The sequence below is a fragment of the Pipistrellus kuhlii genome, unplaced genomic scaffold, assembly GCF_014108245.1.
Source record: "Pipistrellus kuhlii isolate mPipKuh1 unplaced genomic scaffold, mPipKuh1.p scaffold_m20_p_1, whole genome shotgun sequence".
Classification (NCBI taxonomy): Eukaryota; Metazoa; Chordata; class Mammalia; order Chiroptera; family Vespertilionidae; genus Pipistrellus; species Pipistrellus kuhlii.
In genome coordinates this window covers 24,536,311-24,680,489 of record NW_023425404.1, presented here as the reverse complement: position 1 = coordinate 24,680,489, position 144,179 = coordinate 24,536,311, and the positions used below count along the sequence as shown (strand labels likewise).

Below are 144,179 nucleotides of genomic sequence, written 5' to 3'. Positions count from 1 at the left end.
GTAGTTTACCTGATTGGGACCAAAATCAAATTTCCAGGCAAAGCTGCTGTGTTTATACAAAGACAAGCCCGTTTTTTAAATTAGAAAAATCCAAGGTAACTGAATTCTTAGGCAAGCATTGGGACAGTTTTATTCTCTCTCTCTCCCTGTCATCCCTGTCTTTCTGTCTCTTTCTCTCGCTCTCATTTGTTGATCTTCACATTCAAACATGTCACAGTTGATGGTGTGTTAAGTCCTGCATTAGTGCAGCTATATATCTACCCATGAAAAGAAAGCTTTTTCTCTCCAGCACTGCCAAATGTGCCCAGGGGCCAGAAAACATTTTGAAAGCAGAAAATACTGTAAGGTGCCAATAGAGACTCTTGTCCCTTACCACTATCCCAAAAGATTCCAAAGTTCCCCAGTGTATCTTATTTGGTCAAATACATACTAAGCCAGGTCCGTCCATGTTTTCTGGAAAAGTGCATCATCAGTTAGGAGAATATCCTTTACTTGATTTATATCAAGTCTGTCTTTCCTGAAATGCTTTTACTACCCCTTGGGACATCCACATTCCACATTTCCATTAAGGCCCATGCCTAACTTGCTTCAAGAAGCCTTTGCTACTACAAACTATATTGAAGTAACTCTGCTCCAGATTTATAAAGTAAAAAAAAAAAAAAAAAAAAAACAATAACAAAATGTTTTAAAAACACTAACAGGCAAATATGAATATGGTAATGATTGACAGCTACTCCCTGCCCAGCACTGCTCTCAAAGATGTTGGTTGGTGGGAAGATGGGTTGCTTAGATGGGAAAAGGAAGCCTATGCAGGTAACCCCTCAGAAGGCAGGGAAGCCAAGGGAGGCCTTCATGTCCTCAGTTTTCCTAATCGAGCTAATGAAATGGGTGCCAACTAGCTGGGAGATTCCTGGAATTACTGCCTCTTTCCTGAAAGTCCCGTTAACCACGGGGCCCAGAATCATTCCCTGTGCGTTTAAGCTGGAGTAGACAACTGCCACCAGGTGGCACCAAACGGTGGCCAGGACCAGGGCGGATTTAGATGGCACAGACCCTTGGAACTCCCAGATGGCTAGTTAGGCAACCTCACTCTGGTCATTTCATTAATGTTGCAATATGATGCCAGATTTTAAGCAAGTGAATTCTGGGAGCATGCCTCTCTCATCATGAAGAGAACTTTACTTATTATTGCAGTCAAGTTTATACATATTATTTTTGAGTTTGCATATTTCCATCCCCGAGCCAAACCTCAAGCTCACTGGGCAGAGGAATCATGTTTTCCATCACTCTTGCATACCCCAGTGCCTAGGGTGACAGGGAGGAGGGGTCAACAACTTCTGTTTTATTGTTTTGATGCAGCTTTAGGAGAGTATCAATTGGCTCAATAAAGATTTCTATAACTTCCTGGATACAAACCTATCTTCCCTCGATACTCCGCCCCCAGGGGCATTCCCACCCACACGGGGACTCTCACATTTGACTCTGCCAATGGCCACAGTCTCAGGACTCAATCCCTTATCAGAAATAAAGAAAAAAGCATCTTTATTCAAAATACCTTTGTGATTCCATTGCTCTGTAACAAGCACAACTTTCTAGTTTTCTTTCCTTTCCTTTTCTTTTCTGATTTTCTGGTTTTGTACTCAGCTACTTATCAAACCTCTATTTATGTTTCCAAGCTATGCTAAGTGATTGGTGAAAATAGAAACACACACACACACACACACACACACACACACACACACACACTGGTAGTAGTGTGTCCTTCTCAGGAGGAGCCACCAGCATAAAAGTCTGGAATGTGCTTGGCTTTGCACCCATCACAGCAAGGCATTAGAAATATTGGATTTAGTGTTGTGCGTCCCCAGATATAAAATTAGGCCGACAGAAGTCTGGATCTGGGCCTCACTCCATACTGCTCACTTGTAGAGCACTGGGAGCCAAAAGGGTTTGGAACGGTTGTCTCTCTACAGATGCTGCCATTCATTTCTGTGGGAACAGGACCACTTAACATCTAATTACAGTTTCTGCTTAAATTAACAGGACAGATATGACAGCAAAAACTTCTTCAGACTAACTGGTGGGGAGACCTTTAGCTGACACAGCTTATGAAGTAGTTGGCTTGCAGCAAAGTAATGTCAATTTTAAAAAGCAATTTAGAATTCAGATGGTTCCATCCAGCAATTTGTGGGCAGCCAGCGAAAAAATATGTGGGGCGGGGGTGGGGACAGCAGGGTGGGCAGGCAGGGGCACACACCATCTTAGAAAGGAGAGTAGATTATCTTACAGAGTCAACAATTTTAGAGAGATTGGGTTATTTTACACAGAACCGTCACCCAGCTAATAAGCCTGGAGCTGACGTGTGAACCCTGGCCGTTGAAACCCAGAGCCCCTTTTCTTTTAACTGCCTCCAAGGATGTCTAGTGCCCTAACACACGTTGAAATGCAAGTTATCAAATAATGAAAGGAGATTCTGGGCTTGAAACTGGTTTGATGACAGTTTTACTCACTTTCGTGCTGGCCAGTCAACTTCATGCTGTCAGATCTGCGGTGAGTTGACCCTTCAGAACCCTACAAATTCCCAGAATGGGTCATGAAGTGACCCACAGCAGTCAGTCACCATAAAAGCCTGCTCCGTCCAGCAAAGGGTTCCAGGCTGTCCTTGAGCAGGGCTGTTCTGGCAGATACTCAGGCTGGGGTCATAGGATCGACTCCCAAATTGCCCTCTTGTCTGTTCTACACCTCGTTCCATCTCTCTCAGTGATCTAAACCTCTCCCGTCTTCCCACCTACCTATTTAACCTGCCCATTTTTAAAATATGTATTTTTTCATTGGTTGCAAAGAGAAAGAGAGAGGGAGAGAGAAAAACATCAATGATGAGTGAGAATCATTGATCAGCTGCCTCCTGCAGGCCCCATGCTAGAGATTGAGCCCACAACCTGGGCATGTGCCCTGACTGGGAATTGAACCATGAACTCTTGTTTCATAGGTCGATGCTTAATCACTGAGCCACGCCAGCTGAGTGCTAACCTGCCCATTTGATGCCCCTTACTGGATTCCAGTTGTGGTCTTCACGGCCTGGGCTCTGATTGCCTTCCCTTTACCTTGATCAAACAACAGAGATTGTACGGCCCTTTAAATTATTTCCTTTCTCTACGCATAACTTCTGACACCAAATGTGTGGGTGTTTTCCCTCACACCAACCAATCCTCCAGCTCTCCAGATACCAATCGGATATCCTATGATTCAATTCTGACATCAGTTCTTCAGTGTTTGCGCAGGTCCCCAGGTTAAAGGCCCAGTCCCACAAGACTGCCCCCTCATCAAACACCAATCACAAGTCCCCAGGGTTCACCTGTACTTCTGACCAAGCAGTTATAAATTGAGATTCCTACTACCCCCTCCTCAGGTCTGATAATTTCCTATAACAGCTCACAAAATTCAGGGAAATGCTTAGTTAATTGGTTTGTTATAAAGAAAACTAAAGACCCTGTGCACAGAATTCATGCATGGGCGGGGAGAGGGGCGCTTTGAGGGGATTCCCCTCAGCCCAACCTGTACCCTCTGCAATCTGGGACCTCTCGGGGGATGTCCAACAGCTGGGGATCAGGCCTAAACCACAAGTCAGACATTCCTCTCACAATCCTAGACCACTGGCTCCTAATTGCTCACCTGCCTGCCTGGCCGCCCCTAACTTACTCCCTTTACCCCCACATCAGCCTGATTGCCCCTCACTGCCTCTGCATGCTAGCCTGATCACCCGTAACTGCCCCCCCACACTGGCCTAGTCACCCCTCACTGGCCCTCCTGCCAGCCTAATTGCCCCCAACTGACTCCCTTGCTGGCCTGGTTGCCCCCAACTGCACCTCCCCCTCCCCACCAGCCTGGTCACGTTTAACTGCCCCCTTCTGCCAGCCTGGTCATCCCTAACTGCCCCCCCCCCTGCCAATCAGGTCACCCACGACTGTCCTCCTGCTAGCCTTGTCACCTCTCATGACCTCCCCACCAACCTGGTCACTCCATGCAGCCTGCTGTTCAGTCATTTGGTCATCCCTCACTAAACCCCCTGCCAGCCTGGTCATAGGCAGACATCTTGTGAGGGTGTGGGGGTCAATTTGCATATTACTTCTTTATTGTATAGAAGAGTAAAGGAACAAATGAACAGCCAGATGAAGAGGCACAGGGCATGGCCTGGAAGGGTCCTGAGTGCAGGAGCTTCTGTCCTTAGTGGAGTTGGGGGTGTGCCACCCTCTCAACTCGTGATGTGTTCACCAACATAGAAGCTCCCCAAACCCTGAGGTTTCATCATGTAGGTTAGACTGATTATTAACTCAATCTCCAACCCCTGAGGATAGAAGGTGGGGCTGAAAGTTCTTAACATGGGTTGTTCTTTCTGATTACCCGCTGCCAATTAAAGCTTTGTAGCTGCCACCAGTCACCTCACTGGCATAGAAAAAGACACTGTTATATTCCAGAGACTCCTACGGCTTTAGATGCTCTTGTTTCAGGAACCTGAATCAATGATCAAATATTAAAACAAAAGATGCTCTTAGCACCAACTATCACTCAGAAAATTACAAGGGTCTTAGGAGCTCAGTACAGGAACTGAGGACAAAGACCAAGTATATTTCTTATGCCACACCCACAAAACCTAACGTATTTACTATCTGGCCCTTTACAGAAAAAGTTTGCCGATCTGTTTTAGATGAATAATATGGGCATATCAGCTGACAAGATAGATTTTACCACCAAAAAAGAAGCCTCTTGGTAGGTGTAGTTGAAGGCAATACCACCTCTGAGGTCCAGAATTCAGGACAGACTCTTCCAAATAGCTATCTGATTTTTAAATCCATATACTTCACAGTCAATTATTGAAAATAAAACTTGAACTAAAAATACCAAGACATTTTGCCAGTTACTTTCTCCAAAGGGGTACTCAAGTTATAAAATAAAATCATCATCCTTTATTCCCATAGTCTCAGACTAGCAAGAGCACATATTTGCCTGGTTGATTTATACGATGAAGAATAACAGGGGATGGGCAGAGCAGCTCGTTGGGGTTAATATAAAATCTCCTTTTCCTTGGAGGTGAAGAGAGTTGGGGAAAGAAATAGTGATAAATACTTATTTTTCCTTAGATGGGGGAAATAAACAACAGCACTGCTTTCAACTAAGTTAAATAATTACTCATTTAAATATCATTGTGTGCAGTAATGAGATAGGGATGTAAGTTAGTGGTTTCTGTCCTTCTAAAATCTAGTCTAGACGGAGAAAATAATTCCAAAACCTGAACAATGAGCTAAATGAAATGTACATATTTACCTGTGAACTTACAAGAGACTGAGGGGGTTCCTCATGCCCACACTGCACTGGTGTTGAGGAAGCGGAGTTTGGGGGCTAATAAAGCATGTATCAGACTCATGATTGTGCATCAAGACATCTACCAAAACCTTGGGTACATGCACCAAAGTCTGATCTCTCCTGCGTTTGATTCTCGTGTTGTTCACTTTACTCTGTTTTAAAAAGGTGTTTCTGTCTTACTGAATGCCAGCTTGCTGTTTAGTCGAGGGGAAGGAGAATACAGTCGCATCATCTCAGTCCCATAACTAACATACTGCCTAGTACTCATTGCCTCAAGGGTGAGAGAGAGAGAGGGTTTGGCTGGAAATCACAAGCAGGGATTTGGGTCTCTCTCTACTTCTGCCTCGCTGTGTGCTCTCAGGTCTCCTTGGTGCCTCAGGTTCCTCACTTGGAAAATGTAGGCTATGAAAGGTGCTAGAGTGCCAAAATGCCATGCAGTTGGAGATAAAGATGAATTCTTAAAAAGTTTAAGTTTTAATAAAAATTAGCACTTTCTCCCAGAGGTATGTGTTTTCAATTCATCAGACATAAATTGAACATTTTCTTACCTCAAGTGTGCTGACCATGTTAATACAGAAAACCCCAATTACAATAGTTTAGATGCACCAAGATTAGCAATGGACTCTTGTCATTCTCAGATGTTTCTGGTTCTAACTTCTATGGGGATGGGGGGGGGGGTGTTTTAGGGGAAAGCAATGGGAAGCAGGGAAGCTGAGGGGGCCCCCAGGTTCCCATATCCTCCCAGCCCAACCTCCCACCATTGGGCCAATGCAAGCAGAGGTAATTATCGGGGAGATTTTTGGAATTACAGTCATTGTTTTGTCAGTACCAGACAACCACAAAATCCAGAATTATCCACCTTGAGATAGATAGATAGATAGATAGATAGATAGATAGATAGATAGATAGATGATAGATAGATAGATATGCCAGAGTGAAAAGTCACTGCAGGTTGGGCCAACCCAAGTTGGGAAAAGGATGACTTGGGAAAACAATGATTCATTTTTACCCAGGCCCCAGCAGCTAGGTACAGGATTGGCCTGACCATTTCCTTATAATTCTGTCACTTGCATTTCAGCCTATTTATTTTTTCAGCCCTCACGTGTCCCATGAGATGAGTAATGCTGACAAAATTGGCTTAAAATGGGGTGAAAAGCTAAATATCACTGGTGTTCAGCTGAAGTACTGGGTGGGGAGGAAATGAAAAGATTTAGCCACTGGTCCTATGACAAAGCTGTGGTGAAGGGCTCATTGCCACCCAGCGGAATCTTGAGTTGTGAGCAAATGAAGAGGGGCTCTTGCTTAGCATGGACCCATTCTCATTGAATCTGAGCCAAAGAACAGTCAGAAACCGCCTTTGGATTTGTAGGGTCTGAATATCTCTCTGCTTTATTAATTAGAATCCACCTTTCAGGGCTCAAGACCAATAATAAGGTAAGGAAATATTTTCCCCAGGTCTTCCTAAGGTGACTACTCGGATATCAATATGCAAAACAAGAAAATATTTATTACTGGCTATTAGTTAAAAAGTGCCATTTTCACACAGATCACCAGCACATTTTGACAGCAGACACTGACACAGAATCCTACTTGAGGGAGAGTATGACCAGCAGTCCCTCAGATAGCCACTCCAGTGGGTAGAGCAGAAGTGATAGAAATGGAAATTTTAGCCTTCAGCACACCGGCACTATGCTCCTTCAGGCCACCAATATGCATTATGATCAAAGGAAAGGCAATTTAAATTTGTTGGGCAGAATTTTTCCCCCCAAGCCTATGGGCAAGGCGGTTTTATTTGCTTGACCCTCGCTCGTCCTAAAACTATTTATGGTCAGATATTACCAAACGTGTGAAGAGCCACAGAACAAAATTACATTTCTTTTAACCAAGGGTAGGGGAAATAAGTTAATTTCATGCTATTTCTCGAGGTCAGATAACAAAATGCACACTTACCCAGGAAGAGAAATTATAGGCTTCGCATCCCAAAATTGCTAGATCTGAAAGTAAAAGCCCCTGAACCCAGGAAGTTGATGAAGCCAAAGTCTGAGAGTGCAGCTAGCTGGATGGGGAACCCAAGGGCAGCCGGTGAGGACCATTCATAACGGCTCCTTCACTGGGTGACTACAACGAGGGTTCCTAAGAGGAGCTCCTGAAAACCGCCACCCCTACAGGTAACGAACCCAGGAGAGAACACAGGTGGTCCCAGCTTCCTAGGTAGCTGATTTCCAGATCAGTGGTTCTTTTTTCTTTCTTTTTTTTTTAATCTTTATTGTTGAAAGTATTACATTTGTTTCCTTTCCCCCCCCCCCACTGACCCTTTTACTCTCCCCAGCCCCCAGCACAGGCCTCCACCACACTATTATATGTGTCCATGGGTTATACACAGTCATATACACCGTCTTTCAGATCAGTGGTCTTTAAACTTTAGTGAGCATCAGAATCACCCAGAGGGCTTGTTAAGACCCAGATTGCCGGGCCCACCCCAGGTTTCTAATTCAGAAGGCCTGGGGTGGAGCTGATGATTTGTTTGCCTTTTTAACAGGTCCCCTTGGTGATGCTGCAGCTGCTGGTCTGGGGATAACATTTGGAGAATCAAGGACAGTCTTAGACCAAGAAAGGATAAACAAACACCTATGTTTCCTGTATTTGCATAGCAGATTCCATCATACAGTATTGATGAACAGTCACAAGTTCTATTCAGAGATTGCCTTGGGTTGATGTTTTAGGAGACTCTCATATGCCCAGGGAATTATGGACCAAGAATGGGGCCCTTCAGAACTGAGAGACTGGTAACCCAAAGCTAAAATGGTGATCTTGAGAGGAAATTTGAGCCCGATATCCTCAAAGCCACATGGCTCACTCTGATTACCACAAACTGAAATGGCTCAATCTAGATCCACAAACCAGCAATCCCTGAACATCTCTCTGGTGCCAGATTCTGGGGCAGAGAACCCGATGGGTGATGTACTCAGAGGCAATGATGACGATTCTTAAGCCGACAAAGCTTCAGACAGGCCAGAGGACCACCTCAGCACATTTGTTCTTAAATAATCCGTACACCAAGAGCAGATGACTTTAAAATAGCCCCAAATAACCCAGCCTGTTTATACCACACTGAAGAGCTTTAACAAGCCTTCCCTGTGGAATGGGAAGTTTACAACTTAATTTCCACATGTATTGTCATTTGGTTCTTATCATTCTACAGGAGGAAAGATTCCCATCATTCCCATTGTACAGGTGAGGAGATGGAAATCAGTAAGGTCAAAGATTCAAACCCAGGCCATTCAAGCTCAATGCATGGTACCACACTGCCTCTCAGAGGCCATGGAACACACATACAGCAGCAACCCTGGAAAATGTCCCAAACAAAATGAGTAGGACAACTAATTAAAATTCTTCATGCCAAGCAAAGTGACAACTGAACAGACAAGGGGCAAGCTGTTTGGCCAGCAAATGATAGAGAGGCAAACAAAAGCAAGATAAAGTTTGGAATTTTTTTTTTCAAGACTTTTACACAGCAGTTTCACAATAACAAAATAAGACATTTACCTGAGGGCCCACTTCAAAGTTCTTACATAAACTATTCCGAGGATCCTTAAGCAGGCACCTCACTCACCACTACTCCCATAGGCGTATTTTAATACTCAATTTTGCACTAGTTTTTATTTTAGGATTTTCAGGAAGAATCTGTACTACAGGAACTAAAAGTACTTTGTTAGAGGCGGTCAATTTCGGAAACCCAGTGGTGTTGAGAATGCTTGTTGAGACGGTTCTTAAATAAGTATTCATGAAGATGCACTTTTCTCGTAAGCTCATTCTCCTGCTCGCCTCTTATCTCGCTCATGTCCTGGGTCAGAGCCAGCCCTAGGCAAAACTGACAAATAGAAGTTTATTTTCAGCACCACCTCCTCAACCCTAATCCCCACTCTCCCAGTCATCCTGTAAAAACCCCTGGTACTTCTACCTCCCTTCACTCAAAGATTCAGTTTTTTTCTCCTTCCCAATCAAACCTGCCCTCCAGAAAGGATGTGATCAAAATTCTCACATTCTGGACCAATGGTTTCCAACGTTAGCTACACATTAAAATCGCCTTTTATATTATTAAACATATAATACACACACACACACACACACACACGCACACACACACACACACACTCACACACACACACTAATGCCTGGGCCCTTTCCTAGACTAATTGAAACAGAATCTTTTTTTTTTTTATCGGAACTTTTATATTTTATTTTATTTTATTTTTAAATATATTTTATTGATTTTTTTTTACAGAGAGGAAGAGAGAGGGATAGCGTTAGAAACATCGTTGAGAGAGAATCATCGATCATCTATCAGCTGCGTCTTGCACACCCCCTACTGGGGATGTGCCTGCAACCAAGGTACATGCCCTTGACCGGAATCGAACCTGGAACCTTTCAGTCCCCAGGCCGACACTCTATCCACTGAGCCAAACCGGTTTCGGCAAAACAGAATCTTTGACAATGGAGCTCTGGCTTCATTGTTTAAAAAAATTCATCATGTGATTCTAACATGTAGCCGGGGTGAGACTCATGACATATCCATCCAGGAGAAGGTTCATTATAGTACCCTTTCTGGAGATAGTTGTAATTTATATCATAACAAAGCCTTAATAATGGATTTTTCAGGCAGGCCATGAGACATGCAGAGTACGGGGAGAAGTGGAGGGGGAAGAGAGGAGCCCTGTGTTGAAATCGCCCCTGTTTGGGTGGATAGCCTATGGTTTTCATCTCCACTGTCAGCTTTGTGGGACTAGTAACTGGAGCGTCCCGCAGACGTGCCTTTGGCTTAGGATCATTCTATCTCACGGTTTGCCTCTTAGACACAACACACTTGGACTGGTGCTCATGTTCCTACACTTAGATCCTTCAGTCATTTCTATTTTTCTTTATGCTGTCACTTGTTTTTCCTCTCAGGCCTGATTCAAATATCTGCCCAGGGTTTCCATCAGCTAAGGGAGTAAGAGGCCCCATCTTAGTTAGCATGGTAAGTGCTGTGATGATGGTCTCTGGGTCTTCCTATGAAGAGGTGGATTAAAGCCAGCTGACTCTTTCTGGACAGGGCTCTTAGGCTGGCAGTATGGTAGGATCATCAAAAAAACAGGTTCTGGTTCTCAGCTTTGTGGGCTCTGCATCTCAGTTTTAACATTGCATTTGTGAATAATTGGACGTTTGTGAGGTGGCCCATATACCAATCTACCACACAAGTCATAACCCAATGTAACCATTTTTCAAATATATTAATATTTTATTGATTTTTTTTTTTTTTTTTTTTTTTACAGAGAGGAAGGGAGAGGGATAGAGAGTTAGAAACATCGATGGGAGAGAAACATTGATCAGCTGCCACCTATACACCTCCTACTGGGAATGTGCCCACAACCAAGGTACATGCCCTTGACCGGAATTGAACCTGGGACCTTTCAGTCTGCAAGCTGATGTTCTATCTACTGAGCAAAACCAGTTAGGGCCCAATGTAACCATGTTTATTGAGATCTATGATTGCCAAATGGACTATGCCTGTTGGCCAGCCTCCACCTTAGCTTAGGAAGTCAAATTCAGGGCAAGAGCTTTCCTAGTGAGAATAAAGGGAGAGCGGCAGTATAAAACGAAGAAGGGTCAAATGCTCCCTGAGATCCTGCCTAGAAATTCTAGAAAACTAGTTTCCTACATTTTAGCCATACTCGCTCCCTCTTTGTCTCTTTGCCTTTGAAACAAAGACCTGCCTTCTAGGAGTTAGACTTTGGTAGTGGCAGAAGATTTCATCCCAGAGGATACCTTTGTTGATAGGACATTGCCAGAGAGTCAGACATCTGCAATAGTCTCAATTAGACCCATGGTTTTCAAGTCTTCTGCACATTAGATTATGTGGGGCCTTTAAAAAATCCTGATACCTAGGCCACACCCTGGAGCAATCAGATCAGTGCCTCTAGGGATGGGAGCCCAGAGCATCAACATATTAGGAGCTCTAATAATACCACAGAAATGTGTTGCCAATGAACTCAGGTTATTTTTTTTTTTTAACTCCCCTGGGGTTATTCCAAAGAAAAGCCAAATGTGTAAACTACGGAATTCTTATCTGTGTAACCAATTAGCATATCCACAGTCAGGTGACTTTCTCCCTCAAATAAGGCTGGAAATAAATCTGCTCCCTTATTCTCTCTGCAATCCTGTTTAAGAGGGTTCAGAGTAAGGAAAGTTTATATTTATATTTATATTTATATTTATATTTTTATTTTTATTTTTATTTTTATTTATATTTATATTTATATTTATATTATTTATATTTATAATTTACTAGAGGCCTGGTGCATGGATTTTGTGCACTGGTGGGGGACATGGCCTGCAGGGTTCCATCAGCCCACTATGGGAGCTCCGCTCATCCTGATCAGCCGAGCTGCACTCCCCCTGTGGGAGCACACTGACCACCTGGGGGCAGCTCCTGCATTGAGTGTCTGCCCCCTGGTAGTCAGTGCACATCATAAGGACTGGTCGACCAGTTGTTCTGGTAGTCCTGCCATTCAGTCACTGGGCTTTTATTATATAGGATTTAGAGTTATATTTATGTTTACATTTATATGCCAGACACTGTTTCCATATATGCCTCATTAGTTCTGAACATAAGCTGAGCTTCCTAAAAATATACACAGCTCTCTCCAGGTCTCCTTAATCAGAAATTCTAAGATCTTTAAAACTCCACAAATGAGTTTATTCAAAACTAAAGCTGAGAATTTCTGAGCCAAGTGGATCACCTGGAACTTGTGATCTCTTTTGGCACTTGTCATATTATAATAACTTCCATCTTTACACAGAGCCAGATTATGGAGTGAACCAACCAGACAAGTGTCTGTGGGATCATTACATTGGGAGTGATAAAAAAAAAAAAAAAAATGCCACAAAATGTCCTGCCAGGGAACTTGGGCCTTTATGCATACCTCCTAATTTAAAGGCAAAATGTAGCATAGCTCCATTTCTACTGAAATAGGTGACCTTTCAGAAGAAAATAAAAGCACCGTTGCCAGTGTTGACCCCTCCTGACTACACAAAAAATATTTTCAACATCCAATTGCTCACATATGTGACTCCAGCCCTCATTCCATGACAGATTTCACTGATGCTATTTGGGTTGGTTGTTTCCATGTATTCTGTATAAGTAACAAAGCCAATAGCACTGCCATTTATTGAGCACTTAATTATATTTCTATCACTAATCTTATTATAACTTTTTACTTCTGACCAAAACTCCTCCTATACAGAGATACTCATTCATTCACTAATTCATTCATCCATGCATTCATTCACTCAACAAGCATTGACTGCCCGTTGCAGAAAAAGACAACATTGATAAGGGTGAGCACTCAGGCTTTCGAAGGATAACACGAATGTGGGCCCCCACTTTGTGAGCTACTGGTTGTATGCCTTTGAACAAGTGATTTATTCCTTTTAAGCCTCAGAGTTTTCTCCTCTGTAAAATACAGATAAGCATATCACCACAAATGAGTAACTCATTAAAGTGCTGAACACAATAACTATTCAGTAAGAGGAATGAACATCAGAGACTTTTTGCTACGAGGTGTACTAACTAGCTGGTAGGCTGAGTGCTGGACACCTTTATCTCATGAGCAAATTCACCCATCATTGTTGTTTATTCATCTATTTAGTAGCAATCAGTCAACACATCATTTTTTAATGCTGTGCTAGGCTGTGGGAGCTTACAGGTAAGGGGAGATAGACAATAAATAATTAACGATGAGAGTTGCTGCGAAAATGTGTATGGGAAGCACCCTGGCAGTGCAGAGAGAGGCAAGAGTTTCATGGCACAAGAGACATTCGAGCAGCATCTCGAAGGAAGAGTGCAGACAGCGATGTGAGGGTGGGAGGTACGGAAGGCACGGGCATGCCAGGCAGAGGGAAAGCTACATGACGGGATAGGTTTCTGAGATCATGGCCATCACTGATGGGAGAGCAAGGCCCTTGGCTTTTCCATGGATTTGGCATTCTGAAGGGTTGGCATTTAATGTGTGAGCCTGTAGACTTAGGTTTACCTACTCTCCTTCTCAGAAAATCTTCATTAAGACTTGATGAGTTACCTATGCAATTCTTACAAATTGAGCAAAGCTGAAGGAAAGTAGTGTTTCCATTTTTGCAATCATTTAATCATTCACTGGCAAGAAAGTGTAAGTCCAAAGGCAAAAAGGAAATTTGGGTTTAATAGCTGTTTGCAATGGATATTTCAATATGAATTTGCATACTATTTTTTTTATTAACCTTTAAATATTAAAACACATGATTCTGCAGCAAAAATGGGCTTTTGAAATATTAACAGGAAGAGGTATTATGAACATTCACTTATTAGGTTAGATTATATTCTAAACACACAGGATTTCATCTCTAGGGTTTCTGTAAGAAGAAAGCTCTGAGGATGCAGCTACAAAGAACAGACCTAGCCTGTAGCCCTTTGTGCCACATGCCCCCACTGCAGAGGCTGCAAGAAAGTCTCAGTGCTTTATGCTCCCAGCAGCCAGGCTGGGAAGTATATTTCAGCCCTCAGATCTTTGCAGTCCAATAAGGTAAGTGTGGAAGGGGGACTGACAATCGTACTCAACTGTGATTGTCTATAAAACTGGGATTTTCCAAAATTGTTAAATGAATGTTTTACTTCTTAAGATATTTCCCAAAGTTAGATTATATATATATAAAGCCAGCGACTAGAACACCATAATGACCAGAATGACCAGTCACTATGACATCCACTTCGGCCAACGAACCGGCCCAATCAGGGGGTGGGGCCGGCTGGCCAACCTGCCCCCATGGCCCTTCCCCCAGGCCGGCCCACCCCTGATCAGCCTGCATCCCCTCTTCCTTGTCTACCCGTTATCATTCCCCCACCCCAATAGGAGGTGGGACCATCTGGCTAACCTCCTGCAGCCCCTCCCTCCAGTCAGCTCCACTCCTGATTGCCCCCCCACACCCCAACAGGAGGCAGAGCCATCCAGCCAACTTCCTGTGACTCCACCCCCTTGCCAGCCCTACCCCAGATGGGCCCCTAACACCCTGATTGGTCCAAAGCCCCTCCCCCATGCTGCTCTCCCTTGATCACCCCCCTACCCCAATAGGGGGCAAAGCCAGCTGGTCAACCTCCTGCAGCCCTCCTCCCCCCACCTAGCTCCACCCCAGATCAGCCCCTACACCCAGATCAGGGGCAGGGCCGGCCAGCCAATCACCTGAGGCCCTTCCCCCCAGTCAGCTCTGCCCTGATTGTCCCTCCCACACCAATTGGAGGTGGGGCCCATCAGCCAATCACCCACAGTTCCTCCCCCCAGCCAGCCTGACCCTGATTGGGCCCCGATCATGGCAGGCCAGCTGGCTAACCTGCCACCATCTCCTCCCAACAGGCCTGACCCTGATTCGCTATGATGGGGGCTGGGCAAGCTGGACCTAACCCATGCATGAATTCGTGCACTGGGCCTCTAGTTAAATACCTATTAATAATAATGAGAACATAGGTCAAACACTAAATTACTTGCTCTTCACATATAGCTCTTTGTCACCTCTCATAAGCCCGTTTTGCTGTGTTTAATTGCAACTGTAATGGTGACATTAATGCCAGGGCTTAAGTGCCTTCATGAAAAAACTACTTTGACTACTGTAAAATGCATCTGATAACTTTCATTTCTGTGCATTTTCTTTTCTTAGTTGCATCTTGTTTCAGAGTTTATGATTTAATTAATTATATTTTAATAATGCATGCTTTTAAATCAATTTGTTGTCACAGCTGGTGAAACAACAGGCACGCAATGGCTGAATTGCTGATCTATTTCTCACCAAAGCTTCACTCGAAAACTTGTAACAGGAGGAGGGGGGTTGGAGGTGATTCACTAAAATTATAATGAAGCCAGAACTGACATTTTGATCCTTGCAAATACCAGTAGCTAACATTATATTTTAAGAATCAAATCAGGACAATTATAATTTTATAAACTCCTCCTTTCCTCAATAAACTAAATTATTATAGAGGAAAAAAAGTCATCTCCTGGTTATAGTCTTACCCAGTAAGAAACATTTTAATTGTAAATGTGCCTTTTAGAGCCTTTACATTTTGAAAAGATGAGGAGGAAGACAGATCCTGAGTACTTACTAATCTGTAAATAGAGTACCAGGCCAGGAATCAATTCTGAAATGCGGCATCAATTGCACAGACTTCCACTTAGTTTTAGTTGAATAAAAGCCCTACTAGATACGCAAATAACATCAAACTTGCCAGATTAAAGAGAGGCCCCTCATAAATCACGATTGTCAATCATCACCCAGGATTAAGGGATATATTTTAAAAACCTAAAAGCAAGAGCTTCCTTTTAACTTCTGACTACTGTGCATTTTGGACTATGGCCCAGAAATAGTATTACTTGAAACAAGACTGCCTCCCTCCTACCATCGATGAGAAGTGCATTGTTACCATCTGCTGTTGACTATTTGGAATAAACTCAGCAAGGCATGCAGCTTAGGGTTCAGAGCCCTTCGCAGGCTATGCTTGTGTTTAGAACACAGCTTCACATTTTAATGGAGCTGATTTTCGGTTTAGTCAGTGTTTTCTCAACGCTGCTATGCTCCCCACCAGAAAGAAGCAAATTAGTCTCAGAACTAAGACGACCAAAGCATATTCACATTGTAAAGTGGAAATTCCCTTTAAATCCTGCAACGACCAGTGAAGCTTTACTTGTAACCTCTCCAGGTTTACTCAGGTGAATAATTTTTCCATTTTGTATTCTCTCATTAGCATTACCCTCTCTAGACATCCATATTACTTTCACTATTAGAAAATATTCTTTTCTACGGCATGCGTTCTTAGTGAGTAATAGCCCAAAGATGTAATCACCGAAGGGTCTTGAATATATATATATATATGTATATAAGTGTATATGTGTGTGTGTGTGTGTGTGTATGTGATATATATATACATACGCACACACACATATATATATCACATACATATATACACACACCTGTATGTATGTGTGTGTATACATACATATATATAGATATATATAGATGTATATATATATATATTCAATTAAAAATATTATTTATACCCTGGCGGGCATGGCTTAGCAGTTGAGCATCAACCTATGAACCAAGAAGTCACAGTTCTATTCCTGGGTTGTAGTTTCAATTCCCAGTGTGGGATGTTCAGGAGGCAGCCAACCAGTTATTCTCTCATTGTTTCTCTCTCTCTCTCTCTCTCCCTTCCTCTCTGAATTCAATAAAAATACTTTAAAAAATAAAAATATATATTTATATATAAATTTATAAAAGGAAACTTAAAAAGAGTTATAACAGGTCTAACAAGCAACCGATTTTGTGAATTTGTATGAAAGAGTTGTCCAAATAACAATCTCTAAAATCTACACAAGAAATTAATAACAGGTTTCTCCATTTAGGGGTGAGGGGAAACTGAGAGTCTAAAATGGGAAAGCCATTTATTTATCTATATTAGTTTGTGCCTTTTATTTTTAACATGTAAATGTATTAAACATGTTTTAATAATGATCACTCCTGTGGTTATTTAAAACTATAAAAAATAAAATATATACTAGTTCTTTTAATTTAAAACAAAATCACATTCCAGCACTAATCTTATCAAGAAATTACCTTTTAATAAGATTATTAGAACAAAGTATTCATTTATGAAAAGTTCAGCATTTTATTAAATTGCTAACAAAACACTGAATTACAACCCAACAGGTTGCTTCATTGAATTTATTCATCCACTCTTGGCAAAGACATTCCAAATTTGAACTTAATTAATATTCCTTCTCTTGGTTTCCATAGTTTCTTTTTAAACATGAGTACCAGCAGAAGCTGGCAGTAACTTGACTCATATTCTCAATAATAACCCCCTTTGGCTGTCAGTATGTATGAAAAGGAAATTTTTTTCCTACTCAGAAGAGCTGCCATTTTCATGTCTTTTGTTTTAAAATATGCTGGTACCATTTCTTTCTCCCTCTTTCTTGTTTCAGACATACAGTTGGACACACTTAACTCTTTCCCTGCCTGTGGCTCGCACAATGCTCAGTGGGGGAAACGGATGCTCAAGAATCATAGTGTTGCCATTCTTGAGCCAAGCAACAGCTTCCATCCTACTCTCTGGTAGCCTCAAAATTGCAGGGGTGTATGAAACAGGGGACTGACAATGAGATGTTCTGGTAGATCCCAATATCATGGCTTGAAGTTTAGCTGGGTGCAGAAGATTCATTTGTTTCTATTGTGTTTTAATATCTAAATGATCTCCTTGGCCATTATCAACAAAGGGATAAATTGCCAAGAAAACTACATCTATATGAATAAATGGCCTGTGGGTCTACCACACTGGTTCATTTGGGCACCACTGATTCACTATATTCCATTCATTTTCCCCAAGGGTAGGTATTTACCTATAGTCCAAAGAGGACAGAAGCAGTCTCAGGCCTAGTCTTGTACCTCCTCTCTGCCTTGTCTCCTCTGGGAGCCAGGCTTGTCTTGCTGGGCTGATTGCCTTCTGTGAGGTACAGTGTTTCCAGGAATATGCTGTCGGACTATGGCAGCATACCAATTATCTGTGCCCCCTTAATTGTAGTCTAGAATGCCCTCTTATTTCATGATGCTGTTGCTGTTTTGCAGACTTTACTCTTATTTTTTACCTAGCTGCTAGGTAAAAAAAACTCCGTGCATTTGCACATTCTACACAGCTGGTGAAAAATGCTTCTGCTGACTAAATGTGTCTGTGGTGGTTTACAATAAGAGTTACAGCTCATTGATGTGGATGAGCTCCATTTCCCCTGGTCTGCACAAATCAGGCCTGGACCACACATCACATCAGCCCCTGAGGTCCCTGCTTGTGCTGATCTTTGCATTCAGTCCTCATTGACCATCGGTGACAAAGGTAAATATGTAGACCCCGCCCAAGAGGCCATGGGGTCATTGACCTCTTGAGCTACTTCTCTTTGGTCTTGTTGACAACCATGGCTATCCCAACAAGTAACCACACAGAGCAGCCTGTTCTCATGGCCAGGGCGGGCCTTGTCTTGTCCACTACTACACTCACTTTGAGACTCACTGATCTCTCTGTTTTCCCCTGAAAGGGATTATTTATCCTATTTCATTGGGTTTAACTGAGAAGAATACACTCGCAAGCAAAAGGCAGCTAGAAATACAGTGTGCCAGAAAACAATACACTATTTTGTTTGTAGTTGTATGTTTCTCCAAAACTTTTTCAATTATTCTGATAAAAAGTCAAAAGACAAAAAGTAATATGAAAAATATATATATACATGCCTTGCTGTGCTCCCAGAAAAGTCCTAAGAATAAATTCAAATATAATTTAAATTCAAATAAATAAGAAAGAAATGTGCAGAGCCTAAATAGACAATATCTACAGGGTGGGCAAAAGTAGGTTTACAGTTAAAGTACATGAAAGTTTATTCTTGTATTATTATTTACTGGAGGCCCAATACATGAAATTTGTGCACTGGGGGTGGGGGTATTGTCCCTCAGCCCAGCCTGCAACCTCTCTAATGTGGGACAACCCTCTTACAATCTGGGACTGCTAGCTCCCAATCGCTCACCTGCCTGCCAACCTGATCACCCTTAACCACTCCCTGCCAGCCTGATTGCTGCCTACCTGCTCTCCTGTTAGCCTGATTGTCCCCAACTGCCCTCCCATGTTGGCCTGGTAACCCCCAACTGCCCTCCCCTGCAGGCCCAGTTGCCCCTAACTGCCCTCCCTTGCTGGACTTATCGACTACAACTACCCTCCCCTATCAACCATCTTGTGGTGGCCATCTTTGACCACGTGGGTTGACCATCTGTGCGAGTGTGTGAGGGTCAGTTTGCACATTACCTCTTTATTATATAGGATCAACTAGAGACCCTGTGCACAAATTTGTGCACAGGTGGGGTCTGGCCAGCCCAGCCCCAATCTGGGCAGATTGAGGCCTGGCCTGTTGGGAGGAGATGGTGGCAAGAGGTTGGCTAGCCAGCCTGCCACGATCAGGGGCTTATCAGGGCTAGGCTGGCTGTGGGCTGTGGGTGATTGGCTGGTGGGCCCTGCCCCCAATTCAGGTGGGGAGGGGGGGATTAGGGATGGGTCCAGCCATGGGGAGGGGCTTTGGGTGTTGGACTGGTTGGCCCCCCTCTGAAAGGGGGGCAATCAGGGGTCAATAGCCAGGTGAGGGGCCATGGGAAGTTGGCTGGCCAGCCCCACCCCAGATTGGTGTGGGGGGGTGATCAGGGGCAGAGCTGGCTGGGGGGAGGGGTCACGGGCCGATTGGGTGGTGGGGGCCCATCAGGGTTGGGACCAGTCTGGGGGAGGGGCTGAAGGAGGTTGGCCAGCCGACCCCACCCCGTATTGTGGGGGGCAATCAGGGGCGAGGCCAGCCAGGGGAAGGGGCTGCAGGCCAATCAGGAGACGACCAGCTCAGGGGAGGTGCTGCAGGAGGTTGGCTGGCCAGCTGCACTCCCCCATTGGGCCAGTTCATTGGCCACAGTGGGTGGCATAGAGACCGGTTGTTCTGGTTGTTACAGTGTTCTGGTCACTGGCATTTTATTTATATAAATTATTGTATTATTTTCCTTACAAACAACTCTAAATCTACTTTTGCCCCCACCCTTTATATGACATCACTGAAGGGCGTAAAACCAGATAGATAGACATACCATCTTCCTGGATGGAAAGCACTTAATATTTTAAAAATTCTAATTCTCCCCAAATTAATATACCAATGCAATGCAGTTTTAATTAGTATCACCACAGAAATGGCAGACATGCAAATTTTACGTATCTCTTCTGCTTATACATGTACTCAATTATCCCATCATACTTCACTTAAACATAAGTTTAAAGATGAAGTCATTAAGAATTTCAAGATGTCAGTGGAATATTAAATCAAGTGTGGTCCCTTCTGAGCGTGGGCCTTGTGCAACTGCAAAGATTGCGCACATACAAAGCCAGCCCCACCATCCCCATCTCCATATTTAAAATGAGAATGACTCATGCCATCTCTTCTTTTTCTCTACATCCTGATCTCTTTTTCCCCCAAAGCAGTTATTTTCTCATGTACTGTAGAATTTGTTTGTTACTTATATTGATTGGCTTCTGCTGCTGGAATGTAAGTTCAATACTAACTGCCCTCTGTTGCAGGCCTAGTTGCCCCCAACTGCCTCCCCTGCAGGCCCGATCATCCCTAACTGCCCTCTCCTGCTGGCCTGGTCTCCCTAACTGCCCTCCCCTGCCAGCCTGGGTAGTCTGGATTTCTTGTAGTAGATAAATCCATTATATTCTGACGTGCACCCTTTGTTTGGGTAAAACTTTGTTCACTGATGCATCATCCCATGTGCCCCTAACAGTGCCTGTAACATTGTAGGTGTTCGATAAATATTTATTGAATTGAATGATAAAATGAACCCTCAAGTGCTAATAGGGCCTCTATCCTAGACTAATGAGGTAGAGCAGTGATTTTCAAGTTGCGTGCTGCAAAAATTTTGAAAATATGCAATACCTATTTCCCTCTTTTCCTTTAGATTGTTGAGTTTTAAAAAATGAATCAAAATTATACCTATTTTTTTGTCAGATCAACAAAAAATATATTTTTTTATGTGCAGCAGAATGGTAGTAAATTAGTCTGTGTGTGCCGTGAGATGAAAATGGTTGAAAATCGCTGAGGTAGAGTTTTGTGGTGATTCCTCACTGGACATGTGGTGCGTTGACTTCTGAACATGGGGCACCCTTCCATGAAGAGCAAGGGAGGCATGGGGCCACTCCACTCACATGCTTGTATTGCTACCCATTTGCAGGTTGGTTGTGTAAAAATAACTTTAAAATGGGCCCACGTTGTCTATGTGGCCCATCTTTGAACCTGAACTAAGCTTTGGGTGTGGCCTTGCCTCACATTTAGGCAACATTACCAACTGGCTTACTAATTCTTATCCACTGGCTCTAAATAACAAAAGAAAGGCTCACTCCCTCAGTTTTTTATGCTGGCTCAGGTACTTCCAACCTCTGCTCATGCTATGGAGAGCCACGTCAATATCAACTTGCTGCATATTAAAGTATGAAAAGTATGGATTTCTTTAAGTGAAAGAACAAGTTTGAGAAGCTACACCAATCAAAATCCATGCTATGACTTTTAACATAGTTGAGCTCTGAGCAGTATTGGGATTTTTCACCTTTTCAGTGTTCTGGTTTGTTTTGTGAAATGATCTGGCTCCGGGGTGGGACGTGCTGCTGGGTAGTTTGGATTTCTGGTAGTAGATAAATCCATTCTATTCTGAGGTGCACCCTTTGTTTGGGGGAAATTTTCCTGAATGGGATCTTTTGTTACACAGAATTAAGAGTTCATCAGTTGATCTTGGAGAAACATGAGAAGTCATCATAAGTCCAAATCCAGATGTTATATATAATCTGAGCAGCTGGTTTTGCAAAAAATGTACAATAACATGGTAGTTAAGAGTACAGGTACTCCTGTCTGACTGCCCATGCTCAAGCCTGTCTCTACTTGCCCTTACCTGGGTGCATTTACATTGGGTTTCTCCATGACTCAACTCTCTCATCCATGAAAGGTGATGACAATGTTACCATACCTCATAGAGTTTTTGTGTAGATTGAATGTATTATTAAAATAACATCCGGCACAAAGTAAAAGCTCCATGAGTGTCAATTATCATCACTAGGTTCTGCTTAGTGACTAGATATGGTGTTGACTGTGCTGAGCTCAAGAAGCATTGGAGAAATGGTTTTCCTAAATGTAGATTTAGTTGGACTCTCACTGTTCCAATGTAATGTTATTAAAATAAACTAATTTGGGCTTTGAGAAATCTACTCTACTGTAACTAGCCTTCCACTCCCTCTCTCAATCGTTTTAAAGCAGAAAACTAAATGGGCTTTGGAGTCAGGAGTGTGGGGGTGGGGCAGAAAGAGCCTCTTTGAGTCTGGATTTGGAGCATGAAAGTTCTTGGAGAGTTTTGTTCATGGGCGTTAAATTGGCCTCAGTATCTGGGAGCCTGATAGAAACTCCACAGGGTCCCTGATATTGAATTTCAGGCTCTTGAACCTGAGAAAAATCAGGGCCAATGGCAGACTAAATCACTTTTGGAGCTGTTCTTTGGTTATCCCCAAGCATGCAGTAAAGCTTTATTTAACCACTAGGACCTTAACTGGGGGGAATTAAAGATATTAGACTGGAGATGTAACATTTTAATATTTTTTTAATTGACCTCTTGTAGATCAAGCCAGTAAAGCAGGAGTACATAACACTTCATACTTCTAGTTATAACACATTGCATAGTTCTGTAATGATTGAAGTATTTATAACATGTATACATTACTTTAGAAATGAGAAAAGAGAAAAAATATCATATATACACGTTTTAATCCATCTACACAAAAATTACTATAGTGGGGTTTTATCATTTGAGGTCAGACAATGTTAAATATTCAACCAATAGCACAATTCAGAAAGTTCTAGAAAATGTGCCTCTGAATTCTACAGTATTGTTTAACAGCACCATTAAAGGCTATGAATATAAAACTGAAGTAGCTCTGTTACATTCAATTATTTTCTTTCAAATACCCTTTTTATTAAAATATAACTTAAATTCAGAAAAGTGCACAAATTATAAATGTACTTCTCTATAAATTATTACAAAGTGAACACACTCATGTATCTGTAGCCAGGAAAGTAAACAGCACCCTAGAAGCTACGCTCTTGAGATATTGCCCTCCTTTCCTTCGCCTCAAAGGAGAAGAGTGGAATCATGGGTTTGCATATGCAGTATAAAATAGAAAATAATTATCCAAAGAGCAATATTTCTGTTCCCACTAAAAGTGTATATATATAAATTCCACCTGCCTCACCCTAACTGGTTTGGCTCAGTGGATAGAGCATCGGCCTGTGGACGGAAGGGTCCCAGGTTGGATTCCAGTCAAGGGCATGTACCTTGGTTGCGGGCACATCGCCAGTAGGAAATGTTCAAGAGGCAGCTGATTGATGTTTCTCTTCCAATCAATGTTTCTAACTCTCTACCTCTCTCCCTTTCTCTCTGTAAAAAATCAATAAAATATATATATTTTAAAAATTCCACCTGCCTCACTTTTGCCAACACGTGGAATTATCAAAGCTTCCTAATTTTTGCCATTCTGGGGAATGTGTAACGGTGTCTTATGGTGGTTTTAATTTGCAATTCCCTGATAACCAATATGGTTGAGGACCTTTTTATATTCCTACTGAGCATTGAGTAACCTTTTCTATAAACTATGCTTCAAATTGCCTGCCCATTTTCCTACTGGAATATTTTTTTCTTAATATTTTAGATGTTTCTTATATATTTTAAATATGATATCTTATAAATTTCTGCATTGTGCAAATATTTCTCTTACTCTTTTGCCTTTTCAACTAAACTCCCACCACAATTTCTTCAAGAATCTTCATTTCTTTAAATCTAGGTCTCAAATCTCTAGACCCCAGAGATTCAGAGACTTCCTATTCTAACTCTCTCACTCCTAATTGCAAAGCCCATTCATTTTCATGCCTTAGTGTGACTGGAAGTTTCTAATTTTAATGTAATCCAATTTAGAGTTAATTCTTTTTGTTATTTGCAAAGATATTTTTGCCTATACAATCATGAAGATATTTGCCTACTATTTTCTAAGAGCTTTATCTTTCACTTTTGGCTGCATAATCTTTTTGGAACTTACTTTTGTGTATTGTATTAAGTAGGGGGAATCAAGATTCATATATACATACTAGAGGCTTGGTGCATGAAAATTTGTGCACTCAGGGATGGGGTGGTCCCTCAGCCCAGCCTGCACCCTCTTCCAGTCTGGGACCACTCGGGGGATGTCCACCTGCCAGTTTAGGCCTTTTCCCTGGAGGATCAGGCCTAAGCTGGCAATCAAACATCTCTCTCGCAGTCCAGGAGCCCTTGGGGGATGTCCAACAATGGCTTAGACCCACTCCCCCCATTGCTGCTGAGGCGGAAGAGGCTCTTGCCACCGCCCCTGTGCTCGCATCCATCAGCTGGGCTTGTGGCTAAGTGGAGCTCCCCCTGTGGGAGCTCACTGACCACCAGGGGGAAGCTCCTACACTGAGCATCTGCCCCCTAGTGGTAGTGTGTGTCATAGTGACCAATCATTCCATTGTTAGAGTCAATTTGCATATTACTCTTTTATTATACTAGAGGCCTGGTGCATGAAAATTCATGCACTGGAGAGGGTTCCCTCAGCCTGGCCTGTCCCCTCTTACAGTCCGGGAGCCCTCAGGGGTGGGAGGCAACCTGGTGATCAGGGGAAGGCGATGCCCCATCACACCTCTGCTGCTACCACTGCTGGCAGTGCAAGTCTCGGCCGGCCCTGGTTACCTGAGCCTCAGGCAGCCCTGAGCAGCTGAGTTTAACGTAAGTTTCCCTCTTTTCTGATATTGGTTGTTTGTGCTTTTTTTTTTTTTTTTCTGATCACTCACCTCTTGCAGAGGTTTATCAGTTTCATTAGTCTTTTCAGGAAACCAACTTTTTAATTATTTAATTTATTGGGGTGGCATTTGTTAATGAAATTATAAAGGTTGCCAGTGTACAACTCTATGTATGGTACAACATTTGTATATTGCATTGTACTTACCACCCAAAATAAAATCTTTGGTTATCATATATTTCACCCTCTTTACTCTTTACTACCCTCCCCTTCCCTTCCCACTGGTAACCATCATACTGTTGTCTGGGTCTATGAGTTTTGTCGATTACTCATTTGTTGAAAAAATAAAAATGCCATTTGCAACTCATGGATGAATCTTGAGAATATGGTGCTAAGCAAGCTAACTCAGAGAGAAAAAGTCAAGACCCTTATAACCACCATATGTGGGATATACAGGTTTTTACTAATCCTTTCTCCTGTATGTTTTATATTTTACTCTATTTTATTTCCTATGTGTGTTTATTTTGACACTTTATTCTAAGCTTTTCAAATGGATACTTAAATAATTGTTTTCACCTTTTGTTTCTTTTCCAATATGTCCATTTAAGCTTTAAATTTTTCTCTATGCATTACTTCAGCTGGCTCCAACAAGTTCTGATAAGCTGTATTTTTACCATTCAGTTCAAATATTTTCTAACTTCTATAGTAACTTTTTTTTACTGCTGAGTTACTTAGAAATTATTTCATTTCCAAACATAAGAAAAGGTTTTAGTAAACTTTTATTTCTAGCATACTTCCACTGTAATCACAGCACATACTCTTAATTTCAAATATTTTTATAACTGTTAAGACATTACAGTCTAGTACATAATCAATTTTGTAAATTTCTATGTGCACTTTAAGTAAACATGCATCCTGGGGTTATGTGTGACTACCATTTACTTTGATATAATCTTTATAGAAAAATCAAATTATTAAAATATATTTTAAAGACCTCTTTACTGATGAAAGTAAAATTTGTATTAAATTTTTTCAGAATTTTAATGACATTTGTATCCATAAATTTCTAATATTCAATATTGTATAAATGCTCTTTTGATCAAAAATAATTTTATTACATTAATAATATTGCTGAAGCAGAATAAAAGCAGCTGAAATATAAGAATGACAATATGTGTGTGTTTTTCCTTTCAGATTTAGAAATAAATTACCTCTAGAGAATTTTGCTAACCCTTTGGTTAACTGGTAGCCTGCTTTAGACAACCCAGTTATGTCAACCTTCTGAAAGACCCAAAAATATGCTTTCAAATACCTGAGATCCATTAAACATAAGAAAATTAGTTGTGGGATATCCATAATTTGTAAGTACACTTTTCCACTACCATTGTCAAGGAGTCATTTTTGTTAACCTTGATGAGATAAACGTGTTTTCTTTGGGATTACAGGTAAGTATAATAGCTAAGAACTAAAGTTACAGATCTCCAGTATCTCAAGATCTACAATGTCTTCCAAGAAGTAGCTACCGGACATCCTCAGAATTAAGTGGAAAATTATGGCTCCAAAGTGGGAATCAAGATGTAAAGCATTCCTAGCTTGTAAACAGCCCAACTATAGGAAGTGATCTAGTATATACTTCCCAATTTAAACTTTCTAAAGTGACAACTCCAACTGTCACTTCTTTTGAGTCTACACATTATATCTATACACTGAAATGCTAGGAAGTTTTTTTTTTCTTTTGCACTTTAAAAACAACTCAATTATTATACATTCATCAAATAATGTATTATTTAAATTTCAAAACCACTCCCCTATGTTCCAAAGACATGGATGGGGACATAGTTTTTTTTTTGTTGTTGTTGTTGTTTTTCTGTCACATTTCTAGCATTACTGAGAAAAAGGAAGATTAAAAATAAAATTTTAAAACATATTTTTATTGATTCCAGAGAAGAAGGGCCAGGGAGAGAGAGATAGAAATATCAATAATGAGAGAATCACTGATCGGCAGTTGCCTCCTGCATGGCCCCTATTAGGGATTGTGCCTACAACCTGGGCATGTGCCCTGACTGGGAATGGAACTGTGATGTCCTGGTTCATAGGTAGACACTCAACCAGAGCCACCACAGCCAGACATACAGTTTAAAAATTTTTACATGACCTTAACCAACTTCTCCTGGCAAGAAAATAGATGTTCTTCCCTCACTCACTGATATTCCTCCTAAATCCATGGTTATCTAATGTCTCTGTGCCTCAGTTTCCTCAACTGCAAAATGGGAATAATAGTACCTAAGTCCCAGTGGGAAAATTAAGTGTAATATGTTCTTAGCAAGATGCCTGACACTTAGTAATTGTTTAATAAGAGGTAACTTTAACAGCTTTACCAACCCCAACCCTAACTAGCCCACAAATTTAATAATTCTCTGGCCTCTTTCAGCACCTGGTTTCTTGCTACTATTATAGCACTTATTAAATAGTATCATAATCTGTTGTATACATTAAGTCTCTCACTCCCTTAGATTCGAGAAAGCAGGATCTTTCTATTTACCTTAATATCCCTATCTTCTAATTCAGTGTCTGACAAAGAAAAAAAAAAAATTCAATGTTTGTTAGATGAAGAATGACTGAATGAAGTGATCTCACATGGGAATAGAAGCACCTTCAAAAAAGTAATAAAAGTGGTAAGGATGATAAATGACCACAAATGTCTTTTCTCCTCACTTTACAATAGTTGCACAAAGTCATATAATTAGTAAGTAACAAAGCCAAGATGCATATATCTGCCATTTCTTTAATTCAAGAGCCTTAGCTGTTCATCACAGTGCCAGGGGTCTTCAAACTACGGCCCGCGGGCCACATGCGGCCCGCAGAGGAGTCTGATCCGGCCCGCCAGGTTTTTTGGGCAGTGAGCGCAGCCGAGGTGTTACAGTAGGAATTAGTAGTTCATATAGTCCGGCCCTCCAGCTCTCTGAGGGACCATGATCTGGCCCCCACTTTAAAAAGTTTGAGGACCCCTGGATGGTCACTGCAGGCTGATAGCATTGTGGGAGGATTTGACTCTCAGATAGTCTCAATTGGTTCAAATATGACTTCTCCAGTTAACCTATTTCTGACATCACTATAAGTTCTTAATAGAAAGCCTGCATTTAAAATTATAGAATTTTAGTCCTAGCAATGATTATTGAGACCTAATAAAGAAACTGAGAGTTGAGTAATATGCCCATGTAAGTAACTTCCAACTCATAAAAAGTTTACATGCATTAAATATAATCCAGATATAGACTCCTTTCTCACATAATGTCGATCTTAAGTGTATTTTTATCTTTTGGCTTATAAAACAACTGAATAATGAACTTTATTAGTAAAAATATCCTCTTGGTATTCAATCCTTAATGATAAGATTTCCATTCACACAATCAGTTTCTCTGATGTTCTCTATCATTAATTACTACTAATAGTAGCAAAAAGATACATTATTGAACAACATATTGTATGCATTTGAAATTTAATGCCTTCAAAATATAAATTCCATGTTTGGGGCATGAACACTTTAACCTTCTCAATTCAGCTTTATTAATTTGCTCACCACAGTGAAAGAAAAATACACCAAAAAATAGTTGTTTCTAAATAATGAATTATGAGTAATTTTTATTCAGAATTTAAAAATCTCTACGTTTTCTGTAATGACTCTTTTCATTCTAACTTTATCCTAAAGCCAAAGCTTTGGTTGCTGAAATCCTCCTTGAGTGGAAAGAAGAAAAACCCAATGGGAGTTTAAATGGGGTGAGAAAGGTACCACACAAAGAAAGGTACCTTTAAAATATATACATGTTTGTGCTGTACACACACACAAAGCCCTCTAGCACTGTCCACTGAGGAGTGAGGGCAGTGACATCCCAATCACAATAAGCACATCTCATGCACAAATCATGGCTTCTAAATAGCAATTTTCACTAAAATGTGTAAAAATGGCTGACTCCAGAGCTGGACAAGGCAAGTACAAGATGAGTTTCAAAATCCTGTGTGCATAAAAGAGCGAGCTTAATAAAATGTTGACAAGTCAAAATGACGCAGAAGCCAACTTGAAGGAGCTCCCACTGGCCAAATGTGGGACAATTTAAAGAGACAAAAGAAATAATAGATAATCCAATGACTAGAAAACCACAAATCTCTGCTAATGTTAATTAAATTTTTATTCGGAGCAATATATCTTAATTGATATATTAAGCAGAATATGTGCACTGACCACCAGGGGGAGCAGACTCTCAAACATACACATACATATACACATATACTAATAAAAGGGTAATATGCTAATTAGACCAGATCAACCAGACATCTTCCAGACAAAGCTATGGTGGTGGGGGCCAAAGCATAGAGGGTTAGGGGTGATCAGGCTGGCAGGTGAACAAGCAGTTAGGGGGAGATCAGGCCGGTGAGGGGGAACAAGCAGTTAGGGGCAAGATCAGGCCAGTGCAGGGGAGAAAGCAGTTAGAGGGCGATCAGGCTGGCAGGGGAGGGCAGTTAGGGGCCAATCAGGCCGGCAGGCAGAGGTGGTTAGGGGCAATCAGGCAGGCAGGCAGGCAAGCAGTTAGGAGCCAGCGGTCCCAGATTGTGAGTGGGATGTCCAACAGGATCGAGCCTAAACAGGCAGTTGGACATCCCCAGAAGGGTCCCAGTTTGGAGAGGGTGCAGGCCAGGTTGAAGGGACAATCCCCTCCCCAGTGCACAAATTCATGCACTTTAAAAGGAACTGGGGGCCTCAAGGCTGCGGTAGGCAGAGGGACCGGTTTCGGTCCATCCTCCAGCCACTGCCAGTCCCTCCCGCCGTGGCCCCCGGTCCTCTGTTGGCCGGCAGCCTCACTCCTGCTGCTGCCACTCCCACACGCTGATGGCATGAGCTCTGGCTCCACTCACACCTGATGGCACAAAACCACTGAGGCCACTTCCAATGAGCCAGGAGTAGGGGCCGCGGGAGGTTGGCTGGCTGGGGGGAGGACCATGAGAGGTTGGCTGTGGGAGTGTACTGAGCACCAGAGTGCAGATCCAGCATTGAGAGTCTGGCCCCCCCGGTGGTCAGTGCACATCATAGCGACTGGTCATTTGGTCCTAATGGTTGCTTAGGCTTTTATATATGTATAGATATGTATAGATTGCTTAAAACTACCCCTCCCCCAAAAAAAATTACAGAGGGAAAAACTACATCTACAGAAAACTGGTCAAAATGAACATCATCAGAAATGAGGAGAATTGAAATTGTGTACTACCTGACAGAACGCAATGAGAGCACAAATTTGCTTCTGTAATATCCTTGCCAAAAAGGCACAACTGGATTCTCATCATTAGTAAATCCAAATTTAGGGGCAGGCATTTTACAAAATAGCAGGTCTACAGAAGTGCCAGGGTAACTCATGTCAAAGAAAGACAAGGAACTGTTCCAGAGTGAAAGAAACAAAAAAGCCTACACCCTAAGGTGACACATGATTCTGAACTGAATCATTACAAAACATTATTGGGACAATTAGTGAAACTTAAATGGTGCCTGAGGATTACATGGGAGAAATGTTAACTTCCTGGTTTTGATGTTTGGTTGTGGTTATACAGAATTCCTTCTACCTAGGAATACAAAAGTACCAAAGGGTGTTATGGCATCATGAGAGCAACTTCATCTCAAAGTGGAACGTTTTTATTTATATTGTATTTACAACCTTTCTGTAAGTTTGAGTCTGTTTCAAATGTTTTCTTTAAGAAGCGGAATGCAGAGAACCAATCCACAGATTCTTAAGAGTTGATAAAGGAATTCATGAGATATATAACTCTAAAAACAAAAGTAACTTTAATTATGATGAACTTTGTTCAACCCGTGTCCACTGTGCACACACGTTCTTCAAAACTGTTTTTGTTTTGTCATTAAGTTGCCCCAAATTTTTCTCACAAATAACTTTCAAAATCTCATTTAAGTATCAGCACAAGCAACAAAAGCGCGCACACCTACACATACATCCTGTTAGGATAGTGACATGTTCACTGGTGCTGTTCAGTAGAGAAAAGCTATGTGAGTTCAATTTTTAAAATCAAACAAAAATATAGGTATTACTATAAAAATAACATCTCCCCCATGTGGCAAAAATTAAAAATACATCCCACTGGAGAATCCTACTATAGAGGCACTTAGTATTGTTCCTTATAAAGTTTTTCACATAACTTCATATGAATCCTCTAAATAGCACACAGCATTTGCAAGTAATATACTTAGAGGTAGTTTCACTGTTTTCTTTAGATCAGCATTTTCCATATCCTATTCTGGATAATATTCTCTATAGCAAAAGGCTACAGATTTAACAGAGCTGCCATAATAAAACACCAAGAGTTCAAATTTACCCACAGTATAAAGGTCAAAATGATAGGCAGGCAAAAAGGGATGGTCTTTCAAAAGCACCAGCCTATTTAATATAACAGGGGCATCAAGAACACTTCCTACGTCTCCAAGTTTAATCTAAAAAATTTAACAGTCCACCACTGGAAAGTATTGTAATTCCTTGGTGTTGGTTCCATCCAATCTTCAGGCTTAGTTTATTAATATGAAGATACTCTGGAAGGAATAAACATTTTTCTTCACTTAAAATTGGCAATGCTGCCCTAACCAGTTTGGCTCAAAGGATAAAGCGTCAGCCTGTGGACTGAAGGGTCCCAGGTTTGATTCCGGTCAAGGGCATACCTTCGTTGCGGGCACATCCCCAGTAGGGGGTGTGTAGGAGGCAGCTAATCGATGTTTCTCTCCCATCGATGTTTTTAACTCTCTCTCCATCTCCCTTCCTCTCTGTAAAAAATTAATGAAATATATATATTTTTTAAATTGCCAATGCTGCAGAAGTCACTCATCTGAGCTATAAGTGAAACTTAACTTATTCCAGATTTCTACTCCTCTTCTTAACCCTCTGTGCACCTTCCTATTAGTCACTAGTCACTGATAAATCTGTTACACTGACCTTCCAGTGATTATAATATAATTTAAATGGTTTTTGAAAGTAAACTTAATTCCAACTTCAGACTTTCAAATTAAAAATGGCTCAGCTGGATACCGTCTCTTCAACACGCTAATATAAATATTAGTATCTTGGCTAAAATGAATTATTGACAAATTTAATACATGTTGCACAGTACATATTAATATAGAAAAATACATGTTATCAGCAGCATAATGTTGACCATGCTCTAATCCATTCCACCTGCTCAAATATTAGTGCAAATAATTATATATTTGTAATGCATCACTGCTGTCTAGCACAAATCTATGCCTTCTGAATAAATGATTTTCCTCTGAGGTTGTTTGCTGTTTGAGCATGATATAATATATTCATATTTAAATTGGCTTTGTATGATGTGGTGGACTGCAACCTTCTAAACCACTTAGAAAATGAGCAAGTGTGGTTAATTATTTGTCTCTCCCCCAAAAGTAACATTAATAATAAGAAATGAAGTTTACTGTTTGCTCCCACATTACAGTGTTAAAGTATACAGGACCTAGTTTAAAAATACCGATCTTGGTAAGCCCACGGCTATCTGCCTAGCTGCTCCAAATCTGAAATTAAAATTCTTACTCTAATATATCAGGTTTCTCTCTCATATGCTCGTGAGGGGCTATTTCTCCCCTAAATTTGAAAAGAAAAAGAACTGATCAGTGGCAGAAATCAAAGTTAAGAGTTAAGGCATATTTAAAAAAGATTAAACATGCTATTTTGATACATAAAAATGACTACCTATTCTTAATAAACTGAGTACATTTTCCTTTACATTTTCATTCCAACATTAGCCACTTAAGAACCACCAATGCACTAACAGAACTGGCAAACTTATGACACTAAAAGAGTCTGTTTTTGAAGGCATAAGTCCTGATTTCTTCCTATCTTCCCAAGAGAAGAGTCGTCATTTACTCCTATGTTACAAGATATGATACAAAAATACCTGGACTCTTTCTAATACAAAATGATTAAGCAGAAAGAGTATTATGGTTATGTAAAATACTCACTAAAGAGAGTTTTTATGGAACTATTTCTACTAGGTACAAATTAATATTCAATTAAAATTTCATGACCACTTATAAAACCTTAAAAAACAAATTTAAAAACTATGACCAATTTTGTTAAGCCTACAGTTAACTGCCTAGCATTAAAAAAAACCAATACCAAATTGGATTCTGTATGTCAATTTCATAATCTAAACATTACAATGAGAAATAAACATTTGATGAAAGGAAAATCAGATTAACCAAAATGATTGAGCCTATAAAAAAGGATCTATTTAATGTTACATTAGGAGAACTGCATATAGAACATAGAGTGAGCAAGAAAGACGTTTCAATCTCAGCCTATTACTAGATATACACGTTGAACAGCTCTACTTAACCTTTTTGTGCCTTAGGTATTTCACCTGTCAAATGGATATAGAAGTACCCAACCCACAAGGCTGCTTTGGAATCAAATACTATTTGCAAAAGGTTTTGTATAGTGCATGGGACTTAGTAAATCAATAAATGTAGCTGTAGTTATCTTTATTAATTTAAAAATTGCTTTTACTTTATGTAGAATTATTTATTCTAACAATACGGGTTGGTCTTTTCCTCCAAACTAAGGATAGACTTTTTCAAGCAGAAAAAAAAAATACACAGGAACAGAATATAATTAAAATAAGTGGATGAAAGCACAGAATGTTTGGTATGAAATTCTCCATTAGAAATCCGAACTGAGTATGCTACCAGAAAGCATCTCACATTTGTGAGTGAATTGGGCAAATTATGGGAAATATGCAGAATATTTTTGCATTAAAAAAGTATAACTACCAGATGTGAGCTTTTTAAGTCACTAACAAATTATGCACTGAATGAATCTTAATTAATTACTCTCACGTACAGTTCATGCCTCAGGCACTGCCTTATAAACATGACCACCTTTAGGGCTTTGTGGTATTTCAGGAAAATAGATTATATGTATCTCTTTATCTGGATACATTTAAATATTTGTCACAGATAAGAAAAAGGTATTTTAAAGGAGCAGTACAGCCCTAGCTAGTTTGGCTCAGTGGACAGAGCGTCGGCTTGCGGACTGAAGGGTCGGTCCCAGGTTCGATTCCGGTCAAGGGCATATACCTTGGTTATGGGCACATCCCCAGTGGGGGGTGCACAGGAGGCAGCTAATGGATGATTCTCTCATCGCATTTTCTAATTCTCTATCCTTCTCCCTTCCTCTCTATAAAAAAACAATAAAATATATTACAAAAATAAAAAACTAAAAATAAAGGAGAAGTACATTCTCCGCTTTGAATCAATCTATTGGCTGATAATTAAATTATTTCACTAAGAATCAGAAATTTAAATATTTAAAAGAAAGGAAGATGGCTTAAAATGTATCATAAATTAAGATACTTAGCAGCTTTTCTTTTTGGTGAAAGTCTGGTCTTTTATTTTTTTAAATATATATATATTTAATATATTTTTATTGATTTCAGAGAAGGGAAGGGGGAGAGATAGGAACATCAGTATGAGATAGGTACATCAGTGTGAGAGAGAATCATTGATCAGCAGCCTCCTGCATGCCCTCTTTTGGGTATTGAGCCTGCAACGTGGGCATGTTCACTTGACTGGAATCAAATCTGGGACCCGTCAGTCCACAGGCCAATGTTCTATCCACTGAGCCAAACCAATTAAAGTTTATATCTGTTTTTATTGATTTAGGAGAGGGAAGGGAGAGAGAAAAACATCAATTGATTGCCTCCTGCACACCCCATACTGGGGATCAAGCCGGCAATCTGGGCATGTGCCCTGACTGGGAATAGAACATTGACCTCTTGATATATGGGACAGCACTCAAACAACTGAGTCACACTGACTAGGCTAGACTTCTTTCTTAAAACTTGTGTTCTGTATTTCACTTTCTGTACCATTTTTTACAAATATAATATACTCAAGTTTTAGAAAACTAATTAATTTTCAATGTTTTAGTGTATATTTTCAACTTCAAAATATTACCTAAATATTGCCTGTTAACTCATGTGAAACTGCAGAAAATTGCAAAGATTATCCTTATTCAAATGTTGGTTAAAGTTACTAATATACAAAACTCAATTATTGCTATGTACCATGTACATTTTAGTCATCTCTTTTGAGCATAAATTTTGAGCAAAATTTTATAGTGGCTGTGAATATAAATTTTTTTTTTAATTGGAATATGAAGACTACACATTGCGCCGAAACTGGTTTGGCTCAGTGGATAGAGCGTCGGCCTGAGGACTGAAAGGTCCCGGGTTCGATTCCGGTCAAGGGCATGTACCTTGGTTGTGGGCACATCCCCGGTAGGGGGTGTGCAAGAGGCAGCTGATCGATGAATCTCATCGATGTTTCTAACTCTCACTCCCTCTCTCTTCCTCTCTGTAAAAAAATCAATTAAAAAAAAATTTTACAAGAAAAAAAAAAAGACTGCACATTGCTTTATACAACAAAAATTCTTTTTCTTAGATAATCTGTTCAGGAGAAATTTTTAATCTTGATTATATAGTGAAGTATTTCTCTACTAAAAAAGAAAGTGAGAGGACGTATGCTAAGGAACATCTTAAAAATTTAAATGAAAATTTATGAAATTCAGTATGAGTTCTTAAATGTAAAATATGAAGTGAAATAAAAAAAAAACAATTGCAGGGAATTTGTTTATTGAGCATTAATGTTAACATTTCTAAGGTAAGTATTCACTTAAGAGTTTTGTCACTGCCCTGTCAATGGACATAAAGGGAAATACTTCAGAGAACTCAAACATGGAAATAATAAACAAAATACCTATGCAACAGGTATATGCTGTACATTTAAAAAGTTAATCCAAACAAAATAATTTGAAGCACTTCTCTGACTTGGAAGTCTTAAAATTTTCTCTCATGTTTTATTTGAGGTCCCTCCTCCCCATTTTTTACAAATTGACACTGTATACAAAGAGTTCAAATGGCCAGTAAAGCTACTGCTTTAAAATTGTTGGCTTTAAGTAACAGAGGTATAATTTGAATTCACATCAGAGCTTTCTAAAAATGGCAATAGTACAAGCATATAACTTTCTCTAGTATCCAAAACCTATTCTGGCTCTCCCTTGGCTAAAGAACAGAAAACTAGACAACCTTCTAAAGCTGCCACAATTTTTGTAAATGCTTTAGTAAGAAATGGCATACTTCATTTCTCTTATTTACCTTGATAACATTTCTCTTGTTACTTTGATAACACTGGGCTAAACAGAAAAAGAAGGAAATTCAGACAACAGTAGCTAGTTCTAAACCTGAAAGTTTAGGTAAACTGGATGACCATTCAGAAACATTCTTATAAGAAAAGTAGTTTTCCAAAATTAGGCCAAAAAGCCTACTAAAGAGAAAAAATGCCAAGAATGAGTTGAACATTAGTTTATCTGTTCCTGTAAGACTATGAATACAATGGAAGCTGAAATTACACGAGGTTAAGAATTCAGAGAGCAAGTTTATAGAGTAATGGCCTTCCTAAATTTCCACTGGACGTTTAAATTTTTATAAGTGATTTATTAAGTCACCTTATTAAGCCAATTCAAATAACTACATTCACTAGGAATTGGTTCAGAAATGCCTTGAAAAAGATAACAGAAGCTATTGATTTGAAAAGCAACTAGCTTTTGCAAAGCTCATCTCCAGACTTAGAATATATGTTATTTATTAATTCCCAATTCCTCTTAAAATAGAAGACTATCTGCATATTTAGCCATCCCATCTTATTCCAGTTTAGCATTTACACTGAAATATTAAAGAATTGCATTGTTGCTAAACATTGTCAATATTTCTCATATACACCATTTAGATTATACCTTTTTACTTCCCTTATAATATTAAAATGATGAATAAATATGGTCCTTATGTTAAGGTCCTCCACCTTATCTTAAGTGGAATATAAAATAAGGTAGTTTTATTAATTTCTTACTAGCAATGACTTAAAATCTGTCTACCAAATAAGAAATAGTAAACTTTAAGTTGTGGTGTGTGTTTTTCACCCAGGAGCAGATAAATTCTGATCCATACCTAATATCTACATAAAACATCTCATCGTTTTAGTTTAATGTAAAACTTTTTCTTTCAAATAGTATTACGGTTGTACCTCAGAAAAATCCAATCAATCAATTACTAACCTTTTGAGGAACAAAGTTCTCTAGCAATACCTAAAATAACTTGATTAATAACCACCTGTGGAAAAGGTCATTAAATTTGATAAAATATATGGTGAAATTTCCCAGTGGAATACATTACAGAATATGAGCTGGACCACTGGGTAACATCTCATTTGCCTTCTGACACTAAGATTTTCCAGGATGAAAACCATGACAATGTAGTTTCATAGAATGTGAAACTTGTATGTTCAAGAACAGTATTAAAAATCAACTTCAGGGGAAAAATAAGATATGGCTAGTAGTCCAAATTAAAAAAAAAAAAAAAAATCTCCAGGGTATGGCTGCTGTTTTTCCAAACAGTCATTTTTCCATAAAGTGTTGGCTATGTCGTAAGAAATCTCCTGTGCTTTCTTTCTATCAACCAAGTTCTGCTGAATTATAACACATTTCCCTTATAAATTCAACCTCAGCTGAAATGTCGAGCAAGGCGGGCAGATCTATAGTCGGCACGAAGTTGTACGAAGGAGTGAAGAATGTTCTTGTCCAGATTTGCAAGTTGTTCACCTGAGCAGACTTGCTTCAAATTATCTGGGGCAACTACCAGGAGATTGCAAAGTGCATGCAGAGTATCAAAAAGCTGTAACACCAGTGGGATCTAAATTGAGATAAGAAAAAAAAAAAGCATTAAAATAATTTCTAGTTTTACAATTATTCTGTAAATTCTTCTCACGTATAACTGTTAGTCAGAACTTACTAATGTGGGACAGTTTAATATATTAGAATTTTTAAAAGCTCCTGAAGTGTTAAAACTCAAATATTTCAGTCATTACATAAACTTAACTATAATCTTTTTGAAAAGATACATATTTTGTCAACTTTCTTCAATAGTAACAATCATTTAAGCTTTTGTGGACTAGAATTATCATTATTTAGCACTTTTCTTAATTTAAACCTTAAGAAAAAGTGACTTCAGAGAGATGTACATGAAGAAGAAACACATTTTGCTGATGTGTGACATATACATCATTAGTTATGGAAGTCAAAAAGGTCATTTGGACTGTGGAATAGAAATACGACTTTGTCTAAAATAAAACATGAACCAAAAATGTGTTAATATTGGAAATATAATTAGAGTACTTTTTTCAGTTAGGAAATGTTATATGGCATTATAGTATCAATAAAAGTTATTAGCTTTACATAAATGATAAGTCAGTGCAGATTTTTAATGATCTGACAGATGTTCATGAACCAATTTACAAGTTTGATATTTATGAATACATACCTTAAAGTCTTTGGCACACTTCCTATATTCAGCTACATCACAAATTGCTAACATGCCACCCATACAACTGTAGGAATATTGTTGAAGATGCTCATAAATAAGTCGATGAAAACGTACTCCAAATTCCATCAAAACTGTATCCACATTCTTCCCATCCATGGAATTTTTAATCTTCTCTACTTGTTTTCTTACATAAGCACAGACTTTAACACAGGCCTGTAAAATTTTTCTACAGTTATTACATAGAAATGTGTATCATGTTAGCTAAGGAGAAAATACATATAGTTTCTTATTAATCTCTAAGTATAAAAAGAAACAGATTATAGAATATAGTTAGATACACCAATGAAAATGTTAACACAAGTATTAAGAAAGCAGATATTCTTACTAACATATCAAATAATTTTACTCACATTAGTATACTGAATCAAAACATTGTTTTCATCTTCTGGCTTAAAATCTGTTTTCTTTTGTTCTGCAGCCAAAATATGTTTCATTTGTCCAATCATACAATTTAATGTCCTAGAGAATTGAGAACAGCATGTATTTGATCTGTTTAACTTATTTATATTATTTATTAGAGACCCAGTGCACGAAATTTGGGTACAGGAGGGTGGGGGTGTCCCTCAGCCCAGCCTGCACCCTCTTCAATCTGCAACCCCTTGAGGGATGTCCAACTGCCCATTTAGGCCCGATCCCACAGTCGGACATCCCTTTCACAATCCAGAACTGCTGGCTCCCAATTGCTCACCTGCCTGCCTTCCTGATTGCCCCTAACTGCTTCTGCCTACCAGCCTGATCACCCCCTAACCAATCCCCTGCCAGCCTGATTGATGTCTAACTGCTCTCCTGCCAGACCAATTGCCCCTAACTGCTCTCCCCTGCCAACTTGGTCACCCTTAGCTGCCCTCCCCTGCTGGCCTGGTGTCTCCTCCCCCCCTCCCCCAATTGCCCTCTCTTGTAGATCTGGTCCCTCCCAACTACCCTCCCCTGCCAACCCAGTCAGCCCTAATTAATCTCCCTTGCCAGCCTCATCACCTCTAACTGCTCTCCCCTGCTGGTCTGGTCCCCCCACAAACTGACCTTCTCTGCAGGTCTGGGTCCCCCCAAACTGCCCTCCCCTGCAGGCTTGGTCCCCCCCCCCCCAACTGCTCTCCCCTGCAGACCTGGATCCCCCTCAACTGCCCTTCTCTCAGGCCCAGTGGTCCCCAACTTCCCTCCTCTGCCAGCCTTGTCACCCCTAACTGCCCTCCCCTGCAGGCTTAATCGCCAACTGCCCTCCCTTGCTGGCTTGATCGCCCACAACTGCCCTCCCTTGCAGGCCTGGTCCCTCCCAAATGCCCTCCCCTGCTGGCCATCTTGTGGCAACCATCTTGTGTCCACATGGGGGCAGCCATCTTGTGTGCTGGAGTGACAGTCAATGTGCATATTGCTCTTTCATTATACAGGACAGAGGCCTGGTGCAGGGTGGGGGCCAGCTGGTTTGCCCTGAAGGGTGTCTTGGATCAAGGTGGGGGTTCCTTGGGGAGTGGAGTAGGGGCTTGTAGTGGTTTGCAGGCTGGCCACGCCTCCCAGCGACCTAAGCATAGGCCAGGGCCCGCTGGAAGCAGGTAACTGGGATTTATTTATCTTCTATAATTGAAACTTTGTAGCCTTAAGTCAGGCCAGGGTAGGCCAGGGCGGGCGGGAAGCTTGGCTTCCTCCATTGCTGGGGAAAACCCAAGCCTCCTGCAGGTTTTGGCCTCTAGTATGCATATAAGATCTTTGGTTAATCTCTTCCCGCCCTCCCTACTTCCCTCTGAGATTCATCAGTCCATTCCATGTTTCCATGCCTGTGCATTGAACATCTGGCCCCTGGTCACTTAGGCTTTTATACATAGACTAGGATGAACCTGCAACCTAGATACAAGCCTTTGACTGGGAATTGAACCCAATACTCTTCTGTGTGCAGGCTGACGCTCTGACCACTGAGGAAGTCTGGCCAGGGCTAAATTAAAGTTACTTAATTTAATATCATCAGAAAACTATTTTACTGCTCGGCTAGCATGGCTCAGTGGTTGAGCATCAACCTAAGAACCAGGACGTCATGGTTTGATTCCTGGGTAGGGCAAATGCCTGGATTGGGGGCTCAGTCCCCAGTAGGAGGCAGCCTATCAGTAATTTTCTCTCATCATTGATGTTTCTGTCTCTCTCCCTTGCTCTATGAAATCAATAAAAATATATTTTAAGAAACAAATAACTATTTTACTATTGGTAGACTCTGGGTTTCAAAAAAATCTTGATGTCAAAAAACTCTGTTTTATTAGCTTCCTGCTCAAAAATGGGGTAAAGATTCATTCACCCAATACTTCATTTAAATCTTTAAAAATCTTAGCAGCCTGTACATACATACTTCCTCAACAAGTATATATAAAAAACGCTTAGAAAAGGGGAAAGATAGACAGCGTAAGAAGAATGGCTAAATTTTGAAGATCAGGTGAGAAGAACATGAGTTTCATAGTCTAAAGACAAGCAGGAGGCTGGGGACAAGTGATACTGAACACCTAGCATGGATTTAAGAACCTCAATAATGTTTGAGTTATGTGATATTCTCCAATAGTAATCAGTCACCTAGTTATGAGAATAAAAAAGACTGCACTGATCCAGAGTTTAGAATATTTAAAATAGTTATGGTTAAATAAAATGAATTTTAGGGTAATTATGAGAGTAATTCAAGGATGAATCAAGCAATCTAAGCACAATAATTAAAGTAAAGCTAGAAAAAGAAGAAGAGATTAGCAAATGACGACAATATTAAGGGCTGGAGTTCCTGCTGAGGTAAAAAAGCAGCTTGAAAGAAGAGAAGGTAGTGGGATTATTCAGTTTCAAAGTTTTTATTACCAGTGATAACAAGGTTGAGCAGGATATGAAAATGGGTAGCTGAAGTGGAGATGATCAAGAAAATGATTGTGTTACACACATGGAAGTGAAAATAACCTAAGACTTAATATTGAAATAAAATTGTGAATCAGATACCCAAAGCCTCAATAAATTTAGGAAACTGATATGAGAGATAACAGAAAAAGAAAAAAGAAAAAAAAAAAGTGTGGGGGGAAGCCCTGACTGATGTTGCTCAATGGTTAGAGTGTCAGCCAAAGAGTAGGGGGTTTGATTTCAAGGCAAGGGCACATACCTGGGTTGCAGGTTCTATCCCCGGGCCTGCTCATGGTAGGGGAGGCAACAAATTGATGTGTCTCTTCACATCAATGTTTCTTTCTCTTTCTCTCCCCCGCTCCCTCCCACCCACTTTAAAAATCAATGGAAAAAATATCCTCAAGTGAGGATTAACAACAAAAAAGGTGGGAGGGAGGGGGCAGATGATGTGAGCTTCAAAGGCAAAGGGCCTAGCAGTAGATAGATATTAGTCTGAAAATATCAGCCAGGATGCAGGTGAATGCTGAGCTCGCCTCTTGGCCTAACCCATACATGAGTAAAGGAGAACTGAAGGACACATTCAAAAGACCACCACAGACCACTTTGCCTTCAATTAGACAACTAATGCAAATACTCTGAGACTGAGGCTTACATGGAAAGATGAAAATAAATGACCTAATATGTATTAAGAAAACAACTAGGAAATTTGTCCTTCCTATATTTTTGAAGGCTTAACACATTCAACTTTCCTCAAACATTTTCAGGCAGTCTAAGGCAAAGCAAGAAGAAACAAGTTAGTATAAGGGATTTAAATTATAAAAACACATGCATTCTTTAAGTACTGATTATCATGTACATAATGTATTATAATTTTATTAAAAGAAGTTTTAGCCGAAGCCGGTTTGGCTCAGTAGATAGAGCGTCGGTCTGCGGACTGAAAGGTCCCAGGTTCAATTCCGGTCAAGGGCATGTACCTTGGTTGCGGGCACATCCCTGGTAGGGGGTGTGCAAGAGGCAGCTGGTTGATGTTTCTCTCTCATTGACGTTTCTAGCTCTCTATCGCTCTCCCTTTCTGTTAAAAATCAATAAAATATATTAAAAAAAAAAAAAAGTTTTATGTATGTATAATCTCACATGGTCCTGACTAAAAACAAAGGGAGAGACCAGTTTCTAGGGTTCTTCTAATTCTTTAGTAAACTGATCTCAGTAATTAATTCTGTAACATCCTATTTTTCGTCTTGTTCTTCAATTTTATTTTACTCCCTTGTTCTTACATAATCTATGGTAATTCTTGATCTTAGAAGAAAACTGGGAAGTGAGTTGCAAGGTTGTTAGTACTAATAAATTAAAAATCATTTACTTTATAATAAAATGAAGTGGATTCCAGGTTTTCTTTATAACAGCACAGTAACTAAACTTGTATTCAAACATGCTTTCCTGAATAGGAGAGGAGTACAATTACAATAAAAGAGAAAGATATGCCCAGATTTAGTACAATGGGCTTAAGAATTTGAGTCCCAGCACTACCAGCATTAACTGAGTAATCTTGAGTAAATTACTCAATTTATTTAAGCCTCCATTTCCTCATCTGTAAAATGAATTTCCAACCTAATATATGAAATAATACAAGCAAAGATTCTTTCACTGTGCCTGGCATAGCAAATGCTTGAAACATAGCAGCTATTATAATCATCAATAAATATATGCCCACCATGATCTCAAAAGAAAAATAAAAGACCCACTATACTATACTATGAATAGGTAATTAATTACAATAAACATTATAAAAATATCTTGAACATAGAATTTGCATTCAATTCACTTACTGGAAATTACCTTTAGAAAATTAGAAGTATATTTATTTAAAGTATTTCAGGTATAAGCCTGAAAATTCTAAATGAAAATAAAATCCTCTGTTACATACCATTGGGGAAAGAAGGAAAGAGAGAAAGAATGAGTGTGTGTGTGTGGGGGGGGGTTTACAAAATTTTTTTAACTGAATCTGGTTTAAAAGTAAAGATAAACATACTGGCTTCCAGAAATAATAAACTTAGGGAACTAACAAAAATAATAAAGTCAAATGGTATAGCATGATGGTAAAATTAAGACTTTTTTCTTTTCTAAAAACCATTTTTTATACTACTATAATTGTATTTTTTATAATTTTTAGAAAGAAAAGAGAAAAAGGAAAACTAGTAACTTGCCTATCAATGCCAGTGTCCAATTTCATCTCCATTTGTTCAATTATTTCTTTTTTCTTTTGAAGGCATTCAGATAACTTAGGAGAAGAGCTATTGAATGTTTAAAGAAAAAAAAAATCACATTAGTAGCCTTACAATTCTAAGTTTTTCATATTCATATGTGTATTGTTATATATATTTATACACATACATGTTTTAATATGCTTTCAAATCCAAAAATTGCATAAGTAGTAAAGTAATTATCGTAGATTTTGAACATGGGTTTGAATTGTGTGGGTACCTTAAGACATGGATTTTTTCCCCCATAAATATTGTATATGTATTTTCTCTTAAAAAACAATATATTTTTACGGATTTCAGAGAGGAATGGATAGGGAGAGATAGAAACATCAATCATTGATCGGCTGCCTCCTGCATGCCCCCCACTGGTGATCAAACGCACACCGGGCTTGTGCCCTGACTGGGAATCAAACCATGACCTCTAGGTTCATAGTTTGATGCTCATCCACTGAGCCATGCCGAGCCAGGCCTTTATAATTTCTTAATAACACTTTCTTTTCTCTAGCTTACTGTAATATAATACAACATATAATACATATAATGTACAAAATATGTATAATCTACTATTTATCAGCAAGGCTTCCAGTCAACATAGGCTATTAGTATAGTTAAGTTTTTGAGGAGTTAAAAGTTATACATAGATCTTTTACTGTGAGAAGCTAGGGGGGTTGGCATCCCTAACCCCGACATTGTTCAAGGATCAACTGTATTTAGTATCCTAATATATAAAAAGCCAGGGGCCATCACGACCTAAATGACTGGACAGATGATCGAACAGTAGGCTCCACTGATCAGGGGATGGCTAACAGGGGAACCAGGGTACTCTGATGAATCAGTGGCAGCAGTGAATGGTGAGCTGTGGGAGGAAGGCAGACCACCTGGTCCCTCCTCCCGGGCCTCAGACTTCAATCAATCAGTGGTGGAGGCGGAGCAGGACTGGGGACTGGCTCCCTTAGTAGTCTTGCCAGTTCAATCTCCAGAGGACAGGCCAGGCACCAATGAACCAGCGCCACGTGCACGATCCTGACAGTGCTGCTGGCTGGAACTTTGTTGATCATAATTTTTATCTTTTTTTCTTCTTTTTCCTCTTCTAAAAGAAGACCTTTCAGCATTTCATATAATACTGGTTTGGCTGTGATGAACTCTTTTAGCTTTCTCTTACCTGTGAAGCTCTTAATCTGCCCTTTAATTCTGAATGATAACTTTGCTGGGTAGAGTAATCTTGATTGTAGGTTCTTGCTATTCATCACTTTGAATATTTCTTGCCATTCCCGTCTGGCCTGCATGATTTCTGTTGAGAAATCAGCTGACAATCGTATGGGTGCTCCTTTATAGGTAACTACCCGCTTTTCTTTTGCTGCTTTTAATATTCTCTCTTTGTCTTTTGTTCTTGGCATTTTAATTATGATGTGTCTTGGTGTGGTCCTCTTTGAATTCCTCTTGTTTGGGGTTCTGTGCCCTTCCTGTACTTGTAAATCTATTTCTTTCACCAGGTTGGGGAAGTTTTCTGACATTATTTTTTCAAATAGGTTTTCAGTATCTTGCACTCTCTCTTCTTCTGGTACCCCCGTAATTCTGCTGTTAGTACGCTTAAAGTTGTCCCAGAGGCTCCTTACACTATCTTCAACTTTCTGGATTCTCTTCTCTTCTTGCTTCTCCAGAGGAGTGTCCGTTGCCTCTTTGGATTCCAAATCTTTGACTTGATTCTTGTGTTCCTCTAGTCTGCTGATGGGTCTATGAATAATATTTTTTATTTCAGTGTATGTTTAATTTCTAACTGGTCCTTTTTCATATCATTGAGGGTATCGTTAAATTTATCGGCCTTTTCTAAGAAACTCTTGAAAAACCTTATAACTGTGGTTTTGAACTCTTTATCCTGTCTTTTGTTCTCCTCCATTTCTTGTTTGAGATCTATTTCCTTTTCTCGGCATTTTTGCTGCTTCCCTGAGTTGATAGGATGGCTTTGTATGTTTGGTGTCCTATATGGCCCGGTGGGTCAGCCACCCAAGTTACCTGTGGTAGACACTGTTGGGGCTCCCCTTTTGAACTGCGTGTACAGCCTTGCTGTAGTTAAGTCTTGATTGTTGTTGGTATCACTAGGAGGAATTGACCTCCAGGCCAATTGGATTTATCAGCTATGTATACTCCAAGATAACTTCTGTATTGAAGACAGTCTTATAGGATCAGACTTGTAAAATTGCAAAAGCTTTTGCACTCAGCTTGGATGGGGCAGAGTCTCAAGGCTGGGTCAACAGTCTTGGCTTCCCATCAGACCTGTCCTTGTGCACGTGCCTCAGACCTCTGCCTTCCACGGATTCCCCGAGTTTCCTCCTAACAGTCCAGATTTCCCATGTAAGAGCGTGGGTGCTCCAGAGGCTCGCCCTGAATTGGGTTTCAGTGCTCAGTGCAATCGGAACTGGGGTTCAGAGCAGTCAGGAGCTTCCGACTCCTTCCACTATGGAGCAGCTGTGGCAATCTGAGGTCAGACCTCTCTGCACGCACTCACTCGCGACGACTCTAAACCCTGCCCACTGAGGCTCCTGTCTCCACCGAGTCTCCCACTCTCTGAGTTTCAGGGTGCCTTTCTCTACAGTCTAGACTCCACCCGTAGGAGCCTGGGTCTAAAGCACATGTGTCAAACACAAGGCCCGCGGGCCAAATCCGTCCCGCCAGGCCTTGCAATGTGGCCCTCACCGCGCTGTCATCACTGCACTCCGCTGCATTTCCATCACAATGACAGTTTATGACTGTTCAGTAAACCATTCGGCCCGAGATTTAGGCTGGATTTTAGATTTTGGCCCCTTCTCTGATTGAGTTCGACACCCCTAGTCTACAGGGTTTCGGCCGGGGTTGGGGTTCAGTGCAGTCAGGGGCTTCCTTTCCCCTCCCGCCAGCCAGGCAACTCGGCCACCTTTCCTCTCTGCATGCATGTCTCCCTACCTCAGTGCTTTGCGGCTCCCCTGACCTGTGAGCTTCTCTCCTTCTTTCTATTGTAGATTTCCCACTCCGCCAGCTTTCCTGTGGTTTTCGATGATGTCCGTTCTGTTTTTTAGTTGTTGTTTTGAAATTGTTGTGCGAGGCAGCAGCTTAGGTGCTTACCTAGGCTGCCATCTTGGTTTCTTGTGTTGAATGTCTTTATATTACAAGTGGGTACAAGCTAGAGACCTTCTTTCACATCAGATATAGGTTTATGATATGAGATTTAGTCTTTCAAACAAATCAAAATGAATACCACAGAAGAGAAAAGAAGAGGCAAAGAAGAAGGCAAAGGACCTTTACTTTTAATTTCACACCTTTGTTACTATGAACATGTATTACTTTTAATATTTAAAAAAATTGTAGAATATTATATTTATTAAAATACCAAAGAAAATTTGACTAACCTTATTAGTGGCATAAGGTGATCATTAAACAGCTTGTCAAAAAGATGAAAAATAGTATTGGCCTGATGCACAACATCCAAAAAGTAGAGATTTGCATTCCGAGAATCTGAAGAAGGAATTCCTAAAATTGGAAGGCATGTGTGTATATGTTAGAATCATACTTTAAGAAGTTCATTTTAACAAAAAAAAAAAAAAAAAAAGTGGTTTTTGTATATACAACATGAATAAAAGTAACTGCTGTTTTAATAAATCAACAAAGATTTTTGTTCACAGAAAAGTAAAATTAAACTTGTTAATAACCATAACAAAATTAATCCAAAGTTTTTATGCCCAAATTTTCACCATCTACAATCTTCATTATTTGCTAAGATAAACCAAAAAAATCAATCAATCAATGCATCATCTTAAACTATACCTGTTCCTTCCTTTTCCCACTCTCTTGTGCCCAATGAATCACTCAAGCCATGAATACACTTCTACCATTTTTCTTATAGCCAGGTCTCTTTATCTATGATAACAGTTAAAATAATTTTTAAACTAGCTTTGTGGTTCAAATCTGTTTATTTTTTATGCAACAGCAACATATTTAAGTTTACTCATTTCACTAACCATATTCTCCACTATTGCCTCAAAAATATTTATTCTCCTCACCGTTCACAGAATAAATTTTTTTAAATGTAATTTATTGACTTCAGAGAGGAAGGGAGAAGGAGAGATGGATAGAAATAGCAATGATGAGAGAGAATCATTGATCGGCTGCTTCTTGCACACCCCCTGCTGGGGATCAGGCCCACAACCTGGGCATTTGCTCTTGACCAGAATCGAACCTGGGACCTTTCAGGCCAATGCTCTATCCACTGAGCCAAACCAGCTAGGGCCAAAATAAATTTTCAGTATAGTATTCAGGCTACTCCACATTCTGGTCCCCAAAAAGATAGCTGACTGTTCCCAAATTTCAATGCCCTCTTTTCTTTTCTTTCTTTTCTTTTCTTTTTTTTTTTTTTTTTTTAATAAAAGAGTAATAGTAATAGATAAATTCTAAGGTCCCTCTAACCCTAATACTTCTGTTTCCAGGGAACAGATTGACAGCTGCCAGAAGGGAAGAGGATTGGGGACTGGGTGAAAAGGTGAAGGGATTAAGCAAAGAGAAAAAAATAAAAAGAAGTTCACAAATACAAACAGTAGTATAGTGATTACCAGAGGGGAAGAAGTTGGGGGTGGGGGAAGGAAGAGGGATAGAAGAGGTTATAGGGGAGATGAATGATGATGGATAGAAACTGACTTGGGGTAATGAACACACAATACAATCCTATATAAGAGGTAATATGCAAATTGACTCTCATATCCTCGTGTCACAAAATGGTCACCCCCACATTGTCACAAGATGACCAGCAAGGGAGGGCAAGTTGGGGAGCGGGGGGGGGGGGGGGGGGGGGGGGCAGGCATGCAGGGGAGAACAGGTGGGAATGACCAGGCTTGCAGGGGAGCAATTAGGTGTCAACCATGCCAGCAGGGAGCATTAGGTGGCTATCAAGCTGGCAGGCAGAGTGGTTAGGGGCAACCAGGCAGCCATGCAGTCGAGTGTTTAGGAGCCAGCAGTCCCGGATTGTGAATTGGACAGCCCCCGAGGGTTCCTAAATTGGAGAGGGTGCAGGCTGGGCTGAGGGACAATCCCCCCAAGTGCAAGAATTTCATGCACTGAGCCTCTAGTACACAGATGATGTTCTATAGAACTGTATACCTGAACCAATATAATTTTAGGAACCAATGTCACCAAAATACATTAAGTTTTTTAAAAAAAAGTAAAATCCAAAATATGCTGTATTATCTAAGAACAAATAAAGCTTTGGGAAAAAAATAAATAAAAAGCATAAGAGACGAGGAAAAATATTTGCAGAAAATAAGGATATAAAAATACCTAGAGATCTTTATAGGATGATGATTTTTTCAGTTTTAAAAATGAAAATCAAAGGTACTTTAATTTCCCACAAAAGAAAAAATCACCCACTGATAAGAAAAGTAAAGGCTCCAACATAAACTTACAAGAGAAAAAAGTAAAAGTAGGAAATATTAATCCTTGCTATTCATGAAAGACATGAAAATTAAGGTATATATTCCTATATTAACCACTAAATTATTTAATTTTTCAATAAAAGTATTCAATGATGTGCAGAAAATCTGGCATAGTCATACATGCCAGGAGCAGTGTAAATTAGGGAAAGAAAAACCCTTTAGGAAAAGAGTTTACATGTATAGAATTCTTAAGAATTTGTAATATATTTTGGTCATTTCACTTCTGGAATTTTACCCTGTCCTGCTTGATGTGAGCAATATGAGAGAATTGGGTTTTTGTATAGCTTTTAGCATCTGACAAATCCTTGTATTATAGCTCAAAAAGCATTATTCATTGCAGTGAACTCAACTCAACATAGAGCTGAATATATGTAAAACATGATATAATTTAACCTAGCAGGATCAAAGGAATTTAATACAAATTATAGCACAAATATACTTACCAGCAAGTCCTGTATCCAAAGCATAATCAATATGCTCAATACATAAAAATTCCACAAGAATGGTAAAAATTCTAAAGGCATTCCTTGGTAAATCAGAAGGATCAGAGAGCTTTAAAAACAAAAAACAAATACATCACTCCTGAAGTCTACCTTTAAAAAAAGGAAACTTTTTTTTTTTAGCAATCAACTTTGTATAAGATGTAATCAGTATGCAGGTATCAAAATAATAACTTACACTTCTTCTTTCCCACTTCCACTGCCTCTATCACATACATAAAATGCTCCATATTTGCCTACAACTCTCCTGGCTTAGACTAGATCAATAATGTTCTTCTGACCTGGATTGCAATCCCACTAGTGGATTGTGAGAAGAAAGAGAGAAGGGAGAACCAATAGAAAGTAAAGTATAATAAAATCCCTCTTAATGTACACAGTAAAACCAAATATAGTTTCATGAAATACGCACATGCACATGCACACACATGCACACATACACATATTCTGAGCTGACATGTAAAATGCATTTCTTATTGGGGGGTACGGTCAAAAAAGTTTGAGCCACCAATACTCAAAACAAAAAGCACTCTTTATTTTATTGGAGGATGGAATGGGGAAATCAATAAACTGATGTGCTATAAAATATGAAAGGCTCAAATCCTAGCTTCCTAGTTGAGTGAACTTTTGAGATGTTATTTAACCCTACAAAGCCTCATTTCTTCATTTGTAAGGTAGGAAAATATGAATTGTATTTATAGCCTAGACTTGAGGTGAGAATAAAATATAAAAATGCATGTACCAAAAAATACTTCTTTTTAAAAAAAAAATATTTTATTGATTTTTTTACAGAGAGGAAGAGAGAGGGATAGAGAGTTAGAAACATCAATTAGAGAGAAACATTGATCAGCTGCCTCCTGCACACCCCCTACTGGGGATGTGCCCAAAACCAAGGTAGATGCCCTTGACTGAAATCGATCCCGGGACCCTTCAGTCCACAGGCCGATGCTCTATCCACTGAGCCAAACTGGTTTCTGCCATAAAGTATTTATGCACATAGTAAACCCACATATGAAACCTTTCCTTTTTCTCAATTCCTTAACCAGGCAGAACTGGTTGCTTCCTCTTTGGTCACAGTAGTGCAAACATACTTTACATCAATTCTTTACATGTCCAATTTCTTTCTCCATACTATTAAAAAGTAGTGATATATCTAATATTTATATCCTCAATGTCTAACACAGCAGTTGAAACAAAGTAAATGCATAATATTTGTTGGATTGGGTTGCATTGAATTGAACTGAATTTTAATCTTGTGAATTTCCAGGCAGAAGGTAGTGATTTAGAGCTGTTATGATTCAAACAGTAATTATGGGGTACAGAAAAAGTAGGTTTACAGTTGTTTGTATGAAAAATAATACAATAATAAATAAATATTAACACAAGAATAAACTGTTTCATTTACTCACAACCATAAACCTACTTTTGCCCCACCCTGTATGTTGACAGCTACATGTTGGACGAACTGACATATATCAATATGTTGGACTATATTTAGAAATATTTTAACATATTTCCAGTATTCAGAAAATTAAATATATTACTGTACCAAATATACTCATCACCCACCTAGGTGTGTCATACCGTAACGTTTTTGTAAATGTACTGCTAATAATTTTAAAGTAATTTTGTTCTCTAAAACAAAAATCCTATATATTTTTATTACAAAAAAATTGTTCTTCCTAATCAGACAGCAGATTTATATCTTAGTATTAATGAGGCAAAACTTAAAATTCACAACTAAGTATAAATAAAATAAATTTACAATTACTCTTACCCTATGACATCTTTCAAAGGCTTGTTTGGTTTCTTGTAAAAGATTAACCACCACTTCTTGAGATAGAAAGGTTTCCCCATGAGTATCGATACTTGGCCCCAAGTTGGTACGTTGTCTAATTCTCTCTTTCAAATCTTGAATACTAGAGCATCATATTAACCAATTAAAAAAGAATACTTCACTATACAGAGATTTTCATTTCAAGTACTCTCAAAGTTAGTATACATCAACAACAATAAAAAAAATGGACCAATAGCCAGATCTAAAAGTTCTAATTCCAATAATTAGTTCTGAAAAGAGAAGTGAGCCTTAAATCTCTAAACAGAAGACTTTCACCTGAAAAATTAAGAGATTTAGAGTTATGATCTCCAAAGGCTCTTTCAGCTCTACAATTCTGACTCAATAGCCAAAAGCTCCTTGTTCTATTTTGTAGGAAGTGGGCTACTCCAAATAAGTTAGTATTCCAGATAACTAAATGGTTCTGCTTAAAATAAAATTTAAAATATAATATTTTAAAAATATATTAAACAATTTAAATATAATAGTTATAATAAAGCCAATAAACATTTCTTCATTATTAAACAAGAGTTGTTCAACATAATTTAGCTTTCCTTAACAACAAAAGGGTCACTTTGAACATTTATTATATGGCGGTATCATTAGGTTAGATTTTTTTTTTTATCCTAGAATATGTAGCTCCAGACTACTGTGAACTAAATTTACTTAAAAATGTTTGTTCTTTAGTTTTTCTTTTCCTTTACTTGCTCTTGCCTTTCAGCTGTCAATTTTTATTCCTAATTATAACCTCCCCCTGATCATTATTTAATATACAACAAACTGGGAAATAAGATACTGACTTGAGTGTGTATGTATATGGACTCTGAACCCTGGTTATATGGCTGTACATAAGTCATTCTGCTTCATCCTAGAATCAACTGGGTTCTAGATATCCCTCTTAATGTACATAGTAAAACCAAATATAGTTGAGATAGTTGAGATCTGGATTACTGAGGTGCCACCAATTCTTTCAGCAAATCACTATCTTCTGGTATATGAATAATCACAAGTTTTAAGATATTAATTAAATAATTTTATGTACAAGTCATTAGAAAGCTCAGGGTACCTAAACTGTGAACCTATATTTTGACTGTTTTTGTTCACACCTGTAATATTTAACAAAAAAAATAATTGCTTCCTAGTTAATAACCTGAAATACTTTACTGAGTTTGAAATTAAAAAAAAAAAAATCTATAGAATTCTTTATAGTACTGGTATTCTGCTTTACATTTTAATCATATTATGTTAGGTCATTTTTAACATATGGTTCAAGGGATTTGATCGATGTTATAAACAAACTGGATTAAAAGAGTTCATAAAAAAATCTGATGACTCAATATTTGACAACTTTGTCCAAATATAATAAAGTTCTTAATATCTTTAGTCTTATTAATCATAAACACTCACCCTCCTGTGGCAATGGATCTCTTTTGATGGTTTTTTGAATCATAATAGCGCTGAAGGATCATAGCACTTCTGCTTTTCAAATATCCAGTCTCCACTTCAATATAGTTCTCCAAATAGGAAATGAAAATGGATTTGATAAGCTTAGACAAGAAAGTCTGTTTATCAGTACCTAAGTTAAACTCCATCAACTTGCTGGAAAGATTTGTGGTTCTTTTCATGGAAGAGGGGGAAAAAAGATTAATATATATTTTAGGTGTAATAACAATACTAAGGAATATATATATTTTTACAATGTGAATTTAATAGCTTACTATGTTAAACGACCATTTCTTAAAGCTTGGGTATGTACTTATTAGGATGCAGAAAGCAGCTTACATAGGATTATATATAAAGTAGGATGAATATTTTGAACATTATGGTTTTGAAACTGCCATAAACTGCTAGTGATGGCTTAGGAGAGGAAACTAAGGCAACCAACCACTCTAGAAATGGCAGCAAGTGGCAGAAAGTCTTCACGTATGCTCTAATGCCATTCATGACATGGTACAGAAGTCAGAATACTGAGGGGGTCTACTCTCTGTTCATTCTCATTGGTCTTTGTCTATGTGGACTTTTCTCTAATTCTCTGTTTCCCATTGTTGAAAATAGACTCATAATAATGTTGTTATTTATAAGAACTTTTGGATTGTGGTTATTTTTCAAAACTTGCCTCTCAAAGTGATGACTGAAGAATAACAATAGGGTTGGGTAAAAACTCCATACATTTCTAAGTTTAACACTGTCTTTTACAAAAAAAAAAGATTCTCATATTAGACTTAAGGCTGAAATTGTCATTTCTAAAAGAATTTGGCACAAGTGGGCTGAAGGGGAAAATGAAGGGACATATGTAATACTTTCAACAGTAAAGATTTAAAAAAAAGAAAAAGAATTTGTAACTTCCTTAATTTCTAAAATTTCAACTGCAAATAAATATAATTATAATAGTTCTTGGAGAAAAAAATTAAACAACAGTTAATTAGTTTACAATTAAAAACAAAATTCTCAAGTCTTAATTCAAACAATGTAAACAAAGCTTTAAATTTCATTAGAATGCATTAATATAAAGCATAATACCCTTAAATTAATGTTCTAAGAATACTACTCTTGTACAATACTAGTCTATAAGTCAAGTACTTAATGTTAAAAGACACATTGCTATCAGCCAAACTATTATTCAAAAATACCTGAATACTTCCCCATTTTCCAAAAACACATTAAAATCTAAGATCTGTTATGATTTTATATTAATTAAAAATATACCTTGTATATAAGTCATAGAGATTTTTGAGATACTGCTCTGCATCAGACTTCCTACATTCTTCTAACTGATCTTTCACAAAACTCTAAAAAAAAAGTCAACATTTTGTCAATTAAGTAATTATTAAAATATAATACATACTCAAGATGTAGTTTTCTGAAATTAACTCCACATTCTTAAACTTTTCTGACTTACAATTCAATGGCAAAGGAAATTAATAGAAAATATACCAATAAAAAAATAGATTTAAAATTTTACCGCTATATTTACTAGTCCATCTACATCAATCATGGGAATAAGCATTAAGAATTTCAAAATATCTTTTTTCTTGAAAATGGCTTATCCTGACTCATAAAGTATATTTATAACAACAACAACAAACAAAACCTGAGTTTATACCAATATAAGCATTTCCTTAAAGTAGCATTTACCAATCTGTGGTCTTGGTAAGATTACCGTCCCTTGACACATCAATAGGCATTACTCTAAGACTGGAAAATGCTGTATATTTCACTCCCATTTCTAGAGAAATAGATATTAGTACTTTTAAAGGTTATTTAAAAGCACTAAATTGTTTATTAAAAACAAACATATTTAATGTATCGATATCTTAATCCAGTGGTAAACATAGTTTAGGAAATGTTGCCGTAAAATATAATGCTATGGGAATACAGGCTATAAATTAAATTCCTGTGTGGTTTTTTTTTTTACCTTTTCATGTTAGTACCATATTATAAAAAATTCTAAAGACTGCATTTGTAATTCTTATTCAACTTCACAAATGCCATCTTTTGGTAAAGGTGAGGACCAAATAAAAATAAAAATTCGAGGCTACTGTAGTATAACCTGTTACTACAATTGATACTACTACATATTGGTAAACAAAATTCAAACATGTGCTCTTATGACACTTAAGTGATTAGAATATTTTTTCAACAAAACATGTTTTTGTTTTTTTTCTGTTTTTGTTGATGTTAATCTTCACCCGAGGATCTTTTCCACTGATTTTTTTAGAGAGTGAAAGGGAAGGAAAGAGACAGAGAGAGAGAGAAAGAGAAACATTGATGTAGAGAGACCCTCAGTCACTTTATCCACTGAGACAAACCAGCTAGGGCAACAATACATGTTTTAAAAAGCATGACACTATCACTCCTTTCCCCCTTCAGTGAATAAGTAGATTTCTATTCCTATGGTCATTTGACAGTAAACTAATATTTAAAAAAACTTTTAAAACGCAGAACAAAAATCAGCTATTGTTTTAAGAAATACATAGTCATTGTTTAAAATTACCTGTAGTTTGATTTCAAATATGTTTTGAATAAGTTTAGCTAGTACTGTTTCTGGATTACTAAAGATATCTCCAACTTGTTTGTTCACCCGTTGACAGAGTATTGCTGCATCTTCAAATATATCATTTCTCATGTAAGCACCCTAAATAACAGAGGCATTTTACATAGTGAATACATAATTTTTAAATGGTTTTTAAAACACAAATTAGCATATAATAAAATGAAATCAAAAAAATGTACTGTTATGTTACCTCCTGGCACTGCTTTATATAAACATCAACACAATGGGAGTAACCCTATGAAGAAGAAAGAAATATATTATCAATGTTCTGTTATATTATAATAATAATCTCAATAAGAAAGTATACCTATGTAATGTAATAAAGCTATGTCTGTGTCCCAATGAATGGCCAATAGTTGTTGGACTTCAAAGAAAATTTAGGTATATCTGAGTTCTTTATAGTCATTTTACCCAATCACCATCTAGTCATCTCCTTCAACTCTAAAACATGCGCACGCACACACAAATTCAAGATCTTGAGAAAAAGTTTTAGAAATATGTATTTACTTCTGTTTTCTTTTGAATTCAAAGCATTTGCTTTCCCTTGCAAGAATGTGGACACAGCTGCATTTAACTGACATTCTGGAAATTTACTTTAAAAATGGAATCCATTTAAATACAATGTGTTTAAATAATTTGTCATGTTAAGCTAATTACAATGAGATTTTTTTTGCCAATTTAATTAACAAATCAGCCATTTAAAAAAGTAAAGTAAACAATATCCTATTTAATGAAAAGCAAATATGCTAGTTGACCATCACGCCCCCACAAAGATGGCAGTACCCAGAGACAATAAAGAGGGAATATGCTAATTGACTGCCATGCCCTCAAATATGGTGGCACCCATAGCCACAACATGGCACAGTCCCCTCAGCCCCACCAGAACATCAGGTATGGGGCACAGCCACGCAGAGTGCCTGCCTCCAGAGTCGCCCAGTCCCTTCAGCCCCCCAGCCTCCCAGGGCCAGCCAGAGGCACAGGCAAGCCACTGATGGCAGCTGCCCAGCTGCACAGGGCCACCCAAGGCTCACGTAACCAGAGCTGGCTGAGCCTTGCGCTGCTGGCAGTGGCAGCAGCAGAGGTGCGATGGGGACATTGCCTTCCCCTGATCACTGGGTCGCCTCTCACCTGAAAGCTCCCAGACTGTGAGAGGAGACAGGCCAGGCTGAAGGACCCCCTGCCTCCACTGCATGAATTTTTATGCACCAGGCCTCTAGTAAAGTATAATGTCTCTCAAGAGCCATTCTTTCTTTTTTTTAATCCTATATAATAAAAGTATAATATGCAAATCGACCAAATGGTAGAATGACCAGTTGGTGGTGAGCCAAGCCGGCGAGCAAGAGGTGCCAGGCCAGCCAAGGAGTGTGCCAGCAGGCAGAGGAAGGGAATGGTGATGGAAGGGGACAGTGAGCAGTGGCGGTGGAGGGAAGGGGGCAGCACTGTCCACTGATAACCCATCCGGTCGCCTCCCTGGGAGACTGGACCTAAGCCATCAGAAGGACATCCCCTGAGGACTTCTGGACTGTGAAAGGGTGCAGGCCAGGCTGAGGTACCCGCATCCTCCTCCAGTGCATGAATTTTCATGCACCGGGCCTCTAGTGTGTGTGTGTGTGTGTGTGTGTGTGTGTGTATGTGTGTATTTCAGAGAGGAAGGGAGAGGGAACTAGAGATAGAAATATCAATGATAAGAGAGTATCACTGATTGGCTGCCTTCTGCATGCCCCCTACTAGGGATTGAGCCCAAAACCCGAGCATGTGCCCTTGACCAGAATCTAACCTGGGATCTTCCAGTCCACAGTCCAACACTCTATCCACTGAGCCAAACCAGCTAGGGCTCAAGAGCCATTCTTAATACTTAGATATGGTACTTAAATGAAAAGTTCAACAAATGGCTTATATTTCCCTAATCCAACATAAATATAAAGGAACATATTACACCTCAGCATACCAGCAGTCAGCAGCTGCAGGCTGCTGAAGGACGCCCAGGACCAAACCAGAGACGGGCAGACCTGCATTACCACCATTTGTCCACCAACCAGATCTGAAATATCATAGCTGACATGAACACATACGGAACTATCTGGCATTGAAATTGGGACTCAAAAGAACTGTTGGCCCAGAAAGGAACTCACTACAGACTGTTTCATTTGCCTCTCAGCATAACCATTATGGCTTGTTGCAGTTTAGGTTCTTACAAGGGTATTTCTTGGATCACATGATCTCACACATCTAGAGGAAATAATGAACAACGTAAACAGACCCAGAGAAAGAGAATCAGTAATCAGACTCTCAAACCTCAGAGGAAAGTAAGAGAGGATGGGGGTAAGGGGAAGAGATCAACCAAAGGACTTGTGTGCATACATATGGGCCTAGCCAGTGGCCATGGACAACGAGGGTTGGGGGGGGGCGGGCATTTCTAGGGAGAGGTTTGGGATGGGAATGGGGAAATAAGGACAATTATGTGAGACCATAATCAATGGAAAAAAAAATACTAAAGGAAACACTGTTTCTTCAAGCACTATGTTTACAGAAATGCATTCTCATACAGAGATTATCTTTGTAGTTCAAATTCCAAGAAGACAGTTCTATAATAGAGTATTCCTTTGTATTATCACCTGAGATCCTCTGGATTTAACCTGTCTTTTACTAGTCACATTCTATCTATTCTGTGGTTCCTACATTCCACTAGATACTTAAGATCAAGTCTTCTTACTTTTGACCTATTTCATAACATGCTTGACTGAAAAGAATAATACATTATAAATCAAGAAGACAAAAGAATATGGCTTTCAATGGCAAACTATATAAAAATTCATACATAGCTTGATATATGATATCAAATATATATATTTGTGCTTGATAAAATATTAATGTTATAGAACATAATACTAAAAGGCTAATATGCAAATTGACCAAACAGTGGAATAACCAATCGCTATGATATGCACTGCCCACTAGGGGGCAGACACTCAATGTAGGAGCTGCCCCCCGGTAGTCAGTGCACTCCCACAGGGAGAACATTGCTCAGCCAGAAGCCAGGCTCACGGATGGCGAGTCCAGTGGCAGTGCAGGAGCCTCTCCTACCTCTGTGGCAGTGCTAAGCAGTCAGGGACCAGGCCTAAACCATCAGCCGGACATCCCCTGAGGGCTCCAGGACGGCAAGAGGGTGCAGGCCAGGCTGAGGGACCTCCCTCCCAGTGTATGTATTTTGTACACTGAGACTCTAGTAGAACATAAAATCTCTATTAAATAATAATAAACACCTAAAATTTAACATAACTTTAGAGAAAGATATAAAATGTAGAGTAAGATTATTCAAAACAAAAATTATCATGATAGGGAAAAATCAGAGATTATAATATATAAAATTTATATAATCTCCAGCCTTGAAGACTAATTTTTACTACTTACCTTAAAATGAAGTAAAACTGCTGCTACTTCCCTCATTCTGGAGATTTCACCTTTTCTTTGAGCACTAGTAAACTCCTGAATCAGTTGGCATTCTAAATCATGGTATTTACCTAAAAATAAAAAGAAAGTCAATGAGACAAACAAGGTATGCAAGCTATTTGCTAGTATAGGAACTATTTATAAATATAATGACTATGGATCTAGCCCTCTTTAGAAAAATTACGAACTGTAAGATATTACAATGAATCTAGACTCTAGATTATTCTGTAGTATATAAATCTGTATTTTCAAGACAAGAACATCTTCCCTATCTTCCCAAATAAAACAGCTGAACTCCCACAGTCTGACTGCTATTTACCACTGTTACTTTAAAAGCAACTGACAGGGGGAAATCAATAAATAGCTTATATTTCTGAGATGGTTATCTCTGAGATAGGAAAAAATCTTAAACTTGAAAGTGCAGAAAGAGTGAGGAGGATTACAGAAATTTTTGAGTTCAGATGACTTTGCCTTAAAAAAAATAATGGAGTCAATACCAATTTTTACCCTTAAGATAATATGCAATATTTGATTCACTATATTCTTGAGGCTATTATTGGTTCTGAGTGAATAACTGAACTTTGGACTAATCTATAGTGATCAAATACAGGGCAGGAAGTCCAACAACCTGTATCATCCTTAACGTAATACTTTTGGGAAAATAGGTAGTTCTTTGAACCTTCTATACAAAATGGCCTCATGAACAGTGATGGGGCTATCACAGGTGCCTGAACTATAGTGGTTTGTCTAGAGACCTAGAATGATCTGCCTAAAATATAATCCAAAAATTGGCAAAAATCAAACTAGTTATGTAAGGAATTATAAACTTAATTTGTGTTTTTTTAAAAAAGAACCTACTCTAGAGATACCTTTATGAATAATCTCTAAGATATATTGTTAAATTAAAAACAAAAGGTAAAAACTATTTATACAGAATGCTACTAATTATTTTAAAATAAATGAGGATGATAGAACTAAATTTTACACATATATACATGATTTATGTCCTAGGCTTATTTACCTATAGAATACTCTGGAGGAATATCCAAGAAATTGGTAATGTTTATTTCAATGAAAAGCAATCAAAGCCAAGGATAGGATGGAAGGATGACATGATCCACTATCTCTCCCCTTACTATTTTTTTTCTTTTACCCAAGTAATTTGTTGCTTGTTCAAAACAGTTAAATAAATAGAACCCCACTTACTTGCAATTTTGGATTTTACATCTGAAAATCTGAAAGATAAAAACCAATGATGAAGTTTATTAGTTGTGACAAATATACCACAGCAATGGTACTATTGTAAAATATTAATGAAAGGGGAAACTGAGTTTGGGGATAGATTTGAGTCACTGTACTAAATATGATTGTAAAATAAGGAAGGAAGAAAAAGACAAAGCCAAAAGGAAAATAGTACTGACAGGAAGCATGCCAGGTAACAAAAGTAAATTTGGGATATTCAGATGGGGTGGCTGGTTCTCATTTAGGAAACTCACATTGAATAACCAATTGTCAAACAACGAAGAATTGTATGAGGCATTAACAGCCCATCACTGAGTTACTGCTTCTAGTCATATTCATTGGTATTTTAAATTCACTTGATATTTGCATATTCTTCCCTCCGTTGGGATTTTTTTTCCCCCCAAAAGTTCAATTAATATTATTTAAAAAAGAAAAAGTATATACAAATGAGTTATTTTAAAACTAGTGTAGAAGCCAGAAAAAGGACCAAGCAACGTGCCTAGTACCGTGGTTGGCAAACTGCAGCTTGCGAGCCACTTGCGGCTCTTTGGCGCCTTGAGTGTGGCTCTTCCACAAAATACCACGGCCTGGGCGAGTCTATTTTGAAGAAGTGGCATTAGAAGAAATTTAAGTTTAAAAAATGTGGCTCTCAATTGTTGTACTATATTGTATATAGCCTATTACTCCTAAACTATAATACAAGCCTGTATAGCATGTTACCATACAAAACAAAAGATTAAATCAACCACAAGAGCCAAAACCGGTTTGGCTCAGTGGTAGAGTGTCGGTCTGGGGACTCAAGGGTCCTGGGTTCGATTCCGGTCAAGGGCATGTAGATTGGTTGCGGGCACATCCCCAGTAGGGGGTGTGCAGAAGGCAGCTGGTCGATGTTTCTCTCTCATCGACGTTTCTAGCTCTCTATCCTTCTCCCTTCCTCTCTGTAAAATATCAATAAAATATATTAAAAAATAATAATAACATCAAAAGAATCAACCGCAAGAAAAACTGAGGCCATCAAGAGACCAAATAAACCCGAGACACAAGAGGCCATTGCTAATGTAACCAGGCATACTGTTTTACAGAAAAATGTTTTTATATGTAGAAAGAGTACATTCTATAATAATGATAAAAAGTACAGCAAACATAAACCAGTAAGTTGTTTATTATAATTATCAAGTATTATGTACTTTGCATAACTTTTATATGACTGGCAGCAAAATAGGTTTGTTTACACCAGCGTCACCATAAACTCACGGGTAATGCATTGCACTACATCACAATGGCTACAATGTCTCTAGGTGACAGGCATTTTCCGGCTCCATTATTAGCTTATGGGATCATATATGCAGTCTGTGGAAGGCCAAAATGACGTTATGTGAGCCATAGCTGTATCAAAGTCATGCAGATCACACAGTACACTTAAGGTATTGTGAATCTTTGTGAAAAAAAAACTAAATCTGATTAGGATATATATATTAACTTCCAAGAACTGGCAGAGAGGCTGAAACAAAACTGTAATAGAAGTATGCAATTGTATAATTGAGAAACGGGAGAGATGAGTATATGCATGTTTTATAGAAACATATAATAGAGAGGACAGAGACGGGTGGGAGAGGTAGTCAACAATTATTATGCACCTATCATGGGCTGCACATTTTAACCCATTTAATAAATGGCACAAGTATGAAATGAGATAAAGTTAAAAGAAAAATTTTTGTGGGTCACTTTAAAAATCATTACTCTCATTCTGGGCAAGAATGAGATTATTAATAATATCTAAGTGACAGATGACCATTACTGCTAATCCTTTATGAGGACATAGTTGAGAGTAAAATAAAATATATTTTGTGGGTAGGGAACTCTATGCTTGCGATATATGGTCAAGCTTTAAATATAGCAATACATTTATATTCTACCTGTACCAGAGGATCTTCCAAGTATTACCAAAAGAATAACAGATATATTCTGTTATATGGCAAGACATATTTCTTTCAGATATTTACAATGCAGGAACTACTACTAACAATATTTTATTAAAGTGTCTGTCATTCCAAGGACAAAGGAAATCATGCAAATATTTCCATCTCAGTAAAGTTAATTTTGGAATAAAACTTATTAATACCTGATTTAGATGGCCTTAAGCCTTTCAACTAAAACAAAGGTTCTTAAACTGAACTCCCCAGAGACTGCGGATAAGCTAGTGAGTATAAAAACTACATAAAATTGTATACAACAATCTGTGTGAAACTGGCTTATTGGAAGAAACTTTATAGCTTTCATAAGCTTTTCATTGTTGTCGCAGATCTTTAAAAACTTAAGAACTCTCATCTAGAAATAGGAAAAAGCAGCTGGGTGGTCCCACGTTTAAACTCTGTTTCCTCCCGTCCTGATTATGAAAGTGAGGGGCTGAGGGCTGTTTGCAGGCTGGCCACACCCCTTTCAGGATTAGGGTCCCCACTAGGGTGCCTGCCAACCTGGGTGAGGGGCTGATGGCTGTTTTCATGCTGGCCACACCCCCTTCAGGGTGGGGGTTCCCGCTGGGGTGCCTGGCCAACCTCGGTGAGCAGCTGATGGCTATTTGCAGGCTGGCCACACACCCCGGCTACCCAAGCTCCTAGCGCCCCTTTTCTTCTTTTTGTTTTTTTCAGCGTCTCCTTGAGTGGAGGCCAGGGTCGCTGGAAACAGGTATCTGCGATTTATCTATCTTCTATAAGTGAAACTTTGTATCCTTGAGCGGAGGCCAGGGCCAGCCAGGGTGGGAGGAAAGCTTGGCTTTCTTCAGCCCTGGGAGGCAACCCAAGCCTCCTGTTTGTTCCAGCTGTGACCAGTGCAATCTTTGTAGGGTTAATTTGCATACTCGCTCCTGATTGGCTGGTGGGTGTAGCAGCATGATGGTCAATTTTAATGTTTCTCTTTTATTAGTATGGATTGTACCTTCTACAAAGGAGGTACTCAATACACTCTTGTTGAATTAATGAGCAAAATCATAGAGGGGAAAACACGAGTTTATTCTATAAATTACACCATATATCCAAATTATCTCTTGAGAAATAAACTTGCCTATCAAAAGGTAACTCTTGGGCGATTAGGTGCAACTTCTGAATGATGTCTGCTGCTTCCTTTATCTATTAAAAAAATAAGCAATAATTATTTTAAAACCCTTATATATATATGTAAAAAAAACATATTTGAAAGTAGTAATATTCCCCTTGTATGCCAGCAGACCTTCACCTAAATAATTTTCTTCTAAAATTCTCAACAAATAAAACTTTTTAAGCAACAGGAATGCATTTGGGGTATCACCAATAAGTCAATAAAACATATACATCTGCCTTTCTGTCACTGAAATCTTAAGATTTCATAATGCCATAATCACCTTCCCAATGAAACCTATAGTTCATTTACTCTGAAAAAATTCATCTAATTAATAAAAGCAGAAGTGTAAGTTTCTTCTGAGTTTATAAATCCAAAAAAGGGTAAACAAGACATATGAAAATAATTCCTATTATCCTGCTGCATATATCCCACTTTAAGTGAATAAAACAACAAAAATGCCACTTCAACTTTTCAATAATTAGGTCAGATCACCCTCATCCAATGAAATGTAACTATTCAAAATCTATAGAAATTCTGTTAATATTAAAAGTTAACTTCAGAAAAGAAACACTCATTAATATAGTCACCTCAGCATTTCTAAACCACACATACTAGATAATTTCATGAAAAAAATGCCAATTCATTTAAAAATTAGAATATAAAAACTTCATCTGCAATCTATACGCTACTGTACTAATTTATACATCAGAACAATAAGTCAGCTACTCAGTGATTTGAAGATCTTCTCTGGAAAGTAACAACTGTAGTTTATAATTAGAACATTGTTATTAATGCTATAATTTGCTTTTATCCTTCAACAGTGCTCACCTTTTCAGAATTTGTAAAAACATCAGATTTCAATTCTCCATCTAGAAACTCATTAAAGTATTTCATCAATTTCTGAGCCTCTACTGCCCGTTGTCTGGGTGTGTTTACCCCTTCCAACTGGTCTCCAAGGTGACAGACCTTGGTTGCTACATAGCTAATGTGCTCATCCAGTTCTTGGAAATGTTGGAAGGCAACCTGAAAAGAATATGCATAAGTATAAAATACAATGACAGAACCCAGTTTTTACTTATAATAGAATGACAGCACCCAATTAACTTATAATTCGTATCAGAACTAAACTACTAACTCATCACTACTCTCAAACTAAGGTAACTAAAGATAACATAAAAGTTACATAAAAGATGATCTACAAAAATGATTCATGCCTATTAGATAAACACATAATCTGAAAAATTTTAAACAAAATTACAGAATTTTATCCTTGTAATTATTAAAATCACATTTTATCATGAATACATTTACTAATCAATAAAACAGCAAAACTAGTTACTATTCATTCTGTTTAACAAAGTTTCCCAGTACCATTTAACTCATAAATAATGGTTCTGATAACAATGAACTAAGTATCAAAGAGACCAGTCATCTGAACAACTCATGTTCAGTTAAAAACATGTTAGAAGTAAAAGACACTGATTAAAAAATATATATTTAACAAACATTATTTTTAATATTTAAAGAGCAATGATAATATTATAATTAAAGTACATATATATATAAATATTTTTTTTTATTTTTTTTTTTGCTCAGCTTTGAGAACAGAAATGATTACAATTGTTCTACTGAGGAAAATGTATATTACTTCCTAGAATATCCCTTTCCCATGGCATACTGATTATCTTCTGGTAGATAAAAATTATGCACCATGAATGCCTTAGAATTGCCAATAATAAAATTGATAGTAATTTAGTATGACAGTTTTGTCCTAACCTTAAATTGAGGAGAAAAGCTACAAACATATACTAAGGACATCCTCTATGCCAGACACTATTCTAAGCATATTAATGTATTTATTCATGTAATCCTTCCAACAATCTATTTTATATGCAGATGAAAAAACTAAGAAGAAAAGCTTGAGTTGCTTGAAGTTACACAGCTAATATTTTGTAGAGAACATTGGCTCAAGAACTTGTTAAACCATTAATACCATTATTATTATTATGAAGGGAAAATTGCATTAGAAGTATCTGAAATTTATCAATTTAACTACTTAAAACATATTTTCTATCTTATGTAAATTATTGACTTCCTTAAATATTTTCTCATGGCCATAGATGCTTAAATGAAGGAATCTAAGTAAATGAAATCTGAGCAGAGATCAGTCTGTTAATGTCTAATGCTAAAAAATAAATAGTCCCTGGGAAGCAGCAGAGCTAAACATGGTTCCTTAAATTACACATTTATATACACACAAAGGGCAATCAAGTCTAGATCAGGAGTTTGTGCAAGGAGTTTGGAGGTTCCAGATTCAGTCTGGAGCCGAAGAATGACTAAGAAGCTTGATCTACTTAGCCCCAAGGCCAGTTTAGTTTTTTTGCTCCAAAATGGACTGAGGAAGAATTCTGCACCCACTTTTTCCACAGTTACATCATAATTCTTATTAGGGCACATAATTCATGACTTTTGTGAAATGTTCCAGACCAAGTTTCCTCTGGGGAAAAACCTGATCCAGGCAATAGTCTGATATTACTTTGTTTTATGATTAAATGAGAATGCAAATGACTACCTGAATATCCAAGCTAACAATGAGCCCTTAAAGATATAGGTCTGCTGAAGCATCATTCTTGAAAGGTTGCAATGATAGAGGAGAAGCAAGGACCACAATATACTGAACAGCACCCCATCCTAAGAAGGGAATACTGTGATCCCAAACCAACATTCAATAGTAAGCCACTGCCAGGGGTATTTGATAACAATCCATTAACATTTTATCCCAAGATATGGGAGAACTCAGAGAGAAGCCTCCACAGTTAATCTCCTTTGACTAGATTTTTACTAAGAACTAAAAGCTGAAAGGAAATAAATATATTATAGTCTATATATAAATTATTCATTGCTTTGCTAAATATTTACCTGATTGCTTTTCTGAAGCTCTTGTACCTTCTTGGCAAATTCCTTAGCTTCTTTCTGACATTGTTGCTCTAGTTTCTCTACTTTCCTTTGAATCCTTTCATCCATTATCTGGAGTTCCTGAATATGATTTACAAATTCTTCTAATAACCTAATAAAGGAAAATAAGAATATGTATCAATCCTCCTATGGGTAATTTTAGTAACTAATCAGTTCATTTAGAATTGTAATGTATTAATAAACTTGAATTGAACTAAGGATGATCATCTTTTCTATAGTATCTTGTTAGGGATTATCTCTGACATGAAAGAAAACCTCACCTAAAATCTCCATTAACCTCCAAAATAGAAACCAATTTCAAAGAAACAGTCAAAAGGTAAATGTACTACATAAAAATCATATTGTGCATTCTAGGGTTCAGTGACTTTCTGTTCCCCAATTTACAACTATACTTAAAACAACACATTTAACATGTTTTTATTGCCAATTCTAATTTACTAGTAATTGGAGGAAATGTTAATTCTTATTATGTAGCAAAACTCCTTTCCTCATACCAGTTAAAGTCCTTCTCTAAAATAAAAGGAATGTAAAAAGGGGGCGGGGGGGAGAGAAATCAACCAAAGTTCTAATGCTTGTGTCTTTTAAACCCCTTTATATGAACATTAAAAAATTCCAATAGTCACATCTATTTCAAACACAAATTTGCACTAGATTGGGTCTATGAAAAAAAATTTTTACTTACCTTTTAGGATCAAAAGATTCGGATCCCCCTCTAGAGCCTCCTCCTGGGGTTCTCCATACAAGACGTTCAATATATTCATCTGCCACAAAAGGTTCCTAGTTTATAAAATACATATTCTTTTAAATTTTTTCAGAGAAGATAACTTAAAAACACCTACAAAAATGAAACAGGTTTTACTATGTGAGAACTTCCAATGAAATTAAATTACTAATCCAGTTAAAACATCCCAACAGAAAAGTGAACAATTTACTGAAGAAATACAAATGGTCAAGAAACATAAAAAATATGCAATTTCACAAAAAATCAAACTTTTCACTTTTTTTATCCTCATAAAGTTACCAAGTTTTCAAAACTTATAATATGTAATGCAGGAGAGGGTAAACTGAAATTCATATTCTCATTACTATTATAAATGTTAACAGGTACAATATTTTTGGAGGCAAGAGGTAATATTTTGGTAATATCAACAATATTACAAATGCCTTACCCTTTAACCCAGTAATTCTCCTTTTTAAAATTTTAAGGGAAAAACAGATGAAAACTTTTTATAGAATGTTTGCTGAATAAAATTGTCTACATAAATATTCAACGAAATCATTATTGAAAAGTTATGGTAAACTTATAAGATGAAACACGATGTTCCTATTAAAATCATGTTATGAAAATTTTAAATAAAATGAAGGATGAAAAAAATTAAGTTATTTTCTGAATTTTCTCATGACAAAAAAAATATTAATTAGAAAACAAACCAAAAAATATTAGAAGAACCAATCCAAAAATAAATAAATATTCAGCCCTAGCCGGCTCTGTGAATATAGTGCCAGCCTGCAGACTGAAGGGTCCCCGGTTCAATTTCTGTCAAAGGCATATGCCTGGGTTGTGGGCTCAATACCCACTAGAAGGCATGCAGAAGGCAGCCGATCAATGATTCTCATCATTAATGTTTCTCTCTCCCTATCTCTTTCTCTCTGAAATCAATAAAAATATATTTAAAATAAATAAATATTCAAAAGATCACCATCGGCTGATAATGCATTTTTTAGACTAGTACACAATTATTTACATATTTTCCACACTACTCTCTTGCAAACAAATATATATTGTCCCCCACTTAGCATATAATTTAAGCTGGTAGCACTTGCTAGTCATTCAAGTTTAAACTGTTTTTTCTATAAAATTTTCCATTTTTAAATCATAGTTTAGAAAAAAAATACATTTTCATTGATAAACATTAACTGAAAAATACAATTTCCAGTATCAAGCACTCTGTTAGGCTTTGGGTTAAAAAGATATATAAATACAAACTGAGAAATTCATAGTCTAATAAGTAGGAAAAAGCAATAGTATGTGATAAGTAAATAAAAATTCATGCACAAACTTCAGTATTAAAATTGCTGAGTGAGGCCGTAACCGGTTTGGCTCAGTGGACAGAGCGTTGGCCTGAAGACTGAAGGGTCTCAGGTTCAATTCCGGTCAAGGGCATGTACCTTGATTGCGGGCACATCCCCAGTAGGGGGTGTGCAGGAGGCAGCTGATGGATGTTTCTCTCTCATCAATGTTTCTAACTCTCTATCCCTCTCCCTTCCTTTCTGTAAAAAAAATCAATAAAAAATTTTTTTAAATAAATAAATAAATAAATAAATAAATAAATAAATAATTGCTGAGTGAGTTGTTATAACTCAGTAGGTAGTTGGGAGATGGAAATACAATATTCATTAATATACTGTGCTTGGTTCAAGGAGAGTTAGCTAGGCATATATGTCTACTGAAAATGAATAGCAGCTGCAATTACAACCTCATTCAGGAGAAGCCATGAAATTCAGTGGCAAGAAAACTATCTTCCCAATAGGCAAAGGTTAGGGAAACATACCGGGTCATACCTTTCTCCTGAGTGGACAGAGAACTGACCTGAGATTAGAATATACATGGGACTCACAGACAACAGCCAAGAGCCTGGCTATCAGAAGACATAGACTAGTAGATGAAGATGATAAGTCTTGGGCAGAGTCATGTGGATGGATATTTGGGAGTAGGCATGAAGAAATAAGACCTTTGTTAACATCCCTAAAACACAGACATCCACCATGGAAAAAGAATCAATGAAGACAAAATGCCTCTGCCAGTTCACATCAGCCAGCTTCTGCCCAGCATTAGCACAATGAACAGAGCAAACATAGTACATATACAACATGGCCCCAACAACATGAGGTCGTACTCACCAAGGCAGATTCAGCTACTGTCAAAACCAAAGATCTAACAGTGACAGAGACCAACTCTAACCCTAAAACAGCCCCATCCTCCAAGTAGACTGATCAGCTTCATGGTGGCAAGTTGACTAGATTGTACCCTTTCCACTGTGAAAAGTAATTCATTCTACCAAAATTAAAAACATTCTCCAGTTGGGTTTGTCTCTCACAGAGGGAGGGTTTGTTCCCCTGGCATGAGATCCTGCATATTACATCAGACCAAGGAACCCATTTTACAGCAAAGGACATGATCATAGGACCTACTGGTCATATTATAAACCACATAACCCAGTAGCTGCCTGTATTACAAAACGCTGGAACAGCCTGTGTTCCAGACATAGCTGGAGCACCAGAACAGAGTCAATCTATAGTATAGGTTCTATACTAATAAAAGGATAATATACTAATTAGACCAGACATCTTCCAGATGTCCTTTCAGACAAAGCCATGGTGGCGGGGGCCAAGGCAGAGGCGGTTAGGGGCAATCAGGCCAGCAGGGAGGGCAGTTTGGGGTGACCAGGCAGGCAGAGGTAGTTAGGGGCGATCAGGTAGGCAGGCAGGCAAGCAAGCAGTTAGAAGGCAGCAGTCCCAGATTGGAGAAGGAGTAGACAGGCTGAGGGACACACCCCTCCATACATAAATTTCATGCACCGGGCCTCTAGTCTTATATAATAAAAAGCGAATATGCAAATCGACCAAATAGCGATGACACACATTGACCATCAGAGGGCAGACAATCAATGCAGGAGCTGCCCCCTGGTGGTCAGTGCACTCCACAAGGGGAGTGCCGCTCAGCCAGAAGCCGGGCTTATAGCTGGCAAGCACAGTGTGGTGGCAGGAGCCTCTCCTGCCTCTGCAGCAGCACTAAAGATGTCCAACTGATAGCTTAGATTAGGGGTGTCGAACTCAATCAGAGAAGGGGCCAAAATCTAAAATCCAGCCTAAATCGCGGGCCGAATGGTTTACTGAACAGTCATAAACTGTCATTGTGATGGAAACGCAGCAGAGTGCAGTGATGACAGCGCGGTGAGGGCCACATTGCAAGGCCTGGCGGGACGGATTTGGCCCTCGGGCCTTGTGTTTGACACATGTGGCTTAGATGATCCTAAGCCGTCAGTTGGACACCACCTGAGGGCTCCCAGACTCCCGGCACAGGCCAAGCTGAGGGACTCCTTCCGAGTGCACAAATTTCATGCACCGGGCCTCTAGTTAAATATACAAGTCTGAAAAATAAGTTTGTATTTATTACAGGGACAAAACTAAAGCTAGATGTGATTTTAAAGGTATTATTTAAAACTTCTGAATTGGATGAGATCAGAAGGAAGAGAAACTTAATAGCATTTGAAGAAAGAGGGAAAAGATCCAACAAAAACAAACACACACAAAAACAAATCAAACCAAACCAAAACAAAACAAAAACAAAGAAGGAGAGAACAGCGTCCTGGAAACAATGCACAGGTTTTATCTTCAAAGGCAATCAAATTACTACAAAAGTTTAAGATAAATCAGCTACTGATCTCAATGTAATTGAAGTTACAAAAAAGCAAAAAAATATTAAAAAATCTTTCTGCTTACAAAACTAAGTGAATCTCTATAATTTACTTTCTAATACTCAACCTTGCTACAAAGGCATTTACAAGCCAAAATTAACAAATTTTAAGACTTCCAAATGACCAAGTCCTCCCAAGAGGATTGTACAAAGATAAACCTTTTAGAATTTCATAAACCAGATGAACGTATATCTTCACCTTCTATTTTACTACAGTAGTAATTAAAAGCAAAAATTGCCAAAACAAGAACTGAAGTATACAACTACAGGCTAAGACACTATCATATTAAATTCAACTTTAAGTAATTGGTTACTGATGGTTCTATTAAACTGATTTTATTTTATATTATACTCCTTATATATGCTATCAATTTTACGAAAAGCATGGGGTTTGTAGTAATTTGTTAAAAATTAAGATGTCAAGCCCTTGAACAGGAACAGAAATCTCTCTCTCTTTTTCTTTTTTTTTTCTTTTTTTTTATCTAAAATTGTCCTCTCATGCCTTTAAGAGCCAGCCCTATACTCAGGGCAGCCCTCCTAAAGTGAGAGGGAGGATGCTGTATGTCCTGCCAGACTCCCCTGTTACAACTGAGCACAGGCGAGCAGGGAAAGCATAGGCCAGGACAAGAGGAACAGAAATCTTTAATTTAACATTGTTTCTGAGATACTGAACTAAACTTTTATATTTTCTTATAACATCTTTACCAAAATAGATCCAGTACAATGTGTTACAAAACACCTCCCTCTCCCTGAAAGAAAAAAAAAAAAAAAAGAGAAAAAAAAAGGCATGTCAGCTCCCTTAATTTGGTTGAAAGGAAGATAATAAAAATATAAGAGGACAGAAGAATTAAAAGCCAACAGTTTTTCCTGTCTCAATAAAATAAAGACATGTCTTCTCACTTACAGGTTAAGGCTACCTTTCCAGATAATCCAACAGCTAAGTCACCAGTTTCCAAGGGCATTTGCACCATTTATGGAAAACGTCAGATCTGTGCACACCAGATGTCCTTGACAACTCATCCCACCATCCCCTGCACAAAATTTGCTGCACCAGCAGACTATGAAGCCAACCACTGAGCTTCTTTTCATTATCAAGTAGATATAATATCCCTGACAACAAAACAGAGGACACAGTGTCTCTTCACAGTATCAAGGCCAACTGAGACCACACTAAGAAAATCAGCTTGCCTATATGAGGACCCCTTCTTTTCTTGGGTAGCCAGGATATAAAGGAGACTCTGACCTCTGCCACTGGTAAGTGACTAACTTTTTACACACCGAACTGGTCCTGAGAACAGAGATGTCTTCAATGTAAGTGAAGACTATACAACATAATCTCGAAGAACTGCTAGTGGTGCAAGCCGAAGATATACTTGTGTGTGTAATGGACTCAGCAACAGGCAAGTTAATCTTGTTGAAAGTATTTTTCATCTCTTGTTCTATTTGCCAGTGTTAGTGTTTTGCTGGCTTCAATTGTTATCAGAAAACGAGGAAGAAGAAAACACTAACTACCTAAATGAGAGTTCTGGGAAGAGTGGGATTCCTCTGAAGAAGAGGACCCTGTGGTGCCCAACCTGACACCTCTGGAGGGTCTTGCCTGGGAGGTGAAGTGCCTTTTAAAATACTCAACTACTTAGAAACCTTTAAATCCTAATTCTTGGTCATATCATGCTAAACTCTTAGATCCAAGCACACGGGTCCATATACTTCGAGAAATAGGTCTCCCATTGCTCCCATTGTGTACCCGAACTGGAACCAATTCCTGAGTGGCCACTTCTGGCTTCTTGTGGAGTCCCGCCTTTTCAAAAGCCGCTGACAAGTCCCAGCTGACTTTCTGGAGATCACAACACTCTAACTGGAGCACTGTAATTTGCCACCAAACAGTTAGGCCGAACCTTGAGTAGAGCCACTCCCATCCCTGGATTTCTAAAACAGATCCCTGATTCATGTGTTTCTGGTTGTTGCTGTGGCTGGTTGACTTTTCAGTTAAGGAAACAACCTCACTGAACCCATCAACACCACTTACTCTTACACTGACTTCTAAAAGGCAGTTAACAAACTCCTAACTACATCACTGTAAAGATTCACCATTTGCTCAGGTATCTCCTACACTTCTGATTGATAAAGTAATCAAAGTTACTTAGCCCAGAACTGAGAAAGGAATGCCGTCTCAACCAAACTGTCCTGTCCTGACAAGCTGAATATCTATCCAAGAGGCCCATCAATCAACAACAGAGAATATACATTGTGAGCACTCACTTTGACAGACCCTGTGGATAAAACAAGAACTTCAATAGAGAATTCATCAAAAGGGACTGTGTTGCAAAAAATAAACTATTCTCCACAGTCAGTTCTCCCCCCAATTTACTCTGCCTAACAACTGAATAGACTCCAATTCTAGGTATCCAATGATTAATGGGAAGGACAGGGTAGACTACTCTCTTTTCTTACCCAACCTTCACAACAGACATTGTGGAAAGTGGGAGGTTAGCTACTCCCAACAGTACCTTCCTAAGCATATTCTTCTCTGACATTCATTTTTAGGGAGGTAGCTAAAATTGAATAATTTGACAAAAGAAAATGGTGGGAATATGATTTACCTCACAGCTTTTATATGGATAGACCTCCATTTGGCATTAAACAGGCACCTTTCTATAAGAAATATATTCCTGCATTCTGGCACCCAGACTTTAGTCAAGAGGAAATAAAATACATTCAAAAACACCAAAGAGAAAGGATTATTGAAAAAGCAATTATGTTTTCTGTACTAACTGCTGTGGATTAAAAAATTTCAGTCTGTATGTTTCCTGGTACACAGCTCTTAATGCACTTTCCCATCCATTGCAAACTTTCCAGGATTGCTTCTAACTGTAAAGAACTTATTATGGAAAGTCTCAGTCTAATATAACCTGAAGTTTATTAGAGTTTTTTAGTATCATTGTTTTCCTACATATAAATTAGCTTTAGACCTATCTGAACAAGGAAATATATGTACTCTTGTAAATGTGTCTTACTATGTTTAATTAGATGAGTCAAAATGTAGAAGTCAACATAAATAAAATGTATGAGACCATAGATCTTTTCACACCATAAGGACTGAAACCTGCCCAGCCAGTTTGGCTCAGTGGATGGAGCGTCGACCTGTGGACTGAAAGGTTCTTGGTTGCCGGCACATCCCCAGTAGGAGGTGTGTAGGAGGCAGCTGATCGATGTTGCTCTCTCATCGATGTTTCTAACTATCCCTTTCCCTTCCTCTCTGTAAAAAAAAATCAATAAAATATATATATTTTTAAAAGCCTGAAACCTATGTATGATCCTGGTTAACGGCCTCTATAGAATCCAGAAAATAGATTGTTAAAGATTTATTTTATACCTCCTTATTTTAGTTTTGCTTTATCCTATTCTCCTTAACTAAGCGCTATCTACAATGTGGCATCAAAACCTTAAAGCATTAAGGGAATCACAAATTCTATAAATGTGTAGCAACTTTTGGAGAGAGAAGGATGCTTATAACCTAATGGTTATTTCTGCTAAGCCTTAGTTATCTTATAGCAGTGTTTCCCAAACTTTTGACATATGTGTACTCCTTCTATAATTTTCGTAATGCTGAGTACCCCTCGTACTCATGAGAATGTAGAATTAGGCGCAGCTAAGCACGGTGCAGTGCATATCCCCACCAAACTCTTCCCATACCCCTGGGGGTATGAGAACCACACTTTGGGAAACACTGTCTTATAGGAAAAAAGAAGGGGATTGTAATAGGTAGAAAAAATGTTTGTTAGTGGAAAATTATTGAACTGAAACAGTATCATACTGTTAGTGTAACTGAAGTATTAGACACTGTTCCTATGTAGATGTTTTCTGTGAAGCTGGTTTTTAAAATGTTACAACCTGTTTTTTTTAAGGGGAGGTGGGTGGGAAAGATAGGGAAATAAAAAAATCGAAATGTTGATGTATATGTAACTACTAGAGGCCTGGTACACACCAGTGGGGTCTCTCAGCCTGGCTGCGGGATAGGGCCAAAATTGGCTCTCTGACATCCCCTGAGGGGTCCCAGATTGCAAGAGGGTGAAAGCCAAGCCAAGGGACCCCACAAGTGCATGATGGGGCTAGGGAAAGATGCAGGAGGTTGGCCAGCTGGGGAGGGACTATGGGAGTGCTCCAGGATGTGTCTCACTCAGTCCTGATTGGCCAGATCCTACTGGTTAGAGCATCTGCCACCTGGTGGTCAGTCCACATCATAGCAACTGGTCAACTGGTTGAGTGTCTGCCCCCTGGTGGTCAGTGCACATTATAGCAAGTGGTTGAGTGGCCTTAGCATATCATTAGCATCTTACACTTTAATTGGTTGAACAGCCGACCCATCAACCAGACATTTATCATATTACGCTTTTATTATATAGGATAAAAAAATAAAAAATAAACTTACTACCCCCAGCTACTATTTTTTTTTTAAATATATTTTATTGATTTTTTTACAGAGAGGAAGAGAGAGGGAAAATAGAAACATCGATGATGAGAGAGAATCATCGATCAGCTGCATCTTGCTCACCCCCTATTGGGGATGTGCCCACAACCAAGGTAGATGCCCTTGACCGGAATCGAACCTGGGACCTTTCAGTCCGCCGCAGGCTGACGCTCTATCCACTGAGCCAAACCGATTTCGGCCCCAGCTACTTCTTTATATGTGGAGGAATAATTACTCCAAACCACACAGGAATTCCTGGCCAAAATGTCCATCCTGAGGTGTTTCATTTAGAAATATACACATAGATCCTTTCAAAAGATTTGTCATCAAGGGCTGAAACTAAGAAGAAAATAGTATTTCCAGGATACTCACTATTAAAATAACTGAATAATCTATTACTAATCATTTCTGTCAACAAAGGTAATATCCTACAGTTGATTTTTTTTGTATGAAGGTGTTGTTGTAAAAAAAAAAAAAAAAAAAAAGGCAGTCTCATGAGATCAATAATATTTTTAAAAGAAGTACAATTAACACATGGAATTTCATGAATTTAAACCATAATTTTGCATTGATTTGACTTCTCTCAACATGGAAAAGTGAATGCACAATTCAACTTAATACCGTGTTTTCCCAAAAATAAGACCTACTTACAGGTTTCCTTCTGAGTGAAATATAAGGCATCCCCCGAAAATAAGGCCCCCCTAGGCTAAACATGAGAGATTTGGTCCACTGATTCTGAAAGAAATGAAGTCACAAAAAATTCACCAGGAAATTCAGGAATTGGATTGTTATGATGATGTTCCAGAAGATGATGACATGATTGTCATTGAATAAATGAGTAAATTCTTGATACTGTAGGATTCACAGTTTGTCTGGTTTGTGTTGACAACTACTGTATACGGGTAATAAATTTCCTTTATTTTCATTTAACAATAAATGTGTACCGTATTCTTCTTCATGAAAAAATAAGACATCCCCTGAAAGACCTAGCGCATCTTTGGGAGCAAAAATTAATATAAGACACTGTCTTATTTTCGGGGAAATAGGGTAGTGCATTAAAATCAGGATGCATAAAAACAAAATATCCTTGACTAGGTCCTGACCTCTGCTTTTCACGTTCCCCAGCTGTGACTAAGAAAAGGAAGCAAGAGAAAAAAATTCCCTGACTTGTTCTACAACCTAGATTCTATGGAAGTAGGAACAGGAAATAACAGCAATGACTAAGGTTTGTGTGTGGAGTTTTTTAAATCCCTCTCCTCCCTCTCAACTAAAGCAAAGAGACCAATTTTCAATTAGGAATGAGAACTTAGGCAAGAGTAGAGCCTGTTATAGGGCTGAAAAGATAAATATTTTTCTTAATCTGACTATTAACATTTCATTGTAATTATTAATGTAATAATGTTTTTCATAATGATGAAACAAGCAGCTACATATGGTCAAGAAAAAGAAAGTCACATGAGTTAAGATCCATAAGCATGTTTAAGATTGCTTTATGAATCCTCTGGCCTGCTGGTCTCTATCAGCAGTGGTTTTCAACCTTTTCCATCTCACAGCACACATAAACTAATTACTAAAATTCTGTGGAAAACAAAAAATTGTTATATTTTTTGCTGATCTGACAAAAAAATAAGTATAATTTTGATTCATTCACAGTGGATAGCTATTGTGTTGTCATTTTTCTTTTTTTCACAATCTAAGGGAAAAGAGGTCAGTGCCCCTGACTAGTCAAGTATTGCTTATTAAATTTTTTTTGCAGCAGCTCGACTGGTGTGGTTCAGTGGTTGAGCATATCAACCTATGAACCAGGATTCCCACATGGCGGGGTTGTGGGCTAGATAACCAGTGGAGGGTGTGCAGGAGGCAGCCAGTCAGTGATTCTCATCATTGATGTTTCCATCTGTCTCTCTGGAATCAACAAAAATGTGTATTTTTAAAATTATTACAATAAGAAGTACACTGGTTGAAAATCATTGCTCTATCATAAGTAAATATTACCAGCTATAACATAACTGGAGTCACTGAGTAAAGTTAAACCCTAATTTGGTTTAACTACTTTACTAAACGGTGGACCCTAGAAAGCAAAATATGTATTTCTCTTCTTTCTCCCTTTCTCCACCAACGGGAGTAGAAATCAAATACTTTCAAATAAGTTATGTGAACTCAAGGTCAAATGTTTAAAGAAAAAAAGAGACATAATTGGGAATGCCAAGCAATATTCATCAACTCAAAGACTAATGCATGATGAACTGTATGACAAAATAACTTTTCTATTAAAAGCTAGTGAGATGAGTATTTTATTAGGTAAATTAAAGATCTCAACTTCATACATAGTTTTCTAACTTTATAAGATGTAAAAAGTAAAAGAACTACTTTAGTACCTTCCCAACAACACACAGTAAAAGCTTGTAGCAAAAAGAATGTCAATCAATAAGCAGATAGAATAAATTAATGTGCTATATATCTCTCATCACTTAAATCTAAAAAAATGTAATGAGCAGTTCCAAATTCTTTCTTGTAACTATAGATCCTTCACTCACAACTTACTATTTTTATTCCAACTTATTATAACAATGGCGCCTTATTCCTCTCAAAAGCATTATCTATCCAAAGCGGACAGAAACCCGAAATACAGTAACAGTAACAAATGTGAAAAGTTCCCAGTTATAAAAACTGTGGCATTTACACTCTAAGCCAAAAACAAAACAAAACAAAAAAACACCAAAAAAAAAAAAAAATGCTGAACCTTAAACAGAAAAAGGATCCAACTTTTCACTCAGAAATTCTCTAGTCAACTGCAGTTTTCTCAATTACTTACTTTGTTCATCAATATGAAACACAAGCACACACAAAAAGGGTCTTTCCTTCCTCTTTCTTCATTATTTCACAAAAGGAGATCCGTTCTTTTTTACGCTTCATTGTTTTGTGGTTCCCATTGGAATTTTCCCATCCTATAATCTCACCCATCACAGCTTCTCACACTGGATTGCACGAAATTAAACTTTAAGTTCTAGAGACTGAAAACTCTCCAGGAGCCCATCAGAGTGCCCCGGGTCTCACGCGTGAGGGCTTCTCTGGCCAGCAGGTGGGTGGTTTCATAATACACACACACACACACCAGTTCTCTGGGGCTGGCACAGCAATGTTCATTTTAGTTTGGCCCCCCTTCAGTCTAACGGACTAAGAAACAGGCCTTTCTCATCCACCTAAAACAATACTTCGGCCTTTTCCAAAGTAAGGGGAAACGGGCTAGCAGGTCAGCGCCATCCCACTGACTAAGAGGGTGATGACAAACAAGGAGGAGCCCTAACGCGTCCGGAGAAAATTACTCGAGGGTCCCAGCGACTCGACGGGCTGGCCCAACCCGGCCCAAGCTGGGGCTCCCGACTCCTCTTTACGCGCCCGAGCCAGCCCTTGCCGCCACCGCTCTCCCCGAATTCGTCTCCCAGCACCCCAGCCTCCCAGGCTTCCTCTCCTCTCCTTCAGGACTGCAGGCTCCCCTCCCGGCCGGCCACCCCACCCCGATCCCGGCCACCCCATCCCGGCCCCCCAGCCAACCCTCCCCCAGTTCACGCTCCGCCCGCGCGGACCCCGGAGCCGCCACCCCACCCCTCCGCTGTGCACCTTTCTCCCGAGGGTGCTCTGGGCCCCGGGGAGCCCGCTCCTCAGCCCGCCCACCTCGCTGCCGGTACCCCGGGCCTCCTGCCACTCCCCGAAGACCCCGCCGGGACCCACCTCGAAGAGCTCGGCCGTCGTAGCCATCCCGGCCGGCTGGGAGGCTCGCCTCGCGCTGGACGCCGTCTCGGCTTCACATGCTGCGCCTCAGCGGCGCCGCGCACAGGTCCCCGCTCAGCTCGCCAGCTCCGGCCCCCGGACGCCGCGGGCTCCCCAGCTCCCCTCCGAGCCCAGGCGGGGCAGGAGAGCGGCCATGAAGCGAAGCTGCAGACGCCTGTCAGCTGCCTCCCGGCGCCGCCCGCGCCGCTCCCATTGTCACCGCCTCGACGCCGGAAGTGGAGCTGCGCGCGCGCCGGCGCAGCAGTCGGGAGGGGCGCGCGGCCCGCGCACGGCTGGAAGGCTCGCCACTGGGCGCGCGAGGAACCTTGGTCCTGGCGGGCCACCGTCCCGGAAGTGGGATTTAGAGGAAGCCAGTCCTGGGATTGCTGGGGAATCTTCTTAAATTCTCGGGATTCTAGGTGCGGATTCGCAGAATTCTGCCGCGGCCTGTGTTGGCCGGGACGGACTCAGAGGCTTTTTTAAGTCACTGCATCTGAAGGCGCTCGCTTCTCCGCTGAGCCGCACCTGTTCGTGGTGGGGCAGGAGGCAGCTCGGAGCAATGAAACTCGGGCTTCTGTTAAGAACCCATCGGAGAAAGCAGGTCTGCGCTCTCCTCCGTGGCGGCCTTAGGGGTGCCCTGATGCACTAGCGGCTTACCATGGCTCAGCGAGCGGTGTGGCTCGTAAGCCACGAACCCGGAACTCCCCTTTGCGGCACGGTCAGGTTCTCCAGGTAAATGCGAGTCTGAATCCTCCGGGACCATCAGTCGGAGGAATGGATCGTGGAGCACAGTTTTGCGATGCAGTGTGTCGCTGATCCGAAGCCTAGTGCGAATTACTTAACCTCTAGTTCACCTGTTAAAGGAATATGTTAATGATACTAACTCATAGTGTTGTAAATGGGTTGATGCCTGGCACATGTTAAGTATTGTGTGTTTTCTAACAGTGTTATTTAGTAGTACTATGTCTAAAATGACTGCACCTGCTTAGTATTGCTGTGGAGACGAAAGGAAGGGAACACGTGTATACAATTTTTCTTGCACTACTAAAAATCAGTCAGTGGCATTTTAATTCATCTGGAAAATCCTTGCTGAGCAGTATCAGACTGTTATTTTCATCTTATCGTGTTTCATTCCTAAAAAATTTCAGATAGTTTAACTCCTAATTGTTGAAGAAAATGGGAAAAGTACCAAATTACATTGTATTCACTTTTTCTTAGATGGTGTAAGCTGATCTGGTTTTATTTCTAGAATTTGCCACATGTACCAAAATAACTGCGAAGAGTACTGTATAATAACTGCAGAAAATGTGGGTGGCAATTGAATAATCTGTTTCACCTTTTATTCTCAGTGGCTATTGACAGTTTATGTATTGCCAACAAATTCATTCTTTTCTGAGGAAAGCTCTGTAGTGAAGTAGTAGACCTAAACTGAGATTGAAGCAAATAAAGATGACAGTGATTTTAAATGAAAAGTGGTTGGTAATGTGGACATGAAAGATTCCCGCTTTGCAACCTAAACAATTTTTGTTACTAAGGGGCATCAGGTTGGAGTTTACCATTTCCCCCCAGAATACAGACTTACATTTGTTTTTACCTTATGTAAGGGTGGTAATAATATTCTCCAGTATGGTTTATTAGCCTCATTGTTCTATCCAAAGTACTCCTCATTTTATTAATATATTCTCTTTTGTATCTTTATTTCTGCCATTCTCCTTGCCTCATAGGTAACATATCTTTGTTGCTATCTTTGTATTTGTGTGTGTGTATTCATTTTTCAAATTATATCATTGTTCCTTCGATTTCATTCCCTTTCATTTGTCAGATTTCTCAGCATTATTTTAAAGAAGCTTCCATGTTATTTTGAGCAGCACTGTTCAATATAATTTTCTGCAGTGATGGTCATGGGAAATGTCCTAAATCTGTGCTAATGTTATAGCTACTAACCACATACAGCTTTTGAAATGTGGTTATAGCAACTGAGGAACTCAATATTGTTTACCTTCATGTTTAATCACATATGGCTAATGGCCACTATATTGGACAGTGCAGGTCTAAGTCATTACTTCTACTTGCTCTGTAGTAATCCATGGTTTACACCTTCGATATTTACCTATCCTCTTCCAGAGTGATGTATCCCAGGTTGCCTCCAACTCTGCCATCAGAACAGTGCTATGGTAGATAACCTCAAAAGGTGTATGGGGCATATCTGAGCTGATTTTGACTAAATATTGCCAAATGAATAATACTTTCTCCAGTCTACACTCTCACTAGCAATGAGGGTCCCTGTATCGCCTTTCTTTTCTTTTCAGTTTTTGCCACAATAGTATTTTATTTTCATTTGATTTTCTCTGTGTAGCAATGATTGTTAACCCTTTGGATTCCCTCTTATGTGACTTGCCTATAGATGTTCTTTGTTCATTTTTTTTTTTCTTTGAGACTTGCTGTTTTGTTTTGTTTTTCTGTCAATGTGCAGGAGTTAATTGTGTATTCTTGAAATACTAGTCTTATGTCATTTTTTAAGCTACAGATATTTTCTCTTCATTTATTGCTAATTAATGTTGCCCTTGATTGAACAGAAATCACTAAGTTTATTGCAAGCAAAGTACTTAATACTTTGAGGGATATCTTCTTACATTATCTTCTCTTAACTTTGTCATTTTATTTGTTATATTTACATCTTTAATCTATCCATAGGCCACCTTTGGATATGGTGTTAATTTAGGATTCCCATTTTGTTTTTCTCTATACAGTGGGCCAGTTTTCCAACATCATCTTCCAAACAATACATATTTTCTCCATTGATTTGTGGAGCTATTGATGGTTTATTATGTTTCCCATATAACCATTGGTCTGTCTTATTTCTGCTACTTGGCTGTTATTGTACCAAGACCGTACTGTATTTGTAATTGTGGCTTTGTAGCTTATCAAAAATAACCTCCTTGAAGAAGTCATGCTTGTTTTCAGAATTTTTTTCCCACTGAGCTCAGAATATTTCAGAAGGAAAAATTCAGATATGTTTAGTTGTGCACTTCAACATCTTAATAGAGGCAGCAAGTTTGGTTCAAATAATTGATTTGTCACTTATTCTGTATTGTTGAATGAATTAGTTAAGTTTTATTATTTCAGTTTTCTGACTTGTTGGGACTAGTGGTAGGGCTAAACAGATATGCTCTAACATATTACCCACATATATGCCAAACAATAATGACCAAAATTTAATATTTAAAAAGATAAATGATCTTTCCTGTGTCTAACTATTTTTACCCCACAAAAGAAACTTCATTTAGATTCTATTTTAGAGGTTTTCTGCCTGGATAGATACTAGTAATAGTATCAGGTTAAGTCTGACTGAGGTTGTTAGTGTACCTCATAGTGTTATTGTACCTCATAGGACCATTTTAGAAAAGGCCTAGAATAAATCCAAAATGGCAAGTTGAATCATCCAACAAAAATATTTATTGAGCATACGTTGAAGCATTGTAAAGGTCCCAGATTAACTTCTTAGTTTACATTCAGTCATTAAATTCTTGCATTTAAGAAGAACTTTGATTATCCTTTAAGTAACTAGACTGTAAGGTACTGTTCTAATAATTTAATTAACTATTAAATTATGTTTTGTAGTAGAGTTTAGTCCAAAGTTCTCAGCTATTCTTATCCAGAGACTCAGAGAAAGAAATGGTATCCACCTACAACATTACTGGAGTGCTAACTAAATCTTTCCCTTTCTCAACTAAGAAAATGCATCAGAAGGTAAATGAATAAGGATCACCAATACACTGATACATTTCAATATATTGTTTTTCATTTTAAACAATATTAGTAAACATCAATGTTTTATTAGTAGAATTAGTGAAAAAAATTTATTTTGGCCAATGTGTGTTCTTGATCCTTAACGAGAATTAGCCACTTTTTTATTTTACTATTAATAATAAGAAAAAAGACTTGGGGAAGTTAGGTAATTTACACAGAAGTTAATAGCCAAGAGATTGATTTTGTTTGGATTGTGGAGAGATAAGGAATAGAGAAAGCACATATTTTTTTTAACTAAGAAAATATGATCTAACATTTCTATAAATGAACAAAACCACCTTCTTTTCTGATTCCCACCCCCCAAAAAAGGGATGAATTAGTAACTTACCATTGAACCTAGAGCATGCAAATCATAAAGGATTATTCAGATTTTTTTATTACCTTATACTATCTTCGAGGGCCAGAGAGGTAAATCATTATTACTAAAATGTTTTTTTTGTTGTTGTTTTTTAGGGATTGGCAAGAAAACTTGGGGTACCTGTTATTCACTCTAGGTTAAATAGAATAGAATATTCCTCTTGTAATTTTATCATCTCAACTAGTAAACTAAAAATTGTAGAGGGTTAAATCAAACCACTTCCTTTGATCCTCCTCTACTAAATTGGGATCAGAAAGTAAAGTTCTTATAGATTCCTAAAATGTGGCCAGGTACACATTCCTTGCCTATCAAGTGGGAATCTCAATGGCCAAGAGACTATGATTTCAAATTAGAACGATGTTCTCTACCTATTTAAAAAAATAAACTATTAAATTATGTTTAGTAGTAGATAATGATACTTTATCATTTGAGATAATATACCAACTATGCAACAGTTCGTTACTATAGTCAGAATTTAACAAGCAATATAACATTTTTGGGGTTACGGTTTTCGTGGGTGTGTATGTGTTTGTTACTGTGTATTTTGTTATTACTATTTACCTTCAGTTTTTAGTTTGTTTTTTGCTTTCGGGGTCTTCCATTTTTATTTTACTTGGAAGAATAATTTTTGATGTTTTTGTTTCCATACTGCAGACGGTTTCCAACTGTTGAAAAACGAGCCAAAGTCTTCAATGGAACAAGTTATGTGCCTATTCCTGAAGATGGTCCCTTTCTTAAATCATTACTCTTCGAACTTAGATTATTGGATGAAGATAAGGACTTCATGGAGAGTCGTGATAGCTGTTCTCGCATCAATAAAACATCTGTGTATGGACTTAAAGTGGGAGGTGAAGAACTCTGGCCAGTTGTTGCTTTTCTGAAGAATGGCATAGTATATGCTTGTGTTCCACTAGTTGAACAAACTTTATCTCCTCGTCCAGCACTAATTAGCATTAGTGCAATTTCACAAGGCTTTGAGCTTCTTTTTGGGATACAGGATTTTCTTTACTCAAGTCAAAGAATGGATACTGAGCTAAATACAAAGCTGAGCCAATTGCCTGACCTGCTTCTACAGGCTTGCCCCTTTGGAACTGTATTAGATGCCAACTTACAGAATTCGTTGGATAGCATCAATTTTGCTTCTGTGACTCATCCACAAAAACAGCCAGCCTGGAAAGCTGGGACATACAAAGGAAAACCACAAGTTTCTATTTCTATCACTGAAAAAGTAAAATCTATGCAATATGATAAACAGGATATTGCAGATACATGGCAAGTAGTTGGAACTGTCACTTGCAAGGTGAGATTTTTCTCTGGTACTTGTTTTATCATACCATTTAACACCTATGGAGAAAAGTAACATTTATTGATTTTAGTTTACATCGTTATATGGCACTAAAGGCCCGATGCATGAAATTTGTGCAAGGGGCTCAGCCCTCGCAGCCGCCGCCTCAGTCCTTGAATCCCCAGCTTTGTCTAGAAGGACATCCAAAGGGATTTCAGGAAGGTCATTAGGCTGGCCAGTCTAATTAGCATATTATATATATGCTATATATGATTATTATAGATTATTATAGATTGTTGATTTTTATCATAAACAGCAGTCACTAGATGTTAAATTCATATCAAATTTGATAAAATTATCTTTTTACATTCCTTAGTTATATCTTGCTACAGTAACGAATTGCTCCATTGTCCCAACAAAGACATTTATTATCATTTCTGTGGGTCAGGATTTCAGGAGCAACTTAGTTGAAACTTCCGATATGAAGTCTCTCATGAAATTACAGTCTAGATTTCAGCTGGAGCAATAATCACCTGAAGGTTTGATAGGGGCTAGAACATCTAACGCACATGAGTGGTTTATGGTGGGAGGTCTTAGTTCCTTTCCATGTGAACTTTTCAACATGCTGCTTAAGAATGTCCTCACAACTTAGTGACTAGTTTTTTGTAGATCAAATGGTTAGACAGGAGACAGACATGGGGCCGAAACCGGTTTGGCTTAGTGGATAGAGTGTCAGCCTGCAGACTGAAGGGTCCCGGGTTCGATTCCGGTCAAGTGCATGTACCTTGGTTGTGGGCATGTCCCCAGTAGGGGGCGTGCAAGAGGCAGCTGATCGATGACTCTCTCGTGTTTCTAACTCTCTATTTCTCTCCCTTCCTCTCTGTAAAAAATCAATAAAATATATTTTAAAAAAAGAGAGAGAGAGAGAGACAGACATGGGGCACAAGTAGAAGCTATATTTTTTATTACCAAAACTGGAGCTAGATAGCTTCACTCCCACCATTTTCTGTTGTTGAGAAACAGGTCACTAAGTCTGGTCTGCATTCAAGGACTGGAATTGGGCTTCGCCTTTTTAAAATAATTAAATAATTTGTGAAAATATTTTAAGACCCCCGTATCTGTTTTCCGTTTTCTCTAGAGGGGTGAGACTGACAAACCTCAGATTTAATATCTAAAGCCATTTTGAAAGGCTCTTGATTTATTTAAACAAGTAATGAGTTAATATGGGGTCCTCTGGTTAGAAAGTAGGAAAAGTCAACAGAAATAATAATAGATAGCAGTGATCAGTACCATGTTGAATAATGATCTAAATAAAAACCTCCAAGTACAATTTTTACAAGTGGATATTAATATTCTCAGGTACCTTTATTTTTCTATCTTTGTTCTCTGTACTTAAGAATATGAATAAGAATAAGAATAAGAATATATCAAATTTAATATTGACTACACATCCTATAAATAAAAGTAGATTTCAAGAACAGAGAGGTAGAACCGTCCTGGGATAAATTGGGTCTTCCTTTTCCCTTTTACATTAAAGTGACTTACGAATGTATATGTTTAAATTCACTTCCATCATGATAAAAAATACATAGCAGTTATTAAGTTTATTAGAAGTATAAATAGCTCCAAAGTTGAGGTGTTCGTGGGTTATTTGTAAGTCTTAACACAGTTGAAGTCTTTTTTCTTATATTTCTGTGACAATAAGTAGGGAATATTCTATATAATGAAGAGCTAATATGCTAATTAGACCAAACAGCAGAACAACCGTCCAGATGACCTTCCGGATGACCTTCCGGATGACCTTCCAAACATGCAAGGCAGGGCTGCGAGGGCAGAGTCCCTTGCATGAATTTTGTGCATTGGGCCTCTAGTGTTATATATAATTTACTAATAATTAATACTATGGTGTTTAAATGTCTCAGCTCATTAATAAGCTGACCCTAGTTTATTGTGTATTGGAATTTTAGGTTGATTTCTATTTTTTTGTCTGATACAAATTATGGAAAACTTTCTTCAAAAAAACTTTCTTCTAAAAATAAAAAGCGTATAGCTGTACTTTAATCCACATAATAAATCTTTCTTTAAAGTTGTATGTAAATAGTATATATGTTAGCTAAACATTTTTTAAGTATTTCAGAAGCTTAGTATACAAAGTTTTATTTTGAAGCCTATTGTAAATGGAAGTAATTATCTTGATTTTATCTTTGTCCTAGTAGATAACCAAAAAACAGTGGACTAAAGTTCTAGTCCCCACTTTACTGCTAATTTTCCATGTCTTTGGGAAAAAATCTTAATTCTTAAATTTTTTGCTTATTTTTAAAATCAATTTCCTAGGACCCTTCTGTTTTTATAATTTCTAGTTAAAAGCCCACATTTACATATGCCAGATTGGTTTTAAAGGGTGGTACAAAGATTTCTTTTAAAATAAATGACTGGTGATCTGTTATTTTAAATGCTTAGGAAGTGGATAATTTGTTGGTAGTTTCCATAATGGCTGCATTTTCCTGATCCCTGTAAGAATATTAGAAGCTAATTAAATAAGTATATAAATTGATTGTTTAAAAATTATAATAGTATTTGCTATTAATACTTGCATACTTTGTTATCTTCATAAATATCTGTCAAAAAACAAAACTTTTTTTCTTGCTAATTCACATATGGAGATAAAATGACAGATGGTATAGAAGTTAAAGCACTAAAATATATTTTTTTAAGTATTATAATAAGAGTGTATAGCATTTTTATTTTCAAATGTGATTGATATTATTGTAACTGTCACTGAAAGACCTTTATAAACCACTAGTTATGCATGGTACTTTTTATATGCCTGCCTACTTTTTAAGTATTTACATTTTATAGCACATATATTCTTGAGTGTATATATATATATATATATATGTGTGTGTGTGTGTGTGTGTGTCAATAGATAAAATGTAAAAGATGAAATATTTCAGATTAAAATGGAAAAGAAAGATAGACTCCATAATTAGAAAACTATATCCATTCAGCAAATATTTTTGGGGTGTCTCTTATGCATAGCAATGTGCTAGACATTAAGGATGTGAAGAAAAACGGAGGTCTGTGAAGCTGTCGAATCTAGCTTCCATGACCTTCCTTGAAAACTGACTTTCTTTTCCCCTCCACCTTCCAAGTCTCTCATTACCTCTCATTGGCAAACTAACACAGACCACATAGGAAAAAAGATCTTGGGCTTCTCTACATTGCAGAGAGAGGCTGTGGAGCTGACAATACAGAATGTAAGGCCCAAAGCATCACATGAACTGAAGTTACAAAGAGAAAAGAAGATTGTAGCTGGAGGGAATAGCACATAACAAGCATGGAGGTATAGGATATTATGATTTATTTAAGAATTCATTATGTCTACAGCATTAGTTGCAGGGTGGAAAATGATGGAAGATGTAAGTGGTAGCCAAATAATGAAAGGTTTTCAAAGTAATACAAAGCTAAGAGGAAACTACTGAAAGGTTTTTAGCATGGATACAGTATAATTAAAATTATGTTTCATTAAGATAGAGACACTAATGGAGGGTGGATTGGTTAGAGGAAAACAAAACTAAATACATTTACAAGACTATGACCAAGATTGTAAAGTCCTGACCAGTGTGTTTGCAACAAGAATGGAGAGAAGTCACTGGGTTTAATATAGCTTTTTAAAGGTTGAAAGGAAAAGCAAAGGATTCCAGAAAGGCTCTCCTAGTCTCTGGCTTGAGTGTCTGAGAGCATGATAGAACTACTAACGAGAACAGACAGCAAAGAGAGCAATGTCTTAAGAGAAAAGTGAGTTACGTTGTGGAAAATGATTCAGATAAATTGAGGAAAGTCTTGCCCAGAAGATGTTTGCTTCTAAGATCTTGGTAATAATTTTCCTTTTGTATTACAGTGTGATTTAGAAGGAATCATGCCAAATGTTACCATCAGCTTGAGTCTCCCTACCAATGGATCTCCACTTCAGGATATTCTAGTTCATCCTTGTGTGACTTCTCTTGATTCTGCCATTCTGACTTCTAGTAGCATTGATACAATGGATGATTCTGCATTCAGTGGACCTTACAAATTTCCATTCACTCCACCTTTAGAGTCATTCAACTTATGTTACTACACTTCCCAGGTAAACAACCTTGAAAAAGTTGAGACTTTGCAGATCATTCATACATTTGGTCCAAAGGAGAACTTTTCATGAGTCATTTACCAGATGAATGAAAATGAAGATTCAATTCTTTGAATAAGATGCCTCTTATCTGGTGTCCACTTAATGTTTTCAAAGTCATGGAATTTTTTTTTTAATATTCCCAAATAAGGGGTTTATAGTCATAGGGAAGATCTTGGTATAATTATGGTTTGAACCACGAACTTGTAAAAATGCCTTTAATCCTTGGCAGCTGTGGTTATTAAATATATAATATCATTAATAGCTGTTTATTGCTTATTGAAAAACTGTTGTGTCAGACATTGTCCTAGGCACTTTACATGTATTTTCTCTAATACTTTCAAAACCTTTGTATTTTTATTCCCACTTTACAGATAAGGAGAGTCTCAAAGACTCTCCTTCAGTGGCTTGTACAAGGTCATATAACTACTAAGTAGCAGAGCCTAGATTTGAACCCAAATTTTCCAGATTCCAAAACCCACTTTACCATTTGTCTCTTATACAATAATTGTGAATCAGTGGTTCAGAAAAACCTACTCAAGCTAATTTAAGTGAATTTACTTTTGAGAAGACAAAAGACAATCTCACTGTCATTCAAGGATAGGAAGTAGACCCAGACTTTACTGAAACTACAGTCAGAAATTAAAATTGAAATTACTTTATACTCAAGGTCTACACTGTTGGTCTCATCCCTGCTTCTCAGTCTCCTCTTCCACCTAGCTTTCTCAGCTTGCATATGTCCTCCAGTATTAGGACGTGCACTGTAAAAGTAGGTCCTTCCTATTTCTTATTTCAGATGTACTAGAAATATTGATGTGCTCACCCCAACTTACAGATTGTCTCCCTTTCAATCAATTATTGATGACCAATTTGGTAAGCTACTGCTGAGCTGGGTGTGGGGTGGAGTGTCACAATATACAGATGGGGCAACAGGAACTGTGGGCAGTGTGTCAGTGCCTGTCCTAAATGGCAGGTCATAGAGAGCCTGAAGGAGGGGAACCTGGATGAGCAAGAGTAGGAAAAAGAATGCAAAAATGAATTGCACACCTTTATCAGGCACCTTTCTCATCTCTGAGAACAGAAAGAGATGGAAGAATCTTTGCCTTTACAATGAATGTAGCTCCATCATCTATTATATAAACAACTTGGAGTAACCCATTAGTCCTTAACAATGTATCTTTAAATAATGAATATATTACTGCAAGATTTTTTTCTCAATTGCCATTGATATTTTAAACCCATTAACCTGACAATTATATAAGTTTGTATATGTTTATTTCCAGGTTCCTGTCCCACCAATTTTGGGCTTTTATCAAATAAAAGAGGAAGAAGCACAACTAAAAATAACAGTTAATTTAAAACTTCATGAAAGTGTGAAAAATAATTTTGAATTCTGTGAAGCTCATATACCATTTTATAATAGGTAGGAATAAAATAACATGATGCCATGATTTCTGCTTGCCTTAGTACATTTCCACTGCCCTATAGTGAACTGTCTTTGTTTTTAACCTTACTTTTTAGATTTTTCTTAATGCTATTCAAACGAATGCTGATTCTGAACCAAAACATAGTGATAAAAATAATCTCTGTCTTTAAATCTGTCTTTTTTATTTTTCTGGTTAAGCATGCTAATAAATATAAACATAAGCCAGCATAGCTTTCTCAGAGATTGTTTCACTCCTGGCTTTATTTCTAGCAATTTCTCTCTACATAAGACAAGCCTTGCTATCGACTATTTGGTGAATTAAATCAATCATATAAGATTATTGAAAGATTACAGTTAACTCTTGTACAGTTGAGGGTTGAGCTACCAACCCTGCACAGTGGAAAACCCATGTATAACTTTCGGCTCCTCAAAAACTTATCTACACTTGACCCTTCACACCTGGGGATTTCCAACTATAGATTGAAAAGGTTGACCTATAGACAACACAGGTTTGAACTGTTGTAGGGACCTATGTTAATCAAGGGTCAACTGTACTTTCTCATCAATTCTACTTTTAAACTTGTTCTACAGCATAATTCTTTGCAAAGTGTATAGTAAAATTACAGTTTTAATATGTCAATCTATGTGACTATTAATATATTTTATATTATTTTACATTTATCTTTAGAATTAATGAAATATATGTCATCACATAATGTTTATTGTGCTTCTGGCATTTTTTGACATATAGTATTATTTGTTCTACTCTATTCTGCCAGCTTAAATATAGAAATGCTTTTATGCTACCTTTGTATTAAGTAACAGTAGCAAGATTTGACTTAGATTTCTTAAAATTGCTATGTCTGTGATCTTTTTTTCTTCTTTTTTTTTTTGTATTGTCCTTTTTTAAAGAGGTCCAATCACACACGTGGAATACAAAGTTAGTTTTGGCCAGCTCGAAGTATTTCGAGAAAAAAGCTTATTGATCTGGATTATTGGTGAGCCAGGTTTTGTTTATTGATTATTTTTCATCCATTTGCTTTAGAATCTACGTAATTTACGATATTTGATTGGCATATTTTTGTTTTTAGGTCAGAAGTTCCCAAAATCAATGGAAATTAGTCTTTCTGGAACTATAACTTTTGGAGCCAAGAGCCATGACAAGCAGCCATTTGACCACATTTGTATTGCGGGTACAGCATATTTAAAGGTAATATATTTGTATGGCTCACTCCCTTAGAAACCTTTCTTTTGCTTCTAAATTACATATATCTAATTGATTTTTAATGTTTTCTAGCCATTTTTTAAAATTCTGGGGGGTGTTTGTGTGTGTGTGTGTTTGTTTTTGTCTGTGCTGTTCTTTTTTTATTTTTGTGAGATTATTTTTGTTTAGTATTAGTAACTTTCTATTTCAGTTAATACTGTAAAACTTTTTTAAGGTGATGCAAGTAAGTATGACCTAAACACCTCACCTTAATCTATTTCTGCACAGGTATCCTTATCACATGTGAAATTTGTATACCAAAAATGTAAAATGTAGTCCTTTTCCCCTAGAGTTATTTTCAATAATCCATGTCAACAATTGATCAGTGCTAATAGCTTTTGGTATTTCAAGGACAAAGTGAGCACTTCTGATCAATGTGGTCAAGGAAAGTATTGCAGTAGAAATGGAATTTAAACAAAACTCTGAGGCCCAGATACCTAAGCATGAATGTGAAGCCATGAAGACTAACATTTGTATGAATTAAAGAGATAACATAGAAGATTGAAGGATAACAAAGCATGCTTAAGAACCAGTGCCAGGAACAATAGTAGCACATAAGGTTGGATACATGATTTAGGTGTAAATTGTAGAAGGTTTCACTCTAATTTTTATTCCTTTATTAGAAAATGTCATAATTTTTTTGAGTAGAGGAGTGGTCTTTCAGAAAGTGATACTTTATGAAGATTAAGCTAGAATGTATGTGAAGAAGGTAAAAGAAAAAAATAACTATAGACAAAGAAACTATTTTTTAGCTCTATTATTAGTATTCCAGATGAAAGGTATAAGTTAATGATGCTGAGCTCCTGTAGTGTCACCGAAAGAGAAAGGATGAGAATAAGGGAAGAGACTGCTGTAGGAATTATAATAAACATAAAGCGTTGGTCACTAATTAAATATAGAGACAAGTACTTTTAAGTCAAAGATGGTATTATTGAAAATATATGTAATTTAAACAAGACTTGAGGCTCCAAGAGAGTGGAGACCATGTGAGTCTCATTCACTCATTGTTTTACTACCAACATCTAGTCCAATACTTGCCACAATAAATATTTGATGAGCAGATCAACATAGTACTTAGAAGAAAATACTGATGTGGAGAAAGTTGAGAGGGAGCAGGCTTCATATCATGAATATTGCTGGTGATAGCAATGTATCCCAGTGTAAGTGTTCAGAATGTAGCTAAAAATTTGGAGCAGGATTCTCAAAAGAGAGCTCAACTATATATAGGATTTGGGAGTTATCCATGGAGAAGAAATAGTCGAGTCAGAGGAAATAAGATTAAAAAAATAAAAAATAAAAATAAAAAAGATAAGAGAAAATAAGGAGAAAGATATGGAAGAACCAATGAAGTAAATTGAAGAAGTGATCAAAAAGGTAACAAGAAAAGCTAAATAGAATAGTATCAAAGAAGAGAGATTGAAATCCATACATAAAAGCATTAGTACTTCTGAAGTCAAAAGTACACTTGTGACATTCATTTCTTCTGTCTTAATTTCAACTACTATGTCCACAAGCTTTGTTTCAAGGATTAATATAAAAATTCCTGCTTCCAGATATTTTTCAGAAAAAATGTGGGATGTTAGTTACTACAATACATTGTCTTTCAAAGACAGGGATTATGACTTTTCTATTCATTTCCATCACCTAACCAGATGTAGTTTAATCAAAAGCATGTACTACATATTTGTGTTCATTAAATAGACTTATTTTCATGATATATAGCTTTTTGGAAATCAACCTTGTCATAACTTTCAGCATCCAGAACTATGCTAATTGCAACAGGAAAGACATTGCAGAGATCTGGAAATTACATTCCATGCAAGTGATCAGTTAGTTTGGTAATCAAAATGAGAAAATTAGGAAGTAGGAGAAATTTGCAAGAAAGGGAGATAAAAGAAAAAAGTATAGAAAAGTTATCAGGTTATTGCAAAATCAGGAACTTTTAGCAGCAAAGATGAAGAGAACCAAGGCTACTGGAGCTCTGTAAGATATATTGATAGAACCTTCATAGTTAATGTGAATATCATTGTTACTCAGGCAACCAGGGCTATGCTTTCAGAGAAGGTACTAATGGCCCTTGCTGTTAGAATCCCACATAATAATTGGCATTTATACTGACGACGTATATTGTCAATTAAAATCTGAGACCTGTGGATTACATTTTAGAACTTTTATAGGTGAGAGAAGGGGTGACTTCTAAGCTTAGTTATATAAAAGTTAAATTTCATTTTTCTGGAAAATTAAATAGAGCATTTCATTTCTTCTGAACACCAGAATAAACTAGTGTTTCTCTTTTTGTAATTGTATTTTTGTGGTTTGGTAGAAGATATATACGTTTCTGCATGTACAAGATTTATGATCTAAACATATCACAACCACATATCCTTAGAGGTAAAAGAGAATATCCAGAACACCAGACACCGTAGGGCAGTGGTCGGCAAACTGCGGCTCAAGAGCCACATGCGGCTCTTTGGCGCCTTGAGTTTTTAGCAAAGGCCAGCTTAGGAATACCCTAATTATGTTAATAACAATGCACCTACCTATATAGTTTAAGTTTTAAAAATTTGGCTCTGAAAAGGAATTTCAGTCGTTGTACTGTTGATATTTGGCTCTGTTGACTAATGAGTTTGCCGACCACTGCCATAGAGGAAGGAGCATCAGCTCTGTAATCAGTCTAGTCTGAGTTCAAGTGCCAGCTCAGCTACTTACATGCTGGGATTCTCATTGCTTTAATCTCAACTTCAGTTCTCTCATTTGTACAATAAGGATACCTTGCAGTTTGGGTCAGAGTTCATATTAGTGAAGTGCCTACTATATGTGAAGGATTTCATGATGCCTGCCTTCCAAGGATATGACCCTAATGCAAAAGGGAAACGGTGTGTGTATATGTATACATGTGTGCATACACAAAATATTCAGCTTCAATATTTGTGATTTAAAATTTGTGAATTTTTTGAAATAAATTCCCAAAATTGTGTCAAGGAAAAAAATGGGACCTTTTATTTTTACCAAAGAATCACCTCAATATGGTACATTTTTCTTATTTTTCTAGCTTCATTTTAGGATCTTAGATTACACACTTACTGGGTGTTATGCGGATCAGCATTCAGTTCAAGTTTTTGCATCAGGAAAACCAAAAATAAGCACACGTAAGTTGTATAGATTCATACTAACTTGAGGGAATTAAAATGATGTTATATAGTTATTACCTAAGGTAAAATTAAAATGTAACTGAAAGAGATCAGGGAATAATCCCAATTTATAAAATTCTGGCCTGATCCTATTCTGTGAAAGAGTTTGTATACTTCATATTGTCCTCTGCTTTCTTCTGTTTATGAAATTATCTGGATGGGCAAGAATTGGTGTAGAGATGGACTTTAAAATTGGATTTATTTTGCTCTGTTTATAATACACACTTTTATTCAGGGGTTATTCACAGGGGCTTTGGTGTTGGACAGACAAGGGTTTAAGTCTAGCTCAGTTTGTTATCTATAATTTTAGGCAAGTTAGTTAACTTCTCAAAGTTTTAGTTTCTGCATCTGTGAAATGGAAATAATAGTATTATTTACCCCAGGATTCTAAAGCAATTACTTGTTAAGGACAATAATAAGTTCTATGTATCAATAATTTAATTAGACTGTCATATTCTTTATCTACTTAAGGTTTTTCCTGTTTTCTCTGGTACCATTTTTTTGGGCTGTTTTTTAAAGAGATAAATATGTGGAATGGTCTTCATAATGCTGTGTGTGTGTGTGTGTGTGTGTGTGTGTGTGTGTGTGTGTGTAAAGGCATAGTATAGTTAGGTCAGTTTGGACAAACCAGTGGTTTTGTCTAAATTCAAACATACCAATATTTTAGAATGTATCTATGGAATACTGAATGCAAAATGTTAATTTAAATAATAATAGCTAACCTGTATTGCTTACTGTATGCAAGGAACAGTTCTAAGTATTTTATGTGTTAACTTCCATTTTTATATAATCCTAATCAGGACCTTGGTAAAGAGGTTACAAAAGGGAAACCAATAAAATTTTTTCTACTGTTTTTGTACTTGAAATAATGATCCTTAGAAACAAAATTTAGGAGAAATGGAAATTTTGTTTCTAAGGATCATTATTTCAAGTAGGGGGGTGTTTAGCTGATTAAGCATTAATTTGACATAAATAAACTTAACCATGGATTATTTTACTGTTTTAGTGAAACCAAATTTTTGAAGTGGTAAGAGTTATAGTAATGCCTTGAAAAAGTCTAATTAAAATGAATATTTCAAAGTATTGCCTTCCTTGAAATAATTGTATTCCAAAACTTTAAAATGCCTGTCTCTTACTGAATTCTTGTTAATATAATTTATCTCTTTTATTTTTCAGATCGGAAACTAATTTCTTCTGACTATTACATCTGGAATTCTAAAGCTCCTGCTCCAGTGACATATGGGTCATTATTACTGTAATTATCTTGTGTTTAAATAAGGCTTGTACAATAGTAACATAGCCTAAATTAAATCATAATCTTATTTTTAATATGTATGCATATAACCTATGAATGAGAAAACATTAAATGATTTAATTGTAAAAATGCTCTTGTTTGATGTTTTTTGTCTGACATAGTTTGGCAAAAAAGTACTTTCAAGACTAATGTCTCCAATTTTGTTACCCTTTGATTTTTCTCAACTATGATTCAGAGCATAAACCAGTGTGTTTCTAGTCCTGAGTTACCCTGTCACATGTTCCTTCCTGTGCCTGTGGCAGACATGACTAATCAATCGCAGCCCTTTTTCTCCACTAAGCTTCATGGATACAGGCTCAGGTTCCTCTTCAGTTCAGACCTGCAGGCAGCCACTCTTGATGGATTGCTACTCCAAACCTGAGTACCAAGCTTCTAATACATTGTGTTGTTACAGAATGCCAGAGACCACATTAGGAACAACTGTAAATCTCTTGAGAAAAAAAAACAAAAAACACACAAAGCATTCAATGAAAACAAAGCAAAATTCTTTATAAACAGTAAACTGTTCTTAACCAGAACTATCCAATTGACTTATAAAGAATCTGCATAATTCTAGTTAAGGTATTTATTTCTGTTCTAGAGTTACTTTTCAGATAAGCTTATTGTCTGCCACAATAATTTGCGTTTGAGTGTCAGCAAGAGGGGTGGTATATCTTCAGAAGATGAACATAGTGTTTTGTGATCACTTAATGTGTACAGCCAAATTTTTAAAGATAAATTTAGGTATTATATTGCTTTTTTCATGTTTTATTAAGTTCATTAATGAATAAGTTCAGGTAAAAATTCATATAGCCTATTTTCTTTAAATTTGTCATTATCGCTTTCTTATTAGCATTATCTTAGTTTCCTCGAGAATCATCTAATCATACTCTTTAATCTTTACCTGTCTTGACAGTTATATGTCTCATTCTGTTTTCAAAGCAGTTCATTGTCAAGTTGGACTTTAAGTGACTGTTCATGAAAAGATAAAATCTCAAGATCCTCAAATCCTAATCCATGTCAATTTTCTTTTCACGGAACAGAATTAGAAGTGTTATGAAAAAATATACATTACAGATTAGTATACAAATAAATTATATCTTAGTTTCTATTTTTTAATGAGTCTCTTAAGGAAAAGCTTAGAAAAAGGTGCTAACTCCTTGAAAGGGAATTATGGTAGTTTGAAGGGATATTGCATATAAATTTAGGATTTGAAATGTGATTTTTTTCATTAAGGTCAATCCTACTCAGTATAAACTCATATTTTCTGCAAGGCATTATCGTGGCATAATGTTCTCTCTTCAAAATTATCCTTAGTAACACAGGAAATAGAATAACTACCTGATCAGGACTTTAACTTATTAGCCTAGCTTCATCATAGTAGTAAAAACCTTCCTTTAAAAAAAAAAAAAAATGACTCCCCTTTAGACATTTGATCCCTCTTTAACTCAAGGAAAGCTTATCATTTAACGTTAATATTAAGGGAGCCATTGGGACATCTTGATTGTATAAATGTTTAGCAAAGTACACTAAGGTAGACAAGAGGCATTTATCTAATGAGTAAGCAGAGATTCAGTATAATTCCCTAGGGCAAACTCTATAAGCAATCAGAAAAACCAGTGAATCTTTGATTTGACATATCTAGAAACCTGAGGGAAATCTAGGGAGGACTGGAAAAGTGTGGGGCTGTGGGCAACCTAAGGCCATCTGTTGCCATTCCATTCTAACATAATGCTACAAAACTAAAACCAACTCCCGTTGAGATCAGCTGGACACATTGTGATGCTTTTGATTTTGTCTAGAAACCTGTCACTTCGGGATAATTTCTGAGGACAAAGTCTGCTTCCCGTTTGGTAGGTGACCTGTTTAATGTTTTCCCTGTGTCTGGGAACTCCTTAGTGTAATTAGCGACCTTTGAACTCCACAACTAATCCTGAGCTATTTTGTATTCCTTACTCATCTTTAAGGCTGGATCTTTCTTTTCTTCAGACTCCGCTGCCACAATTAAAGAAGAAACAGCTGCATTTCAAAGGGATTCCGATCCAGAAGCTTAATCGTGATTGACATGTTCTTATTCTAAGCTATAAGACACTCTTAAGAGTCCTTTCTTGGGTTAAAACTTCAATCATTTTCTAAAAAATTATCTCACTATGGATTTTATTCATTTTCTTTGATAACTATTCTTTGCATTTTTTTTTTTTACTTGAAAGATGTTTTGTGTTTGCAGTGAATATATGAGCACCTATTTCCAAAGATTTGGATGGTATCAGACCTACTCTAGATACAAAATTGCTAAATTCCTTTTTAGTGCAAAATATGATTATAAAATCTGTTATCATATAGGTAATTATTCTTCAGTAGACCCAGACGGTACAAAAATTGTTAAATTTCTGAAAATGTGCTCCAGAAAAGCTGGTTCATGATTTTGGGGAAACCCTTCTTTTCTAAACAGTATTTTTAAAACTTTTCTAAGACAGCAGTATCTTTACAGAGGTGGGCATTTTTTTAACTTTCTTACCGTAAAATAATTGATTTAAATATCCGGTTTGAAGTAAATAGCCTTGTCAGGAATTCTTAAGAGAATTATTTCTTTAAAAATGTTTTCTTGGTTAAACATTAGTCTGTCTTATAAAATGTAAGTGTTTTACACCAACTAAATATTTGAGTTGAAATTATTGTGATTTTATGTATTGTATAATTTAAGGACTCTCGAAACACAATTTTGTACATAGTAACAACGGCTAATATTCTCCTTTTTATTATAATATTTCAATTTTGTACTTAATAACAACAGCTAATATTCTCCTTTTTATTATAGTATTTCAAACCACTTTATAGCCATTCACAGACTCCTGTACCACCCCTGGGAGGGAGGAGGTGGGGTTTGCATCCAGAGCCTCTGCAGGGACCGCTTCCACAGCAGAACGGCTGTTTCTAAGACAGAGGTCAGGAAAGGGATGTTAATAAACAGTCCTCAGGTTTAAGGGACTTTTTTAGGATTACATCTTAAATTCCAACAAATCAGATTTAGGAGTTACTGAAAGTGAAATTGATCCATCCCTCATCCAAACTTTGCAATACTTTCCTGTTCTGACATCATTTAGATAGTTAGCTGTATTATCAGATTAGAAACCATTGTACCATGCTGCTGAAAGGAAAAGGAGGCAAAAAGCTAAACATAGGATAAATTCTGAACCTTTTAACCTGGCTGAAGTACGTTGGTCCCTGTTATGCAAATACCTTCAATCCTCTGCTAAGTTCAGTGGAAATAATTTTCTTGAATGACAGGTTTATTCAGCAAGGATTCAGTTGGTGATTAATCCCCCTTTGATCTAGGGTATTTCACTTAACTACCAGTTACCTCGTTCTGACAAAGTGCAACTGAGATTAGGGAGATCACTAGAACACTACCAGGGTGTGCGTTTATTCTCTCTAACCTTTTAAAGCAAGGGCCAAGAATGCAATTTATTTTCAGTATTTGAAGATGTAAAGTCCTGTCTGCTAAGTTAGAAAGTCAATTGAATACCAAATGAAGTTTATTTCTTACATAATAGAACAAACATTTCTTTTTTGCTTTGCCTAACAATGATTTTAGGAAACAGACTTTGAAGAAAAGAAGAAAGATTACATTCTAAGTATATCTTCTAGTTTTGTTTCATGTACTTGAGAATATACTCATTGACCCTGAGATAGCCCCCAAATCAAAGCAGTCGCTACAATTTAGGTTGAGAAATCCTTCAGTTTTATTAAATTGCATGGTTTCTTCCCAGCCTCCTCCCATTTAAAAAGGTCATGCTATGTGGTAAATCCAATTGCAGAACATGTAATACATAAGTATTCATCTTAAGACTTTTGATTTCAATGCTTTATTTGTTAACTTTGTCCTTTCTTGAGGAAACAACTTATGTTCCCATCCTAAGAATAATTGTGTTCACTTTCAGAATGAAGATTTTTGTTCATAAAGAAAGGTAAAGGATGCCATTACAAGAATACTTCGAATTATTTTAAATTATCAAACTAACCATTTTCTGCAACATTGTTTACTATTTTTCTACCTTCCTTTTCATTTAACTGTGTACCTCTTCTTCCATAACTTTAAGCCTTTGAAATATTCTTTGGAATCTTCCACAATATTTTAAGAATAAAATTTTACGAAGTGTTTTGTGTTAGGGTTTCTCAAAAAATTCATCTTTAAAAACATCATTAAAATTTATCTTGCAAGATATCAAATGTGCAGATCTATTCCACATGTAGTTTGAGACCCTTAAAAAGGAAACAATTTTTAACAAAAATTTGTTTTTAAGTACTAAGTTATTATTAGTGATTAATCTTATTATAGATAGAGCATTTTAAATGCTTATAATTGTTCATTATTCTACTAGCAGTTTGCAATACAAGTTATATATTTATGTAATTATACATTATTTTGGTCCAAAGTCTCTGTGACTCAATTTCTAAATTGAAACAATGACTCAAAAAAGTACCTCTAACTTCCCTGGGTATCAGTTTCAGTTTAGTAACCAAACTTTTCAAATATCTTTTGATAGCCAGTTACTTAATCACAGAAATTGAGGATCAGTAAAAATATAAGATGAAAGGCAGGATCCCCAGACTATGTTGCTAAGAAACTAGAATTTTTAATAATTCATTATACAGTAAATATTTAGCTAATAAAATGTTGCAATATATTTTGAAATATGTATCAATCTATATAAACCATATGTACATGCATGTATATGTAATGTATATAATACATATGTTAGTGTGTATGATTTGGTGGGTTTTCTTATGAAATATGTTAGTGTCATGTCAGGAAATAATCCAAATATCTTTCCTCCAAACACAGTGTTAGTTAATAGTAATGAAGAGGTTCATTAACAAAAAAATTTCCAAAGAACTCATGAGATCACTCTTACAAATGATTAAAACTTTTATGAACTTCAGCTAGCTTCTAATTGTTTTCTTGAACTAATTTATGGGTATGATAATATTGTCTATATATAGCCTGGAGCAGTGCAAGGCCATATCTCTATGACTAGTTTATTGTCTTATAAGCAGGCTGCTCTGAGGTCCAGTTTGATTTCTCTAAGGCCCTGGCTCATCTGCATAATTGTTGGCAGTGTAGTGTTAACGTATGATGCACAACATTTAGCATTTACAAATTGATGGGTGCCCTGGGATGGAAACCCACCCGATGAATTGGTTCTACAATAGAATATGTGAAAATCTGTATATATTTTAATAATCCGTTAAAATTTAAAGTCAAAGTGTATGTTTTCTTTAAATGTCTTTTTAAATTATAGTTTTGTAAAAAAAATAGTTATCCCTTTTAAAATTTTTACTTTTTCTCCCAAGGGACTTGAGTGCCCTCTGCAGGTTATAAAAAGATAATTAATGGCAATATTTATTTTGAAACTCTGTGATTTTTCCCTTTTTGTAGCATAACCTGTATAAATGTGATCTATTTTATTTATATTGTTAACTTTGTTAATTTTCTGTTGATTGAAGGAAGAGTTGTTGTTTTTTTCCTGGCCTATTTTATTTAGTGTGAAGTAATACCATTGAATTTTACAAATCACTTAGCTAGGGCTCTTTGAATATTGGAACTATTCACATTGGAACTAATACAAAGTCCCTCACAGAAAGAAGATTGGGAAAATTTAGCTATTTTGAAATTTATTGAAGATATAGAAAATAACATTACTTCCCATTACATAATTAGAATATTAATACATTTGAAATAAGTTTTACCTTTTTAATATGCAATGTGTAAAATTTTTAAATTACATGAGTTCTATTTCTTAATCTTGTTGGTGAGTTATGATTGTGTTCAAACTAAAAAAAACGAACACAAGCTTCTTAGGATCCACGTATTTAAACAAAATTAGGATTGAATAGATAATGTTCTGGCATTATTGTTGCATAGGTCTACTGACTAGAAAGAGTATTTCTATCTGAAGAGCAAAGGTTTCACATCTGCATTTCTCATTTCAGTACCTGTCTTTCTCAATTGGTACAATAGGTTTGTTTCTAAAGTAGATAGGCCTTCTACACTTTGTATATAAAATTGTAGAACTTGAGCACTAGTGGTACATCTGACTCACTTAAGCTGCCAGGGGAACTAAGTATGATAACAAGAAGAATGGTTGGATCACATTAATAGAAATAGATCTTTTTGCAAGAATATAGTGATCCTGATCATCAACCTTGAAAAGTAAATTAGAACAAGCAAATTGCTGTTGAAAAATTCTTTCAGCACTCTGCTGTTGCTACTCAGCTAGTCATGGCTCAGCCAGAGGCAAGGAAAAAATGCAGTTTGGTGTTAACAAAGGAAACATTATTAAAGTGAGTGTTTACATTGTGTTTATTGAAGTGTTGAAAGAATATTTGTTGCAACTTCAACCTTCTGTCCTCCCTGCTATTACATTGCATGAGTGATAATAAAAATGATTTGTACGTTTTAGGAGAATAAGTAACATTTAACTTAAATGTTTGTCGATTGTCTTCAAAATACATAAATATCAAACTTAATGCTTTCTTACTTAAAGATTTCTGTCCCCAGGAAATGTATCTCATTAAAAAAAAAAAAAAAAAAAAAAAAAAAAAACTCATTAAATATACCTTCTGTTTATCTCCACACCTAATCTTACACAAAAGGCGGAGAAGCAATCCAAGGGTTTCCAAATGCTTTATGTAACTTTTCCCCTAGAAACTACAGTGCATAAGAAATAATAAGCTGAAAATTAAGCAAATAGGAAAACAATTGTGAAATTACTGAAGTGAGTGTGTAATTGAATATATAATATGTTCATTGGAGAAACAGCTTGATAATTGTGAGCAATTTTCTTAAGCTACTTTATAAAAACTAACTTGAGAATAGACAACAGTTGAAACCATGCATGCCAATCTGACTTCTAAAAATTTAATAAGTATTATAAAATAGGCAAGTTAATTAAAAATTCAGAAAGAATTTAAGCTTCCACCTATCTAAACTGAACAATTTAAGTTATTCATGTTATAGAAGTATAGAACTTAATAGAGAAGATAAAGTACCATTTTTTATTTGGTCTCTTTTTTTTTCACCTGGTCTCTTAGCAGGTATTCTATAATCTCTTATGGCCTAGTTTTTGAAGAACTAATTGAGATTTGCCAACAATAAAATCATAATCTTACATATTTCAGCCTAAAAATCCTATCACAGCAAAGATTATTAGCCCATGCAATAGGCTCTGAGAACCTTTTAACCAGCTACTTTATTAACCCTTACAATAATATATTTACAGAGGATTATATTAATTAAATATAGAAGAGTTTATAAAAGTTATTTTTAAAGTTATGAATTATCTGTGTATCAGTTTATATTTAAATATTTAATATTTTCCTAAGGAACTTCAATCTTTGTCCATAATGTAAAAAAAAAAAATTTTTTTTTTAATCTAAAAGCAAATGGCAAGCCACTAATTCTGCTTTGCTAAGGAAGTAACCAGAAGTGGTTAGTGATGCTTATCACTTGTTAACTAATCGTAGCAAGAGGACTTTTTAACTAATGTGAATATCAGTGGCTTCGTACCCATAATATGTAATTCCCTTTTACATATTAAAATGGCACATGCCATCCTATTTAATTTTAAAGGCCTAAACACAAACAAAGCATGACTTGGCATTAAAAACTGCTGAGTAACCTAGTTGAAATGGAAACCCTGCCCTGGCTTGCTTGGGCTTGGCTCAGTGGATGGAGCATCAGCCTGCTGACTGAAGGGTCCCAGGTTCGATTCCAGTCAAGAGCACATTCCTGGGTTGTGGGCTCAATGCCCAGTAAGGGGTGTGTAAGAGGCATCCAATCAATGAGTCTCATTGATGTTTCTACCTCCCTCCCTCTCCAAAATCAATAAAAATATATATATTTAAAAAGAAATGGAAACCCTAATCTATAATAATAAAAGGGTAATATGCTAATTAGACCGAACAGTCAAATGACCTGGATGTCCTTCCAGACTAAGCTGAGGCTGCAGCCATGGGATCAAGGCAGCAGCCATAGCTATGAGGGAGGGGTCGAGTCAGCCTTTGTGGCTGCTAAGGCCTACTCTTGCACAAATTTTGTGCATTGGGCCTCTAGTTTGGTCAATAAAAGCTCATGATTAATGTTCAATTTTTATTGTGCTTCTATTATATGCAATTCCAGACCTAGGTAGACAAAACAATTATACCTGATTTTGAATGGTATAACTCCTGGAATGTATTAACATTGTAATACAGGAGAGTTCTAGATATTGCTAATACAGAAATTGTCCAAATAAGGTTCTCCAGGCAGATTAAAAAAAGGACATCCTACGGCCAACATATCTCTGTAGTCTACCTGACAAGCAAATCCCAGAAACCTGAACATCCTATCTAATATAGGGAATATGCTAATTGACCCTCATAGCATTGCAAAGATGGTGGCACCCATAGCCAATAAGAAGGGGATATGCTAATTGACTGCCCCACCCTCAAAGATGGTGGTGCCCAGTGCCCTCAGCCCTGCCAGGACTGCAGCTATGTGGCAAGGCCAGACCCACCCCCAGGTGGGCCCAGCTGCTCCACATGCCTACCTCCAGAGACCCCCAGTCCCCTCAGCCACCCAGGGCTGCCTGAGGCTCAGGTAACCAGGGCCAGTTGAGGCTTGTGCTGCTGGCAGTGGCAGCAGCAAAGGTGTGATGGGGCATTGCCTTCCCCTGATCGCTGGGTCACCTCTCATCTGAGGGCTTCTAGACTGTGCGAGGGGACAGGCCGGGCTGAGGGACACACCACACACCCCCCCCCCCCCCCCCCCCCCCGAGTACATGAATTTTCATGCACCAGACCTCTAGTGTTATATGGTAAGAGCATGCAAGGGAATATTTTTTCTAACAAATGTTTGAGATTTGGGAACTTACAAAAAATAAACACCTAAGGAAAATAAATGCCATAAATAAATACCATATTTAATTTCCAGCCAAGTATACACAGAAATATGAAACACTCCTACGTATAAAATGTACTTCCTCACTGTGTCTCCCCCTTTTGCCTCCCTTAATCTCTAATTATGAATGCATGTTCACATGTGCTAGTATGAAATTTACCTCTTTATTACCAGTGAAGAAAATAGGATGTATAAATAGGATTATGAGAAAACTATATAAATGAACTGTTATATAATCTGTTAATCTAATGTATATTATGCTTAGTCAATTGATAAGCTAAATTTTTGTTTAGGATGGTTTACATGTGGTAGAATTTCTACCTTGGAACACATTCTTAGCCTTGAATCAGTTAAATATATATATATACACACACACACACACACACACACACACACATGTGTGTGTGTGTAAAACAAGAAAAATGCAATCTCTAGAACACTATATATATATATATATATATATATATATATATATATATATATATATATATATATATTAAACTTTTCAACACTCCTCATGCCAATATTTTGACTTGAGGATGACATTCATGTTTGCATGGTTATATTCTCAGTGCCCTGAGAACACAAAAGAAGCTTAGTTTTAATTCAGCAAAGTAGCAAAATACTAAATATGTGACAAAGTAGGTTGTTTTCTACCTAAAGCAAATCAGTGATGTCTGAGTGATTGTTTTGCACTTGTATAAAAAGTCCGTTGTGCAAACAGTGGTTAAGTCAGCACAGATGATTTCTGCCCTGTGATTGCCATCTCTGGCACTATTCAGAGAATGTGGCACTATGACACTGCTCTTCAGACACTGCAGAGCTTTGGCTCATCCTGTTAGGCCAGGAGCAGCTGAGGCCTGCAGTGGCTGCCCATCAAAGGTCACATCTTTGCAGTTATGCTTCAGTGAACTTTGAAGCATTTGGTCCTCCCATCTTAGAAATTCCCTGCTGGAACTCACTGTCCAATGGCTTTGTGAGCTCTCCACTGTTCACCCAAGTGGATCCTGATTTTGTTCAATATAAAATGACCTGATACGACCCTCCTCACTCCAGAACACCACAGCATCTCAGTGATTTCTGTATACCGATGAAATAGAATTGCCAGTATCCAAGAATTGTGATTGATTTGTACATTTTCATTAACCATAAAGGCAGAATGGTATAGAAGAAATATGCAGTCTTTCAACTCATACAGGCCTGATTTCAAATCCCAGCTCTGCCATTTACAAGCTGCTTGGTTCCCGGTAAATTATCATCTTTGGTCATCACTTTCCTCCTAGCTTCATAGGGTTATTGTAAGCATTAAATGGTAGTAACTTCTAACTGCGTAGGTAGTCAATCAATACTCATTCCCTTCTATATCTAAGTTTAAGGATGGCCTTTACATGCAACTGTTCTGTCTATAATTACAGTTATGCTGTCAAATTATCAAAATTATATGACTTGTCCATTTGACCTTGGTTTTCAATGTTCAGCTGTGCATTATATCGCAAAAATGCCTACTCTATTGCTTGGAGTTAAAACATCCATAAAATTAAGTGGGTGTGAGTGTTCTATAAAGGTTTGCTCAAGTTTAACAACTCATCATTATTCATGGAAAAGATATTTACTCAAAATTCAAATAAGGTTTGAAAAAAATAGTCATATTCTGCCAAAAATGGGATTGAACAAAACTGAAATTCATCCACAGGAACATAGAACAAATGCATTAATAACCCACCAACTATTAATAGAGCTCAATTAACTTCTGGAAGGCTTTTCTTTATATTGTCCAAGATATGGTGTATGCCATTTGTAACTAATTACTATAAGTGCAAGTCATTTCTTCATAAAATAAACCAGGATAAACCTAAATTTGATGTCTGGTAAGAAAATGAATACAGAATATTCTGACATACACATTTGTTATGTAATATACTATGTAATCTATTGTATTAAGCTCTGGGGGGAAATGTAAAGATTAAGTGCTTGTTTTTTTAGAATTCATAATATGAAAGATAATAGAAATGCCTTAAGTCCCAGCCATTGATCCCTTGGGTTTTCTTAAAATAATTTTTCTAAGAATAATAGAAAATATTGATTTAGATGACAACATTTTTAGATGTCAGATTACTTGATTTATTGATTTAATGAAGCGTTATTTGAATTGTCAAATTAGCTTCCTAGAAATCTGAAGTTTTAGAACAAGAGCACTTAAATCTTAGCAATGCTAAAAAGATCTGAAAATAATTTGTTCTCTTCTCATAGAATAGGGACATTTTGTTTTTGTTTCATTCTACCAGCCCTTTTGCCCAAATTAACTTTATTGAATAAAGTACTCTAAGTTGCAACTGTGGTTTCCTAACAGCAGTGGGCATATTCCTTCACCTACCAGAAAGCTGAGCCCCTCTGACCCTAAGCAAACTCATGCTGAAGACCACGCCCCTACACCCAAGGAGGGGAGGAGCTTACTGACTTCCCAGGTCTGAACATGCCCAGTTGGTGGTGCCTGAGAGATTCCTAAGGGCTGCATGGAGTCATATCTATTATATAATAGTTACTTCTCTTTATACTTCATTTTATTTCTAGCAAACACACTGGATTAACATTTTAATAGTGACATAAAGTTTCCTTGTATTTAAAAATGAATACATGTAAAATAAATAGTTCAGGTGCTATATTGCTAACAGAAAGGTTGAAACTCATATAATTACACAAAGGTGATCCTGGACTTTTTGAAAGTCAAAGATTGATGCTTAGAGCATCTGAAATAGAGATAACTTCATTATGCCACTTAAGACAGTATTTCAATAAAACTCTGAGATGGGTTAATAAACAGTGGAAAATATACCCTGGATTTGGGGTTAGATACAGTTCAAATGCTACTTCTGTTCAAGTAAGCCTTGGACCCAGGGTCCTCATTTGTAAGTAAAATAAGAATCTGACTCCATAAGACTGGTGTTGAATTAACTGACTCTGCACATATAAAGTGAATGGAACATAGGTGATTCTTCTTCATTCCCTTTGACTCTCTCTGGAATACAATATGAGCTGTTTCTATTTTCTTAAAAGATTAGGAACTGAAGTAGGTCCCAATTATTTACACTCCATTTTTTCTGTAATGTGCTAGCAACATGAGGAAAAGAGAAATATTAAATCCCCACATTTACTACAACACAGAGAAACTAAAAGTTTGTGTTAATGGCAAAGTCGAATTTAGATTTTTAACTAGTTATACTAATCAGCCCCCCTGCTCTCTCTCTCTCTCTCTCTCTCTCTCTCTCTCTCTCTCTCTCTCTCTCTCTCTCTCTCTCTCTCTCTCTCTCTCTCTCTCACACACACACACACACACAGAAAATGCACTCACACATGTATATTTTTATAATGGGTGATTTTCTTCTCTGCTTTGGTAACTAAAAACAGAGCAGAAATTTTGACCTTTATTTGACCTTTTCCAGAACACTTTTATATGCATGTTTTGTTATTATCTTTGTATTGTATTCATTTTACTATTCTCTTCATTTTCCCTTTGCTTCAATTTCTAGTCCTATTGTATCCTATTGTACTATACTATCCTATCGATATTATATTGATCTTAGTTGATGTTATATACTATTAATATCTTTATTGTTAGCTTCTTTAAATTATTTTGGAATAAGGTTAAGAATAATTGTATATGCAAAGTAGTGTTATTAGCCCTCCACTGATAAGTGTGCTAGGCAAAATTTAAGAGACAAAGATTGGAGAAAATTTACTATGATCCTGAAACCAATTGTCACTTCCTTCATGACTTCTAACTTTAAGCATTTCATTCTTCCTTAAACACAACTAATTTTGTTATTCTACCAATCATTGCTTTACATCAATGATTTTTTAATATAAGCCATTAGAACCATTGACTACTTTTTTGTAAATAACAATAACATTATTAACAATTCTACCAGTTCATGTAGTTAAATAGATTGTCTTTCAAATTACAAGAGATGACTTCTGAAGCCATCATAGCTAGAAAATATTTAAGGGACTTTGCTTTGTCAAAGCCTTCCAAGCTAACTTAGAAGCTACAGAAGAAAATGAGCCTTATAATTGCCTCTTCTTTTTAAATAAAAACTACTTTACCTAACCTAATCAACCATCTTATGTTCATGGAGCTCAATTTTAAGAAATCAAATATTTGGAAAAATATGCCACCTGGCTTGCTGGTCATTCACAAAGAGAGATTTGACACAATGATTGAATCATTGAGTAAGTACGTGGTTAACCAAAGAGAATACTTAGAAGCTCAGTTGCAAGGTCTAGTGTGTTTGTTTTCAAATTATTCTCAATAATAAGCATACCTCACACAGCATAATCCTACATGTTTCTAGAAAGCCAAATATTTTCAATATCAGAATTTATTTGGCTTCTGTTTGTATAAAGCATAAAGATAAATTTTTAAATAAAAATAATAATTTGGCAGTCCTTTGTAGCAAAGATCTACTTTGACAAGAAAATTATAGCAATTGTACCTATAGTATACAGGGTTGGGACTGCTTACAATAAAAGAAAAATAAAGATCATTTGTGTATGTGTTTCTATATTCTAATTTGAATACTCTATCAAGAGAAACTGAAAATTGTGTTTAATGGCACATTCTCATGCTTATGACAGTCTTGTGATTATTTGTACTCAATGCTAAATATTTCCTGACACTTTCACTTCTATTATTTTGAGCCATTCACCCACAAATGCAGTAAGGCTGGCAAAATTACCCCCTTTTAATCCACAAGAGACATGTATTTACCTATTTGGTATAAGCCTTTTCATGGCAGCATGCTGGTAGTGTGACAAGACTGCTTTGAACACACAGTAGGTAAAATAGTATCGTATATTGCACAGCAACCCCAAAAGCTGAATGTTAATTTAACCAGTAAAGGCAAATTAATTACAATAATAAGAATTCTTATCTGCTGATACAGTTAAAAATGGAAGTAAACGTGTGTTTTTATATCGCTGGCTTAGTAATCACTAGAAAAATCTACTGAAGTGCGGGTATGTTTGCAATTCTGCAACAAGTTATTACAGATTCTAGGAGAAGATCTCGGTATAGTGGATGTTCATGGCATACCTAGAGTATTTGACACCCAGAGTGGGTTATTTTTTTTAAGACCAATCACCTCCACATGACAATATGTTCAGTAATAATCATGAAACCAATAAGAATGGTAACTAGGAAACAAGTACAGATAGTGAAAATTGTCTTTTGTTGAATGCATATGTATAAGTGTGTGTAATATATATATAACATATGTGTGTGTATATTATACATACATGTGATATATACACATACGTCATAATAATCATGCCAGTAACAATGCAAAATAAAATAATAATTTCAAAGTAAAATAAATAATAATGTACTAATACTCTTAAATTACCTGAATATATTTTTAAAAGGAGATGAATTTATACCTATATATTGGTCTGTCACAGTAATGCATAATAACATCACAGTAAATGATAAGTAAACTTGAGTAAAACTAAAACATCTGCAAAAGGTACAATTTAGACAATTCAATCATATCCCTGACTGAAGATTCTCTTTAGTTTAAAACAAAATATCACTTGTTAGTTTAAAAGACATAATTATCAGTAAAACATCAAATTTAGTAAAAGATCTGAGCTTCGAAATAAAATTTACACTTCTCAAATGGAAACATCACACCTCACAGTTAGCATGCTATTTTGCTTACTGTAATCAAATCTGCCCAGAATGACCAAAGTAACTCAATCCTATTTCTTCATCTTTCACATCACTGTGCTACACTGTTCATTTCAAATATACCCTTTAAACATAGTACCAAATTACGTAGTACCAAAAAGTTTGGAGATAGAAATGGCTTCAAAGCAAGCAAGCGTCAACCATCGACCGTGGTTATTACTCTGAAAAGAAATGGATGCTGCTGAGTTCAGTGCAGGGGCTAATGGTGTAACTGGGAATTCTTCAAATTAACTTACATGCAAGATGCAAGGTTTATGAAAGGGTAAGTTATGAAAATGTGTTAATATGAAACTTCCACATATTTTACTTCAACTCAACAATAGCCACAGTAACCGATTATAGACTAATAAGAGATAGTTTGGAAGAGGACTATTTCATAACTAACATTGTTTAGAATTCTTGGCACATGATCGTTGCATTTTTTTTTTTGTTCCGTTTTATTTTTTGCTTAGCTTCTCTCCAGAGAGTGCATCTCCTATTGCCTATGTCAGGAAGGACCACCCTGCCTTCAACACAGGGCTTCCTGCTCCAATTCCATCTCCACCCACAAAACCTGCTTTGTTTTGTGCCAGGTCCCCAGAGTGGTCCTCACCGATCTCAAAGCCCACTTTACTTATCCATCAATGTCCACTTAGTGAGAAGCTCCGAGGGTGCTATCCATTAATAAAATTAGCAATTGTTAAATAACCCTGTCCCTGCATCCCAGTGCTATTACACATCATGGTTGTTTCTGCCCTATACCCCCACTATTTACACTTTAAAGACCTTTTAAAAAACAAAACAGAACATTTGATTGGAAAGGAAATTCAGAGCTGGCTATAAGTGGGCAGTGGACCCTCAGCCTTTTTGTTTTACTTTTGAGCAGATTCCTCCCCAATTCTAGAATCTCACTGCTCCTGTCGTCCTAGATTTCTGAGATCACTTTGAAGCTTGTGTCCGCACTAAAGTGGTAGAAATCTGTGTGTGTCTCACTACTCAGAGGATTTACTTTTCAAGTAAGATTGCAGTGAGTAAAACTTAGCACAAAGGCCAGTGGTGCAATTTCTGACGTTGGGAGTATTCTGTATTTTGGATGTTAGGGCCACCATACTACCTCTCAGATTATACTGCATAAGGGACTCCTTACTCATGTGGTCCACTTCTGGTAATCAGGAAATGACTACCTTATGGTTGTAAACAGGGAGTTAGAGCTCCTGAGCTTATGGGAGCTTCTATCCTGATGAGGGCATCTTTTCAGATCTTTTTTTTATAAAGTCAGGAGATCTTTCTGCCATAAAATTAAAGCAAAAAACTCAATATTCAGGCAGCATTGGTAGTAGCTCTGCAATCACAACTACATTATTTTTTAATATATATTTTTATTGACTTCAGAGAGGAAGGGAGGAGAGAAATATCAATGATGAGAGGGAATCATTAATGGCTTCCTTCAGCACATCCCACAATGGGGATCGAGCCCGCAATCCAGGCATGTGCCCTGACCAGGAATCAAACTTTGACCTCTTGTTCATAGGTCGACGCTCAATCATTGAGCCACACCAGCCTGACACAACTATCAATACATTGTTTATTGTCAATTTCCTCAGCTGAAAAATGCGGGAACAAGGCAAGATGCTTGATGATCTCTAAGGTCCCTTTCAGTTTCTTTGCTTCTGATAGTAGATGATAGATAGGTAGATGTACCAAATGTTACATAAACTAAATCTTACCATGTGTAGCCATGTAATTTTGGGAAAGAGAGAATACAAATTATTAATAATAGAAAAAACATATGGTGTGTCAGTGATTTCAAAGCTCATGGTTAGGAAGGAAAGTTATGGAAGTATAAAAATCTTTTCCTTATAGAATTTTCTTGGTTGGGTCTCACACACACACACACACACACACACACACACACACACACACACACAAAGATTTTGATAAATTCTATCCACAGATTCTTCTTTCATTTAACCTATCAATTAAGCATCTGCTGTATTTGGCATTATTAGGGACTGGGAATTCAGCAATGAATAAAACAAAACTGTCTGTTCCCCTGGAGATCATCCTATGTAAAGGAAGATAAAAAATAAAATAAAAAGACCTAAAAAGTAGGTGTTGAGTGCTCAGCTAAGCTACTCGATAGTATTGCTGCCATGGCATCCACTTGTCTGGCCAAGCGCCCTGCAGGAGACTTGAACTGACACGAGCTCCTCCCTTAAGTGCTTGCCCTAGATAACAGCTCAGAGTCACAAGGTAAATCTAAATTCTTGATATGACTCTCTCAGTGATCCTATGGAGCTTACCCAAACCCCACTCTTTTTGGTTTCAATGGGCTGATCATGTCTTAGCCGGGGAACCCCAAAGTGCTTTACCAGTGGACCTTAATAAAGATGAGCTTCAGGTTCTGCTGCTTGCTCTACCTGTACCCTGCCTTCCCCGGCCCCCCATCCCGGTGGCCCCTCAAGGCATTTCGTGTCCCTCCTCCATGACCTGTGAGTAATAAATTTCTCCATTTCACTTTCCCTTTTGGTCTTTTGTTGAACCTTCAGCTTACCATCTGACATCCTGGGCCTCTACTTACAAATACTAATTTAACGAAGTCATAACAATAAAAGTCTTTCAGGCAGGGATACAGTCTTTGGAGTTTGAAAAAAGAAGAAATGGGAAGAATGAAGGATGAAGAATTTGGGAGGGCGGAAGTGTGCACAATTTTTATAACATAATGCATAACTGTCACAGAGGGGGTGGCAGAGGCGAGAGTGAGCCTTCTGGTAAGCAGGAAAACAGCAACAAGTGCTGTGAATAGCAGCACCCACACAACTCAGGAAAGAGACCTGGTCCTTTCTGTCACAAGAACAGGTGAAGGTGTAACTGAGCAGTGCTTGTTCTTCTCAAACTCTGTATCTTGAGACAAACAAAATGATTTTATGTTGTTGTTCTTATTGTTGAATTTTGGGAGAGGACTATCAACCAGCTGCCTCCCGCACACCCCACACTGGGTACCAAGCCAACAACCCAGGCACGAATGTGTCCTGTCTGGGAATTGAACCTGTGATCTCTTGGTGCATGGGATGACACCCAAGCAACTGAGCCACAGCGGCCAGGCTCAACGTAAGTGATTTTAAAACAACTACAGTAATTTCACAGAACATCTAAAGCCTAATTACAGTTGTCAACTAACCTCTTGACAAACCAGCAAAATCAAGACACTGAGCATAAATAATACTTGAAACATTCTATCCTAGAGAATACTGTTTCTCAATAAGGTACAGTCTGCTATTGGACTTGCCATTTTTCTTTTTTGGCTTTCTATCAGTAATGTATTGAAAGGCAGAGGTTGGAAGTTTGCAATACAGGAAACCCCTCTGAGGGTGCTTTGAGGGTTTATCCTGAGAAGTTGCCCAATTCTTGGAGGTGTGAACTCCAGGGAAGGATGGAGAGAGAGAGAAGATTCCTGGCTGAACCAGTCCTGGTCCAGAGGTACTGTGCTGACAGGTGCACAGGAGGGAACTGGCCTGATCAAGATCAGTAGTATCTGGCTGTGTGTATGGAGTCCTGATTCAAGCAAAACCCCCTGTGCTCTGAGTAATGGGGAGGGGGGAGACCCCTGGTTTGTCCACATTTATCCAAATATTTATAAATAATTTGGAGAACAATTCAGCCATCTTCAAATGGCACAAATATCTCTATTGCTTAAATGGAAGTGCAATCAAGTGACTTTTCACTGTCCACCACCCAAATCCAGTTTAAGTCCTAAATCCTAGAAGGAAATCTTGAGAGTATACATTATCACATATTGCCTTACACCACACAACCTCATAGCATCTAGGTTTATTCTGAGCTTAGATAATAATAACTAACATCCGTTAAGCACTTTCCATTCATCAATGAATCCCTAGCCATTTTCTCTTTAATCCCCTTAGTAACCCATGGAGGTTCGGAACCTCCATTGTGTAGGAAAGAAATTGGAATGTAACAAGATTAAACTCTGGAGCCAAAATCTGAGCATGGGACGCCCAATCTCAGGACATCTCCCTCTTAACACAAGGCCTTCCAGGAAGCACACCTCATCCTTTGGCGATTGGAGAGACCTCACAAGTATCATTTCTTCTTTGTTGTGATCTCCTTCCTAGCATAGGCACGCTGAAGCTAGATTACTCACATGAATCCAACTCATCTTTTCCTATACGAGGCTGGTATGAACTTTCCTCTGCTTGCATCTTTCTTAACCCTGCCTTTTATACACGGTGCCATTCCGTTCATGTGTGCTCTCTAGAAAGCCTGCCAACAATCCTTCAGAGTCACCTGTGAAATAAACTTTTGGTCTCAACTCCCTCCATTCCCACAAGCAAAGGACTCACTCAAACTTGATAGGGAAGAGGTGAAAAAAAATACACACACACACACACACACACACACACACACACACATTAATGTGATCCTTTGAAATATCTCCTTCAGGTTCAGGGGACGTACATTGTAGGGGTTAATTGTCAGAGAGTTTAATTGTTCCCCTGCATCTCGTGTGCTGGGGCACACCATAGGTACTAATAGTGAGAAAAAGCAACTGTGGCTCTGCTGTGCTCTCTTCATTAAGCTAATGGAACATTTTCCTCTCATTTTCTCCCCAGGGTGGCTCTAGGAGTACAACCTTATAATTGTTGCTCTTAACTGTAATTGGAGGTTGTAGGAGTATATGTAATCTTATTGTCTTTCCTATGTGGTGGTGGTTTATTTATGACCTATCAATAATTCCCAGCCAGCAGCAGAAAACCCAGTGAGTATTACATTAGCATTCCCTCCTAGGAGAGTGACGACTAAGCAAAGACTGTTATTAACCACAAAGAACACGTACCAGGGATGGCCCATCATACCAAATATAAACTTCATTACTGCAAAGATTGACCCCTCTGGGTGTCATGGGTGTTAATTTTTTCACTAAGATTAGCAGAGCCTTAATCTTTACCTTTCTTGAGATATGAACTGAGCTTCATGAAACTTTTGGAGATGCTCTCAAAGGCCACCATAAGCCCTCTTCAGAGTGATGGGGAGCCTTGTTTGGCTACTGTGAAGTCCTTAGGGCTGTGGTGGGCAAACTGCGGCTCTTTGGCCCTTTGAGTGTGGCTCTTCCTCAAAATACCATGGCCTGGGCAAGTCTATTTTGGTTTTTATTGTTGTTGTTGTTGGTGGTGGTGGTGGTGGTGTTTATATTTTATTGATTTTGTTTACACAGAGGAAGGGAGAGGAATAGAGAACTAGAAACATTGATGAGAGAGAAACATCAATCAGCAGTTTCCGGCACACCCCCTACTGGGGATGTGCCCACTACCAAGGTACCTGCCCTTGACCAGAATCTAATCTGGGACCCTTTAGTCCGCAGGCCTACGCTCTATCCACTGAGCCAAACCAGTCAAGGCTGGGCAAGTCTATTTTGAAGAAGTGGCGTTAGAAGAAGTTTAAGTTTAAAAATTATGGCTCTCAAAAGAAATTTCAATCGTTGTATTGTTGATATTTGGCTCTGTTGACTAATGAGTTTGCTGACCACTGCCTTAGGGTATAATGAGTTCAGGAGAAAAACACAGAAATTCAGCATCCACCTTTCTGATTAAGGGCCAGTAGGCTGTGCTGAGTACAGGTTGGAGCCAGCAGGACCCTCCCCAAAAGAGGAATACTAGGTCATCCTGGGAACCTGGGAAATACAAATGAGGAGATCTGTTGAAGCACCAACAGCTGTATGGCCAAATATTGACCTCCTACCACATAACAATGAAATAACCCCTTTCCGATCTTTTACAAGGTGTAACACTCTTTAGAACACTGTGTGTTCTCTGAAAACTCTCCACAATCTGTGTGTTATATTTGGTCTTCGTTACAGAGTAACTGGAGAGAACTTGCATGTTGACTATTTTACTGTTTAAAATTGTTCCATTTGAGGACTGTCCTTTATTTTTGGACAGAAGTTATCTTCTAAGTTCAGTACACAGAGCTCATAAATGTAAAAAAAAAAAAAATTACAAATATAACATTATGTATTCCATCCCCATTAGGATATTTAACATCTAAGAATTTAATGCATAGTTAAGTATCTGGATTGTTAAAATTTACAAACTGAAAATTGGCATTGGTCAAATATCTTTTATGTGGCAAGCACAATACTAAGAACATCACAGACATTACTGCATCTTGTACTACTGTAATAGGCAGAATAACGGCCTCCCAAAGATGTCCATGTCCTAGTCCCTGAAACCTGTATGTTAATTTATAGAGCAAAGGGGAACTTGCAGGTGTGGATTTTGATTATTATTAATGATCTACGTGGGCCAATATAACCACAAGGGTCATTATAAGAAAGAGGTAGGAGGGTTACAGTCAGAAAAGAAGATAAGACAAAGGAAGCAAAAGTCAGAGTGATGAGGCCAAAAGACAAGGAATCTGGGCAACCTTTAAAAGCTGGGAAAGACAAGAAAATAGACTCTCCCTCTAGCAGTGGTTCTCAACCTTTCTAATGCCGCGACCCTTTAATACAGTTCCTCATGTTGTGGTGACACCCCTCCCCCATCATAAAATTATTTTCGTTGCTACTTCATAACTGTAATTTTGCTACTGTTAGGAATCGTAATGTAAGTATCTGTGTTTTCTGATGGTCTTAGGCCACCCTGCTAGCGTTTCTCAACCTGTGGGTCGTGGAATCCAAAAAGAATCACCTCTGCCAAGCTATTTTCAACTTCTAACCACCAGAACTGTAGAAAATAAATTTGTGTTGTTTGAAGCTACTGAGTTTATGGCAATTTGTTGTAACAGCAAGAGGGCACTAATACAACGCCTAATAATTTTGCAAAACAAATTTATCATCTCCATTTATAGATGAGGAAACCGATGTTTCAAGGGTATCAAGTGGCGCAGCTATGTTTGAGTGTACCTTCGTTCTCTCGTGAAGCAGGGGTGTTCTCCCAAGGTTCTGAAAAAGCTGCAAGATGCATGAGTTAGGTAACTTGCTAACTGAACACCCTTTTGCCTTCAGTCATCAGATTAGATGACTTTTAAATAAGCTTGGCCGAGATTTTTATTTTCTAAAAATGTGGCAGCTTTGTGGAGATTAATTCAGCATTTTTGATATCTGAGCTTCTTGTATTACTCGTTCTTTGGCCAAAATTTTCCTTTGTCTCATCTTTTAAGTTTAGACTCAAAAACTACTAATACTAGAAGGGAATAAACAGTCTGTGAAGGAAAGGAGCTTGTGTGTTTCCCAGTTTGTAACAGCAACTTTAATTAGGCAGGGTCTTAGAGAAAGAGGTCATATTCCAGTTTCAACGTCACAACTCATGTAAATGGAGAACATACTGTTGTATAGTTAACAGTCATTTTCAACCTCTCTAGCATCTTGTGGTTCAGTGAGTTCTTCAGCAATTCTAGATATAATGGTTTAAGTCACAGCAATTTAGGTTTCTTCTGGTTTTAAACACATTTAGCATTATAGTAGATACTAGAGGCCCAGTGCATGAGTCCCTCAGCCTGGTCTGCCCCCTCTCACAGTCTGGCAGCCCTCCGGGGTGGGAGGCAACCTGGCAATCAGGGAAGGTGATGCCCCATCATACCTCTGCTGCTGCCACTGCTGACAGCGCAAGCCTTAGCCAGCCCTGGTTACCTGAGTCTCGGGTGGCCCTGGGCGGCTGGGCAGCCTCTATCCAAGGCTTGCCTGCACCTTGGGCCTGTCCTGGGCTGCTGGGGGACTGAAGGAGCTGAGGGGGCTGGGTGCCGCCATCTTGTGGCTGTGGGTGCCACCATATTTTAGGGCGGGGCAGTCAATTAGCATATTCCCTCTTTATTAGATAGGATGTGTTCATTGCCTATCACCCCTGGCTTGGGGGAATATTCCTCCTCTTTCTATGTGGTTCAGTGAGGGCAACCTCACCATCCCTATGTGACCTAGGCCTGGCCAATTAGAGTGTCCTACCTCCTGGCACAATGAAGTTTAGGGATCAAGGAGGATATGTGACCCAAGTTGGTCCAGAGTTCTCGGGACTTCACTGCTAAAGAAGGAAAGATGCTTTCTCTTCCTCTTTGGCAAGCTATCAGAATAATATAAGCCTATGACTCACGCATCTTATGGCCCTTTTTCCTGAACCTTGCAGGGCAGCCATCTGCTGCAAGAGAGATTGCAGCCAACACCAAGGATCTGAGAGTTAGGGACAGAGAACAAAAACAAGTTCTGATTTATCCAGCCATGCCTTTCTAGCTACCTTGCCTGGACTCTCCCAATACATAGCCAACAACAGTAAGTTAATTGGATAAAAATTTATGATTGAAATAAAAAATATTTTTAAAATTTTATTTTCCACAAAAGTGATAGCATGCCTGAAATAAAAGTTACATTGTGAAAGCTTCCTCTTCAGATCGTCCCATCTGCCCAGTTTCCACCCTATAGATTAATATTCTTAATTTTTTTATGTGACCTTAAAGATTTTCTTCATGCATATACAAGCTATTATAAAATGGTATCTGTAGAGATACTATTTTAATACAATGTAGAGGAAAGTAGAGATACGTTAGACAGACATATTGTTTTCCACTTTGCTTTTTTCAACTAATACCATATTTTTCGGACCATAAGACGCACATTTTTTCCCCCAGAAGTGGGGGGAAAAAGTCCCTGCGTCTTATGGTCCAAATATAGCCTACACATATACTTTTAAAAAAAAGTTTTTTTACTTGCCCAGCTCTGTGTGGTCTCTGTGTGCTTGCCCGGCTCTAAAATGGTTCTAAATGCTGCTGTTTACTTTACAGGGTTGATTACATGTGTTTATGACTGTGATGTTGGGTTTTAATGCACATAAAATATTTTAGAACACTATTTGTTTCAGAATCTTTTTTTCTTCATTTCCCTTCTCTAAAAACTGGTGCGTCTTATGGTCCGGAGTGTCTTATGGTCCGAAAAATACGGTAGTATATACACCTTGTCAACCTCTTCCTATCAAAGGATAGAAAGCTTCTTCACTCCTTCAAGTAGCTAGATAGTATTACAGGGTCCATTTTGATCAGAAGCACCTTGGGAATGCAGGTTGGTTGTGAGGAATTGGGTTAATTCTATGAGGAAATAGTTTCATTCCACGGCAAAGAGCATACAGAATTTCTAGATTTTTTTTTTTTTTTTTTTTTTTAGTAATTCTTTCTCCCCCTCCCCACCTCTCACCCCCATCTCTCCCAATTTTAACAATTCTCCAGAGATTAACATCAAACATTTGGGATTACATTTGCCATGAAAATTATGAATAACGAACGCTATATGATCTTGAAAAGTGAACCCAGGGCAAATGAAGACCCTGGTATAGGTTATAAATGAAAGACCTGCAATTCAATTTGGTTACAAATATTTTTTCTTTGTACAGTACTTAAACATTTTTAAAACTATTAAATACTGTTTTAGAACTTTAAATTGGGGTGCACAGGCTGATGCTCTACCCAATTTCTCAGTGGGTAGACATCAGCCTGTGGATGGAAGGGTCCCAAGTTCAATTCTGGTCAAGGGCACGTGCCTTGGTTGCAGGCTCTTCCCCAGCCCAGGCAAGAGGCAACCAATTAATGTGCTTCTCTCACATCAATATTTCTTTTTTCTTTCCCTCTCTCTTCTACTCTTTCTGAAAATTAATGGGGAAAAAATATCCTCAGGTGAGGATTAAAAAATAATAATAAATAAAACTTTAAATTGGATGATTTCATATTAATATTTTAATTTTCATCTTCTAATTTCTCATTTTCATCTTTTATATTAAAACATAGGTTTCTGGTTTCCATAGAAAACTTGGGTTACTCATTTCCAGAAGGCAACATCAGGCTGAAGCACTACAGCAAGGACTCACTTCCTCAGGGCATTCTCTTTACAGTTCTTGGCTTCCTACAGTCACCCCAACTCTGAGGCCAAAGGCTTCTTGCCATATATTCTTATTGTATTATGTACTATTATTTCCCTGTGATGTGACTGAATATATTACCAGTGTGGCTCCTATGGACATTTGATTGTGTGGCTTTCATTTTAATACATTTGAATCATGGGGAATTATTTTTCTAAAACTGTCTTGGACATTGCTCAGGGGTGGCAGTGGGGAAATCATTCATTTTTTCCATATTCTTCATTAATTTCCTCCGGTCTAACAGTGAGAGAGAGAAAAAAAAAGAAGGAAAAAATACTACAGCATGTAGAAATCTGAATACACAAAGTATTTATATAAAGGTTTTCTTGCTCATTCTGTCCTAATTATTGCATCCATCAGCATTCTTTCCACATTTAATTTGGCTCTCGGTCATGGGGAAATCAGCATTTTGATTTACTCAGTCCTTCCTAAGGTTAAGTCTAGATTTTCAGGTCATAACTGAGACCTGACAATGATTCAATTACATTACTAACAGAATATCTGTGTATTCCCTGCTGTTGCAGCACAATCTAGTCCAGGCAGGTGCTCAATAAAGGCATGTTGAACTTCCACCTAAAGATGCCAGATTAAACCTACACATTTCCTCTGACACCCTTACAAAACACACAAAAAACAAAAAGATGCGCAAGTCTCAAAGGAAATAAGAGCAATAAAAGGTTGGAAGCCGGAAAGCAGGACAACAGGATCTTACCTAATAAATCAGAGACACTGGTGGGGAAAGCAAAAAAATCAGCATTCAAGTCTTCTTCTACCTGGCAGACAACTGGGGCCAGATTCCCTTAGATAGCTGGGGGGAAAAAGGGGGGGGCCCTCTGGACTGGGGGCTCTAGAAACAGTTAATAGTGTGGCCACTATATTGAAAAGAGGATTAAGTAAAGTATGTATACATACTAAATATTGAAACCACTGCCAGTGCTCTTCCCCAACTTGGCTCCAAGAGAGCAGATAGTGAGGTTCTTACCACCCACACAAAAGTGGGAAAGTTTCTTCTTTTGAAATATGACCCCACCAAGATAAATGACCTAGAGATACTGATGTGAGGTGGAATTCTCATAAACAGCCACCCAACCACTCCACAGCGAGAGCCATAATTATCAAGCCTCCGAGGCTAACAAAGAACTTTCACTGAGCTTTTAAGTGATCCACTCTTTCATTTTATTTTGTTTTTTTATCTCAGAGAGAGGAAAAGAGAGAGGGATAGAAACATCAATGATGAGAGAAAATCATTGATCAGCTGCCTCCTGCATGTCCCACACTGAGGATGGAGCCTGCAACTTGGGCATGTGCCCTGACTGGGAATGGAACCATGATCTCCTGGTTCATGGGTCAATGCTCCACCATTGAACCATATTATCCAGGCAAGTGATCCACTGTTAATTGTTATTAAGTAGGTAAGAATCCTTAGATATCTAAGGAAAATCTCCAACACAAAAGACAAGATGAACAAAAGAAAAAAATAGATGAGTGGCAACTTAGAGGAAACAAAGACTGTAAAGGAGATGGAAACTTTTTAAAAGTTATCATTAAAATATTCAGAGAAATGATATAAGATTGCATCACTGAAACTGGAGGTTCTATTAAAAAGGAACATTCAGAAATGTTTTTAAAAAATCATTGGAAATTAAAGGTATAATAATCGAAATTATAAATTCAATATATGAATTAGAAGAGAAATTGAGAAACTCTCCAGAAATTAGATTTTTTAAAAAACACAAATAAAAAATATAAGTAATCTTAAGAACATTAAAGAAATATAGGTGATCCAATACCTGAATAATAGGATGACAGGAAAAATGGAAAGGTAGAAATCACCAAGAAAAACACTCATGAAAATGATAAATGAAAATTAAATGAAAAACATGACTTTTCACATTGAAAGTTTCATTACAATTAATAAAAATGGACTTATAATAGGCTTATAAATATGAGCTTTCAGAACTCAGAGAATAATGGAAAGATTCACAATGTTTCCAATGGAAGAAAATAGATTAGGTATAAAACAATCAAGACTGAGAATCAGATGAGACTTCTCAGGAGAACACAAGAAGCTAGAAGAGAATGGAGTATTGCCTATAAAATTGAGGGAAAATAATTTCCATCCTGTAATTCTAGGCTCGGTCAAAATATCACGTGAAACATTTTTAGAGATTCAGCATCCCACAGACTTGCTTCCTCTGAACGCTTTTTTATGTAACTTTTGGAGGAGGTCCTTCCTCCATCACACACGCAAAAAGGGGTGGAGGGAGGAAGCCAATTAAGAAAAAACTTGGGAGTCCAATAAACGGAGGATCCTAAACATTTGAGAGGCAAAGGGAGTCCACAGGATAAAAATAATCAGATGTCAGGCTAGGTTAAGTCAGAATCTCAGTTCTAGCCTATATTTCACATGATCAGACACATCCATCATGTTAATCATTAGCTTAATATAAAACAAAAATTTCTTCAATCCTAATTTACATTAATCACTAAGATACTGGTGGGTGAAATGGGAGTGGGTATGGGTATGGGATGGGAGCATTTTTCACAAATCACATATGCTTTTTCATTTTATTTTATATATTTTTATTGATTTCAGAGAGGAAGGGAGAGGAAGAGATATAGAAACATCAATGATAAGAGAGAATCATTGATCAGCTGCCTTCTGCATACCCCCTACTGGGGATCGAGTCCACAACCTGGGCATGTGTCCTTGACCAGAATCAAACCCCAGGACCCTTCAGTCCACAGACCGACGCTCTCCACTGAGCCAAACCAGCTAGGGCATGTATGCTTTTCAAAGGAAGAGTAGTTTTTGAGTCACATTTTCCTAATTCCCCACCCTCAACTCCCCCAAGATCTACCAAGATCCTACATAACAGAAATACAATCTTACTAATAAATACCTTTTGTTTTTAATAAACCTTTTTATTTTACAATACCCCCCAGGGACTTACAGAAAACTTGCAAAAAATAGTATAGAGAGTTCCCTTACACACCTCACTCAATTTCCCCTATTGTTAGCATCTTATATTATAGCAATTTATTTGTCATAACCAGCAAGTCATTGGCAGTACTTGACTATTAAGTAAACCCCATAGTTTATTCTGCTTCATTAAGTTTTTCCTGTACTAGGTTCATATTACAGGCTATCACAGTATATTTAATTATCATGTCTCCTTAACCTCTTCCGGTGTGTGACAATTTCTTAGGTTCTCCTTGTTTTTAATGACTTTGGTCATGTTGAGAAGTATTGATTAGGTATTTTGTAGAATGTGCCTCGATTTGGGTTTGTCTGATTTTGTTATCATGGTTAGACTAGGCCATGTAGGTGAAATATCATTCTCTTTCACATCCATATCAGGGCTCCATGCTGTCAATATGGCTTCTCATTGGTGATGTCCCCCTGACCACCTGGGGAGCTAGCTGATGCCACATTTCTCCATGATAAAGCCACTACATCGCTTTTCTACACGCTACATCTCAGAAGCAATTCACTAAGCACAGCCCTGACTCAAGGAGTGAAGAGTTAAGTTGTGATTAGTGTTATTAAGTATTTTAAGAGCAGGACTCCCATAAATATATATGGTTCTTACTTAGTCTTTGCATTTTTATTAGGAACTAGAGGCCCGGTACATGACATTTTTGCACTCAGTTGCAAGGGACGGGGTCATCAGCCTGGCCTGTGCCATCTTGCAGTTCAGGAGCCCTCGCAGGATGTCTGACTGATGGCAGTTGGACATCCTTAGCACTGCCACAGAGGTGGGAGAGACTCCTGCCACTGCCACTGCACTCACCAGCTGTGAGCTCGACTCAGGGCTTCTGGCTAAATGGCACTCCCCAGCCTGAGAGTGCACTGACCACCAGGGGGCAGCTTCTACATTGAGCATCTGTCCGTTGGTGGTCAGTGTGCATCATAGCAACCGGTCATTCTGCTGTTTGGTTGATTTGCATATTAGCCTTTTATTATATAGAATAACTAACAGATTTTAAATCTTCGAATGCTGAATAGCTACATAAATTATTTGGAATTTTTCCTTAGAGAAGATTTACCTCTTCTCCCTTATATATTATTTGTTTGTTCAATTGTGGATTCCTGGCTATTTATTTTCTACTTTGGATTATAATCTATGACTGTCTTATTTATTTTGTTGCCTGAAGTGCTCCAAGTTTGTCCATTGATAGTTCTTTTAGGTTGACTCCTATTTCTCTTTAACATGCCTAATTTTTTGTGTTTTTGTGTTTTGAGCACTTCCTTACTCTCAGGTACTACAGGATGCTCCAGGCTCATCTTAATTAGTCTCTGCCTCAGCCCTATAAGCAGCCATTTTCCCAAGGAACCTGATTCCTTTTATTAGACAATGTCACATACCCCTAATTTATCCTTGTGATTATTTTAGGACTTTCCCCTCCTCCCCTAACTTAAAAGTTATTTAATACCAGGGAAAGAGAAAGATATTACCTCAGGATTAATGTAAACTTTATTTTAACACCTTGCTACTAGACAGAGACTATATTAGTTGTCCCTTATCCTAGAAAAACAGAACTAGAAATTAGAATTTTCAGTTTTAACCTTTTCCCCTTAGCAATGTTATTTAACTAACATTTTATAATCCATCTGAAGAATGCTAAATGGGTATTCCTTCAAAAAATGAGATTCAGTGCTATTCAATATTTTAAGAGCAGGAATCCCATAAATATACAGGATAGTTAGCACTCTTGCTTAGTCTTTGCATTTTTATTATGAATAACTAACAGATTTTAAATCCCACACTCTGAGTCATTCAGTGTGTGCATAGCTAGTGTCATTTTTAAAACCTATATAAAGGGAATGGGGAGAATATGTTTTCACTCTACACATAAAATGAATAACCAACACTAGAAAAAAAATTGCTTTAGAAAGGGACAGTAAAGATAAATTAATCTGAAATCCGTACATAAATGTGAACTCAAAGGTGATTGTATTTGTCCCCTAAAAGCTACATTTGTACTTATAGATACAAGGCTCAACTCAACTAACTATGTCAAATGCCAGAATCTGGTTATTAGACTTATGATGGGATTTAAGCATTTTAGTGAAAGGGAAAAATAAAATATTTTTTTGTTAAAATTAAGTTTTGCAATTTAAAGGATTTATTCGTTTGGGTCTCCAAGTTCCTCCTTTCAACATGAGAGAGTCTTGAAGGTAGTATCTTTGCTTCAAAGGATTTTGCTTTCAAATCTAACTTTTACTTTGAAACCAACCAAAAGGAAACTAAGTATATCAGAACCATACCTAATCCTCTGGGAGTCAGCATTGCATCAAGTTTATTAAAATTAAACACTTTTTTCTTTTTTTTTCCCTTCCACAAATAGGCATCTGGTAATAAGGCAAATCAGCTGGGTTAGGATAAAACAGACAATGTTTTTCCTTCACTAGTTCATTTGGAAAAGTCGCTTTGCTAATTGAGAAAATTTTAATGAATTTTACTTGTATTAAAATAAAGGTGATTGCTTCATGGCAACAATGTACTCATTTGAGAAAGTCATTACATTTATGTATTGTGTTTTCATGTAAATACTTTTGCCAAAATGCATTAGCAAGGAATATAATATTATGGTTCATGGTCCATGCAGTATCTGAAAAGAATGATTGTATAACTAATCAGTGAAAACAAAGTAAATGTTCCTCTTGGGTTTGTACAATAAAAATGGAATTAGAATTATTCAGGCTCAAAAATGCAAATATAATGCATCTCTACCAGCAGAAAAATAAAAGTTTTAAAGGCAAAGTTTGTATATTAAAGCCAGTGTTTTAGTTCCTCTGAAAGTCTTAGTTTGATTTCAGAACTGATCTCATCAAAGTTCACTTCATGCATTTTAATAAAGTAATTAAATATTTTACTGTTTTTAAAGCAATGAAATTATCATACATTCTCCAAAACAAACTCACTGCATTCTGAACACATTCTGGGGGAAATTAATGCTAATCGGTGCAGCGGCAGCAACCAGAATAGTACTTTAATGTATTAAACAGTAACGTAAGATTAAATTCACAGTAAACTCAAGAGCAAATAACCAATATCAATTTAAACAGATTAAATCCTGGGAAAGGGCAAAGGTTGGAAATGATCTGAAACGATAACCAAATTCTAGTGAGAACAATGGGCCTTGTATTACACAATAGCAACCCCTACCGGAAGCTGGCGGCTGCTTGGGAGGCTCTCCCGGAGGCTGCAGGGAAGGACGGGCAGGGGGATGGGAACATGTGAGGGTGCTCAGACTCCACCTGGCAGGCAACGCCGCCGTGGAATTCAAGTTCCAGAATCATTTCTTCTCTTTTGTGTAATCATAAAGCTCAGGTTCAAGTTCCAGAACCATTTCTTCTCTTTTGTGTAATCATAAAGCTCGGGTTCATTACCTAGGATTTTTATTATCTCTCAACTGTAAGTGGACAGGACATTGTTTCAAAGGTTTCATTAGGAAATATTTAGAGGGCCCTCTTTTTAAAAAAGCTAAAATTCTGTGATAAATACTTGACACAAAAAAGCTTCCTAGGAATTTCCTCAGAGCTCCAGGTTGTTCCTGTCATGAGTAGAGAATGATTCTGAGGGTGTTTTGATATGACACCCCAACAAGCATGCATGGTGGCTGTACTTACACGTTCGTATACAAATACATATGGATGAGTACATATATATGTACACACATACACACACAGTATGCAATCTATGGTTCAAAGTAGAACCTATAAAAGCCTTGCTAATTGGAAAGTTCGTCATTGGTTTGCCACTTAGTGTTCAGGCTATGGCTTTTTCCGTCGATTTTCTTTTTTTGGGAGGGAGAGCAAATATCCAAAACAATCACTTGCAAGAAGAAACATGAGACATCGTAGAATTACAAAAGGCAATAATTTGACAGACTAACCATCTATAAAGCATCTTCATTTAAAAATTAATGTAAAAAGCCCAACAATGTTTTGAATCCAGCAATTCAAATGAATCAAATATTGAAAACCTCAGTCGAGCTGACTTGCTAAATGGGTGTAAATTCCACAAGCAGTGAGTACAGTGATCAGAGGACTAAGCTGGAGAAAAATCAGGAGAGGTAATTTTAGCAGATGGGGCAGAGACAGAGAATGGAAGAAGGAAGGAAATTGAAACAAGCACTAAAACCAGATTTGGCTTGAAAAAGGAGTCTAAATTATTATACAAAACGATCATGGAAACATCTCTCAGCTTTGCACTTTACTTTCTGAACACCCATCCCACCACCTCCAGCACCAAATGCGTCTGATTCTTGACTTACTTGTGAATGGTTTTTCTAAACACCTAACAGGGAGGTGCATTACCCAACCAAGTCAGTCCTATCTCAGCGCCAAGTTCAGACCCCCAGACAGAGAAGAGGAGAAGCTGAGTTTCCCTCCTCAGAGCTTCTGAAGTGTGTGGAGGAGGTCAGGGGCAGGCAAATTGTAAGGAACTCCATGTAACTCTCTGGCCTGAAATAGGTACTAAAATTCTTTTAACAGGAGCAAAATATCTACTGAGAGTCATCTGCAGGTGGGGGTGTTCCTTTCCTGAGGCTAGAAGCACTGAACACATTCCTCAAAGAAACAAGATCAAAAGTACTTGAAATTTCAGTTGCTCCAGGCAGGCAGCTTAGTTGTTGGGAAGCAACTACTGGGTCCAAGACACAGGGGCCCAGGCGCCTCCCAGCTGTGAGCCTTTGAGTGCGTTTCTCCTTTCTCTGCCTTAGTTTCTTCATCTGTAAAAATGAAGACATTGGACTATTTTTCCAGTTCGATGGCAAAATAAATTTTAATAAAGATGCAGTGTTCAGACAAGACATGATTTAGGATGCTCCATAGAATCATCATTGCTCAAAAAGAAAACGGGTTCGTAGAATCAGAGAACCAAAGCTAGCAATGCGTTTTCCCAGGATTCACTTATTCCTTTATTTATTTGTCCTTAGGTATTTATTAAAGGTCTACTATGTGGCAGACTCCCAGCCAAGAAATGGGATACAGACTTGAATAAAACTCAAGCTTTTCCCTCCAAGAGTTGCAGCTTAGTGGGGAAGAGAGGCACACAGAGTTGTTTTCACAACATAGGGCAGCGAGTCCTCACCTAACATCTGCCACAGTGCTGTGAGAGCATGTCAGGAGGATCTCAACCAGGGAGGCAATGGTGAAAACGTCACCAAAGGGTGCCCGGAGGGGCAGCACTCAAGTCCCATCTTAAAACATAAACAGGAGTTAGCTCTCCAAGAAAAAAAGAAGAAAAGTGTATTTGAAGCAAAGTAAGCAGCTTTTGAGCTAAAGCCTAGAGCAGGGAAAAACACATGTTTGGTTCAGGCAACCATGAGCTGTTCAGCGTGGCTGGAAAGCAGGGCTGTGTCCAGAGAAAAGACTGCAAGTCCTGAAGTGCTGAAGGAAAAAGCTCATTCTACTCAGGGTGAGGGCGGGTGGGAACAGGAAGAAACAGATTGGAGATTTTTAAGACTGGTGGCAAGACCAGCTAAGAGCTTGTGATAAGGATCTGTTCCAAGGCCATAGCAGTAGAAATAGAGAGAAGGGAAGTAATTTGTAAGTATTCATAAAGTCGAATCAGGGTTTTAGTGATTGATTGGGTTTCAGGGTAAGGAAGAGGGAGATGTTAAGTATGATGTTCTAGTGTAGATGGCTGATGAAGATAGACTTGGGTTGGTAAAAAAGAATTCTGTCTGGGCTGTGGTTTAAGGAGACATTCAGATGGAACTGTCTAAAGGGATTCTAGAAGCTAAAGGAGAGATTAGAGGCCGAGACACAGATTTGGGAGCGAACAGAAGCAATGTCCCAGGACCACATCCTCACTGTTCTGTGCCCACGAGAGGAACACCCTTCTTCTCTCTGCCACCCATTTGCCTAACGAAGTACTGAAAAATCCTGTGGAAGAATTCTTATTGCTTGGATGCTATGCCCAACTCTGTGGCCAAGAAGGTGGACTAGATTGATTGGCAGCCCCTCTAGGATCATTTCATGGAAGGATTATGTCCCGAGGGATGTAACAGTGCTATGCAAAGTCACCCTTAGCACCCCTTCACCATTACCTTCTGAACAAGAATTCATTCTCATGAATGCATCCTGAAAATGTATCCTTCTGGAATTCCTCCACCTCAGAAACTCCCATCACAGCCTTCTCTCACCCCACATTTATCTCCAGCACTCTCAATCTCATACACACACTTCACCTAATCTTCACCTTCATCCACAACTCCAGTCTCCAGTCCCTTGCTCGTTTCTGCATTGTAGCAGCCTCCTCCCAATTTTACTTCCTTCCCTATCCAGTCTGGACCACAAAGGTCACATATTTGGTCTGATTGTGGGTCTGTACAGGATCATGAGAAACTTACAGATGATACTGACCAGGCCTAGGGTGGACCATGGCCCTCCTGAGTGATTCCTTGGACTGAGACCTGAATATTCACAACTTCCTGGAATGTCTCAGTTCAGGTGATGCTCAGCTGACTTGCCCACAACCACCTCTGTACAGTCCCAAAGCAAGTAGTTTTACAGTGGCCCAAGGTTTAGGTTCTTGAGCCTAAACCTCTTCTATCCCCTTAAAAAATTCAGGAGATGTCAGTGAAGGTTACCACAATCTTAAAATGCTCTTCCATACTATTAAGGAAATCTATAGTTCTTGGATTTGATGATTTACTACACTTTTTTTCCCCCAGTAAGTATGTATTCAACAAATATTTATCCAGCAAATAATAATTTCAAGTTAAATTTCTATTTTGTATTTTAGTAAATAGACTGAACCCTTTTAATTCTCCCTGCTAAAATGCTCAATCCAACAGAGATCATTGATGAATACGGTGATAATGAAGAATACGGTTGTTCAGTATCTCCTAGAGTTAAACTAGTGATATCTGCATGTAGTGAACACAAACAACCATCTGAGGAAGTATGTTTACCAAGACTTTGTAAACACCTGTGACTTAAAGCAACCATAATTCCGATCAAAGTAATCTGGAAAGTGTGTTTAGAAAGTAAACTATATAGCATAAATTATATGGTAGCAAAACTGGAAATTGACTGTCTGAGCTGTCCAGGAAAGAGAGGGATCTACCTGAATGACCAGGCTGCATGCACATTTAAATCTTATCTGATTTAATTTTTCAATAACCTGATTTTCTTTTGGTAGTTTGACTACAAGAAGAGAATATAAGGGTTGTACAGATGGAATGCATCATCTTTCTGGCATTTATATTTATAATTGCTTGCACATATTTGGACCCTCATTCAAAAAAAAAAAAAAAAAAAAAAAAACCAGAGTAATATCAGCCTAATTTTGCTTCATTACCATAGCAACACAACATGAAAAAAAAAATCACACAGCTTCTTCCTTCCCTCTCATATACATGCCCTGTGTGTTTCTCTTTCGCCTATTTCATTCATCATCATTTTCTTCCATCTAATTTTTTTCATCCTTTTTTATATGTTGGCCTCTTTCCCCCCCAAAAATGATTGAGAGTGGATGTGACTAACAAAATGTCCTAAATTTTAAATGCCAATTTATTTGCTCTGTTTTATTCTCTTTAGGGATACTCCTAGTCGACTAAAGATAGGAACACATTTTTTCCCCCCAGAAATGCTGATCTGTATTTCTGAATAAATATAACTTCAACATTCAGAACTTAATTAAAAGGCACTCTCAGGTAGAAAGAGCGTATACATATTGAGGGAGCCACTAGCATAACTGAATTTTATTGGCCTTTGTTCCACTCCTTTCTCTCATCCTCAACATACGCAGCTGTGAAGAAATGGGGACAGTGACAGGAGTTGTAACAGATAAACGTTTCAATAGCACCTAAAATGAAATCAGGAACATGGACACTATTGTACTCCATACAGAGAGTATACCTACCAATTCCACTCTGGGCCCTTCTTTTCCTACACCCTGTTCTCCTTCCTAAGAATTCTGACTTTGCTCAGGTATCTATTTGCCATCTGCCTTTTGCCTAGAAGGATGGACCTAACCCCAAGCCTAGACGGCAAATCTTGACTGACATAAGCTAATTATGGGGCTACCATTCCTTTGGCAGGATTTTGGCTCAGGCATGAGCATGCAATACTCTTCTGGCCAATAAAACAAAAAGGAACATCTATTGATGGCTTCTGAGAACGTTTATTGAGAGGAACAAGCATGTGGCAGTGACTGCTTGTTGCTCCCCACTATGTTCCACTTAGTCCATAGTAGTAGAAAGTTCACCTGTGTACGTGGATAATCCAGAATAAAGAATACATTTCTCAGCCTCTTTTGTAGCCCATTTAGGCCTGATAACTTCTGACCAATAGGAGAAAAGCAGACATGCAGTATATCAACTCCCGGGAGTCTTCCTCATTAGATAACTGACAAGTGCCCTTTACCTTCTCTTTCTCCTTTTATTTGTTCTGCTCTGTGGAATGTGGATGTGATAGCTGGAGGTGAAATAACCACATGAGATCATGAATGACCTTGGGAGTGAAGAACATGTATGGAAGAATAAAAAATGTACCACACTGAAGCTACTCTTATTTTGAGTTTCTGTCATTTACAGCAAACCAAACACTAATTCAAAGAAAGAGGTGGCTCATTTTAAGCTCTCTATGTTATGTCTAGAAGAGATTCCTGGCGCTGCTGCAGCCATTGTGCAACCACGAAGGAAACCAGCCGGAGGCCACAGCCGAGCATCAGGATGGCAGGTGATAAGATAGAGCTGCAGAGTCAACCAGCCCTGCAGCTACCTTCCTGTGGATTTTTCATTATGTGAGGAAATATATTTCATTATTATTTAAGCCACAGAGTTGGTAATTTCTGCTTCTTGCAGCTGAAAGCAATCTAGCTGGTACAGAGTTTAATGGTTTTTAATGGTTGTAAACAACATAATCCTTTAGAAAAGACTCAGCTAACCAAAGATTCAGAAGAAAATGATTAAACCTGAAGGGTTGAGGAAGGTGTGCTATGAAACATTTAGAAAATAGAAAACAGAGGGAAAACACATAATCTCACCAGTCCAAAAGAGCCAAGATAATAATTTTGACCTTCTGGTCTTTTTAAAAAAAAAAAAGTATTATATGTAATCATATGTTTTTACATATACATATAATCACACTCTATGTTTAACTTGATCTCTCCCACTGAATAGAAATAAAAACTCTGGACAAAGGATTAAAAGCAATTACCTGAGGATTTGGAAAAGTAAATAAAAGACCAAGGCAGTTTAAGGAGAGAATTCAAAATGTGAGAAAAACATCTCTGGTGGTGGTAAGTTTTCTGCTTTCTTGGTCATTGTTTTGTCTTGTTTTGTTTTTGCTTCTTTATCTTTCAGCTTTTATTGGATGATGGGGCAAACTAGTGAACTGCTTAGTAGATGCAGACAACACAGGCTTTCTGACCAGAGCACAGGGAACAGGAATCACTGCATGCTTTTCCTCGATTTACCTTTCAAACTACTTACTTACATATTATAATGCCTCATTAGGCCTCTTAAAACTGTGCTTCCTAAAACAAGATTTTTTCTTTTTTTCATTTTAAATAAAGCAAGCAGCACGTCCTGACACCCAAGAAGTATCCTCAATTCACTTACTGGAAACCTTAAATTTTGTCAGTCATTTTCCCATGTTGATAGCAAACACAGCAGGTTTTCATTTTAGCTATCCCCCAACATCCAGCCGATTTGGCCTCCCAAGCAGCAAGAATATCCAATCCATTGTTTCCTTCTGTCTACTGGGAAAGGATAAAAACATTGGGTTTTCACTAGAGGAGGTGGGGAAGAGATGGACCTGGCTGAGTTTGGCCATTTCTGGACTGCTTTCTCCTGTCTCATGAACGAAAGGATTTCTGAGACTAGATGCCAGGCCATGGCTAATAATGATGGCTGTGCTCTCACTGCCAATGGGCAGAGAATGTGAGGAGGAATAGAAAGAAACAGAGAAAGAAGACTGGTGACATCTTTGCAGCAAAATGCTCATCCATCCCAAAGACAATGGCTGCTCCTGCGCTGCCCCTCCCCTTCCTCCTGTAATAAATTTCCCAATAATCACACTCAGAGGAGCTGTTCCTTTTCAAGCTACAGCCTTTGGGTGCTTCTCTTTCATCAATTCTAAGTAATACTTATCTCCAGATCACAGGCTAAGACTGAAAATGAAATTTAAGATATTTTTTATGTTTAAAGTGTATACATGATTGATTTTTTTGTAAGTTTGGTATTCACGTTGCTTTAAAAGTAGTCATTTTCACAGTAATCAGAGAATTCAGACAATTCTAACCGTTGAATAATTCATGTTTATTCACATTTTATTACTTGTCAAAAGGGCAAAATACGTTTGTAGACACCAAGAACAATTTTTTTTTTTAATGTAGTTGTTTGAGAAGATTTCTGTCTCAACAGTTCTTAAACTGGACTTGTATAATATACCAATGCTATGCTGATATTTGAACTATTTATAAATTTCAAACATAACAAACTGAAGGTTATCAAAGTTTTAAAATACTATCTTTGGCCCAACAGTTTGCCAGGTGACCACTTTTTTGTCTAGCATACACATTCCTCCTCGTTTCCCGGAACAGAGAGGCTAGGAAATGTTCACAAATGAATAAAAATAAAGGAGAATTTCAGGCACAAATAAAAATAGAAAAAGATTGGGAGTTGTTATAAAAACAAACAAACAAACAAACAAACAAAAAAACCACACACATAAAACATTTCCAAGGCATTCAGCATAACAGCCTAACAACAGCATAACAAAGTGACTGAAACGTTTGTTGTGATCAAGAAATTGCAAATCAATAAAAAGCCAGGTAAGTCCATAGAGAGAGCTTAGCTGCACTACCCTGAGACCGCTCTGCCATGCTGTGGGAAGAGGAAGCCCGCAGGGCAGAAGGGCAGGGAGCCAGGGGGAGCCTGCTCTCAGGAACTCCGGGTTGTCACCTAGAGAAACATCCGTCTCCCTTATTACCCCACCGTGCTTTTCTGCCCCACATCAAACACCAGATGGACAGCCAGCTGTCAGAAAAGACTGGCTGCTTGCCCCCTCGATGGGAGGAATAGTGCGTGGAAGCTACCCTTTTTTTGAGGCTTGTACTTTCATGTGAGAAGTGCTGCTGAGGCAGCAGGAGCTCGGGGTAGGAGTGGCGAGTTACAAAAATGTCCAGACACATCAAACGTTACTCTCTCTGCAGAAAGGTAGGCTCCGGCGTTAGCAGCTGATTCTTTTGGCTCAAGCTGAGTTGAGCAGTACACAAAGAATAGACAAAAGCCTGCAAACGACTGGCAGTCTCCGCGGGGGACCCCAAACCAGGGTTGGCGAACTCCGGACGTTGTTCCTTCTCTGTGGAGGAGCGGCTGCACCTGCGTCCAGCTCAAGCTTGGCCACATCTCCTCCCCTGGACCCTGGAAAATTCTCCACGGCAGGAAGACAGGGCGCTGGGCATGGAAAGCCCTGGTTTCCCTGTCTGTATGGCTGCTTATTCATATGGAGATTTTATTCCGCAGGCTTCACCCACTTTCAGCTTGAGCTCTTTTTTAATGAACTATACAATGAGGCATGACACAACTGTTAAAAATAATTCCTTCTGTAACAACTAAACCCAAATGCAGCTTCCTTTTTCTGGAGGCATGTGGAATGAGCCACAGCCTCTAAAATTAGCACTTTTATCTCCCACATAACCCTTTGACAACCCAAACTTAATTATCCATTTACTGTTTACTCGTAATACTAATCCTCACAAGACCACTCTTTTGAGTGTCTCCTGCCAGTTTTGATGGTATGTCAACTTAAAAAATATATATCATTGCTTTCTACAATAAGAACTAAATGGGAAGGGGGAAGCATTTTCTTTCACCTAGTCTTATGGATGTCAAGAATAATAAGATACTTATGGATCTTTTAAAATATATATATTTTATTGATTTTTTACAGAGAGGAAGGAAGGGATAGAGAGTTAGAAACATCGTTAAGAGAGAAACATTGACCAGCTGCCTCTTGTACAACCCCCACTGGGGATGTGCCCGCAACCAAGGTACATGCCCTTGACCGGAATTGAACCTGGGACCCTTCAGTCCACAGGCAGATCCTCTAGCCACTGAGCCAAACCAGTTAGGACTACTTATGGATATTAAGGGTTCATTTCTTAAACATGTATAGAACATCTTGTTATATAAGAGAGAGGCACCCATTATTCTTCCCATTTAATAGAAAGGGAAAATAAAGGCCAGTTGCATGATTTCTGCAAATCCCTATTATGTAATGGGGGCATGAAAAATTCCAGAGAATCACCTATAAAATGATTTAACTACTATTAGGTTGTTATTTATCAAAGCAGGAACAGCATCAAAAAATCTGCATCTTTCTGTACTATATGGAATATAAAATTGTGGAAAGAAAAAAACGCCTCTTTCATCACTTCCCTTTTGTGGATTTTCTTCTATGTCAGTTAGTAGGATAAAATTGATTGTCACTGTTCACAATTCCAATGGGCATTTCTATAACAAGTCCTCTCTGAATGGGAAATGTCTCTGTGTGGGGAGGCCCTCCGGACACTGAGAAAGCAGACACAAAGCGAACTGGTCTGTCACATTAGGCTTTCTATCTGATTCGTAGTTGTGTGGTTGGAAGATCCTTCTTCCAGTCAAGTATATGTCTATTTTTATGTTCATAAAACACTCTTCAAAATTCAACCTTCAAATACCCTTGACGTTAGAAAGGTAAAAAAAAAAAAGTGCTATTGTTCACTTAGATGGCATACCACTTCCCAATGTTTGTTCTAATCTGCTAACAGCCGGTGGCAGGTGAACAGTCAAAAGAATTCCCAATAGAGCTATTTTCTCCTTTGAACAAGATGGAAATGGCACTGGATTAATTAAGACAATTAAAATATTGTCTGTGACTGTAGCATATAAAGATATTAAATAGTTTATGGTACTATAATGACTACCCTTGCAACTATTACTCTTTTAAATTGTGTCCTGATAGCTTAGTCCCACAACTTGCTAAGAAAATATTGTGTGAAAGGGTCAAGAGCATAGCTGTGTCACAGTAGATTTAGTAATCCACATGTGGTTAGTAATTCATTCATAGAGTCCAATTAAAAAATGTGAAACAGGCAAAAATGACTGTGTTTGTCTCAATGATGGTTAATCACACAATTCTTCAGTATGGACCATCACAGCCATCATGAGACATGTTTGGGGCACCAATGGCAGTGATGGGAGCAAAAGGCAATCATTAGTCACAAATAATTTCTATGAAAATTCACAACTGTATAATTCCCACACAAGATGACTTTAGGAATAAAGTAATAGGTAATCTAGTTTCTGAGTAAGACCAGACAACTGAACATATAGAATACAAAAATGCACAAATCTTGAACAATTGGTATTATAATACTGATGAGATTATAAATTCATATAACTTGTCCAGTCATAAGCCAGTAGACACAACACCTGTTCTAAGAGTTTATAAAAACCAATATTTCTGGAGAAGTAAAATCTCCAAAGTATCTGCCTCTGTAAAAATGTCACAAAAATAAACAAGAGGTTAGTTTTGGCAAAGGAAACATTAAATGAAGAAGCATAAAAATAAGACAAATTATCATCTTGGTAAGTCTCTGGTTTCATACAGATATTTAATGACAATTCATCTGATAGTATATTATGAATATTTTTAAATATATGTTTTTATTGATTTTTTTACAGAGAGCAAGGGAGAGGGATAGAGAGTTAGAAACATCAATGAGAGAGAAATATCGATCAGCTGTCTCCTGCATACCCCCTACTGGGATGTGCCCGCAACTAAGGTACATGCCCTTGACCAGAATCGAACCTGGGACTCTTCAGTCCACAGGCTGACACTCTATCCTACACATGTCAAACACAAGGCCCGCGGGCCAAATCCGGCCCGCCAGGCCTTGCAATGTGGCCCGCACCGCGCTGTCATCACTGCACTCCGCTGCGTTCCATCACAATGACGCGCGGTGACATAGGAGGCTTGTGATCTCGCCGGCCGCCTCGCTGGCCGCTGTACTTGCTATCTATTACGCATGCGCATAGATAACAAGTCACGCGAGATTCAGGAGGCGTGACCTATAGTCCGGCATCCGATGTGGTTGTGCGGGTGGCAGAGCAGAGGAGAGAGTGAGTGTGCGGGCATAAAAAATACACAGCAGAAGCTGCCAGTTCCTGGCATAAAGTGCAGGCATAAAAATCGCAACAGAATCTGCTATCTGTACCCAGCCAGGCATTTATTGACTGACTTTTTTTTTCTCCACTCCATCTGCCAAATCAAGCTATCCCTATGCAGTTTTCAACTTTTTCCTTCTAACGCAGATTTCCAATAAACTACATCTTTTACTGCCAATATTGATCCCAAAATGTCCAGGAAAAGAAAAGTTGATGGTGAAGGCAGACAATTTAATGACAAATGGGAAAATGAATACATGTTTGGGCTTAGAGAGGGCAAACCAGTGTGTATATTGTGTTATGAGACAGTGTCGGTGATTAAAGAGTACAATATACGTCGTCATTTTTACACCAAACATAATGTTAAGTATGGCAAATATACTTTGGAAGAAAAGCATAAAATTGTTAAAGAACTAAAAGGCAAACTACAATCACAGCAGCAAATGTTTACAAAGGCTACAGCGAAAAATGATGCTGCAGTGAAAGCAAGCTTTATAGTGGCTGAAGAAATTGCCCGTACTTTAAGGTGTTTTTCAGAGGGTGCCTTTTTGAAGCAATGCATGCTAAAAGTGTGTGAGCAAGTATGCCCAGACCAGATACAGAGTTTTCAAAATGTCAGTTTGTCAAGAAACACCATTGCAGATAGAGTTCAAGAACTCTCAGGAAATCTATCATCACAGCTGGCCGAACAGGCATGCAGTTATCTCGCTTTTTCACTTGCTATCGATGAAAGCACAGACAACACTGATACAGCGCAGCTGTCCATCTTTATACGTGCTACGAAGACCGACCTCTCTGTCACTGAGGAACTTTTGGATGTAGCTGCCATGCATGGGATGACGACTGGTAGAGATATATTTGAGGCTGTGGAGAAATCTATAAATAATTTTAAATTACCCTCGGAAAAGTTGGTGGGGCTAACTACCGATGGCGCACCTTCAATGTGCGGAGAAAAGAAAGGCTTGGTTGGACTAATGAAGGAAAGAATGCAAAAAAGTCACTGCCACACACCCTTGATTACTTATCATTGCATTATCCACCAAGAGGCTATGTGTGGAAAAGTTCTGGACATGAATGACATAATGACCACAGTCATTAAAACTATTAACTTTATATGGGCACGTGGCCTGAATCATCGCCAGTTCCAGCAGTTTTTACAGGAGGTGGGTGCAGAGCATGGAGACGTGCCATACCACACAGAAGAAAGATGGCTGAGCAAGAGCGCAGTCCTCAAAAGATTTTTTGAGCTCAGAGAACAAATTGCTCTTTTCATGGAAAGTAAAGGAAAGCCCTTCCCTGAACTGTCGGATCCCGCCTGGCTATGTGATTTTGCTATGATGTGTGACATATGCGAGCATCTCGCCCAACTGAATCTGAAGCTTCAGGGACGCAAACAAGTCATCACGAAGATGTCTGACATGATCACAGCATTCCAGCGTAAACTTCAACTATGGAAGTCCCAACTGGAACAGGACAATCTTGCCCACTTTCCCGTTTGTTTGAGTATCTCAACCACTATTTCTGGTACTTTTCCTTGCAGTCGGCTGGCTACCAAAGTTAGCCGTTTACTAAGTGAATTTGAGCGGCACTTCTCTGACTTTAGAACACAGCACTCAGGCTTTGACATCTTTGCCAATCCTCTTACAGTTGATGTCAACAATGTGCCCCATCACCTTCAGATGGAGATAATCGAGCTTCAGTCTGACAGTGGCCTGAAATCAAGGTTTCAAGATGTTGAAATTGAGGACTTCTACCCTCTACTGCCCCCTGACTCAATGCCAGAGCTCCGACTTCATGCTGCCCGTATTCTATCCATGTTCGGGAGCACCTATCTTTGTGAACAGATGTTTTCAATAATGAATCTGAACAAAAACAAGCACAGATCACGCATTACCGATGACAACCTCCATGCTGTTTTGCCGGTTGCTACAGCCCAAGAAATAAAACCGAACATTGACTCATTGATCCGGGAAAACGGTGTCAGACATCTAGCCAGAAAACAAAACAATGAGCATTTTAGGTACATTCCAATATTACTGTTTTGCTTGATACCAATATTACTGTTTTGCTTGATAGCATGTGAGTTGGTTAACAGCACTGTTAAGGAAAAGATTGTTCCACTCATTTTAAATTCACATTTCTGGTTAACATTGTCAGTTTATGACTGTTCAGTAAACCATTCGGCCCGCGATTTAGGCTGGATTTTAGATTTTGGCCCCTTCTCTGATTGAGTTCGACACCCCTGCTCTATCCACTGAGCCTAAGGCTTAAGAATATTTTTTGCTTGTTTCCCTTCCCCCCAGCAGCCATTGAGCAGTAGCAGCCATGGCTCAGAACGACCCCATGGCCCAGCGCCTCAATAAGGGCCACAAGGTGACCAAGAATGTGAGAAAGCTGAGGCATAGCCGCTGCTGTGGGTGCTTCACCAAGTACGTCCAGTTTTTACAGGACATGATCCAAGAAGTGTGTGGCTCTGCCCTCTCTGAGCAAAGCACTATGCATTATTCAAGGTCTCTTAAGGACATGAGGGCCCTGAAGTTGATCAAGAAAAGGGTGGGGACATACATTTGTGCCAAGAGGAAGAGAAAGGAGCTGAGCAATGTCCTTGCAGCCATGAAGAAGGCAGCAGCCGAGAAGGGTTGAACCCTATCCGCTATGTAATAAAACCTGTTGAGGGCGGGGAAAAGAAAGAAATTAACATATTTTGCTTACAATAATAGTTATTTAGTACATATTGCCACACACTTAAAGCTGTTTCAACCAAGAAGTTATAATAAAACCATAAAAATGTGAAATATAGCATTTCTGATGTCTTCAAGGAAATTAGAACAGATACAGTCTTTATTATAGAGCAGACACAATTGATTTTAGACTTGATTCCTTATTAAATCTTTATTATCTCTCCTCCATGTTCTGAATGAAAAATACAAATTAGAGAACTATGGGAAATAATATGAGTGGTACAATATATCTTGTTATAAAACACTAAGTTTGGTAGTAGAATATGCCATAATTGCCAAGGAAGATGTTAAGTAGTCCTATTCAATTGGAAAAGGAAAGAAAAAAATAAAATAATTCTGATCATGAGGATAAATGCTTTCCTGAGGTGGCAGTATTTTCAGAGAATAAAACAAGGGAAAGTAGAGACTGTAAAACAAAAGTGAATAACAAACAACTTTTGATAATCAATTTAAATTTTAAAAAATTATTAGAAGAGGCTGTTTGGTTTTTCTTCATTAGAAAGGTATTTTTTAAAGAGATTTTTAATTATGCAAATACATATGAGGGATAAAATAAGTCATTATTTTAAAATCAAGAATAAAGTGATATAATAAATATGAAAACACTTTGATAAAATAGAACTACAAATGTTCTTTTTTATCTAAGTGTTTTTCTACCATGTTTTATGTTTATCAAGATGCTTTTCTTGTTATTATTTACTAGAGGCCTGAAATGAAATTCATGCATGGATGGGGTCCCTAGGCCTGGCTGGCAATCAGGGCCTGCTGGGGCCTTCCTGCCAGCTGCTGGCTGCGGACCAGGGCCTGCCAGGAGGTTGGCTGGTGCAGGGAGGGACCAGGGAGACAGGACACAGGAGATTGGCTGTGAGAGTTCACTGGCCACCAGGGGACAGTTCCTGCATTGAGCGTCTGCCCCCAAGTGGTCAATGCATGTTATAACGACTGGTCATTCGAGTTATTCTGACATTTCAATTGCTTAGGGTTTTTGACAATAATAAGCTATGCATATTTAAACATATATTTGCTATTAATGTTAAGACCAATATAAAATTTAACTTTTCTATTAGAATTTTTGATAAAGGTATTATTTCTTTATCTATGCTAAATTATGCAATTGCTTTCAGTTTTTGCTCAAAAAGTGTATTATTTCAATTAGTAATTAATAAAAAAATTGTTTTTACCTGCTCCACAAAAATGAAACTCTAACCATAATCTTAGTAATTTTATAGTATTCCAAGGAGGTTTTCTAGCATAATTTATTTTATTCCCTTTTTATCTTAGTAAAATATATATATGTGGATAATTATTCATTATAAATAATCTTTGCCTATAAATATTACTGTACCTGAAGGAAATGAACTAGTCAGTGGAGAAGGTAATTTGCAAATTCAAATTTAAAAATTTAATTAGCTAATTAAAGAAACCCCATTGCTTTGATTTATTTGATAGAAACATTGGTATTTGTTTAACTTTTGAAGTTAGTGTCAATATTATGTTTTATCTGTTTGAGACTCTGATTTCTTCTCCTTACTATTTCTCCAAGAAATTAAAAGTATAAAAAGAACCTTTTATGTTAATATCCTAAATTTCTTGTTTTGACTCCTGACTAAGCCTCCATCTTTTTTTTTAAATTATGAAAACCTAGAAACTGTACTACCAAAATACATAATTTAAACACATTTGCACATGCTTTTACTTCCAGGTGAGAAATGAAACAGTATTACTGAGAAAATTATTAGAAATATGAACTACATCTCAGTTGTGATTGCCTTAAAATCGATATTCTTTTATTTGAACAAACAGCAGCAAAAATCATTAAGGTAGAACCCTAGCAAGTCAGGTTAAATTATAGCTCAATTGTGAATTTGTTAGATCATTTGAACAAATTGTTTCAACAATTTCCATTTCTGCCTCTTGTAAAGTATTATAAGCATAATCATCCTTGCTGGAAGCCATGGCATAGAAGAACATATTTTTGGGAAACTTTCCAGATTCTTATCATTATAAAAGAGGAAAGATACTATTTACAAAAGTACTATCTGTCAAGAGATAAATTTTATCACATATACTTGAAGTCATGTCCTTATGGCTATGTGGGTAGCATTCACATAAAACTTCAGAGGAACAAGTACTTCACAAAATAAAACCAAGAGCAGGCTTTAAAAAACCATCAAGACCCTGAGGAATAAAGCAGACGAATCGATTTAAATGCCTGAGTCCTCAGGATTCTTATTTATTCCACATAGTGTCTAAAACATGCCAACACCGAAAGTTCTTTTGCTGGTCTTTCTTTAAATTTCCCAAGTGAAAAACCATACTCAAGAAGCAAAATTTAATTTAGAAGTAGCTACACCGAGAAGCCAGGACATGACTGGTCATGTTAACATGCTTGTCTGCTTCTGCCTTGCGCTAGCCGCCTGACTGCCCCTCCTAGCACCCAGTTGTCCCAGGGACGGTGTTTCCATGACTATCATCCGCTGCCTCTGAGCTCCTGCAGCCTATTAAGCAGAAACCCTCTGCTGTTTCTGAGTAATAGAGCGCTTGTAAAACCACACAGTTATCTTTCATAGCTTCAATTTTCCAAGAATTTGACCACTAGCAAAAAACAGCCATTTACCTGTTTTCATAAATAATTTTTTCATTTTTTTCATTTGTATTACTTTCATGGTTTTTCAGATATTATTACATCTGCTACTCCTTCCTCCACAATGGATATATTTCCATTAGTGGTTTTTTTTTGTTTTTTTTTAATCTAAGTCGCTTTAAATCTCAGCTTAGCAAGATTGCTTGAAGACAAGGATAATGTAATATGGTTGTTATTTATGGTTTTAAAAACAAACAAACATGGCTTGTATAGATTTTTCTAAACTGATGTTTGCTGTTAAGATGTTCATGCATTTGTTTATTCTAAAAGATAATTGAATAAAATAAAATATAATTGAAGACCTTGGGGTATACTTAAACTCCCACCAATGAAAGGTGCTAAAAATGATGAACAAATGAATAAATTGTAGATTCCTGTCTACAAAGCCATTTCTATCTTAAGTCAAACTGCTCTCTGAAAAACTGATTTCTAACTCTTGGAGAGGGCAACGAATACAGCTGGGTTAGTATTTGTAACTTTGCATTAAGAAAGTGTAGGGGATCCAAGCAATAAGATAATCAAGAGTCCTAAGCTTGATACTAATATTTTTAGCGTAATTTTTGTTTTGAATTCAGCTTTAGCACCAGGACCACCTTTGGATTATAAATGCTATATTAGCGATTAGAACTCAGCCTATTGCATTTACTTCTGCCATTATAGACAATAGCTTTTGGGTCTATTGCATAACTTGAGCATTTACACTGTACAGAAAGATACGTGGTGTCTAGCCTCACACACAAAATAGCTTTAAAACAAGTCATTCACACTGAGATTTGGCTCTCAATTTAAGTTGGCTTTTCAAAGTTTCCTCCTTTTAAAACGGTGGCCTTTGACTATCAGTCAACTACTTGCAGCATTGCATGCTCAGGGTAACCTATGTCATGCTTACAAAATTTTGCTCTTTTTGTTCCCTACCTGTGTGTTGGCACACTGTATTATGTTCTAGCAGCAGAAGCAACTAGGGATCAAGCCAACTGGCTACTTGACATTGAAGATAAACTGCTGAGAAAGATGTGGCCAAGAACAGCTTTCTCTGTAAAGAAGAGCCAAGAAGATTCTAAATGTATTTGAGGCTCTTGATAGAAACAGCCCAGATAGAAACACTACCTAGACTTAGAGCAGTGTTTCCCAAACTTTTGACATATGTGTACCCCTTCTATAATTTTGTAACGCTGAGTACCCCTCATACTCGTGAGAACGTAGAATTAGGCGCAGCTAAGCACGGTGCAGTACATATCCCCACCAAACTCCAGTGCGACGCATACCCCCACAAACTCTTCCCGTACCTCTGGGGGTACGCGCACCACACTTTGGGAAATGCTGTCTTAGAGGATGGCTGATGCTTTGTTCCTATCCAGTTCCTCTTCTCCTTGGAGCAGAAAGCAGGACATCTTGACATGTGCAATATCCCTGCTCCTAAATATAATGGTACCTTTCACCTATTTCTGGTGACTCTTGTTTTCTCTAATTATATGCCTAAGGCAGGCAAGCACAATG

The 144,179-nt window shown here is 37.9% G+C and overlaps 3 protein-coding genes, 2 long non-coding RNA genes, 1 other non-coding gene and 1 pseudogene across 18 annotated transcripts; 4 read left to right on the top strand and 3 right to left on the bottom strand.

Annotated features, from left to right (window-relative positions):
* Positions 1-35,501: 35,501 nt before the first annotated feature.
* Positions 35,502-78,852, bottom strand: EXOC5 (exocyst complex component 5). Of its 5 annotated transcripts, XM_036435611.2 has the most exons (18): positions 78,714-78,852; positions 66,719-66,813; positions 65,980-66,127; positions 63,889-64,083; positions 63,025-63,089; positions 59,929-59,957; positions 58,684-58,793; positions 55,463-55,507; positions 55,213-55,353; positions 53,925-54,007; positions 52,626-52,835; positions 51,162-51,303; positions 49,331-49,439; positions 46,815-46,935; positions 43,375-43,461; positions 38,671-38,779; positions 38,258-38,473; positions 35,502-37,630 (listed from the first exon to the last, which is right to left on the bottom strand). In XM_036435611.2, the coding sequence occupies exons 1-18, from the start codon at positions 78,738-78,740 to the stop codon at positions 37,442-37,444; spliced, it is 2,121 nt and encodes a 706-aa protein (XP_036291504.1). In that variant the 5' UTR covers positions 78,741-78,852; the 3' UTR covers positions 35,502-37,441. The 5 variants fall into 5 exon arrangements, with proteins under 5 accessions (XP_036291504.1, XP_036291519.1, XP_036291511.1 ...); XM_036435626.2 differs by lacking the exon at positions 38,258-38,473; XM_036435618.2 differs by lacking the exon at positions 55,213-55,353.
* On the top strand, positions 70,898-73,235 carry LOC118730161 (annotated as a pseudogene).
* Positions 71,001-71,140, bottom strand: LOC118710718. The gene has a single exon (XR_004985500.1). It is a non-coding gene; the product is annotated as a small Cajal body-specific RNA 11 (non-coding RNA).
* On the bottom strand, positions 73,602-74,270 carry LOC118717529. Its single transcript, XR_004987520.2, has 3 exons — positions 74,242-74,270; positions 73,818-74,058; positions 73,602-73,616 (listed from the first exon to the last, which is right to left on the bottom strand). It is a non-coding gene; the product is annotated as an uncharacterized LOC118717529 (long non-coding RNA).
* Positions 73,946-74,347, top strand: LOC123652165. Its single transcript, XR_006741332.1, has 2 exons — positions 73,946-74,067; positions 74,252-74,347. It is a non-coding gene; the product is annotated as an uncharacterized LOC123652165 (long non-coding RNA).
* Positions 78,853-79,164: 312 nt separating the features above from the next.
* AP5M1 (adaptor related protein complex 5 subunit mu 1) lies at positions 79,165-98,295 on the top strand. 9 transcript variants are annotated; one of them, XM_036435664.2, is made up of 10 exons: positions 79,165-79,484; positions 83,575-84,220; positions 88,107-88,334; positions 89,657-89,796; positions 90,712-90,797; positions 90,891-91,009; positions 94,116-94,212; positions 95,431-95,509; positions 97,351-97,401; positions 97,538-98,289. In XM_036435664.2, exons 1-9 carry the CDS (start codon positions 79,411-79,413, stop codon positions 97,376-97,378), a joined length of 1,497 nt encoding a protein of 498 aa, XP_036291557.1. In that variant the 5' UTR covers positions 79,165-79,410; the 3' UTR covers positions 97,379-97,401; positions 97,538-98,289. The 9 variants fall into 9 exon arrangements, 7 of the variants coding, with proteins under 7 accessions (XP_036291557.1, XP_036291550.1, XP_036291543.1 ...); XM_036435657.2 differs by having other exon boundaries at positions 97,516-98,289; XM_036435650.2 differs by lacking the exon at positions 97,538-98,289 and having other exon boundaries at positions 97,317-97,375.
* Positions 98,296-139,574: 41,279 nt separating this feature from the next.
* Positions 139,575-139,940, top strand: LOC118709362 (60S ribosomal protein L36-like). The gene has a single exon (XM_036421400.2). It carries the CDS (start codon positions 139,623-139,625, stop codon positions 139,938-139,940), a length of 318 nt encoding a protein of 105 aa, XP_036277293.1. The 5' UTR covers positions 139,575-139,622.
* The last annotated feature ends 4,239 nt before the right edge of the window (positions 139,941-144,179 follow it).

Bases quoted from the DNA above. Each gene is read 5' to 3' on its own strand.
- AP5M1 (XM_036435650.2), top strand. From the start codon at position 79,411: ATGGCTCAGCGAGCGGTGTGGCTCGTAAGCCACGAACCCGGAACTCCC. The intron at 84,221-88,106 runs GTGAGATTTTTC...TTTGTATTACAG, and splicing joins TTGGAACTGTCACTTGCAAG to TGTGATTTAGAAGGAATCAT. The intron at 94,213-95,430 runs GTAAGTTGTATA...TTTATTTTTCAG, and splicing joins AAAACCAAAAATAAGCACAC to ATCGGAAACTAATTTCTTCT.
- EXOC5 (XM_036435611.2), bottom strand. From the start codon at position 78,740: ATGGCTACGACGGCCGAGCTCTTCGAG. The intron at 64,084-65,979 runs GTAAATATTTAG...TATTCTTTTCAG, and splicing joins AGCTTCAGAAAAGCAATCAG to GTTGCCTTCCAACATTTCCA. The intron at 58,794-59,928 runs GTAAGTGGGGTT...TTTTATTTTTAG, and splicing joins TGTAAAATCCAAAATTGCAA to GTAAATACCATGATTTAGAA.
- LOC118709362 (XM_036421400.2), top strand. From the start codon at position 139,623: ATGGCTCAGAACGACCCCATGGCCCAGCGCCTCAATAAGGGCCACAAG.